The following is a 127,923-nucleotide window of genomic DNA, read 5'->3' as shown; positions in this document are numbered from 1 at the left end:
GGTACAATTTTGTCGAAAAGTATCAAGAATTAACTCGCAAATCTCTTTGAATTAATACACGAATAGTCACTTTGCGTGCCAAGGGTTGCCGACCCCTGTTGTAAGATATCCAGTGATTTATTTTTGTCGATGATTTCCTTGACTTGGCTTCTGCAACAAGATTGAAACCGATAAACTAGTGCAAACTTAGAAGTTGTAAGCTTTTTTTGTCCCCCAAAAAGCGAAATCCAAGAAAACATCAAATTGGTTGCTAAGCATTTCCAAAAATTTCTTTTCCTAATGCCGGTTGTCTAAACACCGATTTCGCATAAGATTAAATTTGCAAGATTATAAATGAGGTCTCGTGTCAATGTCCGCGGTTTTAAGGATCAATGTACATTTTCCCAATGTAACCCGGTTGTTATGCGGACAATGTAAAATAAAACTAGGTCATTGACATTATGGCATGGTTAAACAAATCAGGTTGTCAACGTCATTGCTACATTATACTGTGTTAATAAATAATGTAATTTAGTTCATTGGCCTTGCAGCGACTACAAATTAAGCGAACACACTTTACTTTAAACTTGCAATTATTTTTTGGAGGGATACGATTAGAACAGCGGTTCTCAACCTGGGGTCCGCGGTTCTTTTGGGGTCCGTGAGGCAATTTTGGGGGGACCGCGAAAAGGTTGAAGTGATTCTATAATCTTATTTTGTGTCAGTTTGTGCCACTAAATACTGAATAGGTTTAAAATCAAAGTGGAATCGACTGTCTCCATTGCTAAACAATAGCCTTTTTCCATGAAACTAACAAAAATGCAATTGTTTGCGCACAATCGTAATTGTTATGCGCAATTTTGCATAACTAGCTAAAATCCTGCAATCAACATTCGCTTTTCTGAAATACACATTCAGGCTTAAGGACCGCGAGACCAAGAAATAATGGTAAAGGGACCGTTTTGAAAAAAATAATGAAGAAGTTTGAGAACCACTGGATTAGAATTTCTAAAAAACATCATTTTTTAGACGTAGATTTGATACAAGCGGTTTAAATAAGCTAGTTTTCAAACTATATACCACACTTCAATTTGAGCTTGCATATACTGTTTTTTGTATTTTATATTAAAACTTTACAAAACTTGGTAAGCCACAAAAATTTTATAGAGTATTTGGGAGATGAATGAAAAAGCTTAAGAACCCACTTGATCAGGCTTAAAATCCGCCAATTATATAGGTGTATAATTATGTCGTATCAATGTATGATAAAAAAAGTAGCATAAAATATATCTATGTTACTACTTGAACGAAATGGCATAACTTTTTGTCTAAACCATGTGGAAAAATAAAATGATCGCCCGATAAATAGCTACGTTATATGCAAAATCTCAACAACAGTCTTATTCTTAGCAAAGTCACGGTTTATAAATTGTAACATAGTTTTCACTGTAATACGTGGGCAGTGGGGTATTTGGAAAGTCTCCATCGTGACTTTAAATTGTAAGGACACGAAATTCATGATCTAAGGCCCTTAGGACGCTTAATACTTCTACGTTCGACCACCACATCGATGTGTGCGTAACCAACATCCAAAGCACATGATCACAAGCCGCCTTCACAAATATTCACACGATTTTAACCAAAATGTAACCGGTGGTTTGTCTCGGGATTTCCCTGCACCGGTCGAATTTGACAAACTGCTAATTGCGACTCAATTCTGCTGGGAGTTTCTCTTTACTGTCAGCACGAGTGGCCCCGAGCAATACTGACTGCTTCGGTGTTAAGCGTGTCATTAATTCTAAAACGGGAGCGCGTTTTACTCGACTCTGGAAGTTTGACGGCCGCAGCACCGCCTTGCCAAGGCTAAATATAAAAAAGTGAAGACATTTTGGTGCGTCTGTTTAACGTAGACATCACGATTTGACCTAGCACAAATGTACAAAATCTCATGAACTCTTTCAAAACTAACCCCAAAAATAATAATATTACACAATTAAAATTTTTCACCCCTTTGGGTTAAAAGTGCCTTGTCATGGTATCAGTTTCAGTTTCGAATTTCCAAAACAAAGCAAGGCATAATTTTTTGACTCAGCTTTTAAATTTTTTTTAATTTGATGACTCAGCTTTTTTCGCTCTTGAACTTCACGATGTGTCAGCAGTTTTGTTTCGTCCGATCAGCTGTCTGCTTTTTTCCGTCAATATCGTGACAAGTCAGTACGCATGGTAAATTTAGCGAGCGCTTATCAAAGAAAATATGTAGGGAAGGCCGCCCAACCTCAATTGGTCTTATTTTTATCTTCCTTGCCCAAATATTCACCATAAATTCGACGATTTTGATTCCACGTGACATGATTTGGAAAGTTTTCTGTGTCGGTTTATTTTTGCTCGATTATTTCGAGAAAACCAACTTTTTCGTGATCAGCGTTATGTTTCCAATAGATTAGCACCTGATTGAGAAAAAAATCATGTATTTCCCTTTAGCAGTTTATTTGGAATAAAACCGTTGTGGCTTGAAGAACATAAATTGTTATTTTTGTCATCAGAGCGATAAACTGTATTTAAAATTAAAAGAAAATGAGATATAATTGTATGATATTGGTCAATGTGTGACCCTGCTCTTTTGCGAAAAATATGGCAAAATAAGTTTACGTTCGAGTTCGTTCAATCTCAAATTTAAAAATTCGTTTTATTTATAATTTAAAAGTTCAAAACCATTCTTGTGTCTTGTGACGACACAACGCAACGAAAACGATCTTTGGAAATTTTTAAATAGCGATTTTGCGTAATGCACGCCTAATGATTTTACACGATTCCAACCCGAATTGTCACAAATTCCAAAAAAATCCCTTGCACGATTTTTCTGCAGCGCATTTATGACGTCACAATCAACGTACTCGACTGCGTGAAAAAGCGTGACGTTGGACAGCTGTTTGCGACACGAATCGTGAAACAAAATCGTGCTCAAAGATGTTTAATTATTCGATTCTTTTGAATATTCGAACTTTGCGCGGCGATCGCCAATTTCAGGTTCAATCTGAAACAAAAACAAATATTGACGCGATTTCTATTTTTGACCCGTCCTCTCATCGGATTATCTTATGAGATGTATTTCTAATTTTGGCTGTAGTGCAATTCCAAAGGCTTGGTCTGCGGCTGTAGTGCCAAGGTACGGTGTTGTTTGTAATTTGTGGATTTTGTTTGGCTGCTTAACAAGTCCTTTCGGTAAACACTTTTCACGTAACGTTTTTGGAAAAATAAATTCGCTGTTAAAAAGCCTTCCTTTTTTACTCGTAGTTTTCCCAAGTTCAGTGAAGTTCAACGAGTTTCTTCTAAAAAAAGGGGAAAAATAGGATTGTGGTATAAATTTAGCTCTTTTCTCATTATTTGAATTAAAACATTTCGAATTTTGTCATTCAAAGTCTGATGCTAAACAATTCTTTCGCCAAACCAATAAAAAATTACTGTGCGTTTATATGTGTTTGATGAATGGCTCGGTTGAGAGCGGTAATCATTTAGCTTGGATTTGTCATCATTTAGATTAAAACATATTTGGGGATTAGTAAATATAATATTTGGGGATTAGTAAAAAATCCTAATCATCTCGTATTTTATTTAAACATGTGCAAAAGCCCGCTGACGTATCTCTTTGTTCGCTAATAATACTTCCAATAATCCACAAGGCCTTATATAAAGTTGCAAGGGCGCCTGTCGACTAATTGGGTATGACCACGTGACTTGCATCGGGGGGAACAACCCTGTGACGTCGGCGCGCGATAAATCAGTGGAAGGAGTCAACACAGGCGCGTGGCGTTTGCGGAAAGGCGCCAAACAAAAACAGGAAAGACGTCACTTGTTACCGAACAATGTCCCCTCCCCCGTTATGACGCGTCTTCCGGTTCGGCGGGGATATTTAGCAATTTGGCGACAGAGCGTGTTCGGAGTCATTGTCTCGTCACAATAGCAAGGTAAAGCGGCGGGAAGCAGACGGTCACGTGACTCGCTTTCCCGGAAGCTTTCACTCAGATTTTTTTCGTTTTCGAGCGTTTCCCGTGAAAGTTGTTTATTTTTAAATCACGGCGGGTTTTAGTGGGGTTGAAAGGTAAAACGTGTCTTGATTGACGCCGTATTTTATTTTCGACAACTTTTGGTTTTATTGGAAGCGAAACGTATTGAAAGTAAGAAATACGTCACCACATCGTGTCTAATCTGGTCGTTTTCTGCATAACACTTCATAAATTTATTTTGATTTAGTCAAATGATTTTTCAATTCTGTTTTCCTTATCTAAGTCAGCAAAAACGTACAATCATGTTAATTTAAATATGAACGCGTTTCATGAAATCAAAGTGAAATTTGAATTAGAACGCATCTATTAAATCTGAATTTGAATACAGCGAAGTCACGTGATTAAGAAGCATCCAATCATGTTCAAGTTCAAATTATAAAAAAAATCAAAATGGTTGGCATAGCGACAATGTTTTATTATTTTCTGGTAAATCCCTCTCAAATTTCGAGATTTTGATTTTTGACCAAAACGTTAATATCGATCAAGGAGTTTTCAGCCTTCGGTTGTGGCCTTAATTTCAACCAAAAATTATATATACGTGTTCAAATGTGGGTTATGAACTTCAGACCGGTCGAAGTACTTACACTTGACAATTAATATAATTTGATTGCCGTAAATTTGGCCCAGAGCTATCGCGGAAAGTTGTTTAATGTTTGTATTCGCACCAGTGCTACTGGGTACTTAATTATTTCCAAGAAATCAGGTTTAGCCAACTTTTTCCTGTCCAAATCTTTTCGACGCCAGCTTTTCAAGTATCAGAATGGTTTAGTAAGAACTCGCACCTAAAATCTAACGATAATTATTGTAATTTCGTTAATTTAGGATCATGCCACCGATCTAATTATCGCTTTACAATATTTTTGGCCCTTCAAACTTATTTCTGGCGACATTTAAATATTAGGGTTGTAAAATGGCATAAGTTGCCCAACCATTGTGCAATAGAAATGTACCTCTAACTTCTCCGCACCCTTCTATTTCCAAAATTAAACAGATAAAACTTATTACGGCACACAATTAGCATTATTTTATCTGCTCTATTCCAACGGGGTCTTTTAGTGACGTCACAATGTATGCAACGTCATAATTTCAACTTTGTGCCACGATAACTGCAAAAATACCTCTTGATTTTCAAAGTAGCAGAGCGCGTTTATTTATTCAATACATTTTATTGCCATCGTTTCAACCAATGTACAAACTCCACAATAAATATATAAAGTCATTTTTAACCGCATGTTTGTGGTTTCTATAAGCAAAAATGAATAATGCATACATATTCAAAAACAATTTAAAACAAAAATGACAAAAACCGGATATAATTTGTCCGAAAAAAATCGCAAAAAATGGGTCATTTTTGCGCGTCACAGTGATGGACAGGTCACGCCGGTTACAAAAGTGGCGCCAATTCACATTTTCAGCCAGACGAGCAGCATAAATCTTCTGCCCTATGACCAATACCCGGCTATTAATAACAGGAGTGACGCTAATATATGAAGAGACCCTTGCATGAGGGCTTCGATCATTTACCCCCGGTCTTCGTCGGGGAAGGAAGGACATGATTATGACATCACACAAGTGATTTGTTGTCTTCTGATGCTTTTAAGGATTAATACTTGGCAAGTAGACGGTAGCAGTTGATGGTAGATGGTTTTGGAGACGGTGGTAATGGTAAGATTGGTGTTTTTAGGACTTAAAGAATATTTAGGAGCACATGGACTTATGGAAAAGTAATATAATCAAAAAATAACTGCCAGGGTACTTGTGTAGGCCTATGTTGAATACATCATGTAGACGTTTCAACAATAGAAGATAATATTTGCTTGGAAGATAAAGTTTATTACAGCTTTAACAATTTTAATTGGCCACTCGGATTTTTGGCAAAATGAATTTGAAAGGAACAAAACGCTTGTATGATACAAAAAACGCACAATTGTTAACAAGTTAAACATATAACAATGTTTTGTTACCTATAAATCTCATGAGACCGCAGATTACTTATCCTTCAGTTTAGTTCTTGTTTTTTATCCTTTAAAAAAATATGTAAAAGAAACAAAAACAATTAAAGATCGAAACCAAAGGCGTAACTGCTTGAGCATATCGGAAACGAAACTATAACCGATTACGTCAGAGTCATAAAAATCGTGAAGGAAATCGAAAACTCGAGATAAAGGATTTCCCGCAAAGCAAATTGACGCAGGAAAAAAAATTTGCACTCGTTACTAAACTATCATTCATAGTTAATGCCAAATAAGCAAATGTGCTTTAAAACTGCGTCCGCTTTCGATTTGATAACGGTGTGTGAATCATGCCTGTTTTGTGCATTGTGTCGACATACAGACGTCGGTTTATTACGTCTTGCTGTCGCAATAATGCCATGACGCATAACACTTGTCGCTTATGGGGATCATCCAGTAGACGTCACGTGACTAGTAGTAAATTGGCAGAAGACATGTGAATAATGAACGTAAATTGCTTCAAAAAAGGGGATTTTTTGCATTGCCAAAAATCCCTTGTTACGTAACAAAGAATGTCTGGGGAAATTTTGACGTCATAATCTACCATAAATTGAAATAATTGTGACGCTAAATTGTTTTGGTACAGCACCGCGAACAGGCTTTGATACGTCAAAGAGAGGTAACTTGGCGCTACACGATTTTTATAAGCTGTGGGATAATAAAAAGGGAATTTGATAATCGGATTTTAGGTTTGTTTACAGATACATTTAATATTAAGGTGCAATTAAAATCTAAAACTACATTCGATTCGTTCACATCAGCGCAAAAATCGCAAGGCGGCTTAAAATGCGAAACCAGCTAAAAAATTGCAAACGTATTTTGGCATTTGAAGATTAAAAATTGTTTTAACTGAATTATTAAACTGTAGAATCATTTAAAAAAGTGCCCAAAAAAAGTTAAGAATTATAAAAGAAAGGTAACTTTAAAAAGACATGGAATAACATACGGCTTTGGCTTGATTGGTGTAATGTTTAGGATAACTGGTTCAAAAATTCTGAATATTATTTAGTAAATAATGTGACACCGTAAGGTAAAGCACGATAAATTAATTACAACATGTTCAAGCGTTAAGGGTTTGTTCTTCGTGTCGCCGCATTATTACGCAACAATCAACCATCGCGCGGGCGGGATCAACACGAGGCGCAAAGTTCAGCAGCAACAAATTCTGGTCGATTTTTCGCGGAAATCGACGAGAAAAAATCGTAGATAGGCGGTTTAGTGGCCGCTCCCGGGATGCCTTGACGAAAACGTCGTGACGACTCGATTCTCGAATTCGAAACATGCATGGCCGCGCGTGCGCCTTGCCGTGGCGATATACAGCCCGGGTCGTGGCTAATATCGGCTTATCGCGCTGCAATTAGGCCTCGAAAGCGCGAGGGCGGGGTCGGAACGTGCTGAGTTTCGTGACGGACTTTCGGTTTTCGACTTGCGGCGGGCGGCTCGCGATAGGTCATGCTCAGTTTCCCCATGGACGTGATGCTGCGGTCGCACCCGGCGTGCTTGCAGGAAAACGAAACAACGCGAGTCATTGATTGTGGTTGTTATACCAACCGCGCATTCGTGAATCGACTTCTGTCCGCTCATTTGCATGAAGCGGCATTTTGTCTTTTGTCTTGATCGCAAGAAAAACGCAAATGCTATTCCTGCGGTGCATCTAATATCGCGAGCTGACATCTCGAATAAACAATTGCACAGAATTGCAAATTGCGCATTCTTGATACACACCAATGAAAGTACGTTACTTTCTCAATATTACCTAAAACCCATAGCACACAAAACCCTAAGCTGAACAGAAGCGACCAGTAAACACAATTTTCTTAGATAATAATATATACCAAAGGTTTTCTGCTGTTGTAGAAATTAAGAATAAAATGTTTTTCTTAATATTAATTGTTCACTGAGAAACGGTTCTAGCAACTTTCACTGCAATTTTTTTTTTTTAAGCCACAACCTTTACCTAAAGCCAAATCCGTGCGATTAATCCTCAAACAAGCATTTATTCTAGCGTGTGTCCACACCACTTTTGCATGTTTCACGAATGATTAACCTTATACCGATTCATACAAGCGTCCCGCCTTGTTCTACGTAAAAGCCCCAAGTGCAATTCGGAAAATGCTAAACGTGATCGTTGTGATTCCGCCAATCAATGAAACCCTACATGAGCCTGTGTACGGTGATAGTACGCTTGCCCTGCGCCTTGAATGGAGGCATTTTACATTGTTACCTGCGGGGCAAGTCTTAAAACCGCAAGCTCTGCGTCACCACGCTTTTTAGCAATTCTCTGCTTCATGCACAGGTCACGTGACTCGAACTGCGGTAGGAAGCAGAACTGTCAGGGCGGGGTCAAAAATTTACCTTTAAGATAAATTCCGATGGCGTTTGCGATTTTAGAGAACTATTCAGGGTCGTTTGCTTTGTTAACGCTAGTTTTTAAATACGTTTTGTTGATTTAAAACATGGAAATATATTTTTTCTATTTGAATAAGGCAAGTTTAACGCCATAGCCGAAACCTAATCCCTTTTTGTTAATTGTACTGACTAATTTATTGTGTATGTTAAATTATTATCCCTAATTTTTGACCCCCTAGTTTTATTAGGGGGTTGATTAGGTCACTAAATTACCAATTACTAAATAATACAGAAAAAAATACGACAAAAACATTTTTAAAGTTCATTCAGGCGAATTCCTTTCGCAAAAATATTTGTTGTTATTTTTTTGCCCTGCCCCCGACGCAGCCCGTCCGCGGATGAGTGAATATTATATTGACATCTGTTTCCTCGCCAGTATTTGCACAGGCTTCTGACAGGGAAAGCTGGCAACGCCTGTTCGAGGCTAATTAGTCACGTGGTCAAATTGTCTGCGCCAACTGTAAGTTTCGAATGTCTTGCGCAAAACTTAAAGCAGTCGAAACTTTTTCAGTGTAAGCTATTTTCGATACATGCGGTTTGGAAACTAAACGTTTTGAAAAGATTATAGTAAAATTTGACAGTTTTGGAGTCGTAAAAAGGGTAATTTCAACCTGTCCAAAACTCTAATTTAAATTTATGTTTTAGAGTTAGGCGGTTCGCTATTGAGGTAGGTTACTGTACAGTTAATGCCGGTATTCTAAATTGACTTTAAAAGTTGCTAAACTAGTGGATGTTTTTTGTGGTATAATTTTTCGGGGATTTTGTCGCAAGGAAATATTCCGGGCACTTATAGTCACGTGCTTATTGCGTGGGATGTTAGTGGTTGCAGGGAAAACACGCAAACCCACGCGAATATCATAAGACTTTTGCTTCTTAAAGGCGCAAGAAGATACGCTGTTTTACATGAACATGCAGAGATAACAGTGGAGAAAATCTGTCGTTTTTTAAACTGTGTTGGTACCATCGGAAAAGTGTAGCCTAGTTTGTTGAAATGTTTAACAGATGAAACTAAGGTAGCCTGGAATATTTTTGTTTTAACTATGGGTTGAGAGTTTTTTAGTCTAGCTTATAGGAACATTGTTGAATAAAAAAAATAAGATTTTTGTGGATAAAATGGAAACTATTTTTTGTTGCAATTGTAGTGGTAGATTCAGTTGAATGGTGAAAATAACGGCCCAAATAGACGTTAAAAGCCGTTATTTTCACCATTAAACTTATGAACAGATCCGTATATAGTGTTCCAAAGATTCAGTTGATTATTGAAAAGCAATAAAGGTCTTTGTTTCATCTTCAAAATGGAGTCGTATTATAAATGCAAATTTTAAAGCATTATTTTGGTATTTTACATTCACGGATATCTATTAAAAACAACACATTTTTTCAGTCAGTGGATGTTTAATCTAAAATTAGACAGGTTTGTAATTCCAAAATTAGGTATTTTTGAAAATATCACAAACAGTCACGTGAGTTGCAAAAAATTCCTCCACGGAATTTTAGGGATAAAATGTAGTTAAACCGCATTCTTATCCTACTCAGAAAATGTAAAGTAGCTCATCGCTATTTTTGACCTGATCTTTTGCGATAGCAGATACAAACTTATCTTTGTCGAAGTTGAAATGAAAGGAGAATTTCAGTTTAGCGCAGAATTTACAGACTTGCAACCAAACAAGACTCAAACCATAAGGTTAACCAAAACAGCTGCAAGATTATTCTGACCTTGGAAATGTCAGATTGGATTAAACTTCAAAAATCGTGATTGTAAGAGATTTCGTTTGTTCGTCCAAGGTCGTTTGTCTTGCTTTAAAAATTTAAATAAATCCCGCCTCAAAATCGCAGCGCCAGAAAGATTATTTAAATAGAACTATTTAAAATTTAGAATCAGAAGTATTTGCTTTTTTATTATCACTTACTGAAACAGTTTGATCTTGGACGACATTAACATGTCTACTTATAGAGGAACAGATCCTTTGAAAAGCATTTATATTTACTCCAATAGAACCACAGGCAATTTTGGTTTGATTTACGTCAAGTAAATACATTATTTTTTGGGTCTCAAATTTTTTGTGCATAATATTACACGTTTCAAATGTCAATGGAAGTTATCCCGAAGCGACCTGTCAATCATAACCTCAACATCCCAGCATTGACACGTCACAAACGCAACAGAACATTTAGAAAAATCGTCAACTCCGACAGAATCAATGGAAAATCCGTCGATAGAATTTCAAATCGCGTCCCAACGCCTCCATAAAACAATGGCTCGTCACAATTTGAATAAATCGTCTCGAAATAGGTTGGTGGAAAAAGTCGTGCGCGTTCTCAGTAAAATCGCGTCGGCAATGTCACGTGATCGGATTGTTTGCAACCAGTCAAATCAAAAACAGACAACGCGATTCAAACACTCCTTTTCATTGTTTGGAAAGTTATGTCAATCGCTGACAACAGTGTCGGAAAATTTTTCTGCCTGTTTTTTTGTGTGAAATTCAACAAAATTCGCAAATGTTTTTTTTTTCATCTAAAATAATTGAAACCCCAAAACATCGATATTATTTTGATTAGGTCGATCAGTTATATCAAAAGTTTTTTTTTTCACCATATAATTGTTGCCATCATAAGTAAAAGATTATACATTCTAACATGTTAACAAGGAAACAATAAAATCAAAAACATAATTATTTTTAATTCTTCTGTGGGCACGCGGCCTCCACCTAAAAGGTCGCCGATTCGGCCATAATTTCACAAAAAAACTTCCTGACGTAACAATTAAACGCGCTTAAAATAACAAACAAACCCACCGAAACATTTTGTGACATCCGGACCAGTAGATCTTAAATATTCAGCTGCTTTTACCAAAAAGGGGACAGGATGTCTGGAATTTCCTGACATTAAAGGTTTCCACGCAACTTAAGGGGCAACTTAAACCCGTGTGCAGTTTCTTAACATGATAAAAAATAAACGTAAAATCCAATTGCAACACCCTCAATCGGTAAACTTCCCATAAGTTCGCGGAAATTAAAAGTTTAGTTTTGCCGCAAACACAACCGAAATATTACTTTTTACACGAACCGGGTAATTACGTTTGGTTTTGGCTTTGTCATTGTGACTTCACAGCTACCGTTTTCCACGTGACCGCGCGATTTTGATTGCTCGTTTCTAAATGATCAGATTACGTCACCAGGACAGTTTAGTCTCAAAGCAGCACGGTATACTTCACGTGACTAAAGATAAAAACCGCGGAAAAATTATGTACATTTTACGCAAACTTTTTTTTAGGTAATCATTAATTGATTTTGTACGCTGGCGGTCAGTGACCTTTGGCACAGATAAACATCGCGTCACGTGACTCGAATTGGTCGTGCGCCCGAAAGCGCCATTACGACGTAGTCTTATATTTAACGTGAACATTTCGCTGAATTGCGAGGGTCACAAGGTCCAGAGCGTGATCACTGCGTACGGCAAAGGAGAGAACGCGAGAAAAAGGCAAACGCGAGAAGAAGGATTCTCTCAAATTCGAGGACCTTATAAATGAGAGTTACAATTTTTGATAAATCATAACGAGATTTGGTCAAACAGATTGAAAGTTAGTAAAGAACACAATTTTGCGCAAAAATTAGCAGTTTTAGTTGTATTTACATTGGTAAAAGATAGTTGAAAGCGTGTTTGTTTTAAAATTGTGGTTTTATTTGTAACAAGTTAAAATCAAATCTTCTTTGGGTTGTTTTTATGCAGAAAATGACGTGTATTCTTTTTGCAGACAAGTTTACTTGTATTTTTAAATAATTTGACTTGCTAAAAATATGGGAAGTACTGTCGAAGATAGCAAAGACTCAATGGACACGGATATTTATGCTCCTGAATACAGAGATAGATTAAGAACTTGGCTTGTGAAAATGATTCACAGGTAAGTTTGCATTTTAAATTTCCACAGGTTACAGATAAAGTTCATTATAACTTCGTTCACCACTGTATTTCTAGGAACAAGTTAAAATAACAAAACACGTTTGCATTTTACTGCAACAATTGTCTGCTAAACAAGACTTTATTATCAAATTTAAACCAAGGTATAGGTTTAAGAAATGTTTTGGTCCACCATCCATGCAGTGTAAAAATAATTTTAAACATATCATTAATACGAGTAGTGTAATAGTTTAGTTCGATGATAAAAATTATTTATTGCAGAAGTAAATGCAGATCAAATAGGTTTTACATCTAATATTCATTGTTATTTGGAAACCTTTAATTAGAAACTCACGTTTAAAGTTTTCTGATCAAACTTTTGCTTTTATTGTAGCGGGACCATTCCAGGACTGGTGTGGGAAAACGATGAAAAAACAATTTTTCGAATGCCTTGGAAACATGCGGGAAGACAAGATTATAATTTGGAAGAAGACTCTAAGATTTTTATGGTAAGTTAAGAAAACATTATTAGAAACAATAAATTCGCCGGAAAAATGATTAAATCATCAGAGTCAGCATGAAATTCACCCTGAAAATTTTTTCCAAGGTTTTTAAACGATTACTGGGAAAAGCAATCATGATTGTAACCAACTAAGGACGATCGCTTTGCTGCGTCATCAAAAGCACGAGCTGCTGACGTTTTAATGACTCGTCATAATTATGAACAGGCTAAATATATTGACATGTTGTAATTGACTGTCGCATAAAAATATCTGCAGCTAATTTCGGTTTCTTATTTCCAGAAAATATTACACATACTTCCAATTATCACGTACACCGCACCATATTAATGCATTAAGCATTTGGTTGCGTTTTATTGCCGTCAGTTAAAATGGCGAACAAATTTCGTTCCACACATTGTAAGAGTTTATGCTTTAAAATCATACCCTTTTCGGAATAGACAAATTAAATTACCTTTTTTACCATAAAATGTAGAAAATTTAAAAATATGTACAAACGTATATATTGTTTAGTTATTTTTATTTAATATATTTGAAAGAATATCAGAGATAATACATTATTAATTTTGAACACTAAAACAAAAAAGAGTGGTTACATTTTTTGTGTGTGTTTCTGACACTGCAATGACCAGGTGTCAAGCAGTCAATTGTTTGGCGTCTATCGGTTTCTATATATAATCGCCATTATTGGATCACAACAACGCCTTTCTCCGTGGCACGAACGAAGATAATCCCGATACTTTCTTCTGCGCCTCAAAAACTACTTTTGTCTGTCGCTTAAAATATGCTGCAAAACTCGAAAAACAAATGTTACGCTATACTTGGAAAAAGGTGTAACGGCAATTATTGTTTTTTCTTGGTTCCTTGCTGTGGACTTGAATCTCTAGTTTTGCAACACCGGAAAAGTATCCAAAATAATTAACAAATGAGCATATTGCATTAAATAAACTATCGCTGGTTTTTGCAAAACTTTTATTCGTGTTATTTTTTAGTTATAAGAAGAAACGACAAACTAAAACTTCTGTGCAAAAAAATATTTTCTACAATTTCTTAAATTTAGTGTGTTAACTAATTGCAATTGCCTTATTTTAACCAGTCAAATTTTGTAAAATGTGCATTTTATCTGGTGTTTAAAAACAATTTTGACATGTTTATACTAAAAAAAAAAAACTTTGAGCTTTGATTTTTAACCGGGTGCATTTATTTCCAGGCTTGGGCAAAGCACAGTGGAAGATACAGGGAAGGGATTGATAAGCCAGAACCGATTGTGTGGAAGACAAGACTGCGATGTGCCCTTAACAAGATGCCTGACATCCGTGAGCTTCCTGACCGCAGCCGATTGGACATCAGTGAACCGTATCGGGTATATCAGCTCCTACCACCAGTGCACAAAGGTAACTAAAGGTCAAACTGTTTAAAAGGGCTTAGAAACTATCATAGCCTATTTCTGAACTTATATTACTATTTTAGCATCACAAATCCGTCGAAGACTTTACAAACGCAGCCAGAGCCAAGATACTGACCGAGTGACGTCATCAAACAATGTGTCACCTACGTCATCGTTCCTCGGGTCACTGGAGCGTAATGACGAAAGCTGGACAAAACCGTTTTTGCCCTACAGAAGAAATAATTCCTCTGAGGTAATTTTTGTTTGGCCTCAAAACATATATTTTAAATATTTTAATTCGAATAGGTGTAAATTAAATCTTTATTTTTAAACTTTGATCATTCCTCAGTGGTAAGATGAGTTAGGTGAAACTGTTACATTTAAGTATTTATCTTTTTTGCAGAATCAGCCACTCCGGTTTAATTCCACATCTCCACCTCAACGCACCGCGCCCCTTCTTACCTCGACCTCAAATCACCTCACCGCCCCGGCTTTCTGGCTTTCCCAACCCGGTGGAATTCCCTTTAAGCCCCCGATGTCCAGCCCCCTGCCAGCGTTGCCCTTACCCCGAAGCCAAACTGATGTCCTTGACCCCACCTCATCACCCCTAACAAGTTTCAATGCCATCAATTCCCGGTACCCTCTTTTACCCAACCTCCACACCCCGTTTTCATCGTCGGTGCCCCCGGTATTTTCGGGGTCAACTGGGTTCCGGCATAACCCCTTCGGATTCGCCAACCCTTCAACTATGATGGGCCACATGAAGCAGATGACAGCCCAGGCCATTGCAGCCGAACAAAAATACCAGGAACAATTGGTGAGTTCTACTAGCCTTATGGCGTCACAAAGCTACTTGTGGCCTAGGTGCTGATGCGCATGACGCGCAGGGCCAACCTTTCCCGCAAATAGAAACTTCGTTCACGTATTAGCATCACGTCATATGAATGGAAAGGCAACAAAAAGTTTTGTTACGTTGCCCGCGTTCGTGGTACGGTGTCAGTGTCGAGCGCAAAATGAACGCAGTATACGCTTCCCCACGAGACATTTTGACGCACAAGGCTGTTGCTACGCAGAGCTCGTGTGCAAAAGAACCTGTGTGCAACATTCTCGTTAGCCCTTATCAGAGAATAATCTCGCTAGCGCTTCTTTGGCGTTTTGTTTATTGGGTGGCATTTTTTGTTTTGCAGAGCTTTGCACGCAAACTGGAAGAAGAAAACGACAAACTGAGATCGGATGAGAGAAAGCTTTTTCAACGGCTTGACGTGCTGGAAAAGAAAACTAATTTGAACGCCGATGAGCTACGGAGAAACGTAAGAAATTTTTATTGTGTTTTTGTACTTTTGCAGCTCATTGGAAAATGCCTTTGTAGAAAAAAATGTTTTTTGACAATGAAATAGCATGAAAAGCATCAACAAAAACTAAAAGTGCGAAAGCTTTAAGTTCTGATTCACATTATTAACTTTTATATTCACCAATAATGATTTAAACGTAAATGCGCGCCTATGTGACGAAGCCATTTGTCACTGATAATGCATTTGCTGTTGTACAAACGCTAAATTATCATAATGTCATTTTATCAACCAACAGGCAATTTTTTTACGTATTAGCTAGTCGCACAATATTTTGCAATAACAAGGTCCCGAATAAATACCCAATTTTTGTCCAAATCGAAAACAAAACGCAGAATCAAGAGAAAAATGTACAAACGAAGGGGATTGTTGTAATGAGATAATATAGCTGTAAGTGAAGTTATTAGCCAGCCGCCATTTTACATCACGCACCAAATCGGTCAGCAGCATTTCTGCGAAACATAGCGAGCCGAAATGTAACGAACTTAATTTGTTTTGCAGCCGGCCGAGCTTCAACGAAGAGCGGGAGAATTGGAAAGAGATTTGAACAAGATCCTTACGCTCATGGGACGAAACCCCGAACTCAATAAATCAGTTGAGGTAAAAAGTCAGCAGCAGCTTATCGACTTGATCTGTTTACGCGAGTTTTTCAAGGAGACTCGTATTTTCGCATTCGATTCCGAGTTATGTAACGCGTGCTTTTTCCACGAAGCGTCAGTCGCTGTTCTTTAAACTCTTCCGTCAAAGTGACAAGTGCTCGGCATTCCTATCTTTAAGAAAATCTCTGTGGCCACAATCTTTGAGAAAAGTACTGGAAATTTTTGTCTTGATTCGAAATTGAGAGCCACTTGTAGTTTCAAAAACATATCATTATTTACCAGATTAATTGAGCAAGTGTTAAACTGAAATATGGTCGGGAAAATTTTTGGAAATAATATGCAAATCAGTTGACTGATCCTAACCATCGAATTTTTTTTACAGTGCAACAACTTATACTCAAAACTCAACGAATCCCAGCACCGAATCGAGTCGTTAGAGGGCGAGCTCAACCACTACCGAAGTGCGCATGCGCGTGAGCGTGAAGCTCGTGAAAAGCTCGAAGTCGAGCGTGAAAGGATGAAGTCTGTGCTAGAGGGCATGGGCGAGGGATTGCGCAACTTAGCGGTACACATGCGCCCCAATGACGTCACTGCTGCGTCAAGTGCCGTCAATGACGTCATCGCTGTTCAGGTGATTTTTTCACAAATATTTAAGCAATTTTTGAGAACGACGTAACAAATTTTTTTGTGTTATGAATTTTTGTCAATGTTTTGTGTATTAAATTTAGTATTTTATGTAGGCAGCCACGGAAGGCAAACATGCGACCTTCGACGACTTCAAACGTCACCTGGTCACCTGTATGACGTCACAAGCGACCGAAAGGTTGCATGGGGATTCTCCTGTATCCGTCGGAAGCAGAAGGTCGTCGGTTCGATCCCCGCTTCCGACGCATCATGACCCTCATTACAAGTCGCGCTCATGCGACGATGAATGTTCGGAAATCGAAGAAAACAAACGAAAGCGGGCTCCCTCTCCACTTGACCTCACAGGTAAGATTTGAACAAATGTTTCTACAATAAAGAGCAAAAACTATACAGTCAAGACACAGGTTGTTGGTTTGAAATACCCTGAACTTGCTACTTATCACGTCACTAATGTGTCTTGTACTAAATAACAGTTTTAAGTAAAGTGCTTTTTGAAGTAAATAGCAGTGAATCTTACCTTGGAGATATTATATAACATAGCCAAACCGTTTCGGTTACTCAACTTTAAAATACACAAAAATAACCAGTGTATTCTTTTTACAGTTGGTTCCCCAGCAAAAATCCAGCGAACAGCATCAAGCGATGAATGTGATTCTCCCCTCCCAGTAACTTACCCGGGACAATCCAAATCTTCCCCTCCCTCCCTCCTTTACGTCACTAGATATTCCGGTGACGTATCGCCCGATCAGACGTCATCTAACTCCAGCGCGTCACCCGATCACGTGATTCGCTCGGGCTCACTATCGCCGCCCCAGCGGTCAACGCATCACCTGGGAATTCCCCATCCGCGTCACGGAACAATTCAAGTCTCATGACTACGTCATCGCCAATCGCATATTGAAGCGCACGTGACGTCATCAGTATGACGAATGTTTTGATTAATCGTAACGTCGCCATTTTGCAAAGTCAAGTTTTGCGCAGTAGTGTGACTTTTCGAAGGTTTCAAAATTATTTTTTTCACTTTATCTCGCACCCAAAGAACTTTATTGTTTTATTGTATCGAGATTTTTGAAGTACGGAGCAAAAAATTTTCCTCAAAAGTTCCAAACTTTGTTATGTTGTTGCTAGGTTACGCTGCATCACGCAAACCTTAACGTTCCGCTTCGCTGCTCACAGTTCCCGCGTTAATTCCACTTGTTTTCGGTGCAATTCCGTAATTTGCTGCTTCACCCGTTTTCCCGTATTTCCGCTGCGTAAAAATAACCGTGTTTATGTTGATAAACGAACGTGCCTTATAGAATCTCATCAGTTTATGTTGCGTTGCTATGACAATGCAGCAACGGCTTATGACACATTGTGACGTCATAAACACGATTCGCCATTGTTGGAAATGTTCTGCTATTTGTTTTTACCGTAAGCGAAATATATGGAAAATGAAATAATAAACAAAACGTCGCAATGAAAAGAATCATGCCTTTATATAACAGACATACATAGTAATTCAGCAGAGAAGTATGTAAAATGCTTCTAACTAGTATCTATTGTGTATCACACATTATCATTGAATAAGAATCTATGTTTCCCTTAGATGAAGTGTAACCAGAGAGTTCACATATAATGTTGCCCACAGTGGTCCTCTGTGTGTTTAGGAAGCTTGTGTGTAGTACAGTCAGATAAAAATCTATGTGATATATAAATTGATGTGCAGCCAAAAAGAGAAAATCCAATGCCAACTACAGCGGTGCTCAGTTTACTCAGGGATATTATGCAATGTCCAGAAAAGGAAAAATATTAGAAAAAATCAATACCTCAGCAAAGAAATTGTTTTTTCACGGAATTCGAATCCAGGACGCTAATGAGTACAAGTTACGATTAGCTGTTTTATATTTGTGGGTTGGTCAGGAGACTTAAACCATTTGATTATGACCCTGCTTAAAGGAACCAAGTTTAAGTAAATGTACGCAAAATTACCCTTTGCTGCCCACTGGCGGTCATAACCTCAGTAGGACCGTCACAAGGTAATGAACTAAGTACGTGTTTTTTAAAATGTCGCTTTTTGTTGATTTCAAGTCTTGAAACAAAAAATGAAATTAACTTATAAAGTTATATTGTTAATTATAAAGTAATTAACTATTTAGTAAAACATAGAATAGTAATTCAAGTACCACTTACTGCATAAATTATAGCTGCACAAAAATGGCGTATGCAATCAACTATACAACAAAGTCAAACAGAAGTGTATAAGTGTTACCTTATTGCTTAATTGCCAGAAGAACTGCATCACAGACTGTAGTATTTTGATGTGTATTCGTGATCAAGCAGCTAGTTTTGGACTCAGGTATCAAACTAATGGTCATAAAAGAGGTCAATCCTTGATGATCTCTATATACTTTGACTATATAAAACAAACAAAGAAAATATATTTGAGGAATTTGACGTTTGACGAAAGGATTTCAACTTTTGAACAAACCTTGAGTGATTTTAGACGCTAGGTTAAAATCAATGCAAACTTAAACTAAAATAAAAACGAATGCTTACAGATTAAGTGTTGCACGTATACACGGTTCCAGCGCGTTGTGCCTGCGTTTCCAATTTGGGTAAAGTGGTTCCTTCCAATTTGTTCCTGACATCGCCTTCCCCAGGCACAACACACTTTGACGTCTGATGGCAATGCGCAAAATCCGCTAACTCAAGGCGCCGTTAGTTGATTGCCACGTGGTTCGCATTGCACAACATTATGGGGAATGGAAACAGTCAATCAATTGTTTTGTAAGTTACATTCATTATTGTAGCTTTGTAAGGGTTACATTTTCTTACCGGTTCAAAGCATATGAGGTAAAACACATTTTATTCCAACTATCTTTTAGTCCCAAGTCTGAATCAAAGAGGTCACTTGAATCACCACTTTTAAATGGTTCCTATAAGCCTGCAAAGTAACAATATAATCATTTTTTTGTACCATCGGGTTCTAGTTTTTACAATGTTAAAAAATGGTAAAACCTGACGTTCTTTATCTGACAGCAGTAGAATGCTTGGTCCGCTGCGTCCAAATAACTCTTGCTCTTCCTAAAGTTTTCCAATAAAGTATTGTTTGATGTAGATTTCACAACATTTTGCAGCAACCTTGAGTTTTGTGTTTTGTAGTCTTTCCCTGATTTCAAAACTAAATAAAAACCCAATTTCTCCAATAAACCTTATCCTTCATTATCGTTCGCTATTCTGTTCAAATATACCTGATTTTTACTTTAAAGTAGAAAAACCGCTTTTTGTCCAAAAATTTTCCATCAGCTTTCAAGAGCTAACTACACACACTGCCACAACCAAGGTGGAACTATTTACACGACGTCACAGCCCTGGAGCGACACCTTGCGAACAAATATTATATACATGCATTACAAAAAAGTCAACTTAATTTGAACTCAAATAAATATAATTTCAAACACCTCATGAACTAGGTTGAAACTGAAAATGACAACAGCTTATTACCTTGCGATTATAATAATTATGCATCAAAATTCCACTTATTCTGCACTTTTACTTGAGTTATTTGCGTTCAATTTCACACAAGAGTAACCCATAATAAGTAGGTTTATTGACAATCAACCACCCACGAAGAGAAGTTAGAAGAAACACGATTTTTTTCATGATTTTTTGCACTGTGTAATACTTTGAAGCAAAACTTTTGGCCTGGATAAATATTGCCACATTTGAGGTGAATAAATGTGAATAAATTACCTAAAAACGCATTGATGCATAAAAATATAATTAGCCTAAGCTGCAGCAAGTGCAGATTGTTTGAACACCTTTAAATGTGTCTCAATCCTGTAGTTTCCACAAAACCAGAGATTTTGCAAGCAGTCTTGTGTAAATGGCTTCTGAAACTTGGCCAATAGGTGAAGTTTGTTTGCATAAGCTTCATTGCCTCCACTTCACCCATGTTTTGGTTCAATACACAACGTGTTAAAAGACACTGTGAAGTCACAATGCACCTTCTTTTTTCATTGTCGGTTCAACGCTGCATGCTAAAAACTGGACCAAGACGATTAGTTACAGTAGTGGTTAGTTTTATATTGGCACCGCTGAAAAATGGCAGGTTACGGTTGTAAAGTTTTGCTTGGCATTCAACTAGGCAAAACAATAGATGAATATAACGGAAATCTGAAACACTTTAAAAACTGGCTTCACTGTAACAGCAAAGTATAGAAGCCTGGAGTCGTTACATAATAAGTAAGTTGTAGACATAATGTGGCCACAGTAGCAAAAAACCCTGCGGACCAAAAGCAGAGTTTAAAAATAAACAGTAAAACATGCCTTGATGACGATGATACTTGTTAGTAGCAGAGATGACAGAATGCTATTTTTCTAGGCTTTAGGTCACAAGAGGTTGTAATTGCTATAGCGCTGTATTAGGCATTAGAATGTTTTATTTTCTGTTTCTAGCCAGTTTAGTATAAACAGACTCAACCCTACTAGAAAAGAATAAAGATATAAGAGAGTTTATTAATCAGTTTTTTCTGCTATTGAATTGTTTTTCCAGAAGTTAGTTTTGTTTTCATTGGGGATACTGTGTTTGTAACGTATTATCGGCACGGAAAAGAACGAAAACAATTTGTTTGTGTTAGAAAATTAACGAGCTTACATCAAACCAAACAGGTTCATTGAATGACGGAAGCACAAATGTAAGAAATCGTGCCTGAAGCGACTATATTCCGTGACAGTTTTTAAGCAAAAGTACAATGAGTGATTTCCACCCTGAAACCAAAACAGAAAAGTTTTGCCAAAATTAAAGGTTATATTTCACTGATATTGGTAATAATTTGTTTTCGCTTCGTTGGAATGACAGGTTAACTAAACATAATGCCAATTCAACGGCAATTTTGTTCTAGAAAGGGCCCAAGAACAAGTTTTATTCACTGGCTATATTCATTAGCCATTAGGTTTATAGAATAATAATTTACAAAAAGGAAGGTTTTGAATTTAGATTCGCAAAAACCATAGAATGACAGACACAGATTGATTAAACAGTACCTGGACGTTTAAACTATGTAGTGTTTTTATATACCAGGATAAATGCCTATCTAGTTGTAGTGACACCAGTTTGTGTCAGTGTCGAATGTATGAATTTTTGGAAAATTCCCTACAATCCAGGATAGATGGATTACCAAAAACAGCCACGAAAGTTGTAAAAGCCGTTAACGATAAAATCCTTCCAGGCAACCAGTATACTTGTGCGTAAAGGTTTAGGTTTCAAAAAGCATTATTGTTTACATCTTATTTAAACTGATTCCTTATTCAAATAGAGTTTATAAACAGCCGACTAACAAGGAAAACCTGCTTCGGCAAAATAGTCAATTTATTCCTGGTTATTAAAATCAATTCATGTCAATTTTCCCTTAAACTATAAAGCACAATACTGTTTCAACATTAAATCATCCTATAGACGTCTTTACAATATATGTCATGCTGAACACTATTGTAATGGACATGTTACAAATATGAGAACGCCACGTTGAAACAAGCCTTTATTTGCATTAAAATTCATAGAAGTAATATAACCAACAGTGCTAGCATTCCCAGCAAAATATGCGACAACCGGCATATCAGCACAAAGATTCCATCCTGTTTTTGGAATATGTGGCAAGTGTAGCAACGGCGGCACGATTATTAGCGTACAGATCAGAAAAACCACGTCGAAGTTTTATAACAGCGTTTCAGCGTCATTTAAAGTGTTTCAGCTATGGTGAAAATAATAGTATGTACTAGAATGTTTGTTACGTTTGACTTACAGGTCGTTAATCATGTTTCTCATACTCATTAACAAATTTGTATGTAGTGTTCTAAAGAAAAATTTTATCATGTACTTATTAACAGACAACTTTGGCAAGAAGAAAAAATATTTGTTTCGTACTTAACAGTCTAGCATTATCTAAGAACCAAACAGTTGTTAACGTACTAATTATTGGCTAAAAGTTTAGATAAAGATGACTACAGTACTTTTATAACGTTCCAGTAATAAAAATACTATTTTAACGTTAATAAAATGGCAAGACTTCGAGCAAATTTACTTTTTAAGTCTCTTTTACGTGTAAGTTATATAGTTAACAAATGCTTTTTATTTTAGAAGCATAGAGTAGTGTATTTTTCATAGTAAAACCAGGTGCAAAATGATTAACAGTCTCGAGAAGAATGACGAAGAAATTCCTACCACTCAGGTTTACAAACGGCGTTGGGTTTTCCTCGTATTTCTGGCGATACTTCAAGCCTTACCTGGGATGTCTTACGTTATGTTCGGTCAGATCAGCAAATTTTTTGTCGCCTATTTCAACGTTACACATGCCCAAGTCGACTGGTTAACTGTTGCTATAAACGCAGCACCCTTGTTACTGACTCTTCCCATATCGTGGATGGCTTTTAAAAACGCTGTACGCTTTCGTGGTATTTCTATTATCTGCGCAATTTGCAGCATTATTGCGTTTGCTTGTTTTGCCGTTTCAATGACAAACAGGTCACTTTTTGCGCTCAGTGTGGTTGGACAAACTGTCAGCGGTTTTTCCCTGCAACTCGTTATGACAACGCCTGCTGCTTTTGCTGCTGTTTGGTTCCCAGAGCACGAAGTTGGCACAGCAATCGGCATAAACGCGCTTGGCAAATACATTGGAAATGGCATTGGTTTATTAGTACCTACCTACCTTCTTGCACACCACACTGGCAATGCAACATCACTGGAAGAAACATTATGGCTGAAAGAGGATAAAAATACTTTAATATGGATCTACAGCGCTAGTGTAGCTGTTGCTGTTGTTGTAGCGTTGCTGGTTTGCATTTTTGTCACAGCCCTGCCTCCTAAACCTCCAACTATGGCACAGGAAAGCAAAAGAACCGCCAAAGAGTTCTGTGAAACTCAGTCGAATAGGGAATTTTGGCGGCAGACAAAAACCGTGCTCACGAACAGAACGTTTGTCTGTGGGGCGTTTGTCTTTGCGATCCTGTTTCAAACCCCGACAGTGGAGTACACTATGATGGCGCAAATCGTTTCAGAGTTTTCAAAGAAACACCACCTTGGCTTGAAATCGTCCATTGTAGGGTCAGGCGCTATGTGTTACATTACATTAGGAAACGCCGTTGGGACATTCATCGCAGGAAGAATAGTCAACAAATACAAGAGATACAAACGTCTCACTATCGCTGGAACCTTCTGTTGTTTCCTATCCACCATTTTAATACTGTTAGGCGACGTTTTCGCCAAATACCAACTGCTCTATGCGGGGAATGCCCTACTGGGGGTTTTCGTGCAGATCTCCATGGTAACGATATACGACATGACAACACAACATACTTACCCTGTTGACGAAGCGTTTGTAAGTATTTGGTTAATTGGGATTGCTCTTCCAACAGGACTTTTCTATGGTCCGATCGGTCGGTTAATTTTCAACGCGTTCGGTGGAACAGGTGTTCTGATATTTCAAAGCTCCAGTTTCGTTCTAGGCGTTTTACTTTGTTTTATGTTTAAGCCGGAATACGGAAGGTTAAATGTAGAGGATTGTGAAGATACAAACTCAAGAGAAACTCAACCTCTTCTCACGAATCGAATCCAGAACGGAAACGGATCGTAAATTGATATTTGAAGTGTGTTTGAAATGCTGTTGCGTTACATGCGTTTATCAATCGATTTCTGTGCGCAATAAAGCGTTGTGGAAAAATCAAAGGTAATTATGAGACCTACTTCATACTGATGAACAATTAGTTTGAATAAGTAACTTAGAGTTCCCCAAAAAGTCGCATACTAGAAACGCGTAGCATCATGAAATAACGCATAGAAACTATGCAAAAACGTTAAGGGCTGGGGTAAAATAACATTAAAACGAAGTAAACACTCCAATTAAGCAGAGGCCGGCAACAAACCCTACTGGCCTGTAAGGAGTTCGTTACTGGTCCGTATATAACAAGCCCAATCTTCTCATTGAATCACAGTTGTAATAACTTAAACGAGCTGTAATAAATATTCACTACTCAACATTTGCTGTTTTTCAAAGGCAAGTCCCCGATAAAATTTCAGTTTCAAAACTGCCTGCTGTACAAAACAGTTTGACGACCCCTGATATAAAGTATACACCTTTCCTATCGAAAACTTCATAACCTAAACCAGTGGTTCCCAACCAGGAGGGAATTCCCCACTAGGGAGGGGAATTTTGTAGGGGGAATTTGTGTCACAATATTAATCTCTTACTGGTTGTCTGTGCATCATTTCAGTAAAGTTCATGATATATAGTACAAAGAGGAATGCTAGAGGAAAAGAGCTTATAATCGAGAGTTTAATTTCTGTTCTAAGAACTACATTAAAATGATAATGTAAACGATATTTTAGTAACTAAATTTGTTGGGGGGAATAAGATTTGAATATAGACTAAAAGGGTGCACAGGACAAAAAAGGTTGGGAATCACTGACCTAAACAATCTAAAACCGAAACTTTAAAAAGTTCTTATGTCAGTGGCTTTGACCGAAAATTGAAACATGCCAAACCACAAGTCAAATTCTATGCACCAAAATCTGTGTAAAAATTGTTGTTTGTCCAAGACTGACCCTCACAGCTGCAAACACGAAAAACTCAACATATACAAGGGACGAGTTTTTATTTACCATTTATTTCCTATCAACAAACTTAAGCGAGGACACAATCACGTGACTTCTAGCCAACGGTAGTCCGCCACGTCACCACCAGCCAGCCAGCCGTATCCACAAGCAAGTTAAGTAATGTAATATACAAGTGCGTTTTTCATTTCCTACAACCGCTTTAGAAATAATCCTAATTAAGGAATGGTTCAAGTTTTCCCGCCACGCCGCTAGATGGAGCTGTGGATTATATATCAAATAAAGTGGGGGCGAAAAAAAGGCCAGTCAGGGCTGAACGGGTTAAATGCGATTTACTACTAACAAAACATTTACATGTGTACACGCGTCAAGCTCAAAAAAGGGGAACCCTTAAACACAAAACACGGCATGGTTACCATGGTTACCGACGCAAAAACGAAACTGCATGCGAAAAAGAACAAGCTATTACGTCATCAGTACTGAAACGTCACAATACAGGCGCTGGGGGGATGTGCTACGTAATTACCTATCATCGAACTAAAAACGCCAAAAAAACAGATGACGTCACAATTAAGGTGCCGATTAGCCAAGCACCTATGTTTCGTTAACTTAGTACGTCACTTTTTTGTATGTTGTGACATCATAAAGGCTCATTTTTATCGCTTTTTCTATACCCTGATTTGGATGGAAACTGATGACACACAAATAATACACCTCCGTATAAAGCACCTTGGGCAACAAAATAATCAAGGACGTCGCCCAAGATATGAAGAAGAAAAAAAAGGGTTTAGGACTCGACCAACGGTTTGACTTTGTACAAGGGCCGTTACAGCATTTAACAACTTAAAAGTTTTGATATAGCAACTTCGCGCTCAATCTGCATGTACTCTGCTCTATACAACATTACCTTGGCAACAAAAAATAGCAATACGCATTGTGACGTGATAATTACAAAGAGTTTCATGATTTGAAAAGTCGGCCGCCAAAAATGTCGAAAATAGGGATTTTCATGAAACTTTTTGCGTTGGTTTTAAAATAAGCATAGGGTAAAGAATTTTTTTTCTATAGTATGACGGAACAATCACCCCATTCTACATTACATAATCGAAATGTCGTCATAATGCAAGGATTATTAACGACAACTACATAATCCATTGTTACGCAACAAACCACTACTATGTATAATAACAACAATAAAAGTTAAAGCAAAAAATAATACGAAACTCGTGGGCGAACCAATGGTGTGAACTTTTTCAATCTACAAACAAAAAGTCTCAAGGAAAAGCAGTAAAAGCGGCAGTGGGGTGACGTCACTGTGCATGACGTCATCGGTCTAGGAGAGAACGAGTCCCATGAGCTGGTAGGAGGAGGTTGGATGTACGAAATGATGATCGTTTCGTCCGCAACTGGGGCACATCTGCTGCTTGCTGTAATCGCTGTAGAACTTCAAGCCCTGGCGGATGTTTACCACTACGCCACCTAACGGTAAAAATATTTCAATATTAGCCGCTAGGTAGCGCTAGGGATCTGTTTGCGCGGTGAATGTACGAACGTGTTGTACATTAAGTTACAATTGGATGAAACTCACCGCAGTGTTTGCAGCAGAGTCTACGTTGGCAGCATGGGTTGGCTGCGAAGATATCGTACATGTAAAGCGTGCCTGCAACAATACAACACATGCCAAAAATATGAAATTCGTTCACCAAAAATACGCACATTTTTAGCTTCTATAAGATACATAAGGAAAAAAAATAGAACACAGTTTTGAAAATCGTGAAAATGAGTCTCACGTAGACGTCAAAAACAGTAGATTTTTTGTTAAAGAGTACAGTCGGTGAGAATGGTTGAAAATGGTTGTATGAAATCGAATACATGTACTTATGGTGGCGATTTTGAGTAAACACAGACAAAGTTAACCATTAACTAGGTAAACATCCCATGAGACCAACGCACTGCTAAGTAAATATTTTCATCACAAAAATTGTGAGTATCTTTAGTAAAACATCACGTGACAATACAGAAAATCCCGTAATAGTAATAGAACCGTAATATTAAAGATTAGTCAAATGCTTTTTAAGTACTTTTTTACCAGTTTAATATTTTTGAATTTTACAGTTAAATTTTAATTTTTTTTTTAAATCACATTTTTTGTTAAAAACCTGTTACACTTTAAGCAGAAAAACACAACGACCATAAAATTAGAACATAAAGTTTAAATGGCCAACTAAATCGACTTAAATTTCAGCTGCACACAAAAACCACCGGCTAATCTATGTAAGGCAACAATTTCACTGAAAATCAGCAATTACAGCGCGTTTCGCCGAGGTGTGGATACTTGAATGACGCCACAATATTAAGTATGACATCATAATTGAATGTTGCGCCATTTGCAGCATTCATTGCAAGTTGAAGGGCCGCGCCATATAAGGTAATGCTGCCAAATCTGTTTCAAGCTATTTCTTAACATAGCAATATCGTGTTGATGGGCCGTGAGCGATTTTTGCTCGATATAACAACTATGGATGTGAGATATATCACGTTGTCAATAGGAAAGATATAAATATACGGGGAAATAAATGGTTTAGAGACAGCCAAATTTATTTTAATCACACATTGGACCAAAACAGGACTTTGTTTTAAGATTGCAATCGGCAACGCAAGTTTACATAGTTTTAGTACCCTAAATTCATTCACATATAAACATAGCGTTGCAACGAAAAATTGTACCAACGCAGTGGTTCCCAACCGGGGAGGAATTTACTTTGGTGAAAAGCCAATTGATCAATGCATAACTTTTAAGTGTCACAGGGATTTAATCAGGATTTGACATAGTTGTAAACGGTGCATTCATTGTGTTGCAAGTTTCGCACAAAGGGCCATTGTCTTGCAAACAATATTTGCATTTATGGTAAAAAGGTGTTGTTTATTTCCTTATTATTCATCCTCAGTTATGTTAACTTGCAACGGAAATTGGTGCAAGTTATGTAAATGTTCGGTTTACATGGTTAAAAAAACACCGCTTTTCTATTCGGCTTCATAAATACAGCTTTTGCAAACTGTTATAAGGGAAGGTAAGGGCCCATAAAACACAGAATTTGCATATTACAGTTTGTGTTTAGCTATCAAACTTTTTATTTTGTTTGAGTGGGCACATTATCTATACGAGCAGTTCCCAACTTTTTATAGATCATGACCTTTTAAGACACTTAATAGACCCTGTGTACCTTAACATGGACAGCGCCCAGGTTAAACGATGTGTTATGGCCAGGAAATAAAGTGACATGATAAATTACAAGAATAGTTAAAGATATTAACTGTTCCTTGATGGAAAACAATTTTAGTGGTATGTAGTCACAACACTTGCTGTATGATGGTGTGAAACTTTGTACACACCATTAGGCTGTAGTTTTTCATGTATGAATATCTTACCAAGTTGATGGTGTGTGCCTTCCCATCTCGCATCACACATTCTGCAGACGATGGTATGTAATCCTTCCAAGCATCTCATACAAGCCGCGTGAACAAATTCATGCTTTCCTTCCACTTTGATCTGTTGGAAGGCAAAGTTCGTCATAACAGCTGGTAACCAATATGAATGTACATGTTATAATGTGTTTAAAGTATCTGTTTAAATAAGCTAACTACGAAGCTGACATGTGCAGCATACGAGGCAGGCAACGTTGCTTGTGATTCGACCAGCAACGGGGTCACCATTGAGCCTGTGTAGCTCAGTTGGAAGAGCGCGAGACCCCGTGTCCAGTTTTTTTAAGGTTTGGTTTGGGTGACCGCTAAGTAGTTTTAAGAGACCGCAAGTGTTTCATTTAAATACCAAAAAATAGCCATATTCGCTTAAATAGCCATTTTGGGAAACCGCTGGAGAAACTTGGGGACACCTTAAAAAAACACTGCCCGTGTCGATGGTTCTAATCCCACCTTAGGCTAGATTTTTATTTCCTAGGCCTTGCCGTATAGTAAATGCTTGGTGACCGGCTAAATCGGTATAACGTCTTCAATAGGCCTGGCCGATATGATTTCATATAAGTGGGCGATGATTGAAAAAATAAAACTCTGTGATAACTAAAACCGTTGAAATAACACAACAACGCCAAAAAGCGTGCCAAGTTGTATATTTAAGCCAGCGTTGTTTAAAAGGCTTCTAGTATGTGTTGGTGTGGAATAATGGAATGACATTGAAAGAGTGATTGCAACACCACAGCTAAGGGTTGGTTCCGCTTTTAGTCCGCTAAGAAATTTTACTTGGGGTGGATTTAAGGGGAATAACCGACAGGTAACGTTTGGCGAGTCAACAATGCGCTTTGTGATGCAATAAAGCTTGTTGTTATACTAGGATAAATTATGGCGCAAATTTAAATGGCAAGGATATAAATAAAACTGCACTTTGGAATTTTTATGGGAAAGGACTAAGTGAAAATTTTACGGCTACAGTAAACCTTTGGGTAATCCAGATCTTTGCTGAATTCGGACAAATCTTGAGGTACAAACAATTTGTAATGTGGTAACGCTTTAACTAATCGACATCGGTTAATCCGGATCTTTGCCTAAGTTTGCAGGTATATATTGGTCATAGGAATATGTGACCGAAATAGAGGAATTTTAAGCGCATTTTTATGTTCATTTTATCACAATTGTGCAGATAACAGCTCTTTACTGGTCGCTAATAGCACGCACCGCATTATAATTTGTTGGTTAATTGCCAACACAAAAAAGTGCTAATCAGGTACCTACATGTTGAAAGTAGTGCAACCAAAAAACAGTCAACAAAAACATTATGACGCACAACAGCCACATTATTGACGTCATAATAGCACCTGATTAGCGTTGTGACGTCACAAGGAATATGCGAGTTATTGCAGCAAACCGCTAAAAGTTACGTCACTTCCGGTATTAATGTGTACCGCTGTGAGTGAAAAGTACGACTTGTGTCAGTTTGATTGACACGTGAGTCGAGGCTGCCACGAGACTAATGCACGCGATTGCTGCAAAACTTTGGAAACGCACGTATTGTTCACAACTTGCATACAGAAATATGGCACAATCCATATTTAGGAAACGCTTGCATTGCAGAAAATAATATGCGAAGGTAAAGGCTGCTTATGTTTTCAATGGTTCTAAGAATAGGTTTCTGGTCTCATTGCATTTCAAAATTTATTCGGTTTACAAAAATGCCTGGAATGTCCATTTACGCGCCAACGCCATGAACGTTAAAACAAACGTTCTAATGCCAATAAATTATCAACCGTTTCACACCATTGAACTATGTTTTATCACTATGTTGGGGCCAGTTTGTAGCTGAAAAGTCGGCAATTTATAATAAAAACTGCTGGAAGCGCATTACTTGTTTATAACGGTTCACAAAGTTTCAGACATCTTCGTTCTGTTTCATTGTGTTTTAGTTGCAGGTGATGCTCTATAGGTGAGCCATATAACTTACAAATACCTTCGTAGGTTTTAGTATTAAGTCACCACTGATACAAGATTATTTTGTTTCATCAAAAACATGACTACATTGGAGCTTGTACATTATAAACACATTTATATTGGACATTCAATTTGTACTCATTCAATTTGGTAAAAAAATACTTCGTGCATCTCACAACAGCTCAGGTCTAGGTTTACTTTTACTTGTAGCAGAATTTTACTTGTAATTGTTAAAAATAAGACAAAATAAAGACTCAAGTCAAAAACAAGAACATTCGTTGAAAATAAGGACAATACATTTTTCTAAGACAAAAGCAAATCCCAGAAGTAGGCTAAGGACGGTATGACAACCCTGAATATATACAACCTCCTTTTTCAATGCATTATTTACCTTGAAACAATTCTTTTCTGTTCGTTCGTTGCATTCAGGGCTTAAGAACATGGTTCCATCCACTAAGGGAAAGTGATCGTATATTGGAAGGTCTGTTCCACACACCACGCAGTTCATCTAAGTAAGGCAGAAGGCTTGTGTTAACGCTCTATGCCAGACCTTCAATTATTCATAGACGTTGATCCAACCAATTAAAATCAAGCAGTTTGAGGAAGTACTTTTTTGAAATCTTCTTAAAATACAAACCAACGGTTACTGCAAAATTTACAATAGATAATAAATATTATGAAAAGCAATAAATATATTTTTTCACATATTTTTGTCTGCTGTATACACTAATGACTAAATCATAGTACGCCAGGCCTAATAAAGGCGTTGTACTGAATCGGGCCGGTCTCCCAAGCATTCCCATGTGACAAGACACAGACTAGAAACTAGAAGGGTGGCTCAGCACATATTGCACATACACTATGTACACTTTGTTTAATAGGTCCCATATCAGCCACTGTCTTTTATAGCCTTAGTTGTTTCTGCAAGCAGAAACTCATGGGTCCCCCACACATGCAAAGTTGTAAATAATGCATTTTGCAAAAAAAACTATGATAAATTTTGGTGCTATCTGTTTAAACAGGGCGATAAAAAAGTCTGCAGACATAATCATGCTATATGAGGTACAAACTATTCAAGTCACATTCAATTCTGCAATTGTTTGCAAAATTTAACCATTGCAGGGGTTAATGGGGTAAATGGTGGGGCTGCAGAGCAAAACTCAACAATCTACACCCCGAAATAGAATATTATAAAAAATTCTAAATTTCATGACATTGTTGAAAAAGTTAACCCTTTTTAAGGGGCTAATGGGGTAACTGATCGGACAACATGGTAAAACGTCAAATTCGACACCTAAAAATGCCATATTGCACAAACTGTCAAAATTTCATGCAACTTGGTCAATGTTTAGAAATTACACCCACTTAGGGGTTACTGGGGTGAAGGTGGGGCTCACAGGGTAAAAGAGATCAATGAATGATGTATTTTATAAACTGTCCATATTTCATTAAATTTAAACATTGTTTAAAAAATTCGCTCATTTTAGGGGGCCAGTGGCATTAATCTTGGGGATGCAGTGTGAAAAACTACAATTAATACCTAATTATGGCAAACTGTCAAAATTTCATCCAATTCGGACATTGTTTAAGAAATTCACCAATATTAGGGGGCCAGTAGGGTAAATATTGGGGCTGCAGGATGAAACACAACAATCGACACCTAATTATGGCAAACTGAACAAACTGTCAATATTTTTTGCAATTCAGACTTTGTTTAAAAAATTCCCCGTTTTTAAGGGGCCAGTGGGGTAAATATTGGGGCTACAGGGTGAAACACAACAATCGACACCTAATTATGACACAAAGAACAAACTGTCCAAATTTCATCCAATTCGGACATTGTTTAAAAAATTCCCCGTTTTTAAGGGGCCAGTGGGGTAAATATTGGGGCTGCAGGGTGAAACACAACAATCGACACCTAATTATGGCACAAAGAACAAACTGTCCAAATTTCATCCAATTCGGACTGTCACAAATATTCTAGACCGCCCCATGACATCATCTCGCAACACAGTTCTCAAGCGACGTTATCCCGCAACCGCTGGAGGTTTACTGTGTGGGTCAAGTCTTTTGTTGCGAATGGCCGTTTCTTTTGTTTATGTGTTTAATGCGCCAATTTATCAGTTCGCGCTGTTACGGGGTGCTAGTCTCCATTGTTTTATCTAAAGGAAAGCGTCATAGCGAATTAACGCCTTTTTCCCGTTCATTGTAATGCAAGACATATAAGCACCCCAATCTAATAATATAACAGAGAATAGAATAAGATAGAATTGAGTGATAACGGCGAAGTAGTGCTGGATTGTTGTTTTGGTTGTGGTTGGATGTGAATAAATGTAAAAGAAGAGGTTTGCTGCCGATCAGAGTACACGAGCGTTAGTTGTCAAAGAACTTCCGATAGTCAGTCCCATCTTTTGCGTACCCGTGAAAACAGGTACGTGACACGGACATTGTTTAAACTTTTACCCATTTTAGGGGGCTGGTGGGGTAAATATTGGGGCTGCAGGGTGAAACACAACAAACGACACCTAATTATGGCACAAAGAACAAACTGTCCAAATTTCATCCAATTCGGACATTGTTTAAAATTTTACCCATTTTAAGGGGCTGGTGGGGTAAATACTGGGGTGATTAAGTCAAACAAACCAAAAGGCACATCTACATAACCATATCTTCAATCTGTGAAAGTTTCATCCAAATCCAACAAAGATTTGTTGCCAAAAGTGCATGGACAAACTTCACGGCGGAAAAAAGAAAAAAAAAGAAAAAAAAAAGAAAAAAAAACAAACATAGTGAAATCAAGATGCGTCCCCTTCAGGGAAGGGGACCCATAAAAATCTATCTAGCCTGCGTTGGACATTTAGGGCTATATTTACGAACGGCCTTGAAATTAGGTTCATATAAGGCTCCCGTCGTGGGTTCGAATCCCACCATTACCGGATTGTAGCATCAGTACGCTTATTATTCTCTTTAACACTCATTGCAGACCTTGTCTAAAGTCAGATTTTTTTTCGCTACATCACTACCATACACACCTGTGAGCATTTGACAACACTTAGACTGGCCAGGATCAAATTGCGAAGATCGTCGCTCCCGTAACCCTCTCCCTCCATTTTAATCCTGTATGGGTTGATGTGTTGACGTGGTAGTACGCTCTGTGACAAAACAATCAATTTGTCAAGCACTAGACTACTACTTGGTATAAATTACAACTGTAAAAAGCGGCCTAAAATTGGGTTCAAAAAACTGCCTAAACTGAGAATTAGTTGAAATTAAGTCCGAAATTTAGATTTTTTAAGGCGAATTTATGAGTAAAATGTGGCCAAATGAAAATTGGGTTCAAGAACTGCCTAGGAAAATTGGGTTCAAAAAACTGCCTAAGCCTGAAATTTGTTGAAATTAAGTCCGAAATTTAGATTTTTTCAGGCGAATTTATGAGTAAAATGTGGCCAATTGTGGGGCCAGGTCTGAACCTAGTGCGGTATGGTTTAAGTAGGGTCAACCCAGGCTCAAAAAGCCTGGTCTGACTTTCAACTCTGGTGCAATTTAACAAAACAACACAACCTAACCATATAAGCGCATGACAGCATTCCTGTGTATATAGGGCATAGCACTATCAAGACGCAACGTGTCATCATTACATTGGAATTTACATGTTTTAGAACAAGTGTATATCGCGCTACACCTCGGCTAAAACATCCACGCTCAAATACGTGAACTAATGTTTTTTTACAATTTGTTGACAAAATAATTTTTTTAAAAGTACTGGTAAGATTTTTGGTTATTAAGCCAAAAAAGTATTTCTTTAATTTTTTGTATAACCTGATTATTTTTATTTACCCCTTGTCAAAAATCGAAAATGGCGTCACATAACACTGACGTCATCTCCCTCGTTGGGGGTAATTACCCAAAGTTACGAACCACTGCCTTATAACATGAAATGAGATTTGCGCTCTGCAAAAACGAATATTTCGCGCCAAACAGTTTGAGAATCGCTGAAGCGGACGTACCTTGAAAGCAGAGAAGTCGTATCTTTTGGTGAATGTTGTGGATCTCATAGGAACAAGACGAATCTCAGTGTGACTTTGTGTGCCAGAATATTTGTCATTCGGAATCGTAATGACCTGCAACAAAAAACAGTGTTGTTACGCAAAATTAAACGATACCGCAAAAACATATCAGGCTAATCTAAAAACAGACGAAGTACGTTAATGACGAAACAATTTTACCAAGCTTTCTACCGTATGCAATTAAACGAATTATCCGTTTAAGCTGGCGATTTTCTTAATAAGTGGCTTGGCCTTTCGATGCAACTAAACAGATTATGCGATTAACCGAGTTCGTCAATATAAATGTCGCAAATTAAAGAAATAAAGATTGTCCTTAATCTTACACAAATAGTTAACCACACAGAATTGCTTGAAAAATCAAACGTCCATATATTGGTCAATGTTTAATGTGTTATTCTTATGTATGTGTTTGCAAAAACGTTGACTGTTCAAATATTTTGACCCTTTTCTTTAAAAAAAATGGTGAAAATATAAAACAGCCGTTCTACCTGTGTCTTATTATCCTCTGGGTTCATCACACTCAAGATGTATTTATTCATCTCGCGTTTTTCGGCCTCCTTCTGTTCTCTATGACGTAACACACCGTACGCCTGCTCTTGAGCGCTGGTGACATCACGGCGACATGACATCATAAGGTTGCGCCAAGCCTCTTGTTCTATGGGGCTGTTTGGCATAATCGTTTGCGCAGGCAAGGAACCAATGTTAAACTGTTGAAAGGGCTGGGGAGCTATTGGGTGAGTTGGGGGGTAAGATCGGGGGTCACTGGGGTGAGGGGGAGGGGCTGTGCCTACGTCATCTTGTCTGTAACGGAAGTGGGGGTCGCTCATTTGTTGGTTGGAGGCGTAACGTTGGAAATAATCGCGATTCTGTGTTATAGGTATAGCCGGAGTGGGCGTGGCATTTGCATCTGCTCTCTGATTGGTCGGTTGCTTTCCACATCGCCACAGGTTATCTATAAGCTGCGTCATAGCTTGGATGTCGCTCTCGGTGCAGGGTCGGCTGTTTTCGGCAGCTTTCGGAAACACTCGTTGAATTTCGTTCATATCAATGTCGCGGTAGCTACACGAAGGCATATCGGGGGACAAAGGGGGCGAAAAAGCCCCCGGTGGGGAAGTTTCAGGCGATGTGGGTGAAGGGAGCACCATTTCATCTGGGATTTCGGGTAGTGGTGAAGTTGAGGGGGCGTGAAAACCGTTAGGGGCTCGATTAAGGGGCATTTGTGACGCGTGGAAACTGAACATTGAGCGAGAGTGGTGTGCGGCAGGGGGAGAAAATAAGTATGGGCTGATTTCTGTTGTGCTGGGTGAAGCGCTGCTGTAACCCTGGTCCACTGAAACTGCTGAGCTGGTAGAGTTGTGGCGCATTCGGGCGTCTTTGCTGTAAAAAGGGAAAAAAGTTAAACCTATTATTTTGTTTTTTTGCTCATTGCACATAAAATAAATTGAAAAAGCATTTACAAGGAGAAGCCAAAAACTGTTGGCTTTCCACAATAAGTGCTATGTGTTAGTTTTTACTTTTGGATAGAAGTTAGGGGTTTCTTACTTGTCCGGGATTGGTTTTGATTTTGTCCTGTTCGTCATGTTTGCAAACTTGGCTGCTCCCAAAGCTGGTAGATCTTTGTGCTTCTTGCGATTTTTCTTCTTGGCGTTCAGCAAGGATTCTGCATCACTGTTTGGGTCTGAAGTTGATAAATCTAAGTTTAAGCAGGGCTGGGCGAACTGGTCCATCAGGACATGTTACACCACAGAAATCATATAGGAATAGGATGGACATAAAAATCGAAATGATGGCGTCATTAGCTGCTATCACCCCTACTTGGGAGCACCATATGTTGCCATACAGCAGACAGTGCACACTGTTTCGACCTATAAGGTCTAAGCAGTCTAGCTGGTGACAAGAGATTGGCCGTATTACCTAATGAAACCATCCATCTTACGGCACTCCAGTTTGCTGGGAGTAACAGACTGAAACTCTTGGAAAGGTTATTAAATTGCATTCACTGAAAACTTTGCGTATTTGTTACAGGCCAGTCAACAAAATTATGTATAGTTTTAATCATTTTAAGGCGTACAAGCGTTTGCCTAGCTGTGTTAGAACTTAAAACTGAGACTTTTTGCAAAATTGGACGCTTGGCTTAAGGTAAAACCAAGCTTCAAAGACAATCAAGGTGGTATTGTTAAGTAACAACGGATTTCAGAAACGCGATCAGGGCAGAGTTTTGCGAATACACAAACTAGAGACAATGATGCGTTGTGACGTAAGGCACAGTTTACGTTTACATTGTTATCAACATTCGATACTTGCTAGCTGCGAAATTTAACCTAGTTGGGAATAAATCTTCCCACGACTGAGCTAGTTGCTTACTAGGTATTGTTTGTATTCAAAGAGAAATGATTTTCTTTTTTTGAGTACTGAATGGTCAACAAGTGTTGTTTTGCCCAAGGCGTGTTATTCTGTACACTTTTAATGCCAAAATACGGGTCATGCTCTAAACCAGTTGTTCTGTGACTTTTCAAGCTTACGGCATAACAACAAAACTGCGTAATAATCGTGCAACACTTAACAAGCCCAAAACACGTAAAGCTGTTTTAAGGAATTTGTGGACAACTATAATATAATGTTTTAGCCTGCATTTAAAGTTCTAGTTTTGCCATGTAACCAACTTTGTTGTAATTCCATTCTCTTACTGCAGTGGTTCCAAACTGTTTTGGTAGCACCAGACCCCTTGTGTAAATTTATTATGGTTAAGGACCACTACCTAAAGTATACCTAAAGCCTACTTTGGAAACTTGTAACATTTTTGCCTTCATTGACCCCTTAAAAACACCCCAGATATCCTTCGGGGTGCCCCATAAACCCTGGTTGAGTACTACAGTCTTACAAGGACCGCTTGGCTGCGGGAAAATATCCAAATCCTTCTCCCCACTTTTCTTTACTAATGTACTGTTTATTCCTATTATTTTTTTCGATACAACTTAAGTAACTAGCACAATAGGCTTTATGAAAGCGTACTTGTGCTTGGTTGTGGAATCCAGTCAAGATCTTTGCGTAGATGTCCATGCTTGCATTTGCACATGCACGCTCTATAGGCAAGGTCGTACCCACGTTTTGTCCATAAGTTTTGGCGACGTTGCTTCTCAGACCAACTGCGCGCTCGACCTGCAAAATAATATACATTGTGACGTCACAATAAGACGCTAAATATGCAATGCGTTAAAGCGATTATTACATGGCTATGAGTAGACCAGTGTTTTTTTATCCTTTTGTGAGCCACATGACATAGTTTGCTTTAAAATTATCTTGCGAAATACCAAACAAAATTGATTGAAGATGCAAATGCAATTTACGCCGATTGTGTTAAACCAGTGATTTAGGACAGGTGCTGTATAGAATGCTATTCGAATCAACATATTGCTTGCAAAGCAACAGTGTACACTGGAGTAGACTATGCGTACACCAGAGGGAATTGAAACCTAAAGTTACACAATACAATATTGAATACATAACATTATATGCGCAAAATGTGGTAACCGCCCTTTTTTATCAAGACCTGTTTTTACAACAAACCAATGTGATAAAAGACGTTCAAAAGTGTCGTTCAATACCTGACTGGGCGAGGTTTTGTCACAAGACGCAAAACAAACAGCATTTTGACATCACCAGACTTCATCAAACATTGCTAACGTGTCAATATAATACGACCCCTTATAAACTGGATGTATGTAAGCAAGTGAACACGTGTGAGCTTATGTACGTTCATAAGGTGACAAGCGTTCACCCTCCTGCTGAAACCATTTAACCTAAGTGCTGCGCTACATAAACCACAGAACTGTAACGACCTGCGTTGACTGTGTGGTTGCAGACATAGTTTTGCATATCTCTGAAAATGAGCGTTTGCAATATATTTTTCAAATACAGCAAACCTCGGTCAAACGGATTCATGTAATCCCGATCTTCGTCAAATTCGGACAAAACTCGACAAATGATTTATAATGTGGTAGAACTTGAACTAATCGACATCGGTTATTCCGGATCTTTGCCTGACCCGGACAATATTTTAGTCCAAACGGGTCCGGATGAACCAAGGTTTACTGTATTTAAAACAAATGCAGCAATTGTTAAAGGACAATGTCACTGGACCCCTTAAGGACCGCGGACCCCAGTTTGAGAACCGCTGAGTTAGCACACACAATACACAATGTGCATGTATATAGAAAACAAGCCCAATTGCTCGTACTGCGCAAAACAACACTGACCATCTGATATCGATCGAAGCAAAGATCAAATGAGTTCATCACGAAACGCCGGTGGTCCAATTTTCGCCGGGCAATAGATGACGTCATAAGAGTCAATTGAGGTCGACTCGGCCTGGGGTAAATTGAGGGCGCAATGCCGGCCGGCGTAAACACGTGCGCAGCTTGCACTGACATGCAATGCGGTTGCAAATTACACGAAACGATACTGCTGCTGCAATGGGTTGAACTGCGGCTGTTTCAGGCAAAAAGAACAACCTTTGACCTCAGGACTTTGTGTTCGACAGCCACATCCGTGATGATATCAGGTTTTAGCTCATTTTTGTGTAAACTAGCATCGGTTAACGATATTGAAGTTTTTGAAATATGTGGCTTTAAGAAAAATGCTGCGCACACTTTTATCAGCTAATCCAAAAAATCAGAACGTGTTTTCCACATTTTTTAAAATTTAATACCCAGTAAAAGGCAGGAATCTTGCATTTAATACTAAATTGGTCGCACCAAATATCTATTCAACATAATTTGAAACTTCTTAATTTAAAAGAGAAAATGTGAAAAAAAACATAACCATTATTACCAAGCACCGAATATAGCCTATAGTTTAACACACAGACAATCGCAAAATGAGTTCCCAAACTTGAATTGTGTTTGTTTTCGTCGCAAACAACCTGTTTAAGAGCCAAGTACCAATAAAACTACGCCCTACGTGTATTTGCACAAACGGCTGATTACTCAAAATTATCAGCCAACGCCAAAAAACAAAAGTTTCTAACCACTTAGTTTCGAAATCAACACCCATCAAGGTGACGTCACTGAATTAATGACCTCATCGAATGTCCACGAGCAACCTGACACGTAAGCTCGGGTAGAAAACAATCTCGATGGACTCGTGCAGCGCATCACGTTTTTCACGCGAAAGCGGCGGCTGTGTGACGTCACAAACCACGTGGTCGACTGCGGTTCAATGCAGAGCTCAAAATGAGTCCATGTAGGGTTAGAAATGCGCACAAAAACAAACTATTCCGTCCATGATAGCAACTTTACAATTCGTCAGAAACGTGTTTATTTCTTTTTTGGTATAATATACGATTTGTTTGTTGTTATTGACAGAATTATGTATCTGCTTTTACTTGCAGATTCATAGCACAACGTGACAGAACATTTTCTAGGTTCTTATTCTTTCTATTTGCCAATAAATGTTTAGTCTGGTAAAAGTTTTGTTGTTGTCAATAAACATACCATGAGATCTAAGATAACTGAGTATTCCTTCCTCCCAATGTGTAAAGCATTCAACATGCATAAATTGGCTTGAAGTACATCCATCATAATTGCAAATCAATTTCACCATCTAAAAAAATTGTACAGTCATACCAAACGTTAAAGTCACGCCAAAATAAAATTTCAAGGTCTGTATGTATTAAATGTACTAAAGCAAGGTTTTAACAATCATTCAATCCCTCTGTATCCCTGCAGCCAATGAATACTCAAGTCTTATTTCCTGCATTAAAATGACAATACAATTCAGTTTCCTGATTCATGTAGTAAAGTTAAACTGAATGCAAAATGTTAAAACATAGTTTGATGGTTTGAGCAATAGCTAAAAAAGTCTGCTACCCATTTATTTTAAAACAGCATGTTTACCTATATTTGTTTTCTTAGCAAAATTAGAAAATGAAATCAATAGAAACACATGAAATATGCACGAACGCAGGTATACATAATTTATTAGTGCCCTCAAATCAAGAGAACCATTACAACCAAATTAAATCATATTACATAAACTACATGGTTATTTTTACTGCATCAAATCAAATTTAAGAACTCTTTTACGTACCAATGCTTCCTCGGTCAATGCATCTTCACCTTGTGGGCATCCAGATGGGAAGCAGCAAGTTTTTAAAGACATTTCTTCACTTTCCCCATCAATTGAATCAGAACTAGAACTTGCAGCACCTACATTTATCAAATTTTTTCAATGTACAACAGGAATTTTTAGAGCAAAAGTGCCAAATACTTCTAAAATACTTTTTGAAATAGTCCTTTACTAATACACAATACTGAAATCTGCATGAGATCTTTTTTAAAACATGCAAAAGAGATAAAATAAAACACTGTATTCAAGTTTTTGCAGCAAATTTAATGTTGTTTTAGTTGATTAAAGTTTAATATGACTAGCAAATAAACATAATCTAATCTTGAAACAGGTTGCAAAAACTAAGCAGTAGACTATTATTGGCTAGACATGCTATTAGGTCAATCGCATTTAGGCTAAGCCAAATATTCATACACACTCACCACTACTTGATGATAAATCTGGTGCAGATGATAGACTGGCTGCTCCAGAACTGCTAGTGGACCTTTCGCTATCTTTTCGGTTTCTTTTGCCCGGCATTTTTCTTTTCGTTCATCTGAACGCACTTAAATGAACTTTGGTGCAATTGCTTACAGTTCAACACGGTTTAATTTCAAGCAAGTCGAGACGATTTTCTGGCTTCTTAATTCACAACAGGCTGCTTAGTACTCTGATTTATTGTGTCAGCATACAATATCTAAAAACAGCATTTGAAGTCAGCAAGTTGCACAAAAATACTAAACGTTGAGATACTACCTCAACAGCAAGTGCAGCTTACCTAATCCATTACTAGTTTGCTACCATGATTTACTGCATTTTATGTTGCACAGCCTGCAACTACTTTACTTAACAAGTTCAATTAAATGATTTACAGTGCTACTTCCAAATCCCGGCTTAATTGAGGCCATGTGCTTGCGATTAAGCCCTAAAAATTGTTACCCACGCTATCTTATTATGTTCGCAGGCCATGCCGCTCGACAAAGTTGTTTACGTGCTTCGAGCTCAAGCTCCATCCGTTCGCCAAAACCGACTTGTCTCTTTCTTTTCTCCCACTCTTTTTGCATCGACCAATCACACACATGGGCGCGTCTCCCACTTCGCCGAGGTTCTCTTTTTTTCTGGAATGTTTATTTTCTGTGGTTTTCGGCTCTTTGCGCAGCCAACAGAGCACGACTTTAGCATTTCTCTTATTCTGCGCAGACATTTTTTTCAATTGCATCCACCATTTTCGGCGTTTGTACTGCAGCGCGCGTTAAAAAAGGAAAAAATGCATGTTTTTCGCGATGGAAAAGGGGGCGTGTTCGCGCGTTGACCGCTAATAAACTTGTATCACGCGCGCTCTGCGTGATCAGCTCTAAACTTTGCAAGCATTTCATCATTAACTGGCCGCATTGTACCTGCGCTGTTAGAATATGTACAAGCACGGTTTGAACCGGTGAAAAGGAACAAGTTCTAATTATATTCTGTAAACTTTTCTTCTTTTGGTAATACGCTTTTAATTTCAACACATAGCCTACATTTGTTGTGCGTTTCATACATAAGCAGTATGAAATGTGCACTATAGACATAAATGGAATTGGGTTTAATGTGAAGTAGAACAAACTTAACGCAACCGTGTTTTCATATCCTTGGCAATGTCCGTGTATTTACGTCATTAGGAATTCGTGTCAACAGACAGAAGAGACCTAAGGCGCTTTGCTCACTCCTGCTGTCTATCTTACTTTAAGAGCGAATTCTTTTTTCAAATTACAATGGGAAAGAGCAAATACAAGGCGGCAACCACGTGTATGCTGGGCGTCTGTTGTTGTGTTGTTCGTGCTGTTTTCCTGTCACACTCCTTTGAAACCTCTTGCAGTATTTTTTAACCACGGGTAAATTATCCCGAAAAAGACAAATATGACAAATAAATATAAATAGCTAATTGTTTGTGGTATAAGTTCGTTAAAATAACTTTGGTCTAAATTCGTTGGAAGTGACACAGGGTTAAACGTAAGAAAAATATTAAAACATTTGTTCAATCATATCAATATTGGTGTTGAATCACAAAACGTTTTTATGCATCATTATGTGACATCCCTCACTGCCGGAAGGTTTAGGCTACGAAGAAAAAACAGCCTGCAACGGAAATGCAAAGTTAAGGGACAAGCAACTGAAGTATAGCATGAAAAAAACATTTATTTTACCACTTACTACAGTGTTTACTACGCAAACAATGGGCAACTGTTACAAACCAAAACCCATTGTTTGTAAACAAGTTATAATATTGCTGTAATTTAATTACCTTTTTTTCCTTGCACAAATGCATAAATGTGAAAAAAATGATTTTGCTAATTTGTCTTGTGCATCAATGTTTAATTCAATCAGTACTGACTGTTCTTGGATGGGCACTGCTTCATCAATTCTTGGCGTTTACAATCAACCTCTTGACTAGCAGCAGCAGTTCTCGAATTAATCATTTGATTCGCATCATTTTGTCTGTCGCTCACTCTTTGCTGGTGACAGTTTGGGCAGCAATTTTACATCTATCATCACAGTACGATGTTGAAGCACATGCAAATCTTTACCTGTGTTCACTAGGTTACCAGATCTATGAAACCTACTGGAAGTTTCAAGATAAAGTTCGTGGAAGATATGACAACATTTGTGATACTAAACCAAACACGAGCACCAGGAATTTGTTTCACAGCATTCTTGCAACGTGCTTGATAGGACTAAGTGTTAGAGCTCTGTCAAATGAAATATCAGTTTGGCGAAATGCCGTTGTTCCTATGTTAATGGACCTGCACCCTACTTCGTCATGGAACAAGCCCACCAAGTCCCACCGAAAAGCTCTTGCGCATCACCTTCTGGGCAAGAATTCAGACATAGCTTGGCTACTGACGGCCACTTTTGTTTCTCACGAAATTCCTTTCGTTTTCAGCAATCTACTGCAAGTATTACAACTTTCCAACTATAAGAAGACTTCAGGTCAAAAAGGTAATAATTTAGTGCAAACTGACTCTGCAGCAGCTATTGGGGCAGCAGCATGGAGGCGTGAAAAAGGTTATAAACCGGAAAATCTTCACAAAACTAGACTAGAGCACAAATTGGCAGTCATACACACACTTGCTTTCGTTATTGTAAGATGTTTCTGTGGAGTTTACCTCCTGAAAAACATCCTTAACGCAGAAATTTTGATTCGGGACACTGCTTATGTGACCATTGCACTGTTGCATCTTGGAACTGCCTTATGGATATTGATTGGTGTTGCATTCAACGCAAAAATTGGGGGACCACAAAAACCTGGGAAAGATTTTTCGTGGAAACTTGTCAGGACAATGAGTGGAACCTGGATGGAATTTTAAATGATATTAATAAATTTGCGTGACATATTTTTGTGTTTGTTTTTATTTCTCGCAATGTAAAAACGAGTTCTTTTGTAGTATACACTTAGGACAAACAAAGCAGGCCAAAAACAAAAAAATACGACAAACAAAACAATTTGCAGTTTTGTGGTGAAATTTGAGACTAATTTTAGCAGAAATAAGGTCAAGCAAGTTTCTAGCATTGCCACATCTACTTTTCGTTATCAAGCACTAAGCATAAGAGAACTTGAAACAGAAGAAAATTTGGAAAATTAAAAAAAAATGCGGCACGCAGTTTCAGCATCACTAATGTAGGGCAACGCCCCCCAGTTAACCCAACAACACTGGTATGTTTTTAATAGGCCTATGTTTGATAGAAGATTTGCTTTATTACAATGTGTCAAGGTTTTACTTTCTTACGCCCAAGGTTTCTTACGACTTCGTTTAAGTTACATACATTTGACAGGGGCGCCGGCACGTAGGGCAAGAATGGGCACTTGGCTTTGCGTGTTTGCAGAACTAGAGAAGACATTTATGGTTTCATTTTGTTACATTTGTTGTTGAACTTCGAGACATAATTTCCAATATCCGTTTGAACCTTTGAAGCGGTCGCAACAATCGCCTTTAACAATGCATCAATTCGAAAATGCGATCAGACAGTAGCATTGTGACGTCACAGTGAACTCTGTCGGTCACGAGTCGGGCTAATCTTTAACTTTAACGTCGGTTGCATTATTTTGCAGCGTACAAACAGCGGAAATACCAGTTCAATATAAGGCAAGGAAACAAAGCAATTGTATGTTGTTGTTGTATCTTCAGCTAGGAAAGGGCTTGTAGGAAAGATGTGGTGTTAGTATAGGTACAACGGCAGTAGTATGTAAAATACGACTCGCTCGGTTAAAATAAGAAGTAAAGACCTTTTTGCAACGACTGCATTTCACTGCTGTAAACAAGTATAGCAAGAAACAGAACAAACAGAACTTTTCGTCGGTTTAAAGTTTAAGTGATGACGCAGTTTCAGTCGTTTGCCACACATGTAAAAACCAGCGAGTCATTCAGGATTGTGATACTGTTTTTACTTTTAGAATAAAACTTGCAGTTTAGAAATTGTTTTTATTTTTAAATTTCATAATGGAGGAAAAGAAAGAATACTTATTCAAGGTTTGTTATCTGCGAAAATTGCAATAATCATATATGTAATGATTTTAGTAATTTCTATCTAAGTTGGTTTTTATTCTGACGTTCGAACTAATAACCCTGGCATCGTACTTATATGCATTTACAATAATTACCACTTTTATGACTATTTCAGAACCGGTTCGAACCGGATTAATCTTTCACTTGGTATAAAACATGTATTTCTGGCAGGTTTTGGTAATTGGAGACTTGGGGGTTGGAAAAACCAGCGTGATCAAACGATACGTCCACCAAATCTTCTCACAGCACTACAGGGCAACTATTGGAGTTGACTTTGCCTTGAAGGTTATTCATTGGAACGACGACACACTAGTTCGACTGCAGCTCTGGGACATTGCAGGTGGTTGTGTACAAGACCGGACTTCATTTTTCAAAAACCCTGATAAAATTTGCCCAAATACAATCGGATCAGTGGCTCTGAACCTAAGGCCCCAAAAGGACTTGCTTGATGTATATCAGGGGTGACTGACTGATTTTTTCTCAGAACTAATTTTGTTTTTGTTTGAAAGCTTGTCAAACTCAAACTAAGCTCTTGGCTTTTTTAGCTAAAACAAAAGTTCACTTTTTTATTTGCAAATAATGGAGACATTAACATTTTTTTAAAGTGATTAGAAGGACAAAAATGGTTACACTGGAAACCACTGTTTGCTGACAAATATCTTTTCACACCAACTTTTTGATTTCTAATAAAAAGAATAAACGTTTGATATTAAGAATAAACAGGCGCATTTTGTGTTCGTCCACATTTACAAACTCCAAGTGTTAGTAAACACACATAAACAAAAGCATATGTGCCTAAAGAGTAAACAATAAGTTGTAACGTGGAGAGGTCAAATCAGAGTGGTAAGCGGGCCTGAAATTGGGCCTCGAAAACAATACCGATTTATTTCAAAAACAAAGCTAAAATCAGGCCCTAAACTTATTGAAAATGGTGCCGAATGTAAAGTCAGGCCCGAATCAAGCACGTTTTGTTGAAACACAAGTCCGAACGCGGCCCAGCTTACAACTCTAGGTCTAATACTACGTTTCGCAGTGATTTTTGCATGCTACTAGATAGTCTTATATTAAAAATATCGTTGTGGTACAAATCACTAACGTAAACCATTTTGAACCCTAGGCCAGGAGCGATTCGGCAACATGACCCGGGTTTACTACAGAGAAGCTGTCGGGGCGTTTGTCGTTTTTGACGTCACGAGGGCATCGACGTTTGAAGCGGTGGCAAAATGGAAGAACGACCTCGATAGCAAAGTAGGCTTAGTGTAAAGTAGATGATTGTTTATGTTGTATTGTTAAGATTCTCGAGTTACTATTAAGTAAAGTTAAATCGTTTACCTAGCAAGTCTGATTTAAAATTTGAGTTGTTGGTGGTATGTGACTTGAGTTGAGTCAAGTTTTTTGCTGAGTGGCACCTCAAGTCCAACTCTTGGTGGTTGTTCGAGACTTGTCGAGTGTTTAGAAAACACGACTCAGCCAACAAGTGAAAGTAACTGAAAACAAATTAAATGTTTTGCTAACAATACATAAAGTCAACTAGCTCAAAGAATTCTCGGTCTTTTGCGAAGATAAGAAAAACATGGCAAAGACAGCACTTAAATCAAGTCCAAGCTAAGGATTTCAAATACGTTAAAATGTAAATGCAAAGTTTCTCTTTAAAGTCACAGTACGCTAGGCCCATATTGAAGAATCGAACAGGCCTCGTAACGATTTCCAAGTCAGAAATAGGCCAGAAATAGGGGTTAGAACCCTGACAGTTGTGAGCCAGCCAATGGTCGAATTAGAAGCACCTTGTCTGTCTGGTATGCTATACACATGCCAGCTTTTAAATAGAGGATCGTCAGTTGGACCATAAGTTATGAACATAATTTTATAACATGATCAAAGGCGTTTATCTAGAATCTAGACCAGCGATCAGGACTGATCCCAACATGAAAACATGGATATAATTATTTTGAGCTGGGTTGAACAAATTTGAAATAAAACCCTCGGCATCTTGTCGCAGGTGATGCTTCCTGGTGGAAAGAGTATTCCAGCCGTGTTGTTAGGCAACAAGTGCGATGAGATGAAGGAAGGATTGATGAAAAACAAGGAGCAGATGGATAAATACTGTAAAGAGAAAGGCTTCGCTGCGTGGTATGAAACTTCAGCAAAGGTAAGGCGAAACCTTTGAGAAGACGGAATTACCTTTAAAGCCGCATGAAGATAGAGCAGTACTTAAAAAACGAGAGCAGTATTTAAAAAAAAAAAACTATAACACACTTGTTTCTCTGTGTTAGTTTTTTCTGTGGTGAAAAATTAATACGTTTAAGATGGTTTTCTGAAATTACCACAAAAATGTGCCATGCAATTGAATAAAAAAGGACAAAAAGTGTTTAATCAATAAATATAAGACAGATTCTTTTTACAATCAACGTAGAATAACCCTACTTTTTACGTTTGAAGTAGTGAAAACTTTTTTTAACGCCAAATTCAGTTTTCTAGTTTTCTGCCATAAACCTTTGCTGTCAAACATGTCAATAACTATTTGTTGCAATAAATTTACGATTTCATAAAGAATGATTTCAGTAATTCATTTTGTTACGTCACAGGTGAACATTAACATCGAGGACGCGGCAAAGTTTCTTGTCAATCAAATTCTCATCAACGACAAAACATACTCGCCACTAGAGGCAGACCCCGACATCACCAATATCGGAATGAATGTGGAGGAGCCGAAGAAAAATTGCTGCGGATGACGACTAACACCTAACAGATTTTATTTATTTTGTTTTTATGGTTTATAAAGCTTTGAGGTTGTAACGCTAATAAAAAATGAAGAGTTGATATTATTTGGTTTTGGGAAATATGGGTTTGCTAAAAATCAGTCGCTTTACACGGTGGTCTTTAACAACTTAAGTCTTTGAAAGATGAAACATGCTGTACCCGATTAAGTATAACAAACACCTAGGCACATGGCCACGAAACACAAGGACAAAAAACAATTGACACTTTAACAATAAATATTACACCCAAGCTGTCGTCGAGTAGTAAATGCTTATCCAGGGAACAGTCCAGCGCGCCTGACCCATAAAAAGACCTGAAAAACGTGACCGGGATTCGTCCCCTGGAACCTCTTGGGTTCGAACACCAAGAAAAAAATGCTTACCCATATCTAAGAACCAAACTATGCATTGTGACGTATCAAACCCGAAACTTTACGCTCCCCAAATAGTGAAAAGTTTTAAGCAACAACGCTATCCCAGGGGCGTATCCAGAAATTTTTAAAGGGGGGGGTCCAACAATTTTTTGGGGGGAAATCCCCAATGACGTCATTATGACGTCACACGTCGTTCAAAACGACGCGTTATGCGGCAAAGCACTTTTTCCAAAATTGGCGGTTTCTCTACCCATCTAATTGACAGGAAGAACAGGTAATTTTAGCGAAAGCTTTGTAGTTTTCTGATTTCGCCGCTGCTATCTAGCTTACTCAGCCAAACTGCAACTGCAAAATAAGCGTGACTGTCAGGTAATCAAAATAGTTGCTTAAAAAAACAGGGTCCAATTTCTAAAGAACTAAATCTCTTGCTGAAGCGGTAATCCTACTGTTAAGTTGCGCAAAGTCACGAATGCACTAAAGGTGGTAACTGCAGAAGGCATAAATTGTGCCTGGCAAGTAACAAATTACCCTAATAACATAACTCGATTTACATCGATCTAATGTTTTTGACAAACTATAACGTGTTTGGCGGATCAAAGCAACACAACATTACACGTTTTTAACACTTTTACATTGTTCAAATGCAAAAACAGTTTGATATGTTGCACTTAGTGCAGTTACCATTTAGCAAGAAACTGCTATCAGCGTCCTAGCCGGAACGTAACTTTCCGATTGTTAGCGCATAAACCTCCTTATTAAACCCTTGTTACGTCACAATTGGCGATTAGATAACAAGCGAATACAAGAGATTGAAGGCTCACGTCTTTGAGATAACGACTCCCTGTTATCACGCAGTGGTAAACGGAACGATTTTGGCCTATTTAATTTACGCACAACTTTTTGAAAAGGGGGGGGGGGGGGGGGTCCGGACCCCCAAACACCCCCCCCTTGGATACGCCACTGCGCTATCCTATACAGTTTTAAATTAGTTTCAAGCGAAATAAATAGGTCCTAATTTATTGATTTCTTGTAAAAATCAAATCAATGTCTAAATGAATATTTCTTCAACAGACAGGATTTTTACTTTAGCAGACACCCAAAAAACAAACAAATTTAGGTTTTTCGTTTATTAATATTTCCGTACGGCTTAATTGATTAAACATTCGCATGTGAAGATTTAACAAGACAAAGAACAGAATCAAAATGTGATATATTTGGAGTTGTTTAATCTCTACATCAGCGCAATTGTTAGTAGTGCAATAGTGCCGTTTGGGTAAGAGATAATGATTTTAGGACGGTGTAGTAACATTGCTTAGTACGGTCAATGCAAAAAAACTGATGTCATATACATGTACATGGTACGTTAATCATTGCAGTAACATTATACGCATTGAAATAATCTGATGTTTATTTTTATCAAAAAACTCTACCACAAGGTGACGCAAAGTGTCACTATAATTGCAATATTATTTCTAAGCCCTCTGGAAACAAAGGATTGTGTCAAAATTGCAGCAACTGACTTGAACTAAGAACATCCCAGACTTGACAATAGCATGCGAAAAAGGTTATACAAGCGTTATGTGTAAGTTTGTTCGGTACATTGTGAATACACTGAAAAACGAGCGCAAAAAATGTGACCTGAATACAGGAATCATAGCAAATCCAAACAAAAAACCCGCGCCCCTGCACGCACAAGGTCAAAATGAACTGATACTAAATATAAGGCAACGTGGTGAGACTAAAACATTAGCACTAGAGTCAAAAAAGCATTTCCCACTGGTTTTGTTTAATGTGAATGTGTTTGCACAAATGGGTCATAATAAATTTGTTTTTGTTTTTTGAGAATAGGGTTGCAACAACACAACACATCAGTAAGTGAGAGTTATTAAAAGTTCAAAGGGACTTAAGAAGTGTTGGTAACCTCCCGTTGGATAGCTTGCATTTCTGGTTGCTGGAGGTAGTCCATACTTCCAGTTTCTACTGTCTCCTGACAAACAGCACAGCATGGCACACACCACCATACAGCCACGTCCATCCAAAACGATCCCTCAATGCCCTGCAAATAGAGATACCGTTACAACCGGAAAACAACACTATGACTAATAGTTAATTCAATGCAACCCAATACAATTATGTCGACAAGGCCTGTTAATGTGGATCGTATTTTCATACAGGGCATTGTATTTTAAAAGCACAACCACTTTAAATTGCCTGCATGCAAATAGGTTAATCAGTAGCATTAACTAGTCTGTTCAAACAACATGCAATAATAAAAATACATTTAGTTGCACAATATTTACAGTCGTAATGGACCAGTTTAGGTTTTTTACCCTTGTCATAAAGAAAGACAATAGTTATGTTCGATTAATCTCATAAACCACTACTGTTACGTCACCATATTACGTTAGCATTGCATGGAGAAGAAAAACATTCGCTAGAGGAAATGTAGCTCGTATTTATTGAAATCAAAGTGGAAAAACAAAAAAGTTTAAAGGTTAAAATATATCAATGTTTTCACGAACATTCCGTTGCACTGTACACGACTTTTTGACAGTAGTTTTCTAACCTTTTTCTTTCTGATAAGACCTCTGAGCAAAGCTCCAGCTATGCAAGGGGCAACTTCAACAGCTATGACCCAAAGCACTGAATTGGGCTCGCCAACAGCTTCCGCATTCTTGCCGACCGCCAGAGGGAAGGCACAGCAGGCCAGAATACATAGACCCGAGTTTCCAAAGCATCCGAAAAGTCCTTGTTTCCATGCCATTGTACTTGAATTGTGTGGGTAGGAACCAGAAAGTTAAGCAACAGGTCTAGTTTTATCAATGCTGGGACAAATAAAAAACACATTTAACGTAAATACAATTGTTACGTTTGCGATACATTAGAATGCGATATGTTTACTAAAAACGTCAAAGGCCTCGTTGAGCAGCCGGATTTGACCTGCAAAAGTAACTTTGCCGAGCAAACTTACTCCACTAGTAAATTGTACCACTTTGGTGAACAATGGTAACGAATTTACTGTGTAACTGGATTCCATTGCCTTCCTCTATCAGTACGAACTAAATCTCATGGGATTAAAATCAGTTAAGGGGACCAATAAACGGTAACAAAAGAAAGAACCACATCCTATGGTGAGAGAGACAATTGTTCGGTTAACCACAATTAATTGTTAGGTACCGCAACATAAGAACTTACATGAAACCACGACTAGTTTTCTGACCACATTGTGCTGGTATTGCATTTCACAAACAGTCTTTTGCTATAAATTTCATTCTAATTTTCTGGTCTTAAATCCCGAAATTGTCCAATACCAGCAATTTTTAAAAAACATTTCACTCGTATTTTATACATATTTGCTGTTCTTTAGATTTCAACCACTTAACTAACCCAATAACTCTTTCTTAATTACCGGTGCAGTTCTATACAAAGTTTCCCAGTCTGATGAACTAACGCACGTTTCAGAAGTGACTTCGAAAATACATTGACGCACAATAGAAGGGTTCCAAACCGGCGATTGTGAAATCTCTGACGTCATAAAGCGTTTCACGCATCGAATATCTGGGTGTCGGCTGGAATTCAACCCTGAACGTGGGACGACGGATGTCATGCTCCTTTCGCAACACATCAAGCCGAAAATGTCAACCTATTTTCTTTTTGTTCGGCGCCGGTGCTACGGGTATTACAGACTGTTGAGGCGATACTTTCTATGAAAAGTAGCTCTGTAAAAGTTAAACTATGCTTAAAAGACTGATATAACTTGCCCTGATGAACAATACAGTATAGCTGCATCATATTTCTCTTCGATAAACCAAATAGGTCCTCCACTTTATTATGCTCAACAACAGTCTAAGGTAGTGCAGCAATTACCAGCTTGGTGACTGTTTCGTTGCACTTGTTTTGCTATTATTTACTTTCGTAAACTTAAATTAACTCAAAGCATAGACTGGAGTACGTATCTCTCTTTAGTAAAACGACCTCAACAGTTTTGTGATGTGGCATACGAACAACTCATTCGAACAAAAAGGTTCAAATTTCGGTTTGCTGAGTCCGGGCAGGCTAGGAAATGAGTTGTAGCAGTTTCCTGTGAAGCGTTCCGATCGCTCGATAACATGTGTCACAATGAAAGAACGAAAAGCGCTCGTATAGCGCTCTAAGCACAGCCTGTGCCTGTCTGGCTGATAAAGAGATAACTCCAGCAGTAACACCACTATTAAACGCATCAACGTCATCCATTGAAAAGACGCTTATTCTAAAAAACATAACTATTACCTTGTATAAAGGTATAAGACCAAGCTCAGGCGTTGTATGAAGTATAAAGTCAATTCAATTGCAGCAACCAATAAAATATAAAACCGTCTAGCCACATTTAAAAATCGCTATTTTATCAACAGTGCTGTGATGTATACATTATTTCCTCACAGGCAGTAAACCTATTTGACTGAATGCATCTATATACATATCATCCCAAAGAATCAATTTTCGACAGTTTTCCGTTCAGTTGCAAAAAAATTGTTCAAAAATCTTTTAAAACTTGCATTTTGGGCAAATCTGCTTAGCCAGAATTCACTAATACCCATCACTAATACGCTGCGGCAAAACGACAAAAAACATTCGACCTTTGTATCAGTACAAGCTTAATGTGCTTCCTTCAAAATACCTCCATTGGCCAATTAACTAATGTGACCAAGTGAACATGTTTGTTGGCCTTCAGCTGACAAAGCTTACATAAACACGTCTGATGTCGCAATTTTCTTCGTGTTACTATGACAACGGTCGCACCCAGATGAGTACACAGCCCAGTTTAGAAGTTGCTTTTGTTGGATGCCATCGCAATTTTGATCAACCCGAAACAAATATTTGAAGGAATCTCACTCGATAGTGTTTACCGAAGCGGTCCTGCCCACCTTCCTGTTAAACCCGGTCCTTTAAAACTATTCTAAGCCTATTGTGACGTGACAATAAAACAGCGCGAGTGTAAATTTGCACAAACCACAGTACTGCCATAGAAACTGATTCCAGATGGAAGAATTTTTGGTTAAGAAGACCTGTAGAGAATTTTATGTTTGCAGGCACATTCTATGCACTTTACAAAGATAGTTAAAAAGTGCTAACCCATTTCTAACATAACTACTACAAAAAAACGCTATTTTATGCTGACGTTCTTGTCAGAAGCGTGTTTTTCCTGCGTTTGTGGTGTGTTCTGTCAAACATCACAAAACCTTTATAGCTCTTTTCAATCGTTATTGAAAGCACGCACAAGTCACCTTAAAAATCCAATACAAGCACAATATTAGAAAGGTCTGAAATGATTTCATTTTATGCGTGTTTCATTGGGCCATAATTGATCAGTTCTGGTATTTAACTTGGTAACTGCATTAGTATAGTTCGAAATTTGGCTGCCCCACTTTGATAGGCAAAATGAAAACTGGTGGCAATTATTCACTGATACAAACGAAAGTAAAAATGTGATTTTAATGTTTTAATTGTAGCTCGTAATTACAATCATCCATACGTCATACGTATAATTAGGTAAATAGTAATTTTCATGTGAATCAATACAATATCAGGGATTACTGATTCGCCACGTAACTGACATCATAATTACAGCTCATTGATGTGCAATAAGTAAAAGTTTGTTTTGCAAAAGAACATTGCAATATTTTTTGTGTGGGCCAAGTAACGCTTACACCGGATGAGTGGCATGTGCGTTTCCGTAAAGCCACGCTACTCGGAAAAACGCGCTTCCTTGGTGGAAAAAACCTACAGAAGACTTGCATTGGTCTTTATCTTAATGATGAAATAGAAGATAATACTGTTGTGTGAAACATTTTTACTACATTTTCACATGCTGTCATCATCAAACATACCACGAAAAAGCTACTTGAAGTTTAAAACTGTAACAAAAACCTTTTCCAAAGTTATTGCCTAAATCTGTTCCACTTTTTTATTGCCTAAATCTGTTCCGCATTTTTTTACTCTAATGCAATGTTTTAATTGAAAAGGTGATTGTACTACATTTTCATAGTTTCGATAAAAAGACTCTTAGTATTAACTTGTCTAATGTTATTCGCCTAACGTTTCATAAAATACTGCTTGCCAGAAGGTACAAAGATTGTCCACTTCCAACGGTTTTAGAACTTTAAAAAAATATTCTGGCACAAAACACTTCACCCAAGGTAACTAACTTAATAGTTTTCAATCTAAACTCATGCGACACCTGGCATAAAATGTCCACCCCTAGAGTTTTAAGTGAAAGGAAGCAAACCACAGTTGTCGGAGAAAGTCCTTCTCTCTAGTCTCTACCCACGCACGCCGACTTGCTCCAATAAGTTTTTCATTTACTTCATTTCCAGCTAACACGCCAAGCCAGTCAAGTAAATCCCGTATAACGTAACGTGGTCGCCCCTTTGGGACGTTATTTTTTTTCGCGATACGCCCTACTGATAATAATAGAAAGGAAGGTGCGTTGTTCAAATTCCGAAGTTAAATCTCAAAAGGAATTCTTGCGTAACTCCGGCCCTAAGCCCGACTTAAACATGGGGTAGGTGGGTGTACTTTATTGCAGAATTTTAAAGCAACTTCTTGAAAACCCATACTACGCCTGACAATGTTTGCTTTAGCCGACACAAAACAATTCTGTACGAAATCTCGTTCATTTTAATTGAAAAAATCATATTGTTATTTAACCATAAACTTTGTTTTGTGAAACACTTTTTCTGCTGTTTTAGTAAGTTATCTCGGTAAATTGTTCTAGTCGCTGTGTTTTCTTTCACCAAGCGACGTAAATATAACTCAACTCATCTCGTGTTTTGAATAGTATCTAGTTTGCTGTGTTGCTACATAAACACCAATTCTAAGCTTAAGCATTTTTTACCATTTGCACTTTTACTCCATGCCAGTGTAACCTACAAAAAAAATCTGAATCGCCTGGGCCCGTGTCTTACTCACACACACAAACATCATTGCCAGATACCACGTCAAGCACCAGAAATGTCCGGAATGCGCCACACTGGACACAGTGCTCTTTATAAACTATTCCCTATGGGCATAGCAGTAATGTACGACCTTTTATACGGGCCAATTTAGCGCCTTTGTGCTTTGCCGACCTTTCAACTATCATATACAAGAAATACAACGCATTGTTAATAACAAAAGTGGCAAAAACAAACGCCTGCTTTAATGCAAACGGTGTTATTGTCACCACAAAACTAAATTGTCAACTACCTACTACTGTTGTACTCTTTATCTCTTATGTCTTCACAATGCTCTTTGTTGCGTTTTTTTCAATCCTCAATAGGTGCAACTGAACAATAGAATGCAGTTAATGTTACTGCTAGCCTGATTAGCTGACAATAGCCCCGTCATGAAACAGCTTGCAGGCATTTCCTTCCAGCCTACACCAACGCAAATAACCTCGAAAGCATCGAAGTCATGCATGCTTTCACGTAGAAGACTTGAAAATACTATGTCTTGTTACAATGCAAGATGAAGATGCAAAGTGTCTACATCATATCAATATTTATTTCATGTACAAGTTTACACATTAAACAGCTTCAATATGTCACGTTATAATGTAATGACGTGAAGTGTTGACATTCTTACTAAAGAAACTATTAAATAAAAGTCAAGCCTTCTACTTCCTGCTTAGCCGACACTGCAGAAAGTTACTGTGAAGAAAACGCAATTGAATGTCGCAAACGCAACGGTTTTGTTGCTAAACCAACAGTCCCCCAACGTACAGTAAAACCCTTGTCCAAAAACAACTATTCAAACACAATAAAACAGCGCAAAGCTCGACAAAACACCGGTGAAAGTCTGTTATCAGTGCGGCATCATGCCCTGAGGGGTGACTTCGGCATTTTGGCGCGAACAGCAAGCAGATAGAGCAGCAACATACAACGCATGTATCCTGTCATGCTGTAAGTTTGTGAGAAGGTGGGCTTTTCATCCATGCCCTGTTTGTAAAAGTTTGCCTATTCGGGCGATTTGAAAACACTCTTAACAAACACTTTGATAGGCATATAAATCTTTGCACAATAGTTACTATAGCCAATCCGGTTAAAATGACATCAAACTACAATAAATATTGCTCACTAATTCCGTGCTACATTTTTTTTAAATTTCTCTTCCTCGATAAATATGTTAAATTTGGGGTAAAAGTAAGTGTTGGTAAATAATCCTTTATTGGAAATTTAACGTTATTTTCTCATCTAACTTTAAACATAAAAATGCTTCGACATTCTTTCCGAATTCCGCGCAAAAAAGGCGGGAACTCAATTATTTTCGAAACCACGCAAATGCCACAAATTGCCGTTGGCTCTGTAGTCAAGTACATGTAGTATATACTTGTGATTGTAACAAGGCGGTTATAACCACAATTATTTGTCTTACAGCAAATAAGCTGTCACAGTTGAACAGTATATTGGTGATACGCAGCCCTGACAATTATAAACCACTTTCGAACACGACTTTATTAAAATTGAAAGTAAAACAAAAACGACTGGTTGTTTTGTGTTATATCACATTGCACTACGCTTAATCAGGTTTGTGTGGCTTTTTTACCCTACTCGTTGGTTACATTTTTTCGTTCGCGTATCAGAAAGGCACACAAGCTTGAGCTATTAGTGCGGTCTCATTGCAGCTTCATGTTTCACTAATGGTCGGCAATGAGTCCACCAATAGGCCTACATGTCATGCACCCTTGGACTGCTGCAAACAGAATTTTTACCTGTCACGCCAACACTAAAAACACTATTTTATTTTACGTGTCTAAAGCGTATTTATACTCTCAATGGAACAGAGAATCCACGATATTGGGCCATTTTACCGTTCTTCGAATTACTAGTTCACTACAGTTTCAGCACAACAAACTATTTCCTATTTCCTTCAAGCCAATTCGGTTCGTTATCTCAATCTGCTTTCAGGGTTTTTGGCTGTTGGTAATGAATTAAGGAAGTTGTTAAAATGGATGTGCCATCGTGCAATGATGTGCATGCTCAAACAAAACAGCGTTGCTGCTGGCAAAATAATTACTATTTTATTGGCTGCTTGCTGGTAACTACATGGTAATAAAGTTGACTTTGAACGTTACATTGTTGACTAACTGTGCATTACAGTCAGAATAACATAACTTGACAACTTTAAGCAACATCCAAAACCAAAAAAGTTCCAGAAATTCTGTGTTGCTCTGCTAAAACAGTCAAACAAAAAACTTCATTTTATCTTTGCTAACAATAAATTAACTGTGTCTAAATATAAAGCTGCGATAGCATGTGATATCTATTATGCCGTTGCTTGGTTGGTGCAATAACATTTGTTAAGCTTTTGTCTGGTATTGCGAACTATTTTAGACAACAAAATAACAGAGGTATACTTACAATGATTTATGAACGATGCCACCATTGTTTCCGGTTTATAACAATCCAACTAGCTCCATGACCTCATGAAGACTACACGTATACATGCTACCCTGCTGTAGGCTAACTAGAATTAACCATTTTTTATTGTGGGACGGGCAGTTTGTGGACAGTATACAACATAATTTGACAACGCTGACATCAACAACACCATTTGTTTTCGTTGCAAGACACAACCAACACAATTTAATTAATTACATCCTGAAAACTGACATCAACAATTTACACTTTGCAGTACAGAACAATAACAGGCTTTGTGCAAGTTTAATTCTGTGCTTGATAACATAAAAGGTGTTAATAATGTTTAAAAGGTTAAACTAAATTACGTTATGTTTGAACTGGGGGTCCTAAATTAAACTTCCCCAACAAAGATCGTTCGTTACTCATCAATTACAATCGCTGTTAACACAAAACACAAGAAAAACAGACAAAAGCACATTTGTACAGTGAAACAAAGCGTGATGTGTTCAATTATTGTAGTTCTTTAAAGTTGATTTTCAAACACAGCCTTAGTGACATCACTGAAGGACGCTGATTGCCACGTAGAGAAGAAGTAGAATTAGAACGATGACACCAAAGTTGATCGCCAGGTCCTTGATACGAATGTTTTGGGATGTTGGTGACGTCATATTCACTGTTGGCAATTTCTGGGTCGCCAATTTTTTCAAGATTAAAAAGAAGATTGCATTCTGTAAGAAATAATCGCTTTTTCATTCAATTGAAAAAAGTAAATGATGCCAAAATGTCTAGCTTCTTTGCGGAATATTTATTGAAACTGCAGCATTATAAAGCTATTTTTCTTCACTGCAATTAGATCTAAACAATGCAATTCTAAATAACTAGGCTTTTTACAATATACTGCCTTATTACTCCGACTTTCTTGATTGTGATCTGAAACCATTATCCAAGACTAAATTGTCAACCTGTAAGTTGCAAGCCATAACACAGAAGTCTAAAATCCTACTGCAAGGCCTTTGCAATGTTTACGATGTCTTCATCTGTACAGCATCATCCTTATCTTGACTCACTAACACTTGTGACGTAACAGAGTCAGCACTTGGACAGCCGCATCAGAGAAGTGTGTCACTGTGCAACTAATGGTCCAACTAAAACTTTTAAAGACGTTTTACCTTATAGTTTAACTTGTTAATTTTTGCCAAATACATTACAGTCATTGAAAATAAGGGATATATTCACCGTTGCCGCGACCTAGCGGCCTTTTGGCCAGAGCGCTCAAAAACATCTTACAACCATATTTGAAGAGCGTATAGTTGGTATTTTCAATAGCTTTCGCGATTGGGAATGAATTAACCATAAGCCAAAGTACTAACCATGTGCTAATTAAGAAAAGCAGGGAGCCACCATAGACACTTTTCACGGCCAAATTTGTAGTGGTATAATAATGTAAAAGTCGTTTTTTCACTGTGTTGTCTTTTTCAAGTGTAAATCTAATCTTGCAACAATAATTCCACGCTTCGTTCGCCAGGCATTCACTTTTACGTCACAAACCGCCATTGTAACGTGTAGGTCAGCATACTCTTACCCGCTTTAAGGGAGATAAACTACTTGATCCGACCCTTCTCTCGACCGACAGAATTTAGAAAGATGTGCGCTCAAATTGATCGTGCTTCGACTCAGTGTATAGTTTTAACGTTGCTAACTTTGTGTGTTATTAAGTCAAGTTTATTTCTCTCAGTAAAAAAGGAGGTGATTTTTGTTGACCCGCCAAACGATTTGTCTGTTCATAGTAAACTACAAATTTAACATGTTACACGGCTTGTTTTTAGTTTCTTATCATGCCATTCTCTTAAAATCCAGTCTACGTGCACTAAACGCTCTGCTCTCTCCTTAAAATTGATATCAGCTGACACAAACCACTATAACTCAGAACAATGTTGGCACGCGTAGTCATTACCACATGGAAATAACATGCAAATTGGCACCAGTCGCTTAGGTTGCCGACCTTTGCTGTACAAGAATACCAAATTCTGAAATTAATAAACTCTTACTGAAAATATCCCATCCCATTTCTCCATCAGAAATGAACAAGTTTGATTACAACAAACACTGTTTATTTACACTCAAATCTTCTTCCATATTTATACACAAATTTGAATAAATAAATTTTGATGACCGGTTTCGAAAAACACTTAACAGAAGCTAGCTATTAAATAAAGGTAAAACAACACGAAAAAACGAATAGCTCTGTACAAGTTGGACCAGAGCCATAAAGTACTTGGAACTAATGGACTAACTGGTCTGAGTTGGCTTCTTGAGTAATTCTGCAAGGGTTTAATGTACATAAACTGTACATTATAAAACAATACACATTAATACATATGTACAATACACAATGCAAACATATATTACACATCCTACATCAGAAACAAGTTTTTTTGTGTGTGAAACTTACTTTTTTAAGAGATCAAAAGAGCTGTACACTATGGACAATTAGAAATTTACAATACCCATACAAAAAGTTGTGCAAAAACATCATTTTAATTTCAGCAGCCTTCTCTAAATGGTAAAAACAGGTGACTTGCAGTTATTATTTGAAAGATATTCGAGGTGCAGTATTTGTGTAGGATGTTTGGTGTACAGTTACAATTGTATGACTTTATACAATTTGGTAGTAGCTTTATTGCTTTAACACATTCCACACTATTGCTTAATCATATTTTGTTTCTTGGCATAATTTGTGTAAAACAATCCATAATCCTGTAAACGCGCTGTCTGGATGTCTTGATGGCAAAAACCTTCTACATATGGACCACCAGGCTTACACCAGTCAGATATATCAAGAGATGAACTCTGTAACATAAATATTACTTCAAAATTAAACTGTAGCATGAAAACATGTTGTGCTTGAAAGTTTTTGTTTTTTCTGGCTTGACCATACCAACTTAGTGAAAGCTATTTAGGTCAATGGAATGAAACCAAAACAGCAGGCTTCCTGTATATATGAAATCACCGAGGTATGACATCATGCATGGTGATTTAGTAACAATGCATAGCATTTTGGGTATTTGCAGTTTGGTTTTTGAAAAAAAAAATTGTACATTGGTTTTATTTATTGTAGCTGCAAACATAAATGTATATGGAAATGATTATGTGTAATAAAATCCTCAAACAAGATGTAACTGATTGTTGGACTATACTATTAATTGTTGTGAAATGTGTTGTGCCTTATATTTAGGTGCTAAATTCTAAAACAACATAACTTAGGATTTTACAATGCTAATGGATTTCTCTTCAAAATTGCTAATATTATAGTTACAAAACCTGAAAATGTTTAGTATAAACCATGAAAGGCTTTTGTTGCCTATCACTTGAAGCAATATAGGGCTTGTTGGCTAAACAGCTGTTATCAGAAACACATTTGCTGACAGCTGGTAATGTTGTTTTGGCTTGTGATGTGAGCTACACTGTTAATGTAATTCAATCCCTGAGTACTGTTGTTTGCAACTAATAGCTTCAGGCTGCACACAATAGCTTCAGGCTATTGGCATTATGTTTTGTAGTTGAACTGCTTTTCTTAGCAAAGATATATTTATGATCAAACCATAAATTTGGAATACCCCATTTCAATACCTCTTTAATGAAACTTCATGGGTTTTTTAGAAACAAATTTGAATTTATTAAAAAATTGAGTCTTTATCCTTTTATCAAGGACTCATTTCTTTCTAAAGCTAAATGTTAGCAGGAAAATCAACATAATTTTTTTGTGTGAAAAATTGTTTGAAACTGGAATGGTACAATTTTGATGTGCAAATAAAACATAATATAAAACTTTTGTGTACCTTGTTTGCAAAGAGGGTCATTGTAAATCTCCCAGGTTTAAATAGTTTCACTACTTTTTCAATTATCCCAGCATAGCTTCCAGTTTTCCAATTGGTTTCGAAACTGACATATGAAAACTCTTCCTCGGGTGTAATATGAATTGTCCAATATTGGCCCTGTCATACAAAACATTAGGATGTACTGAACTAACTACGAGATGCATGCAAAGCACACTGTGTTAAAGTCATATGTGTTTGTACAGGAAGCCTGAAGTCACTGATTTCCTGTAGAGGATTTGCAATTCCCGTTTCACAATATGCACAGCAATGGTACTAACAAAATTCTCTTCGGTATCCTCTAGTAGTGGTTCTCAAACTTTTTCCTAAAGCCTAAATTTGTATTTCAGGACAATGAAAGTTGACTGATTTTAGCTAGTTATGTAAAATTGCGCATAACTATGATCCAAAGACAGCATCTGATATCACAGACAAGACAAAAAAAACATTACAATTGTGCGCGAACAATTGCATTTTTGTTAGTTGTCATGCAGTAAAGGCTATTGTTTAGCAATGGAGACTGTCAATTCTCAATTCTATTTTGAATAAAACTTATTAAGTGGCACAAACTTACGCCAAATAAGATTACAGAATTACTTTAACCTTTTCACGCCCCCACCCCCCCAAAAAAAAAAATTGCCTCACGGACCCCTAAAGGACAGCAGACCCCAGTTTGAGAACCGATGCACTAGTATCAAACCACATGTCCAAGTAATTTTTGCTTAAATACCATCACCACGATAAACAACAAGTCAAAACTGATTATAGTTTTCTTGCACCAATACATCTAGTTACCTCAGGCAGTAATCCATTCATGGAGTAACCACACGGATCGAACAGCTTGGCGCTGATCTTCGAATCAGGGATTATATCTTTGATTCCTGTCATCTGTTAAAACAATATTTATGTGTTCATTTTTAGGTATGGTTAGGCCCAATGACAAGTTTCTTGACAAAGTAAATAATGAAAGGAAAAACTATCACAATGGTCCTTAAGCTTATAAGTAAGTGACAGAAGGTATGTGGAAAAGTGCCTTGCAGTGCACACACATCCTAAAACTAACTCAAGTATTTGTGCAGTCACAGTTTGTGTAAATCACATAAAAAATGCTTATTTGCATGCACAACATTTAATCAAAAACAGTGTTTTTCACATTTCAGTTTTTTACACAGATATGTTCATAAGTTTAATGAGTAAATAATGATCCATTTTTATCATTCTTTTATGTGAGGTCGGCGGTCATAAACGGGTGTTACTGATGTGGCCCCTCATATACCTGATGATGACATGAGCAAGTCATTTAAGTAATAAAGCATGTCACTTTTTAGGTCGTTATTTTCCTCATTATTGTTTTTTTTAAGTTTAGTAAAAAATGTTTTAAACTCAGTTGTAGAAGAATTCTTCGGTGACATATATTTTGTCTCACCTCAGTTATTTTATCATCATCATGTTTATCTCCATTCTCATCGCACAACACAAATTTGTCCATCACTGTGCGATCCAAGTCGGTCATAAGTATCTCAAGTGTTTGGTCAGGTTCATCAACTCCTATTAGATTTGTGTTGCCGACATGATTTAAAGTGTAGAGAAACCAACAATCTCCATCAATCCTCCCCAAACAGTATGAAGCGCTTCCTGTTGATATTACATGAAAATATGCTAACGATAAACATGTTAATGAAAAGCCTGGTAGCTCATAGGCAGGTTGGCATTATATATTAATTTTTCATTTGATTACAGCTATGTGGTAAACCTCCAGTAATTTGGGCTTATTTGGACCAAAACAATTAAACAATTGTCTGGATTAGGCGAAGATCCAGATAAACTGATGTCGATTAGTTTAAGCTTTACTGTTTTACAAATCATTTGTACTTTAAGTTTTCTCTGAATTAGGTGAAGATCAGGATTAACCTAGGTTTACTGTATTTAGCTAACAATACCATAACAAAGTACAAATAGCCAATAAAGCTGCTTAAAATGTTTGAAGAAAATGCGCACTTTTACATAAATTTAAAGGCTATTTTGTTCCCAATTAGTGTTTTCTCAATTAAAATAGTTTTTATGTAATCTAGTAACAGCCAACTACTAAAAAGTGAAATAATAAATGCTTGAAAGTATTATGTTGTTGAGAGCAATATATACATTTATTACATCTTGCCAGAATAAAAAATTGCTTGTATTATTATTAGCTGTAACCAGTCCTACCAAATGCACATCACCATTGATTTCATGCAAGTTACATCACATAACATGGTGATGATGATTTTTTATGCATGCACTGCATTAACACCAATGAATGATTTTATTTTAACTAAATGTTAACTAGCAAACAATATCAAAATAGGCTACCGATCATTGTGACATGAAAAAAAAACACATAAACAACATTTAAAACTACACAAAATGGAAATAATTGTTGTTTTGTTTATACCTGGATGCTTGTTATTGGAAAACCCATTTACTTGATTTTCATTCACATGTTGTTTGTCTACAAGAACAAACAAAACCAAACCAATCAGTTATGCAAGCAAAAGTGACAAAAAATGCATAGCAAAATAGCAAGAATAAAATGCAGTAATTGCTTGATGTATTTCTTTCACAAAAATAAGCAAAACAAAACTAAGGTCTAAATGCAAAAGAAACATTGGCCAATGATTATGTGATGTTTTTCATTTACAGACAACGTCAGTTAATTAGATATTGAACATGAATTCCAAACCTGTGGTCAATACCTATGGAACATTATTCTAGTGATTTGCATGAAAAGATTGGTAGGTTGGATATGCAGTTAACTAAAACATCTGCAGTTTAGAATCAGGTGATATTAGGTTGCATGCTGAATGCATTTTACAAGCAGTGCAAAGTTAACTTTTAAATCATTTTAGGCTATTAATAGATTTAACAATTTCTAACCTGACAAAACCTGATTCAGGTAAATAATTTCATCTTGAAAGGTTTTGTGGGGATGTGGCTGGTGGTCAGGCTTCATAAAATTCTTTCGTGAATAAAAACAATCCTAGATAAAAATAACAAATGTTTACATAATATTTAAAGAAACTGGATAATTGCATAACCATGGCCCAGCTTTTTTATGCAATTGACCTGATGACTATGCGATTATGAAAACTATTTTTCCAACATGATATGATTAAGATTTACTTTTCCTATGCAATTAAATGATCTATGTGAACAGAAAGTGACTAAAATCTGTCTATCACAGAAACAAGGTTGGAATTAAAAAAATGTCATATTTTTATGTTTTTAGGTTCATTATGTAATTCTGGAAATTAGGCAATAACTACAAACAACACATTTACAAAAAAGTTTGAATTACTTACAGCTACAGTGTCCAGGCCACATTCATCCTTTAAAACTTTTATGATATGTGGCAGGGCCTGCAGGCATAACGTTGTGCCACAAGTTTTTAATATCACTCTTCGCTTTGACACGAACATACTCGATTCACTAATAGAAAACAAATAGCATTACAAACAACCATAGTAAGTTGGCAAAGTCTTGAGAGCAGGCACCTCAATAAATATGCAGTTTGACTTTCATCGTGAATTTCATCAAGTATTTTGCACTGGACTATGTCAAGGATGGTCTCCCATGTGTATCTAAATTTTGACGAAAGAAATAATGATTAGGTTATCGAATTTTCCAGATTGTAAAAACTTAATGTAAAATGCATAACATCAAAATAACACCTCTCTTCAAATATACAGAATGTTGTGCAATTATTTTTCGCCTTTATCAATCATTTGTGAAAAATCGGCAATGACACATCATCATATATATTTGCAGTTGCAAAGGCTATACATTATTGCATGCAAATAAAGTACACTGGGCAAGCAACTGCAAATAAATGACATACCATAGTGTATTTTGCGATACAACGTTCAACAGTGAGTAAGTTAACCTTATTTCAGGCAAATAGTATTACAAATTAATCTAAAAATATAAATGTTTCAGATTATTATAGAAATTGGAGACACAGTTTCTAAAAAAAGTTCTAAAAAATACCTTGAAACATTTCTGGCATCTCCTGAGCCAGAACTTCCTTCGGACTGCGAAAACCAAATTTCAAGCAACTTTTCGACACCTTCAAAGAAGTTTCCATTCAACTCCATTTTGGGGTGTGGAATTTAACGAATCCAACCAATGTGTAACGGTTTTTTTCGTTGTACGTTGTGTTTTTGTTGATAAAAAGTGCAAAAGAATAAAATGTTCGAAGTTTTGAAAAATAGCACCCACTATCAGCTAACATCAAAACCCATCTCAAAACGTAAATCAATGTTTCGAAAAGTTGTCCACATACAGCCAATACCTCCAAGTCCAAGTTTTTCCTTTCACTATCCACTACCAAACCTCCCAACGTTCCAAGACCCGACCACGCTATGCAAACACCGAGACTCAGCCTCCGACTATCATGGTAAAGGGCTTGATCGAATCAGTGTTTCTCAAAATATTTTCGTTCCTTGTGATAAGTTTTTTTTGTATTTTTTTACAATACCCATGATATTTTTCCATAGCTATATACGCAGGGCTGTCATGCCGTCCCTATTTCCAAGATTTGTCCCTATTTCGAAGAACAATGTCTTAGTAAAATTTATTGTCCTTATTTCTAAGAAATGTCCTTGTTTTTTGACCTAAGTCCTTATTTTGTCTTATTTTCAACAATTACAAGGAACAAACATATATCCCGTTTCCATGGCCGTTGGTCTTAAAGTCCGATCGGACCTCCTCGCGAGGAGATCCGCGAAAACGCTGAAAAAAATGCTGAGTCATTCCTTATTGCGTCCGATCGGACTGAAATAGCGGAAAAGTCCGAACGGACCAACGGCCATGGAAACGGGATAATAGTGAAATGACAGTCAAAGCCCTGCTGCAGGGAAAAGTAAACCTAGACCTGAGCTGTCGTGAGAAGTATTTTTATGAAAGTGAATTGCTTTCGAAAACCTTTGTTTCCTTTCGTATGAAATTTTTTTTCGGTTGTCCTTATTTTGAGGTCCATGTCGATGACAAACCTGTATATACGTTAAAAGTCCAAAAGTTTAAAATCTTGTCATTTTTTGTGTCTCTTTAAGTCATCGTTTTTCTGTCTACCGAACCATAGATACTACATACATGTATATGGTATCTGTGACCGAACAGAGACCACTTTATTTAGAATAACCTAGGCTAGGGCGAAAGCGGCATTGTGCACTGGTTTGGGAAAGTTATACTCGCCAATTCTTACCCCAAAATATTTGTGCACAGTGGTTTTTAAAAAATGTTCAACCACCATGCATCATAAGTTCGCATTCGGTATGTGTTTTTGCTGATGTCATGAATCATTTAATTAATTGCATCGTGATGGGCCACGAAGAGTTCGTTCAAATATTTCAAGGCTATGAAACAATGCGTAATGTGAGCGAACTGACAGAGCAGAACGTTTCTTTCTTGTGTGCTAAGTGTCTTTGCAAGAAAGTCCGTACGGTTGCACCGAAGCTTTATAACTGAACAAATATTCTTAAAATATAGGCTGCAGTAGAAATTGTTTAGGTCCGTTTATACAGTGTCAGTTTGATATCTAACATAGGACATTTGTAATAACCAAACTCAAAGCTACAGAAGCTATTATGCCATTTTACAGTCCGAAATTGTGGGTCAGGTTCGGGCCTAAAAGTTCAAGCTTGACTTTCGGGCATTATTTTGAATCATTTCGGTTTAGACCAGGTGTCAGATTTGCAGCATACGATTTGGGCACAAACTTCGTACAAGCTTAGAGCTCTGTTCCAGTCTATGCCAATGCTTCAAAAAAAGTGTGGCTTAGACCCAGTTGTACTGCAAGGTTGGGCAAGAATGTGTAGTTATCGCAGTTTATGCAAGAACGCTTTAGGGCATTCTACACACGTGGTTGCACATATATTAGCAGTCTATTCTCGGAAGCTGCGGTCAGTTGTATTTGCACTTAAACATTAACACATGAATTAACAGGTACTGCGCTATATGGTAACGTAGTTGCTACCATTGATTCAACACACACAAGCCCACATCCAAAACTTATCACACACAATTTTTGTAAAGAGTCGAATTTATAAACCATATAAGATTATAAAGGCCAGTTTTGCAAACTATAACGCATTAAGAATGTTTTGTCCAATAAGAAATATCGGTTGAACTTTTGACGTAAAATTGACCTAACAATTATGTTAATGATTTACTAAACAGTCTAGACATCCAATTATAAACGTAGCAAACTGCACTTTGTACCAGTATTAGTTGCACAGCTTTGAGTTCAGTTTCACAGTTGCGAAAGCGCTTTGATTTCACATGCATAAATTTGGGTGAACAGACAATTAGCTTGGGGCATTTACTTTGCTTGGGGGCAACTACAACGTTTAGTTTTCAACTGTTTAGTGTGCGGACATACAGCTTTACTTCAAATAGGTTTAGTTGCAGACTATTTGTGCTTAAAAACACACATTAGAAAGTAAATTTTCAGGTTAATATATTCCTTCGTAACCAGCAGGAAGCAAAATATTCTCCAGCAGACAAAGACAAGTCACATCTGCGTTGGCAAAACTGTGTAGAAATAACCTCGTTTAATAGTAGTGTTTCGGAATTAATCTGTCTACATCAGTACCACAGTGGTACGCCGGAACTACATGGTTAGGTAGTACGTGAGTAGCTTTCTGCTATACCTCCTAATTTAAGTCCGATCTAAAATTACAACTCAACTGACCCAACCGATCAGCCCTGTTTTGGGCGAAACTCGTTTTGGATATTCTTTGAAATTGCAAAATATGCTAGCCAACTTGAGAAAATAGGCCTATTTCTTGGTCTCTCCATTCAAACAACGTTTAGAACTTTAGGTGGTACGCAGCGATAGAAAAAGTTGTCAGGTGGTACGCAATCCATATAAGTTTGAGAACACTGGTCTACGGTTTATTTAGCTATTAATTGATTTTTGTCAATATAATATTTAACGAAGCCCTCAAGGGTAAAATGTGTTTCTGTTTTAAACACAGTCGCTTGTTGGCGAAATTTCAAGACTTTGAAACTCTTAAAAGAGTTTTCCAAAATGTTTGGTTTCCTTTTGGTGTTGGTGAGGGCATTGATGGGAACAGTCTCCGATTTGTTTCAGCTCAGCAAAAGAGACTTAAAGTGTATATTTGCTGATTACATTCCCGCTCATTGGATGAACGGCCCACCTCCGAAACATCGGATCATTCAGGTGCGAAAACCATTACACTCAATTTTTTACAGATTTCTTAAGAAATTTTTTTTTTACGAAATTTCTTAAGAATAATTTGATATTGTTCCTTTTTGTTTTGTTAACGCATAATCCTGTTTTTTACTCTTACGTCACATTTTAAAGACATTTCAAAGCTGCTCCGAAATTAACTGCGTTTTGCATAAATCGCCCGGCGTTCGAGAAGGTTTTAAGTAGGTTTTAATAAAACCAAGTGAGTTTCTTTTTTTAGGCGAAAACGTTTGCAGCTGTTTTCCAACAACGATTGACGCAGGAACGAGCATCTGCTGAACTTGGAAAGAAACCACCCGATGTGAAACTAATCGACCTCGCAACGAAAACACAAAAATCGTTGCTCAGTATTGCAAATCTCGGTCGCCCCCTGGTGGTGAACTTTGGGTCTTGTTCCTGACCCCCGTTCATGGCCAAGGTATTTTTCTATTGGTTTATAACCAGTTCACTAATGTGAATATTTTAGAATTGCTTATAACATTAATATAGGTGGCCGAGTTTAGAGACTTGGTTGAAAGATACCGGGCCGTTGCAGACTTCGTTGTCGTATATATAACCGAGGGTCATCCGACAGACGGTTGGAGCTTATCAGGCAACAAATATCAAATCGCCAGTCACAGAAACATGGAAGAACGGTTGGACGCCGCCCAGTTTTTCAGCGATGTCGTCAGACTTGATGACATCACGATCTTGGTTGACAACATGGCGGACGAAGCCAATGTAACTTATGGAGCAGGCCCCGAACGTTTTTATATTGTGCTGGATGGAAAAATTGTTTATAAAGGTGGAATTGGACCTTGGTTTTACAACGTAAAGGAGGTCGAAGCCAGTTTAAGAAAATTGCTTAAATAGTGAAATACAGAGTCTATTTTTTTATTTCAAAAACAACAAATGACGATTTTCGGTTCAAGCTTAATGCGGCTGTAAATTCGATGCAAAAAATGTGTTTGAAAAATAAAAATATACAACTTTGTATTGATTATTACGATAGCTATTGTTAAAACTTTCGCAACAAATGTATTTATTGTATACAAGCTCTGGCAGTCATGGTTTTGATCAAACTACTTTTAATATCCGTGTCTATGTCTTTTAAAACAATATTTGAGAGGATTGGTAAATTGAAAGTTGGCTATGCGACTACCCTGATTCATGTGTAGCAGTTTAGATAACTAAGTGATACAAATGGGACGGTTTGAGTGCTACAGCGACTTCAGCTTGTACTAGTAGTGTAAAAAGCTTGGGAAAAGCTATAAACGTAAACGAGTTATTAAACGTGTTTCAAAACCTTTTTATCCTGGTGTCCAACATATTAAATTATTTTTTTCAAATGAGTCTATAATTACTATTGATCTTTATTCTTTCACTTTTTGCATTACAATTTGTTTTATATGCCTCCAATCACTAAAGGTTTGTTTAAACAAGATTTTTTCGTTGTGGTCCGACCACCATCAATAGTTTTCACCTTGTCAACCAAACTGAAGGCAGCTGTTATCAAGGCAACCATGTCCGCTCTCTTTTTGCTGTACAGCCTTTATATTATACATAAGGATTTTATACAGTGTAGTAATGTCACATTTGGGGTACACATTTTTGCATTTAAAATTACACTTTATTTTGCAATAAAAGCTTGTTTTATACTTGTAACCACAAAACATTGTTAAAAATACACAAACATTTGAACTTTACAACATCAACAAAAGCAGTGACACAAAACAAAAGAGCAAAAATGTGACACAATTTTGCAGTAAAATCAAAAACGAGGTTACCTCGTGGATTTCAACTCGCTTCGTCACAATTTGCAAAATTTTGGTACACACATTTATGCCCTTTAAAATAAAAATGCTTATTGCAGCATTTCTAATAAGTTTTGAGTCATTTCGTTGAGGTTGTAAAACAATGGACCACTACCACCCTTGTAAGCAATTTTACCATCCAAGACAATAAACAAACGTTCTGGAAATGCACCATAAGCATTGTTTGCTTCATTGTCCATGTTATCAACCAGGATTGTTGCGTTATCGATGTTGACTTCATCACTGAACAATTGCGCTGCGTCCATTCGCTCTTCAATGCTACGGTGGTTTGAAATTTGGTATTTATTTCCGGTTATATTCCAGCCGTCTGTAGGATGAGCTTCGCTTATATATACGACAACAAAGTCGGCGTCATTCTTGTAAGTTTGGACGAGTTTTTTGAACTGTCCAATCTGCATGCAGAAACACAGTTTGGGAGATATTCAGCAGACTACTTCAGAATTAGGCGGAATACTGTAATGTGTGTTTATTATTTCTGCTTGTTATCAGATATTCACCTTTTTCATAAACGGTGGTCAAGAGCAGGAGCCAAAGTTTATCACTAGTGGGCGGCCGGGAGTCACGAATTCCAGAAGTTTCTGCATTCGTTTGGAACCCAGGACGTGTAGTTTAACGTTTGGTGCGTTCGCCCCCTTTTTTGCTGTCATGTGAAACAGAATCCAGTATTTTGAAAAGAGGGCTTTTGGTGTAGTCATCTGTGAAGATTTTTTCAACATTCTTTAATCACGTTACAAATAGTTCCACACATGCTTTACATTTTGCTAAACGCAGTGATCGCTAAATTATACGATTTTATAATTGTGTAAAAATTATGCGATTTGGTAAACTACCTGCATACAAAATACAATCATCGAATTCGTTGCAATAGCCTCCGCGGTAAATAATACGTCTATCACCAAATAACATGTTAATATGTATCTATTGTGTTGCATTAATAGCGTTTGCGCTTGTATCGGACCTTGGACTTTTCATTTAAAACATATCGGACTTTGGACTTTTTAATTCAAAACATTTTAATTCGTATAATTGTCGTGTCATATCGTCCCGGTCAAATTCGGTCAAACCTCACCTTTTTCTACACAAAAGCTTGACCGGCTATTTAAACCTGTTTTTCTTATTACTGGACCGGTCATATACTGGCTTAAGGCTATTATTGCATCGCTTTTAACGTGTTAACAGTAACCTACGTATTACTCGGCCTCCAGCCATGTTATATGTGACACTTCTGTAAAGCGATTTAAAGAATAATTACGGTTTAGAACACAGTTAATCTTTTCGGGCGTACGTTTTTACGACTAGCTGGCATAACAACTAGGTGACCTGAAAACTATATAATCTGCATCAATTTTGACTTACGATCAGTAACTAGAGTAACTAGAGTAACAAGAGTGACCAGAGTACGCATTATTCGTGGCGCGGTGACTTTTGTGTTGCGTGTTTAGCCGCAAGAGGCGCTTTCGTGGTATGCCTTATTAAAATATAATGTGGGAACGTTAATTTAGCTTTGCGTCTTGTTGTTTGTTTAGGCAGCGATAGTTTAATTATTAGAGTCAGATAAACGGAGTGTGTTTAATTGTCTACCCACTGGGTCAGTACACGCTTATTGGGACGACCTAAACACCTCGATTTGTTTTCTTTTTGTAACAAACATCAGCACTTGTTAATAAGTGCCAGCAGGTGCACTTTGTTGTATTAATTATAGGTCTCGAAACATCAAGCGATTAGAACAGCCAATTTAAATTCAGTCATTTAATACAAAAGAGTTTTTACTTTAACAAACAAAATGTGTTATTCTCTAGTCTTGGACCACCCTAACCTAACACATTTAGTCACATTGGCAAATATGTTGTCTTACTTTTAGACAAACAGTGGTGCTACAATATACTTCCAAGCCGAACGACCAGCAAGCTAACTGTAAAACATCTTACATACTACATAAATTTCTATGTTTTAAAAATATAAACCTTAAACACGCCTTCTGGCATAGCAGCATTCTTGTAGCCAGTCAGTTTGAAAATTCCAATTCGATGAAGTACATCGACCAACAAAATGATCAGCAAACTAGCTATGGATGCTACAGTAATCTTTAAGTACATCCATGCCAAACTTAACATATTGCACTTGCTCCTTTATGACGACCGAATACATGTGACAATGCAATGATTCTAAACTGCAGATTGCGTTCTAAACCTGCACAGGACAGGTGAATAAACAAACTATATCGTGTAAAAGTACAAAATGACATTTTCAGTGTAGCGACAATGTTTGTTTTCCGACGCAAAGCATATTTGCATTTCAGAAACACGAAGCACTCATGCGTGACGGCAAAACTGCTGGTCATTGCCGTGATACTAAAAACTGTTACTATTACTGGCATTGGAATACGTTTTGATCAGTTTTTTTCATACTAATATAATTGTGTTTCCCTATTGTAACAAAATACACCCTGCTCTGTAAATCTTTCTGAGATTGAATTTTAAAAGTAAAATTTATGAAACGAATTATCTGTTACGTTTGTAGCTTACTTAGGACGAGGGTATTGAATTTGTTTGTTAAATTGGTCTATAATTACTATTAATCTTTATTCTTTCACTTTTTGCGTTTACAAATGTTTTGTATACCTCGATCACTAAAGGTTTGTTGTCAACTAGATTTCTTTATTGTGGTACGACTACCATCGATAATTTTCACCCTGTCACCTAAACTTGAGGCAGCTGTCCTTAAGGCAACCATACCCGCCCTCTTTTTTGCTGCACAACCAATTTGAATGTAGCTTCACAGTTATACAGTTATAACGGGATTTTATACAGTGTAGTAATATCATATTTGGGTAACACATGTGACATTTTTGCATTTAAAAATACATTTAATTTGCAACAAAAGCTTGTTTTATACTTGTAACCACAAAACGTTGTTAAAATACAAAAAAATTGAAGTTTACAACATTAACAAAAAGCAGTAGCAAAAACAAAAGAGCAAAAATATGACAAAATTTTGCAGTAAAATCAGAAACGAGGTTACCTCGTGGATTTTAACTCGCTTCGTCACAATTTGCAAAAGTTAAGTAAACATTCTTGCCTTTTTAAATAAAATTGCTTATTGCAGCATTTCTAATAATTTTTGAGTCATTTCTTTAAGATTGTAAAACAATGGACCTTTACCCCCCATGTAAGCAATTTTCCCGTCCAAGACAATAAACAAACGTTCTGGAGTTGCACCATAAGCATTGTTTGCTTCATTGTCCATGTTATCAACCAGGATTGTAGCGTTATCGATGTTGACTTCATCACTGAACAATTGCGCTGCGTCCATTCGCTCTTCAATGCTACGGTGGTTTGAAATTTGGTATTTATTTCCGGTTATATTCCAGCCGTCTGTAGGATGAGCTTCGCTTATATATACGACAACGAAGTCGACATCGTCCTTGTAAGTTTGGATCAGTTTTTTAAACTGTCCAATCTGCATGTAGAAACACAGTTTGAGAGACATTTAGGCTACTGCAGAATTAGGCGGGTTACAACCAAAGATTTAAACACATTTTGATCAGTCTCTGTTCATCTTTGTAATCAATGTAATAGCGAAAAAATAACACTGTCAGTCCATTACGAGAAAGATTTTAAGACGTGTTCTAACAAAAAAATGAAAGGAAAAAACAACAACAGAGCAGTGGCTCCTTATATATATTAAAAAAAATAAAAATAAAAACAGACTGGTTTAAGCGTAGTGTAAGCTTTAGCTGTGGTACGATTTTGCTTTATTTGTACTGCGGACCGGTTTGAAACTGAACTTTTATTCACGGACCGGCCTATAAAAACCACAAATGTTCAGCATTGAAAACTAATAACAGTTATTTCAACTTTTATTCAATGTAAACCTAAGTTTTACGCGGCCCGGTAACAAACCCTTCACGGACCGGCACAGGTGGTTGCAGACCACTGCCTTACGAGACGCCCACTAACAAACGCTTCTTGTATTAGGTATCATATCTACTATATTTGCTTTGCTGAAATCACATAAATATATGCCTAGAACTTATACACCAAAAAAAGCATATATAAATGTGTGTATTTTATCTCTGACTCGTATCGGGTATTTACCTTTTCCATAAACGGAGGTCAAGAGCAGGAGCCAAAGTTTATCACTAGTGGGCGACCAGGAGCAGCAAAATCTAACAATTTCTGTATTCGATTGGAACCCAATACGTGCAGTTTGACGTTAGGTGCGTTCGCCCCCTTTTTCGCTGTCATATGGAATTGAGTCCAATTTTCCGCAAAGATGGCTTTTGGTGTTGTCATCTGTAAAGGTTTTTTTTCATTACACTTGAATTACGTTGTTAAATTATTGTCCCACACAAGCTTTACATTTGTGCACACCGCAAAAATTGCATATAATCATCAAATTGGTCGCAATAGCCAAAGCCCTAATACGCCTATCATCACATAGCAAGTCAATATGTATCTTTTGTACGGCAATAATAGCGCTTGCACTCGTTGTAGCGACATTTGAACGACTGGATTTGTTTTCTTCTTTTTACAAACGTTAGTGCTTACAGGAACATTGAAACAGTGTGTCAGTGAGCAACAGCAAATTTAAATTCAGTCATTTGATACAAAACAGTTTTTACTTTGCGGCCCGCAAAGTATTAGGCAAACCCTACGGTGGCCCTTTATTCTCTTGTCTTGGGCCACCCTGACCTAACACATTAAGTTGCATTGACAAATATGTTGTCAAGTCTGGAAGTTGCTTTTAGATAAACAGTGGTGCTACAATATACATCCAAGCCGAACGACAGCAAACTAACTGTAAAACATCTTACACACTATATAAATTTCTATGTTTTAAAAATACAAACCTTAAACAAGCCTTCTGGCATAGCAGCATTCTTGTAGCCAGTCAGTTTGAAAATTCCAATTCGATGAAGTACATCTACCAGCAAAATGGTCAGCAAACTAGCTATGGATGCTACAGTAATCTTTAAGTACATCCATGCCAAACTTAACATATTGCACTTGCTCCTTTATGACAGAAGTACAATATGAGATTTTTAGTGTATAGCGACGATGTTGATTTTCCGGTACAAAGCAAATTTGCATTCGGGCGAGAAACACGGAGCACTCATGCGTGACGACAAAACTGCTGGTCATTGCGGTAATATGAAAGATTATGACTATTAATGGCATTGGAATACGTTTTGTTCCTTTTTTTCATACTATTAAAATTGTATTTCCCCACATAACAAAATACACCCTGCACTGTATATCTTTTTGAGATTGAATTTTAATTTCATACTTTTAATTTCACTTGTCTGCTATTATGCGGTTAATATATAGCAGTTTTTTTTTGTACTTTACTCAAAAAAACGTATTATTACTTTATGTAGCACCCATCACGTTGTCTAGACCAGGGCTTCTCAAAATGTGGGCCGCGACCCCAATTGGGGTCGCGAAACATTATGGAATCTTATGTCAGTCACAAGAAATGGTATACGTGCGTACATTTATTGTTTAAACATCATTCCCGTGTATTCAAACTGCTCTAAACACATTTTGTAGAACTTAAGAGTATTGCCAGCCTAGTAGCCATATCCGTCAGACTTTTTTATGCCTATTGTGTGCAAACCATCAAGGGATCGCGTAGAAATTTCTGTTTAAAAAATGGGGTCGCAGAGCAAGAAAGTTTGAGTAGCCCCTGGTCTAGACTACCAATAGGTTTTAAGTTTGCTATAGATTTTATTGTTACTGCATTTTTTATACTTTCTGTTGTTTACATGGCAATAACGACATATCAAAATTTGCGCAAAACAAACTTAAAGTCTAATCTAAATCCAAAATCGAAGTTTTAAAACGGGGCGTCTTTATTTTCATGACTTGTATATTTTACAACTAACATGTGCTGACACATAGATGTACAACTAATATATGCTGGCAAACATGGGTTATTAAAAGCGACACGCATGTTTTTATCGAAAGTTTCGGCAGTAAGGGTATTTCCAATGATGGCATGAGTTATTAACGAAACGTTTGATGAATAAGACACGTCGCTTTTTACAAACCAATTGCCAGTAAAAATTTTAGAAACAAAAAGAAGTCATTGTTTCAGTTATACAAATCTTGCAATTTTTTTTTATTGTATTTATGCCTATCCATAAAGGTAAGGTCAAAGGTCAACCCGGATATTGGGCTAAGTTTTATTTAAATACTTGATTCTGGCCGTTTTTTGCAATTTTGCTAGGTTAGGGTTTAATAGATACTTTTTCTGGCTTTTTTTATTAAAGGTTTGGTTTCTGCTTGTATACTTTCTGGTTAGAACTCCATTTTTAGGCCTACTTACAACTATGTGTTCATATGTTTGTATTTTCAAATAATAAGTTACAAGTTGCAATACTAATTCCTTACACGTAAGCAAAATGACATGACGTTGTATGACGTAGCACTGTCGTCAGTGTTGTGTAAGGAAACATATTCTTCAAAAACCGTTTCGCTGCGATATGCTTTTAGGCTCATCAGCTTCGTGACGTTTTCAGGACCACAGTAATTAAATCGTTTTAAGTTCAGCTAGTCACAATGACAGTGCAGAATTATTCCGCTATAAATGCAGAAAAATTCCCGTTGCTTCTCGTAGCACCGTCGTCCTGCTGCAAAAACAGTACCTGTTTACTTTGTTCCATTGAGAAGTGTGGTCGAAAGTGTGTCAACAAGTGACAAAATGTTATTTTAACCGGGTTTGTACTAAAGTACCCACAACGTTGTGTAAAATTAGAAAAACGCAACGTACGAAACTCAAGCGAGCTTGCATAGACCGAAACAAATTTTAGAAGCGTTGTATTTCGTTTTACGACGTGGGTTGTGCATTCTGCGAACTTTTTTTCTTTTTTAACTGTTTTGACCTACTTCAGCCACTCTTTCACAAGCGGTTAACAAGTGCGGTGCGTGGTTTTGTTAAAATTGAAACGTTTCATTCCGATAAGAGCAGCGGCTTGTATGGTTGTATGGTTGACTTGTGCTTGAACATAAGTTCATTAAAACGTTTTAGCTCGGCAAAGTTTACATGACGTATAAAAACTGTTTGCAACTTGCATGTCAGATCTAAGTTTTAAATGATTTATTTTGTGTGAAAGTTGGCTTTGTTTCTGATAGACAGCGACGGTCAACCGTAAGCACAACAGCATATGCGAAGCATTTTATTGAAAAAAAAATTTTTCAATTGAAAAAATGGTACTTCGTTGTGCTGCTCACCTATAGTTTAAACTATATGAGGACAATGAGATCTGTTGTTTTTTTTCTTGTTAAAACTATGCGGTAGAATTTGGACTAGAAACCCAATGAAAATAACAACAACAAAAAGCATTATTTTTTTTAAAAAGCAAAAAATAAAAAATTAATGCTATAAGTTTGTTTTGCAGATGGCGACCAAACTACGCGAGATAATATATGCTCATAAAATACAGTTTAATAAAATTGCAAAACAAAATGGTGATGCCCCCGATGTGAAACTTGTTGATCTCAACGCTGGCAAAGAGAGCAATCTTCTCGAGTTCTCACGTCCCGGACGACCTCTAGTGGTCAATTTTGGGTCCGGTTCCTGACATTTTTTCATGAAAAAGGTGAAATTTTTTTATTTATTGTTTAAAATGAAATTGCTTACTGCATAAGACTGCAAAAAAATAAAATTTTTGCATGTGGTTTCTAAATAGACACGTAAACTTTGAAGTTAGGTTATGGCCTGCGAAGTTGGTGAAAGACCCAATTTCAAATGTGTTTGTATAGTTTTGCATCTACTATGTGGCATATTAGAGTGGGGTAAAAATGTTTTGAATTGTTAAGGGAGGAGTTTGTCGATAAAGGATGCGAAAACCCCTGAGTTTTCACTACAGATAATTTTATTACTTTGGTAAATGTCACTTACTATTCGCGTAAATTGATTGAAATTAAAGTTTTGCTGATTTAAAAATTGATTTAAATTTTTATGTCAAAAATTATTTATTAAGCTGTTTTAGCATAGCCCCTAAAAATCGCATCAATGCCAAAAATTTGTCAAAAAATTTAATTTCCAAATAAAAACCGTCTTTAAATAACATTTGCAGATCATTAAGTTCAAGAAACTTATTGAAACTTACAAGACCGTCGCAGACTTCGTTGTCGTATATATACAAGAAGCTCATCCGAACGACGATCCTAATTTATCCGACATCCCGAATCTTATGAGCGCAGAAGGGCGTTTAGCCGCTGCGCAGTTGTTCAGGGAAAACGTCAAAATCGATGACGTCACGATCTTGGTTGACAACGTAGCGAACGAAGCGAATTTGTCCTACGGTGCTATGCCCGACCGGTTGTATGGGATTGTGGACAAAAAAATTAAATTCGTCGGCGGAACTGGGCCTTTTCATTATAAAATATCTAAAGTGGAAAAGTGGTTGAAAAGGCAACAAAACAAACCTAAGTTCTAACTTTTAAACACTTTTATTTCACGCAATTTGTTTAATGCAAATATTTTCTTCTTAACTGCCTTAAATTACCTTTTTATTTTTTATGTTTCATTGTTCATGTTTGGCGATTTGCTTAATTGGTTACGGAACAACTTATGACGTTTCTGACAGAAATGCAGAATGTCAGAAACTGAAAAAAACATTGTCCCATCCGACTGAAGCGTGTTGTCAAGTTGCCAAATGTTTTAATACAAAGTTTACCTATGTGATTACACGTTTGCTAAAAAATGTTGATGCACAGCGAAGTAGAACAGATTATGTACAACGAAGCCAACAGTACCTGAAACAAGATGTTAAACCAAAATTAGTTATGTTTCAATCATAATGATAGAGGATTTAGGCCCTAAATTAATTTTAGGGTTTTAACATTATAACAATGGCCAATTATTCCATCAATAAGTTGCAGTTATTGCAAAATCGAACCTCCATACATAACAGTACAACTGCTTAAAATACCCTTTACAACTTAAGACCAATGCAAGCCAATACGACAAAAGCAATCTAAAAACTGATTAAAGCACAAAAGCAATTTACGTTACCGAATTCAAAATATTTTACCAATTATGACGTTACATGTACATCCCAAGTTCGCCAAAAAACAGTAAATCGCAACGGTTGGAGAAAACGACGGGACAAAACTTTCTTCAGAGTTCACTTTGTGCAAAGTCTGAAAATAAAGCAAACCGTTTTTTTGCCCGTTATTGTCGGTATGTAGGCTATGTTCCTCAACAGACGAAAATGAATGTTCCTTTTCAGGGTCTTTGGGACTATCTTTTGGATTTTATTAAAAAATCAACAACAAATGGTTACAATTTTGCGAATCGTTCTTTCGGCATCATAATTCTGGTAGAACTACTGACACTGGAACTCAGCTAACGCCCGGTTTGGTAGGTGGCGCGACAGAGCATAGGCGGGAATGGTGCTGACTCGGCAATTATTCTTACCATAAACCCACATTGCTGAGTCAGCACCATAAACGCCTATGCTCCGTTGCGCCACTTATCAGAAAATCCCAGACCGGGTGCTAGCCAAATTCCAGTGTTAGTAGCTCTACCCATAATTCTAGGAGTTTTTGGAAACAAAAAAATATTGCCGGCATCTCATCTACGCCTGAGCAGTTCCGTTCTACGTGAGTGGTTATTTTAAGTGCAAACTACAAACAAATACAAACATGGAGTGAAACTCCAACAACTGTTGTTTTGTTAGGAGCACAAAATAATTTATGTTTAAATATACTACTTTTTAGTGGAAAGTTCTGTATAATATAGCTTTGCGTTTTTTTATTAACGATGAAAACATTTTTGATTTCTGCCTTCTGGTGGGTACGTTATTATACTAAATGTATTTTCACATGGACCGGTGGTTTTGGTTTTTGGCTTGCAAGAAAAGCGAAACAAAAATACTACCATTAATTTAGCTTTGCATCTGTGGAAAAAACTCCGTAGACGTTTATCTTTGTCATTAAAGTTTTACTTTTTAACTAATTTATTCTGTAACTATCAGTTTGTGCCACCGTGGCATAGTATTGTAAGATAAGGAATGAATTTGTGCGTTGTGGTTTTGTTGTGTTTCACGAAAGTTGTTGCCAGCCAAGAAATTCTCGGATGTGGGGGTTTTGTAAAATCTGATGTATCCATTGACTTCTCACAAATTGAGGTAAATCATGAAGAAGAAAATTTTGAATAAAAGTGATCAAAAAATATGAAACAAATTGTGCTTTTTTAGATTCAGCTTCTAACTGCGGAGGGAATACTAAAATATCAAACAGAATGTGCACCAAATAATGGATATTTTATGGTCCCCTTTGTTGATAAGGTAAGTCATACATTTGTGCTTCTTGTGTGATAAGCAGTTTGCTGAATTTGTATGATTTGCATTTTTTAGGGTGACTTTGTGTTGAAAATTCAACCACCAAAAGGATGGATATTTGGTAAGTTCGATCTGTAAAAACTTTTGATTTTGGAGATTTTATGCTTTTAATGTATGACTGCTTATTACAAACATGTTGATATCGGTTTGTAATCATTTCAAAGTCTTATTTTTTATTTTTTTTATTTAGGAGCATTTGTTAACATTTTTTATTTAAATGAGTAAATATTTAAATACACCATAACTTCTTTCGGTAACTTATGTAGTCAATAAATACTTTTTAAATTTCGATCTTTTTGATAGTATCTATTGGTATACAATTTAAAATATCTTCTATTACAACATAAATTTAAACACTTGCCAACAAATGAAAATGTAAATTTATGCACTAAAACGTTTTCCTTCTAATACAAATCAAAATACGAACAAGACTTATTTGTCTACAGACCCAATGACAGTAGATCTTCATGTGGATGGGATAACTGACCCCTGCACGAAGGGACAAGATATCAATTTTCTCTTTAAGGGGTTTATGGTCACTGGACAGGTAAAAAACAATCTTAATTCAAAATAGTTAATTCGTAAAATGTTGGTACTGTTGGATTTGCATTCTTTTTCACATTGAGCTACAGTAAACTTTGTTACAAATTTCTGCTTAGAAATGCCAAAAAAATTTAGAAGTGATTCAATGAAATTTTCTTTGCATGTAAACTTGCTTTACAGCTTTTGTCATGTGACTGTTTTCAAATTTGAGGTCCTAAATCTGTGTCTGATTCTAAAAAAATGTGTTTTTGGTTCAGATTTTGACTGTTGGTTCTTCATCAACTGGTCCCAAAGATTTAGTAGTAGCCCTTGTTAAAGATCAAACTACTTTACTTAAAACCACCACTACAGAAGATGGGAGTTATGCATTTAATGGAGTTCTACCAGGAAAATATGAAATAGTGGCATCACATCCTTCATACACTTTTAAAAAGGTATGGCTAAACAATGTAAAAGAATTGCTCAAATAACCAAATCCCTTACAACTAAACCAAATATGACTTTAAAGAGTCCTTTACATGAATTGATTACACCTAAAATTTGGGACATGTACCTTTTTTAGACCACTTTCTGGGCAATGTTCTGCTGGATTGGACAACAGTAATTTAATTTGTTTTTTAGGTTTTGTAAAGCCTGATGCAGTCTTTACATTAGCAGTTTAATGCCAATGACTTTTTCCTGTGTTGTGATACTCCAAGAGCTCATTTTTTACTGTTTAATCTCTAGAGCCAAACAAAAGTGACAGTGGCAAACAATAACATAAGAAGTCAGAATGACATCATTGTTTCGGGTTTCGATGTTCACGGGCATGTCTCAGCACAAGGGCAACCAGTTTCTGGCGTTCACTTGCTTCTCTTCACCAATACAAAATTAAAAGAAAAGGTTTGTAACTGTTGTTAAATATTGCACCTTTCTACCTTTTTATTCCTGCTTCAATATTACTTTGCTCAGATTATTTAAAACCGAGAATAATGTACCTAAGTTTATTATAAAACAAACTTTGGGAACATTTTAGCAGGATAATGAAATGAATTTTTTTTGCAGGTTGGTGGTTGCTCTGTAGCTCGCCCTAGTGGCTCTGAACAGGTCCGATGTGACAGTCATCCCATTTTTGTTTGTGCAACCACTTCTGGTGCTGATGGGTCATATGTGTTTCCAAGCTTGCCACCAGCTCTATACTCTATTTTACCCTACCACAGGGAAGACCATATGCAGTAAGTACATTTACACAATAAATTACAGCATACAAAAATATCTGTGTATACATTGTAGTTTTAAAATCAAGCAAAGCACGGATAATATTTTATTTAACCTAAATGCACATCCATTTTTGACGAACCAAAAAAAAGATATTTGCAGTATACTCCTATTTATGTACATTACAAAGTAAAAATAGGCTACAGCAAAAATAACAGTGGCCTATTTTATACTAGAAAGCTGTTATTTTCACCACTCGAAAATTAGAGAAATGGTTAGTTTAACCAGTGGGAGTTTGCATGTGTCTTTTTGTAGTTTATTGACCTCTAGAAGCACTATTGACCCGAGTTTGAAATACAGAACTTTTATTTATTTGATCACATTTGATATGATTATTAATTGTCTTCATTCAATTTATACATATGATGTGTAATTTAAACTAAGCCAGTTTACTGACAAAATAGCATTTTATAGGTTTGATGTTGAGCCTCAAGAACTGAAATTTTCTGTTCAAAACTCTCGAGTTGACCACAGCGATGGATTCAAAGTCACTGGGTTCTCTGTCCAAGGTCGAGTTTTGAATTCTGCCAAAGGAAAACCTGTTTCGGGTATGTTTTAAAAAATTTAGTATCTACATAATATAAGGTTAACATACCTGCATGATTAAAATTTCTGACAATATCAATAAATATCTTTAGCAAGACCAAACTTTGATCGCATATTGTTAGCTTTCAAGACGAAAAACGAAAAATCGCCTTGTTTCACATGTACGTACTTAGCTTTTTACACCAAAACTGCACAGACAACAGTTAAAGCATAACCTATATGTCCCCAGGAAAATAATTGTTAAGAATTACCTAAGGTTAGACTACAAGATGCTAAAATTCCTGACATTAAAACTGTTTTTGAAAATTTACACAAATGTTGTGTCAAAATTCTGGTAACCCTAACATACTGGTCCAAATGAAAAAATATATTTTTTAGGTGCCAAGGTGATGATTGGAGACAAGGAACAAGATGTGACAAATGCTGAAGGATATTACACTCTAAAACACATGCATAGTGGAATGGTTGATGTTTCTGTTGTTATGACTGATATCAATTTCCCAACCACCAAGGTAATTATGAGTCCCCTTCCCTGAAGGGGACACATATTGATTTTACTCAAAATTTTTTTGTTTTTTTTTCTTTCTTTTTTCTTCTCCCCAAAGTTTGTCCGACTCATTTTTCCATCAAATCCTTGATGGATTTGGATGAAATTTACACAGATGGTAGATGTAGTTATGTAGATGTGCATCCCACTTTGTTTTTGTTCATAACCCTGGTATTTACCCCGCTAGCCCCCTAAAATAGGTATTTTTCCCCGAAGTTTGTCCGACTCGTTTTTCCATCAAATGTTTGATGGATTTGGCTGAAATTTACACAGATGGTAGATGTAGCTATGTAGATGTGCATCCCACTTTGTTTTTGTTGATAACCCCAGTATTTACCCCGCTAGCCCCCTAAAATGTTTTTTTTCCCCGAAGTTTGTCTGACTCGTTTTGCCATCAAATGCTTGATGGATGTGGCTGAAACTTATACAGATGGTAGATGTAGTTATGTAGATGTGCATCCCACTTTGTTTTTGTTGATAACCCCAGTATTCACCCCGCTAGCCCCTTAAAATGGGTATTTTCCCCCGAAGTTTGTCCGACTCATTTTTCTATCAAATGTTTGATGGATTCGGCTGAAATTTACACAGATGGTAGATGTGCATCCCACTTTGTTTTTGTTGATAACCCCAGTATTTACCCCGCTAGCCCCCTAAAATGGTTTTTTCCCCGAAGTTTGTCTGACTCGTTTTGCCATCAAATGCTTGATGGATGTGGCTGAAACTTATACAGATGGTAGATATAGTTATGTAGATGTGCATCCCACTTTGTTTGTCCGGATAACCCTAATATTTACCTCACTAGCCCCCTAAAAGGGGTGAGTTTATAAACAATGTCAGAATTGGCTAAAATTTTGATAGCTTGTAAAGTATGCCAATTATCGTTATTGCGTCATTGCAGTTTGGGGGTTGTTAACAGCCCTTTGACGTCAGAAACATTAACATTTGTTGCTCAAAACACCTCTAGTGGTTGAAATTTTAAACGTTGGCAGATTGGACTGAAATTTTGCAGTACTATTGATTGAGTCATTGTGGTTTCCTTCGTTTAAGTTTGTGTGTGTTGAACCTCAATTATATAGTTATCCTACTTACTCATTGTTATCTCTTGAAATGCATTCTCTACAACTTTGCATGTGTGGGGACCCATGAGTTTTTGCTTGCAGAAACAACCAAGGTTATAAAAGACGATGGCTAATATAGGGCCCAATATAAATAAGTGTAGGAAATATATTAATGTTTCAAAATATGCTATAGTGTATGTGCAAGGGCAATATGTGCTAAGCCACCCTTCTAGTTTCTACTTCCATTTTTTTGCCATTTCCTATAGGGACTAGCAATTTTTTAAGTGACAGACCAATTTACAGCAAATGTTATTTTGTAGACATGCCGTTAATAAAATGAACAAAGGTTTTGGGCATGTCACTGCTAACTCAGAGTAGGGCCCAAAATGAAAGGGCAAAACTTTTAGCATTGTTAAAATAATATCGCTGAATGTTTTATTTACCAGTTGAAATTAAGACACAGATGTTAGTAAGTGACGTCAGGACCTAATCAAGTTTGTATGTTTAAACTTGTATCCAATAAGCCTGGCCTGACTTACAACTCTAACTAAATGCTCATCATCAGTCATAATGACATTTGGTTGTTTATTCACAATAAAGAGCTACCTAGGAGTGGCCACAGTCAATGAGACCTGTAGTGTGTTCATCATACATAATGTATTGTTCCAATCTCGTCAAGTAGCCAATTCCTTTGATAAAATTCAGTTCATTAGGATAAAATGTGTACTGAAAAATGCATTTGAGGTAACATGTAAGTGTAAAGTTATACCAGCTTGGCTAGGTAGGACCATTGCAGTTTGTATCAAACCTTATTCTCATTTGCGAATTTATATTTTACAGATGCGAGTTGGTCCAGATACCCCTCTGTTGCCGAACATAATCGCAGATTCATTTTTGGTTTGTGGCAAACTCACTGTTGATGAACCACCTAGTGGACAATTTTCCTTCAGTAAAATACAAATGTCAGTTTCCGACTCTACTGAAAAGTCAAAACCGAAGGCAACAAGTCTTGACAAAAAAGGAGAATTCTGTGCCATGCTGAGACCAGGTATCTTCTTAAAGTTCAATAAATAGCGCAACATGAGTAAGTGCTAATGTGTGCAACACCAACTAATTTAACAGCAAAATTATGTTAGCTTTACAAAACCATCAATTCTATTAAACTGTTTTATTGATTCCTTGTTTAGCAATATAAGAGGTTGATTCTGGTTACTACCAACTCCAATTTGCCAATTTTTTTCTTGCAAATAACTGAAATATGCAGTTAATTATATTGGTTTCTTTACTAATGGAATTTAGTATACAATTAAACAGATATTGAAAGAATCATTTTTTGTGCCTCAAATCCAACTAAATAACATTTAGTGATCAAACTGAAGTGTGACCTTGTTTTTAGGTCAATATACTCTAAAACCAGTTTTGACAAAAGCTATGGAAGATGGTGGTCTCGTTGTTACTCCAACTTCTCAACAGGTTTGAAAATACTTCCTAGTTAACTTTTAGATGATTGTAGTTTGTTGTTCGAAATAACCTTCAAAAGATAAAGGATTTTTTTCCAAGTTTAGGGACTACAGAATCCAATTTCTAAAGGGTGTTATTTCACTTTATCGGGTGAAAATATTTTAATATACCCCAGTTGAAAAACACACTCAATAGGTATTATTTGTAATTTACATAGATACATGACTTGGGTTGCGTTTATAGGTTTGTCACAAACAAAGGGTATTTCAATACAGGAGTTTTTAACTGCAGGAAAAAATCTGAATTCTAACTCAGTCCTGACTCCAACTTCTTCTAAAACGAAGACCTTTATTGTAACCATCATTAACTGCAAACTGTACATAGATATACAATTTACAGCATATTGCTTGCAATTGTTGGTTAAAATGTTTGAAATTTGTGCAGCTCACAGTGAAAGATGAACCTGTAAAATCGGTTGCATTCGGTCAATTTCGTGGGAATGTTCAAGTTGATGTGTCGTGTATTGAAACCTGCAAGGATGTGAAAGTGGAATTGATTTCCAAACACACAAGCAAGAAAATTAAGCAGATTGTTGCTAGCAATGAAAAGAATGCAGCAGTCAAATTCAGGTGAAAAAAATAAATGTGTTTTCAAGTTTCATATTCAGACACAAACTGACTTTAAATAGGCAAAATGAATATTTTGTGAATATAAAAGATTGCAATGACGTTGATTGTTTTTAAAAGTGTAGTTTATCTAAGAACAACATTGCCATTGTAGAATAGAACATAGTAATTTCATAACTGAACATTTCTTAGCGTACAATAACAGTGAAAATAAGTTTGATGGCATTTGGAATTTGTGCTTGTGGTTAAAGCCTTTTTGTGGTGAATTTTTTCGAACTTAATTCACATCAACACCTTTTATTTAATTCAATCAACTGAAAGTTTCCCTATGAATGCAACTACGTTCCAATAAACTTTTATTAATCAATAAAAGTTTCTTTAAAGAAGGAGAGAACCGCTTTAAATAACTCCTGACCTATGCTTTTTGACTAATTCTTTTTTTACTTTTATTCTTTTAAATTCTGTGGGCGTTTTTGCTCTTCTTGGCATTAAATTTACAATCAATTAAAGAGATTGCTTCATAAAGTGCACAGACTGGTAACTTACAGGCTATGATGCCAAGCCTCACTGTAAGTCCCAACAAGCTCTAGTGCTACACCCTAACGATAGCCTGCATAGACATAGTCAATGTCTTGTCACCAGCTGCACGTATAAGAACTCATAAGTCACAACTCAATAGTGTGCCCTTTTTGTCATTATTTTGGCACTTTACCTTTTTACTTTACATTTTACAACAAAATTGGGGCATGTTGATATCTATTTTTACCATAATTTAGCTTTTTGTTGAAATTGTAGTGGCATTCTCCCTGGGAAATATGCAGTGTCTGTTAGCCATGATAACTGGTGTTGGGCAAGCGACAGTTCATCGATTGAAGTTCCACGTCAAGCAGAAGATAAACCAACAACCGCCAGCTTCCAACAGTCTGGCTATCAACTTGTATGCTCCATATCTCATGATATTGAACTGGTAAGATGAGTTATAAGTACTTTGGGACCCTACAGCTGCCATGCAAAGTAATTGTTGGTTGTAACATAAAAATTCTCTGGTCAAAAATGGTTTTTTTTGGACTCTACTACCTATATCTATAATAATTAAACACTTCCTGTAAGCCATTAAAGATTTTTTTCGGTATTTTGTGATTGTGATTCTACCACTATAACTCACATCAACGCCACATTTATCTAATTTCGATAAGTGGCGAAAAGAGCTAAATGGGGGCAGGGTTGGAACTTTTTTACGTAAGGAATCAGGTTTTAAAGTTACATTTTTATTGAATTTTTAATGATAATACCTAATAACAACCCTAATAGTCATAATCGTCAGCATTTTATGGAGATATATAGTTTAAATAAGTGTTTGTGCTCTTTGCGCCACCTATCGAAATTGAGCTAAATGTGAGGCTGAGGTGAGGTAGGGTGTAAGTAGATTTTTTGCATTTATGCGTTTTCCTTTCTGGTATGAAACGCTCCAATCACCAACTATTAAACTGTATACAATTCCGGTAATTTTCATTCCCATAAAATTTTCACCAAAATTATCTTCAAAAGTCCTGGAAAGACTCTTGTCGTGGGTTCGAATCCCACCGCAGGCTATATTTTTACAGCCTACGCCTTGTCATGTGGGAATGCTTGGTGACCGACTGAATCCTTCAATGGAGCTGGCGTACTGTGATATCTTTAAAAGTGTGCTATTTTTTCCACAGAAAATCCACTACACGGATGTAAAAGTGGAATCCTTTCCATTGAAGAAGGGCCATAACCGCTTGTGTCTTTCTCGTACGGGAGAATACCTGCTTGAACCTGTCTCTTGCCATCGTTTTGATATTCATACACCCCTGAAATACAACACAGCTCGACCCAAAGCCATCACCTTGCAAGCTGTCGCCCATGAAGCGGTAATTGCCATGGAAACCAAACAAAAGCTTGACGACGTTTCCAAGGCAACTGTGACTATAAAATCTTCCAAAGGAAAAGGTAACTTTGGGCTTGATATAAAATTTAAAGCGACACTGAAATGCTGAACTGTGAAACATAGGGATTGCATCAAACAGAAACGTGGTATCAGGGTTTTAATCAAATAAATAATCGTAAAACTGCCTCCAAATGGTTTCACAACATCTGTCTATCCTTGTTTCACAAACGAAATGGCATTGTCATTGGGTTTAATGTTTTTTGTCTAATTAGTAACAAAAACTGGCAACTTTTAATTGCAAAATGTTAAATCTTACAAAATTTTCCACAATTTATTGACAATTTTTTATACGGTATTTAAATTATGTATAATTATTTTCAGCCACCAAAGAACACATGACTCTGTCAGAAGATAACACTGAAACGGTAAATGTTTAATTTATTAATACTACTAAAATATTTTTCAAACATTACATTTCATCTATCAGGGCGGATCTGTCATCTACAAATTATCCTACTGGGGTGGTGATGGGGAAAAACTTGAAATTACCCCGTCATCTTCTCTGCTATTGTTTGAACCACCAACTAGCAAAGTTACAATGAAGTCAAGTAAGTTTTAACATTTAACCTGAAGACCTTGGTAATCTTTCATTCTACGGACCGTTAGGCATCATTTGCAATGGAACTAAACATTCTATTACTAATTTAAAACCCTTAAATTTAAAACAAATATATCCACTTTCGATTATAGGCGTTTTATTCAACCCAGTCAAAAAACACGTCCTAAACAGTTTTTAACTGCATAAGTAGTATTGGTTGACACACTAAAAGCATAGATTTATAGTTAACTGAACTGCAAAAACTTGCATTTGAGGCAGGCAACGGTGCTTGTGATTCGACTTACGGCGTGCTCACCACTGAGCCTGTGTAGCTCAGTTGGTAGAGTGCGATTCCCGAAAAGACTCCTATCGTAGGTTCGAATCCCACTGCAGGCTAGATTTTTTTAGCCTACGCCTTGCCATATGGTGGTAAATGCTTGGTTACCGGCTGATTCGTTATGACGTCTTAATTGGACCTGGCGTACTGTGCTCTGCGAAACTTGACTTTAAAAAACGTTAGAAGCAATGTCTTCTTTGTACACTGTCAATTGCCTGCTAGTTAACCAAGAACCAAGTATTTCATATTTAAGGTGTTTGTGACTTCTTTATGTGCTACTACAATCAGCTGAACAGCATTATATTTTTGAATACAGGTCAATGCTCTACAGAGTTGGTTCGATTCCAAGGCATTGTGGGTACTTTTGTGTCAGGTCAGGTGACCCCAGCTCTTGCCAATGTGGACATCGCTATAGCAATTGGAGGCACAGACAAAGTTATTCATCTGAAGACCGATAAAAAGGGAAAATACAAGTGAGTGACAAGTGAATTTGTAAAAGATAATAAAAAAAACATTTGGAAAATAAACCTGACAAAAATGCTTAAAGTTGTGACATAAATGAACAGATTTCTGTAGAGGCCGTTTTTTACCCCTTAAAATAAGCACTGTACAGTATACATGGAACTGTTCATAAGTTTAATCAAGAATATCAGGCCCAAATCGACGAAAAAGAGACACTTTATTCAAACGTTTGACCAATGCTCATGCATGCCATCATTAGTGATATGAGGAGCCACATCAGTCACCGCCTTTATAACCACTTGAGTCGTTTTAAACGTCTAGTGGGATCTTAACATTTGCCATTGAAGATCCAACCAGTTCAAGCAAAAATATTAGGAACAATGTCCCCGCTAAACTGGCAACTGCTGGCATATTTCCTACAAGAAACAAGAAAGCCAAAGTAGTCCGTAAAATCCACCTTAAACGTCAACTAATCAGAACATCGCCATACTTGGTCAACCCTAATGAAGTCGTTGTAACGAAACGAATTGACATGTGCAGTATACGAGGCAGGCAACGGTGCTTGTGATTCGACTTTCACTAGGCCTACCACTGAGCCTGTGTAGCGCGGAAAGGCAATGTCGCTGGTTCGAATCCCATCTGCTATTAAAAATATATCAAAGGTTTCGTTGTTTTGTAGGGAAGGCCCCCTCCATCCTGATAACACATACACGATATCTGCCACCATGGAAGATTATGTGATGACCAAAGTTGAGGGATCTCAAGGAGATTTTGTTGCCAAGAAACTGAGCAAACTCGTTTTCAAGGTTTGTTTATGTATTTGTCAAACTGTGGATATGGAAAGCTATAGGCTATATTACATGTAAATATTTTTTTTAATATTTTGAAAACATTAGACTTCCGTTGGTTTATAACTATATAGAAATAGGAAAGCATGACCTTAGTTTAAACTACAGTTTTGTTACTTTCTGGAACAATCACCCATGGTTCACATTTTAAACAACATTGGAGTTTTTGCCGTTAACACGATACAAATTTAGGCTTTTATAGAAAACTAAATATCGGTTGTCGGCCTACTTAACTACCGATAATCGGTATTGACCTTTTTGTTGAAAAAACCTACCCGCCATCTTTTTATAGTCAATAACTCAAAAGACAAAACTTTCTGTAAATGCTGAAAAAAAAAATCAACTCAGTATCACATCTGATCCGGTTTAGATTAGCCTATGGCCGTATATGTAGCATATGCAGCGAATTTCCCCCATGAAACACGTACAAAGTGAAGTCATACAAAAATAGCCCAAATGTGTTCAGTAAATGCCATTCATGCGTTGTGTAGTTTTAAAATTCCTTTTTTATTATTAAGTATGATGTAACAACAGTTGATTTTGTTGCGTCACTTTTTTAGATCGAGATGGAGAAGTCTGATGTAGCACTGCCCGGAGTTCTGTTATCAATCAGTGGCGGGGATAATTACAGAAGTAACAACTTAACTGGTGATGATGGGACTCTAACACTCACTAAACTGGTATAGGTTTTCGGCTGTTTTGCATAAATCTAACACCATAACTCACATGAGGAATATCGTCATAAATAGACCCCAGCGCCATTTGCGCCAACTATCGATATTTTTCTTAAGTTTTTTGGCTAATGTACAAGTTCTGGTTTAAGTGTATTTTTTATGGATATTGAAATGTTTGGAAATAAAGCACCTTTGTTTTTATTTTTCGCGAATTTTATTTTTTCCTGTGCAGGAACCTGGACAATATTATTTCAAAGCAATGATGAAAGAATATAAGTTCAACCCATCCGCACAAGTAAGTTGATACGAAGTGTATGAAGCCCGCTTTTCTCTCCAAAGTAAACTGGGCAATGCAAAAATATCAAAAAAAACACTTCCGCATAAAGTGTTATTGTGCAGTTTTAGTACATTACGACAATGGTTTTGTTAATTTTAAATCTAGAACAATCGTTATTGTTCATTGCAAAATTAAAATATTTTTGGCACTTTGTAATTTCAAATATTGTACCAACGGATAAAGTCATTGTATATACCCAGGGTTGCCATCGACGTGAATCCCAAAATAAGGACAACTGAAAAATTAAATTTTTTTACCAAACGAAACTAACGTTTTTGAACAAATCTTTGGATTTATATTTATACGAACCATTAAGAAAATTTTTGCCAGAAACAATTTGTTCCAGAAACTCCTTGTTTGTTAAAAATACTTCGTGTATCTCACGACAGCTCAGGTCTAGGTTTACTTTTACTTGTAGCAGGAATTTGACTTGCAATTGTTGAAAAATAAGACAAAATAAGGACGTAAGTCAAAAAGAAGGGCATTTCTTAGAAATAAGGACAATACATTTTTCTAAGACAATGCCCTTCAAAATAAGGACGAATCTTAGAAATAAGGACGGTATGGCAACCCTGTATATACCAGTGGTTCTCAAACTTTTTTATTGCGACGCCCCTGGACAAGTTTTCTGGACTTGTGACGCACCAGCAAATAAAAGTTAACGAGGAAACTTATTATTAAGGTTGTGTTTATTGATACAACAACAAAAAGCCACGAAACCAAACTATTCTACGACGCCCTAGGAAAATTGAAACGATGCACCAGGGCGTCGCGACGCACAGTTTGAGAACTACTGCTGTACACTGTACATACACGTTTCCGCTATTGGTTATGTCGCTAAACGACTCCGCTCATTACGTGTGCACCATTTAATGGATCTTTTTATTCAGGTAATTGACATTGCTGAGGGTGCTGAGACTCAGATTAGCATCAGAGGGAAACGCGTCGCATTCAGGTAATACACAACAACAATAGCAGTGTTTCCTAAGCATGAATTCCGACCAAAATCTGGGTGGCGACTGGTGATTTTCAGAAATACTAGTGTTTTCAAAAGTTGCCTCGTTTTACAGATAAAAATTCAACCAAAACTGTTGTTTTTTTGTTTCAAAATAGTTCTTTGTTTTATGATTACAAGGGTATAACCATGTTGTATAAATGTTGCATAGTAAAGGTCCTGTGAAAAAAAAAATAACAACAGAACTTGGCAAAAAAAATATTTACTCAATAGGCGTGTACAGGTTTTTTTTAAGGTTTGGTTTGGGTGACCGCTAAGTAGCTTTAAGAGACCGCAAGTGTTTCATTTAAATACTAAAAAATAGCCATATTTGCTTAAACCAAATTTTGGGAAACTGGAGAAATTTGGGTCCCCCAAAACACCTAAAAAAAAACACTGGGCGTGTACATTAAAAATAAAATCTGGCTCTGTCCGACTTTCAAGTTTGGCCCAAGCTGTATTTTCAAAACATAACAAAGCTAAACGTGCTTTGAAACCAGAAAAATGCGATGTAACTTTACACAGTACAAGAACCAGTGGCTTGTTTTTGTCATGAATCAAACCAATGCAACCTGTATTCGTCACAGCGTAATGGGCACAGTGACGTCATTAAACGGGGAACCGGAGCAGGACATACCGGTGCGGGCGTCGTCAAAGTCATCGGAAAAAACCTGTGTCGGTTTAATCGAGGAAGGAATAAGTGGAAACGACGGACGTTATAGAGTCCGTGGGCTTCGACCTGGCTGCGTGTATGACGTCACAGTGCATGACGTCACGCGAAGGTTTAGTCACGTGACCCCTGAGGTTGTGACGTTGGAGGCTGAGGAGCATGACCATGAAGGGTTACGATTTATTGCGTTTCGGCAATTGTCGGGTTTCGAGCTTTCTGGAAATGTCATCACTCCAGTAGAGTTTCTGCCTTTCATTAAAGTAAGTATTTTTGCCGTTTTTTGGGAATGGCCGGAACCGAGCCAATACCCGAGTACTCCGTACAAAGCATCGCACTTTTTAAAGCTCGGTGCAGAGCATTAGATAAAAGAATAATGACGACCTTGAAATAAGTTTTTGAAAGGAAAGCATGCTTTGAACCATCCCACCCGTACACAACACGTGTGACTGAAATTTTTACGAGTGTTTCACTAGCGTTGACTTGCCTCGCATGTCATGCAAACTAGACTTTCAGAGTTTAAATACGACCAAGCTAGTCGGTGCTTGACCAAACAGAGTACTTGCAGTTTTGGCCTATTTCTAATTTTGTGTGAAATATCTTTAACGTGCAAGTTATACGTAGGCATTTTTTAGTTGTAGCAAATTATAATGTACCCGTAGGTAAGTCTCACCTTGTATGTATTATTCCCTACAACAACGCGAAAACAAATTTGCAGAACGAACAGGTCGCAAAATGCTGTGGTAACTATAAATTTTTAAGGTTATTGATGTTTTTGTAAACATACTACATTTATTTGAACCAATCAAAATTTCGTTTTTTTAAGTCATTTATTTTTACTCGACCACTTTCACCACTAGATGGTGCTGTACCGGGCCAACGATTCTACTTCATCACATCCCGTCCACACGGTGTCGCTGACACGTGCCACCCCCTTCTTCAACCTCCCAACCCTTCCACGTGATGAGAGCGAATACGTGTTGAAATTGGAAAGCTCTCTAGCGACATCGGTGTACGAATTCACTGCTCCTGCCGCTGGATTTTTCGCAGTTGGACCTCATAAGCATATTACGTTTAAATTTGAACCACAGGTATGACTTGCATAAACAGTAGTTGGGTTAAGTTATTTTCGGGATTGAGACAATTTTAACGTGAGCGGTTTTTGAGCAGTGTTGGGATTCATTTTTTTTGTCAGCCGGTTCTATCACAAAAGTCATATTTTTCAGCCGGTTCTGTTACAAAAGTCATATTTTTCAGCCGGTTCTGTTACAAAAGTCATATTTTTCAGCCGGTTCTATCACAAAAGTCATATTTTTCAGCCGGTTCTGTTACAAAAGTCATATTTTTCAGCCGGTTCTATCACAAAAGTCATATTTTTCAGCTGGTTCTGTTACAAAAGTCCATTACCAGTAACCAGTAATGCTAACCGGTTCGCTGATCTCATAAAATTTCGTGAGACGGTTCCAAAGAACCGGTGCGAACCGGCTGAATCCCACCACTGGTTTTGAGGAAATGTTAAGAGTTGAGTTTGAGTGATTTCCAGGAACAGGTCAATCGCAAGTTGAGTGGAATGTTTTTGTGAGTTAGTCAAAGCAAACTTAACTTTTAGTTTTCGTTGAGCGATAAATTTAAAATTAAATCAGTAGCGAGTCGAGCGCAGTTTTGATGTGAGTTAAGGCAAACCGGTATTGAGTTTGAGAGTGATTTTCGAAAATTACTTTCTAGTTAAATTGAGTGACTTTCTAAAAACATGTTATAAATTGATTTATTATTGAATTGTGCTATAGGAAAAGAAAATCGATGCGGAAATCCCAAATGTGTCTGTTTTTACACTTCCATTCACTTTGCTTGTTATCTTTCTCGCCTACAACTATTCGCAGGTAAGCACGTCTCGAAATTCGTCGATTGAACGTATAAGTTCTAGTTTTGTGAGTAAATTGATTTTTTTTTCTGGTTGACTTACCTCAAGTCAAATCCTTGAAGCGATCAATATTTTGTTTTCCCTGCAGGTGTTGCAATATCTTCAAATATTTGTGCAAATATTATTGGGTAAACGTGAAATTGCCCAAGAACCGCGTTCCGGGAGAAAAAAGAGAAATTGATGGTGCTGCCACGTCACAGTGACGTCATCACTATGCAAATCCCTGCAAGGTTTAGGAACAAAGTTATCTAGAAGGTCTTTTGTGCGTGATTCTATTTTGTACTGTGACATGCGTTTTGCCATGCAACAAAATACACGTATTTCGAAGTTGATTTCAATGATGGTTAAACACGTTTTTCAGATTAAACATAATTGCCACAATGTTCAAAGCTGGTTTTATAACCTTTTTGGTTTGTGCAACCGGCCCACGATTACTAATTTGTTGTTTTACTTGTCTGTTGGTTTTCCATCTCTAAAATGGTATTTATGCAGTTGTGTATGTGACTTTGTTCAATGTTTTGTGTGTAACAAAATTCAGTTTTCACCTAATCATTTGTTCGAACTAATGCTTCCGTGTTGTAATTTGTCTTTTTGTCTCCCGATTTGCGATGTTGCGTTTGTCCCTGCGTACGAAATAAACAACAGTTTGAACTTCCATCACCACCCCTTCAAGAGCCGTTATACCACATCAGGCTTGTTTTCTCAGCATTTTCATGCGGCAAGGCGTAGAACAGTGGTTCTCAACCTTTTGTGGACCGTGGCCCCCTAAAAGTAACTTTTGGACCTCGTGGCCCCCTTCAAGTAACCGTGTAGGACATGTGGCCCTATAAAAAATGTAAATGGCAATCTCATGTTGGAATTCGGTACTCATTTCGACTTTAAACAGGTCGAATAGAATAAACAAGAATCCGTAATCGTAAAAACCTCAATATAGATAAATAGTATGTGAAATATTCTATTCAATTAGGGAATAAAGTTAAAAAGGAAATGGATTTTAGTGGGTGTTTCTGGTGAATCTACACCCGTGGCCGCCCGAAACACAGCTCGTGGCCCCCCTGGCGTAGAACAAGAAAAGTTCAATGTGAAATGCAATTGGAAACCAACGATGTAGCTTATTTGGCTTGAACTGGATGCGGTAAGTAAAGTTGTGATTATTATGAAATGCACACAGCAATTTTACCAATGTCGTCTGTAGTAGCCTACGCTACAGATTATTATTTCACTAACCAACTGTGTCCTAATTCCTAAATAAACAGTCAAGCAGCTGGCCACATATTTCTGCATGACCGCTCACTTGAAAATGTTTAAAATTCCTGGTTCTTTGCAGACCAGAAAGTCTTTGTAAACCAGTTTCACAAGTCAATCATCTGTCCCCAGGTTGTGCACGTATGCTCTAGTTTTTATCAAGGATAACATACTGCTACTGACATGAACTTATGGCCCATATGACCGAGATCTAATTGCAACATCATATCCGGATAAAATTCCTATGCTACGCATCGCGCTGTTACCTTTTGTTTCGTCCTGAGTCACATGTTCTACAACATTGGTCATGTGTCACTCAAAAAATGCTGAGCTCAGCTAAATTTGCGAGAGGATGGAAATGTAATTCTGTTTTCAATTAGTCAAACTCAGTTACTTTTAAGTGGGCGGGTTGTTGCTTTTTCATTACCGTGTAGTTGTTAACGGTGTGTAAACAACATTTACTCATTGCAATCTTTTGATTTTGTAATTGGAACTGGAATTGTTTTGTGTTAACATAGTTTGTTACTTGTTACTAAGTGTTAAGTTTTAGATGATCTCGATTGTAAGTTAGGAGATGTTTTGGTATTTTCTTGTTTTGAAGGTTTCAAAGGTATCCTAATTGTAATGCATGTAAAGTTTAAAGTTTGCATGAATAGTTATTTAAAGTATTTATTTTTTAAACGCAGACATGTAACATATTTTTCAGTTATATATTTTAAAACATCATGCAAAAAAATCTGTCAAGGTATTGGGAATGGGGCAGAAAAGTCGTTTGCATTGGAAGAAACTATTTAGACCATTGCGCTGAATTAAAGAACCCTGTCCCGAAGGAACCACTGATATTTCTAAAACCTACCTCGTCCTATGTTCAAGAAGGAAAACCAATAAAAATACCAAAGGGCTGCCAAAATGTACATCATGAAGTAGAACTTGGTGTTGTTATAGCTAAAGGTGGATCGAAAGTACTGGAATCAGATGCAATGGACTTGGTTGGGGGGTACATTCTTGCTCTTGATATGACTGCAAGGGATTGGCAAGACAAGGCAAAGTCCCAGGGAAAACCTTGGTCGCTGGCCAAAGGGTTTGATACCTCGTGTCCAATTAGCAGTTTTATTCCGAAAGAGAAAATCCCTAATCCAGCGGAGATTGACTTGTGGCTTAATGTTAACGGAGCAAAGAAACAAGAAGGAACAACTAAAGATATGATATTTTCTATTCCGTATTTGATAAGTTACATCAGCAATGTAATGACTTTGGAAGCTGGTGATGTGATTCTAACTGGCACACCACAAGGAGTTGGACCTGTTGTTAACGGTGATGTTATTGAGTGCGGAATCAGCAAAATCATAAACATGAAGTTTAATGTTGAGTCTGAATGAATTTAGGAAAGCGTATAGAAATCTTGTGGTGCCAAAGATTTGTTATCAAATATTTTTATGATATTGAAATTGCAATAATTGTTTAATAATTTTATAAAAGTTTTTAACATAAATGAAAGTACGTAATTGAAGATGATATATTTAATTGAAATTATTACCACCATTCTCTTTATTTTTAGTTTTACTATTTAAATTATTATCAGTGCTGATATATTTCAAATTACTGTTTCTCGGCATAGTCCTGTTGTTACTTTGTCATACAGTCATCAAACAGTTTCATTTTAAGTCTTTTGTCACTAAAATAAAAAAATATAATTTCATTAAAATGAAACATTAAAATATAAATAATTCAGGCCATTTACTGCAAATAAAATATTGGCTTAAAACATAGGTCATTGGCCTACTTTACTACTGATCATAATCAGTATTAGCCCCTAACAAACCAATATCGGTCTATCACTACTGTTTGCTACATATAGATAATCATTTACCATTTTTGATTTGTATGTAGTACACTTTATCACAAATACTCAACATTGAACTGTTAAATTAATTCGGGCATTTTCCTGTGTGTGGTGCATACACAAAGAATAAACTGTTTTAATTTTCAGGTACAAAGTTAGGGGTTTAGTGGTTGTTTAAAAGTAAGGACTATTAAACATGGCACCTTATGAACAAAATGAAGATGGTTTGAAGATTAAATTCAGAATCAATTTGCCACCTGTTTTACAAACAACACCAAACCATATATTCCACAACCAGCCAGTATCAAGATATGTCCAGGAGCATTACAGTAATGAGCCTCTTGAATTGAAACCGGTAAACGAATAATTTTTTGCATGTCAACATTTTGTAATTTGCTACTAGAAGTTGTTTAATTAATTTCGATTGCTGGCAATTTTTGTTGTGGCATAGCCAAGTGGTTATTCTTTGTTTTTCTGCCTATAAGTAACTCATTTTTGGTTCTTTAATTGGCATAAAAATGTTAACTTGGAATTTTGCGTAGTTACTTGACATAAAGCATGGCTGTATACATTTTTGCAAACCGTGGACTAATTGAGTACTGTGTTCCTGGGTTTTGTTTCTAACAAAGAAACTGTTGTGTTTTGTTCCATAAGCAGACTTACTGTTTTTACTCTATAGTAGGCCACCCTGAATTATAAGCTGGGCCAAATTGTCATCATGTGTTTATGTTAAAAAAATTATGTAAGTAGTGTCATGCAAATATTTTGTTACTGCTGTACATTTTGGTGTAATTTGCAGAAAATTATGTTTGATTTGTGCAGCTAAAATGTTTTTCTGTAATTGCATCAAAGTGTAGGTAAAAATGTTGTCATGACATTAAAACAGTTGTCCTAAATTGTAAGCCGCGGAACCATTGGGGTAAGAAATTCGCAGCTTACAATGGAATGTAACTAAAGTTCATTGTTGAAAAGATTCAGTCTGCTAGCATTCGTATTCTCTGTTGCATCTAAAATTATTATCACCTGATTGCAATGTTTGTTTTTTGCTGACATTTGCAGCATACACAACAGTCCTGTGTAAGTGGTTTGATTAGGTGTTTTACTAAACCCATGTAGCTGTGACAGTGGAACCTCAAACCAGATACACTTTTGCTGTGGGTATGAATCCTACTACTTTCTACAGAGTAGGTTTTTTAAGCCTACACAATGTTGCACGGAGTTGCTTTTGGAACCAACTTAATTTGGTACATTGTCTTTTGTGGGCTTACATTGCCATTGGAACTAGACCTAAGATTTGAACTATATGGTCTTTGGTTGGATACAGAATTTTTGCAGTGAAATGCATTTTAGTAATTAAAGTTAAATGGAATTGTCTGTTAAACATTGTGTTTAAAAGTGCAACAAACCGAAAAGGTTTAAATATCTGTATGTGCTGTATAACAGTCAATTAATGGTATCCAAAATGATTTTGTACTTTCAGGGTGGTTAATGTAAAATTAATATTTTAATATGGCTACATACAGTCCTTATGAAGGTCGCAAAGAGGCTGTTTTTAACAAATTTTCCTTAAATTTGCCCCCGGACATTAAGCAAACAAAGAGTGTCCTCTACATTACTGTACCAGTAGTAAAACCCTCAAAGACATCAGTGTATCATGAACCACCTTTCAGAAAACTGGTAAAAATGGTGGATGGCTTATTTGTTAACAATATTTTTTTGGCTTATGGAATCTTTGTTAGTTGCTTTCTATTGCAACATTTTAGGTTTTTGCTTTATTTAGCCCCCAAAATATATATTTTTCAAATCTTTTGTGATTTTGCATGCCTCTGAAACTTCCTTTTACATTGGGCCAAATGCGGGTATGCCTGTTTAACCATACTACCCACCGCTGCTGCATATGACTTATATATATTAGGTACTTACTTACTTTTGTAGTGACCGAAAAAATACAAAGTAGTGTGCTTAATTATGTGTCCCCTTCCATGAAGGGGACACATATTGTTTTTGTCCGTATTTTTTTTTCTTTTTTCTGTCTAACGCTGGTTTGTGAGACACGTTTGGTCAAGAAAGAGTGCTTCAAATTTATTCAAATTTACAGAGATGTTAGTTAATAATCCAAATTTGATCCTCCTGAAGTTTGACCCCGATTGACCCAGCGGTTCACCCACAGGCCCCCAAAACGTAAAATTTTTAACGCTGGTTATTATCGCTTGTGTGGTAAAGAAGGAGTGCTTCAAATTTATTCAAATTTGGACATATGTTAGTTATTAATCCAAACTTGATCCTCCAGAAGTTTAACCCCGAATCACCCAGCGATTCACCCACAGGCCCCGGAAACGTAAAATTTTTAACGCTGGTTTTTATCGCTTGTGTGGTAAAGAAGGAGTGCTTCAAATTTATTCAAATTTGGACATATGTCAGTTATCAATCTGAACTTGATCCTCTAGAAGTTTGACCCCGATTGACCCAGTGGTTCACCCACAGGCCCCCGAAACGTAAAATTTTTAACGCTGGTTTTTATCGCTTGTGTGGTAAAGAAGGAGTGCTTCAAATTTATTCAAATTTGGACATATGTTAGTTATCAATCCAAATTTGATCCTCCTGAAGTTTGACCCCGATTGACCCAGCGGTTCACCCACAGGCCCCCGAAACGTAAAAATTTTAACGCTGGTTATTATCGCTTGTGTGGTAAAGAAGGAGTGCTTCAAATTTATTCAAATTTGGACATATGTCAGTTATCAATCTGAACTTGATCCTCTAGAAGTTTGACCCCGATTGACCCAGTGGTTCACCCACAGGCCCCCGAAACGTAAAATTTTTAACGCTGGTTTTTATCGCTTGTGTGGTAAAGAAGGAGTGCTTCAAATTTATTCAAATTTGGACATATGTTAGTTATCAATCCAAATTTGATCCTCCTGAAGTTTGACCCCGATTGACCCAGCGGTTCACCCACAGGCCCCCGAAACGTAAAAATTTTAACGCTGGTTATTATCGCTTGTGTGGTAAAGAAGGAGTGCTTCAAATTTATTCAAATTTGGACATATGTTAGTTATCAATCTGAACTTGATCCTCTAGAAGTTTGACCCTGAATGACCCAGCGGTTCACCCACAGGCCCCCGAAATGTAAATGTGTCTAACGCTCGTTTGATCAAGAAAGACACTGTAGGCAGAAGTACCAAGAGAGTAACTCACTGGTTTACGATAGCGGGAGGGCTCAGCTTGACGTCGGACAAACGTTTTACGAGACGTCGTTTCAGTGATTAGAAATCAGTTGTTTTGCACAGCAATGCTATGTCGTTTTATTAAGTTATCACTCACATTTTTAGTTTTGGCGAAGGTTTTACACCTATGACGTGATTTAAACCTAATAACCGTGCTTCGGTTTTGTATATGTCAAGCAAAACTTGTTAATCAAAGTAAACATGAAAAAATGAACTTGACTTTTTTGCAAAATAAATGTTTTTTTAAATGCTCGTTGTCAGGTTGGCCGCCGCATGATCATGGGTTACTTAAGGTCAACTAGTAGGTATTACAAACACTGTTCAGAACTTTCTTTCGTCATAAGGTAGCGCTTTTTTTGACAATCAATCTAGGAGTCAATGCTCAAGGCATGTAAAAATTAGGCTTAACGGTACTGTTGAACACTCAGTACGGCGTGCTATTGAAAACGGTGTCAAAAGGTCAAACAGTCGTTTGGCGTGTGCACCCTGAGAGGTTACTACAGGTCAATGGTACTCGTTATGCGAAACAAAGTTAAATGAAAAACAATTTGTTATGTATACACTTGTAGCAAATTGCTTTTTAATTTAAAGTGTCTGTAACACAACTGTTACTGCTTTCTAAAAAAATTGTGTTCAAAACCCGACCTTGGGCGACAATATCTGGGTCAAAGCAAGAGATTAAATTAAAGTATTTGTTATGTTTTTGTAATTATATGACAATAATAGTGCAAAATGAATACGAACAATTTTTTTTTATTGTTGGGTTAATGCTTTCTAAAAATTTGTCCTTAAGAATCTAAAAATCACCGCAACATTTACTGTCAATCCGCCCAAACACGCGTGTGGGGAACCACTTGTTTTTGTTTACAAAAACAATCATATGTGTAAATCAAATGATGTGTATAGTAAATTGGTAAATATCATATAGAATATATAAAATGGAAGTATATCAGAAAGCCACTCTTCTAGTTTTGCATGGTCATGTTTTCAATTAACGAAATAAGACATTATTTTTAATCTTTTGTTTGCATGTTTGACATTTTGGGCATAAAAATGACATATCACTTGCATGCTTTACTCTTGTGTGTCTTAGCCTAGTTTCAAAAAGCAAGAGTTTTATAAACCTGTGTCAATTATTTGATGTAATTAAAAAATGAGGTAAAAAATCGTTTTTGGGGTTAACAAACTGTAGAAGTATTGTATTATGTACATACATTGTTTGTAGGTCCCGTCGTCATATTACATCACTTTACCTCAAAAAGGTAGCAGTGAGTGTACTCTATCAGTCACTGAACCAGTCTTGAAAAGTGACCAGGGAAAGCTGTATGTCAACCCACCGTTTTCAAAAAGCAACCCTAAACACATTAAACTGTACTTGGATAACCCGGTAATTTTAAGCAACCCAAAGCACATTGCACTGCATCAAACTGTTCCAAAGCTACAAAGCCATCCTTCAAGAACAAAAATCTACAATGAAAAGCAGCCAGTTTTTGTGTCACAAAAACCGAAAATCACTTTGGACAAGTCCTGCCCTGAAATTGCTAACAAAACAGGCAGTTACCTAAAACAAAACATTCCACGGATGGCTAACAAAACACTATCTACACTTCAAAAGAATCTCCCAGTTATATCACATAAGATTGCTATGGTTTTAGAGAAAAGCCAACCAGAAATTTGCAACAAGACTCCAGCAAGACTTATCCACCTCAAACCGGTTTTATCTTGTGGTGTGACTGAGCTTAAACACAGGATTCCTGTCATGAAAGACGTTCCCACGGTCCTTGAAAAATCAGTCCCAGAAATACATTTGAACCCAGTTACTATTAAACAGCCCGACCCGGAGATGCAGAAATTGGAAACAACATTAGAAAAGTCTGTCCCCTTGCTTGATACTCGCCATACAGAATTGATTCACTCTCAACCAGATTGTCTGTCCTTTGATTTTGACTTGGAAATTGCCAAGCCCGAACGCCTAGACAATGAAGAAGTTTTATATCACAATAAACCATTGCTTGTTGAAGTTCCAGAAGAGTTTATCATAACTACGCCAATGTTAGAAGAACAGTAATAAATATGTTCGGCCTGCAAGCATTTTAAGCCCATGCTTTGGTGCATAGAAATACGTAAAACGCAGATGTAATCAATATGCATCGATTTTGCCTGCCTGACATGTGTTAATAACAAATTCAATTTAACGCTACTGCTTTATATATTCTTCAACTTTATTGCACTTGCTAATAAAAATCTTATAGCATAACAGTACACCACTAAAGACAAAAATTAAAACTTGACTTTATTTTTGCAAGAAAATGTGGCATTACAGCATAACCAGTTGTATCAGAGTTGCAATGTGGTGCACTTGATAAAGCTACTCACTGAATATATTTTTACTTCAATTTATTTTTACACAGTAAATGTACATTGCATGAAATTTCTGACTCCGTTTAGTGTAAATCTATTGCCTTACATGCATTTTAACTTTTGTTTCATTGCCTGCTACAAGTTCTATTGCTAGCTTATTGTTAGTAAATGTGTTATTGCGATATAACCAATATTTTTTTAATGAAGTGTTTTTGCAACTAAATTGTGGCAGTTTAAAATTATATTGATTACTTTTTATGCTACTACACCCAACATAGAATTTTTTTTAATATTAAAATTTGCATTACTCCACAATCTAAATTCTCAAGTGCAAAATGTGTGTTTTTAAACTAAAATTTGTTATTGTTCCATTGTTTTGTCACAATGTCTTGTTGTTAGGTTACTTAACATAGTTTATTGTTTATTTTACAGTAAATTTACATCTTTAAAGTTAACTATGTTCTAATATATAGAAGTTGGAACATACAATTTTTGTTGTTACTGTTGGCGGTTGGCGCAAATCATTTCAAAATTGATGTTTTTTTTATAAATGTCCTCAATTTTGATTGATTACATTGGGATTTTGGTTATTTTAGTTTGAAATTTAAGTGCCTGATTTATTGTGTGTTCTTCCATGCAGCATGCCATGGTAAACTTGATTTAAAATATAGTAAGTTTTCTATTTTTTTATCCTACCAACAAATTTATTATTATCTATAACAATCTATAACTTGTAATCAGTGGTGGGATTCAGCCGGTTCGCACCGGTTCTATAGAACCGTCTCACGATATTTTAGGAGATCATCGAACCGGTTAGCATTACTGGTTACTGTCAATGAACTTTTTGTAACAGAACCGACCGAAAAATATGTCTTTTGTAATAGAACTGGCTGACAAATTTTTTTAATCCCACCGCTGCTTGTAATCAATATATTATGTCATTACTTTGTTTTCATACATATAGATGCTGGCTGGTGGTTTCTTTGCATGAAAATATATTGAAGATTATAAATATGATATCAGTTTGTTGCAATGACCATTACTTTTACTGCTTTCTTCCAAATCGTGATGAATACCTTTAATGTGCTAAAATGGAAAAAACAAAAACATTATGAAGCTGTTTACATTTTCTGGCATTTTTAGGTTATTGTGCTTTTTTAAAAAAGATAATACATGTGTAGTTATCTTTAAATAAGTTTCAAGTGCGAAAATTTTAAGTTTTAGCAGCTTTTTCAACAGTTTTGTAATTTATAAATCTACCAAAACTAATAAAGCACCGAACCGGCTTAATTAGGTTCAAACCTAAACCCAATATTCGACAGGTTGCGAAATAAATTCAGGCCAGTCCTACGTTACGGTTTTGACTTAAAAGTGTCAGTTTTTCTGCCAGACGTACATTAGTGCCATCACAACAGGATACTGTTTAATGGTGGAAATAACGGCCCAAATAGACGTAAAAGGTGACATGCTTTACATTTCAAACGTTTTGGCAAATGCTCATGCCCTCATCAGTGATATGAAGGCCACATCAGTTACACCGGTTTAGCATATCGCTTTTTGCGTCTATTTGCGCCGTTATTTTCACCATTAAACTCGTGAACAGATCCGTATGTAGTGTTGTTACGTTATGATCCAATAAATTACTGAATTTTTGTCTGGATTGAGAAAAACGGTAATGCTTTGATAATTACCATAGTTGACGCGATTTAATTACACAGTTTAAAATCCAGTGCTATGTAATTAGGCTGAAAGTGCACGTTTTGCCCTTCAAAGTTTGATTCATAAAAGATTTGGTTTCGGCCGAATAATAATAAGTTATATTCATGCGAAACCGAATCTTTATAAAACATTACTGATTCGGCAAACCAAATGCTCCAAAACAAGTTCTATAATAGGCTACATAAAGCAAAACATACGGCAATTTACAGACAACGTAGCCTAATTCGTGTTTTCTACAACAGTAGTTGGTTGTTGTAACGGTTAATATTTGTTTTTAATGGTCGAGTTTGTTAGTAAAAAAGGCATTGCTTTCATGCCATTCAAAAGTTCGGTTTTCAGCAGAATTGTTAATAAAGTTCAGGACGAAATCGAGAACAGCAAATTTGGCAGAAAAGTTTACATCAACATAACCGAAACTTGCATTGCCGATCAAAAACTCAATTGTGCCATAATAGGAACTGGTGCGTCGATGCTTTCATTGGCATTTCCACCATATGTTCGGGCTTGTTTCATTTTTATTCAGAAAAATCAGACCATTATTTGGTTTGAACAAGTCCGAAATTTTTTGCGTTAGAAAAACTTTGATCTCGCGTTTAAATGAAAAAACTAAGGTGAACATAAACATGAACAAGCCCAGAAGCGTCCATGCAGACCAGCGACTACAGCATACTCGTTTACAATTAAACCATAGTACGCCAGGGCTATTGAAGGCGTGATACCGAATCAAGCCGGTCTTTCAAGCAAACCTTCAATGGGTCTGGTGTAGATTTTTGAATGGGAAAAAAGTTACATTATGAGTTATACTTGGGGCTGAATAAAATTTTCGAGTAAGCTCGAAAGTAAGATTAACCAACGCAAAATTATCACATAAATGAGGCCGATAGTGAAGCCAGAGCTGACCTGACTAACCAATTAAAGTAAAGGGTGCACAGCGACCAAGAAACTATAAACTTATGCATTTGCCATATATTGGCCTGCATCAAAATCGAGCCTATAGCCTCTACTATACTGGTGGCCGTGTATTGATACAAAACTCTTTTGCTACATCTTTAACTTCTGTAACTTGGCCGTACATATCCAGATGCTAGAACTATTTTTAGTTTAATGTCAGTGGGGACCGACTAGCGGCCGCTGTGATAAAATTTGTGATCACCCCTGATTCTAGTTGAAACTTCTGTAACTGGCAAATTCGACAACTAAACGTACCCATTTTTTTCAAAGCCACAAATCGGAACCTTTTCAAACATTTGATTAATTTTAAACTAAATATTTTCTCATTGAACCAACTATATTATAAATGCTTCATTTTTATCAATACATAATCGTCTTTTTTCTTCCGCTAGTGGGCGACATGGAGCTGTAACCTCCCTATACGTTTGTAAAGTCGCAAATTAAGCCATGAGACAAACTGAGTTGCTAATTTATTGATTGGCAGCTATCTTGCACATTTTTTTTGACAAAAACGATGGTTTAAATAGGAAATCGTGGTAATTTGGTTTGGTTTATACAGTTTGCAGTCATTTTTAATACAATTTGCACAATTTGTTTTCGTCGCATTAGCCTACATGTGTAGCTGCCCTCAAACCAAACCAATTAGTTAATTTAAACCACTAATACACTTTAACAAAAAGCAACACACATTCTATACCAAGTGCATTTAGTTTTTTATATATATAGGCTAACTAACATGCAGATTTTCTTAAACCTGCGAATAAAACCCACGCGTTTTGGGTGTTTTGTTGCGTCATAGTCGAGCTTTATCATACTGAGCCTTTTTTCCATTGTTTACTTTATTTCATGCTTATCAACGTGGAAATGCGCAAATCCTCTGCGTCTTGATACGTTTCCTTGCGTGGCATCCGCTATGGCGTCTATCTTTATCCAAGATGCAAAGGAAACGCCACAGAATAAATTTTCAGCGAGTAATTTTTGGATTTTCGATGATTAATTGATTCATAGTGTTTTCTGGGGGCAAAAATAGCTTGATTTGGGCCTGCCGTTACATTAAGCATCATTTGTACGGCAATTTCATCAAGTTTTGGGCTAATTTTGGTCTTTGTTTTGGAAAAACGTTTTTTGGCAAGTTTTTGGACCCCATTGTCAGACCTATGCTTACAACTCTATCATCCATTGTTTATCTGTGCAATATTTCAAAATAACAACAAATTTTACAACGGTCGACATGTATTTTTGAATGATTTGTCGTTTAAATCGTATACCTCTTCACCCTAACAAGCATTTCCACGATATTAAGTCACATCATTTAACAATGGAATAAGACTATAGACGTGAGTATAAACAAATCGTACAATTTGAACCCTATTAATGTATATGCAATATAGTTTACACTGTACTCGGAACTAAAACGTTCATGCAGTGAAACTATAGTGCCATTGTAGTCATTTTTAATTTGTACGCGTTAACCAGTATGACATATGTAAGTTACTTGGCAATTAAAATACATACGAAACTGTTTGATTTAGTATGATGCCTTTTCCAGGCTGTTATTAAGATTTGACAAGAGAAAGGTGCAAGGGTGGGAAACCACCCAAAGACAACTTTTTTATTATAATACATGCATTATTATATACAACTATTACAGGCTCAAAGTATTCATCTTAATCTAGTTTTTCGTTGAAGTGAATTCTGCTCCATTAAGATAACAATTGGCGTGTGTTGATAATCCCGTTTAATCAGATGCAATAATCTCTTCGAAAGTGACAAATGCGCAATACAGTGTAAACACACGGAACAAGTGCCAACTTGACTTGTATTATATCGTGTTTAAATTCGTTGATCAAACACTCTTGAAAACAACGTGATGCCTTTATAAAAACTTTATAAATTTATACCTATCAATCGACCAAGTATGACTATTCTGTTTCATTTTTGTACTCATGGCATTGTTCTTGCTGAATTTGGGAACCAAACCCAAAACTACAAGCCCGAATCACGCAACTTTTTTAAGCAAGGCCTAAATTAGACCTGAAAGTTTGTGAAACGGCGGTACAAAATGCCCCAGCAGTGTAAGGTCTGAGCCAAAACAAGACCGTCTTTTATTAAAACTTTAACTTTAGCCCGAACCCGACCCGAAAATGCTACCATGAATTACAACTCTACTTCTAAGAGCATTAACACAAAAACCTACGCATTGCGTTTTTTCTCTAAATATCCGATTTCAAGCAAATATGCACGAATTTGAAAATGTGCAATTTTGGAAAAAGTACAAAACACCGAAATAAGATCATTGGTGGTTACGCAATCAGTATAAAAGCGATTGAAACGTGCTTTTTAATACATTTTTTTAATGCAGACCTCCATACCGCATATACTGTAACTTAAACAAACAACAGCATATTAAAACAAGCACCTAATTTTGTTTACGTAATCATCATTAAGATTTACAAATTAGACATGAACAATTAATTACGTAAAAAAAAGATGTAGCAAGCATAAAGTTACGTAACATTGTTGTAAACTTCCCTGGCCAAAAAATCTGACCATAATCTGAGCCGAATTATACTTATCTTGGTGATATCTTGGTGATAGAACAGACGGTTTCGTACCAGAATGCGACAAAGTTCTATGGCATTTTTTATTATTTTGTTTCCTGCTATACGCTAGCTATAGCACTTTCCGCTGCATTAAATAGTAAATTTTGTATGTCAGCTACCATTTTTAGAATCAAATTTTGTACGGTAACTATAGCATCTTTCGCAAAACTAGAATAAAAATATAATTTTGTACGCTAACTAGCATTTGCTGAAAAACTGATCTTAAAAGCAAATTGGGGCACAAAAGTTGCTTTGGAAACGCAGATCATGAAACGTTTTGCACAAATTTGTCGAAATTGAAAAAAAACTTAAACTGTCAGAATGCTTCACTACAGAATAATTTGAAACTATTATGAGCTCCTGTGTATCGCGAAAGATGTTTTTTGGTACAGCAGGCCAAGGTAGGTAGAAAAACGTGGTTTAAACATTGCATAGGTTATCTACTGTACGTATAGGTATTTTGCCATGGTTTCAATTTAAAATCATTTTTAAACATGCTAGGTTAGTGTGTTACAAAAGTTTAAGAGTAGATTTTGTATTCAAAACTTCCCAAAGGGTGAATTAGAAAAACTTGCATCGTAGTTCCGCTAGACGGCGCTAGGAGGCTGCTGATCGGTGAGCAACAGGTTTCAGGTGTCAGGTTACCAAAACAGATTGGCCGGTTTTATGCGGGCAGAAGATACTTTAGCGGGCTGCCGCACTAAGATTCATCATTTAGTAAATGCGCCTTTGCACAGAACAGACGCTGTAAAGCTGTAAGGTTACAAGCTTTGGTGAATGATCAAGAAAATTTGAACTGTTCTGAAGACAGAATTAGCCTACATAGAATTTTTAAAAATGGCGCCTCGTTCAGCAAAAAAGCTTTTCGGCAAACATTAAAACTTGATACTTTATGATCTCTTCGCTAATTGAGTCAAAGGACAGAGGCGAATAAAAACAAACAAGCTTACTGCAGGTGCGGTGATTGGCGCGTGCCACTCTCTGTGAAAACAAAGCTAATTATGACATCATTAACGGTGGCATTGTCTCGCTTTTTGAAAGTTGCACTGGATTATTGCGCTTAGGCAGTTGTTTTCTTTGGCGTAGGATTGTGTACTTATCATTTAGCGGCGTGAACGTTTTGTTAGCGAGCAGAAAAAGTTATAAGGCGTGGGTAAAACGTGTAAACACTTAGAAACAACACCTTATTGTTTTCACACAGTCTTATTAGTGCAAGAAGTCGGTAGAAAAGGGAAATGGTATATTTTCATTCCTCCTACTTTCATCCAGGTTGTGTTATATTTATTGAGAGGCTAGACTACTTCGGTGATTGTTTGGTTAATTCGCAAGCTGCATAGAGAGCCTGAATTATGACAATGCAGATGTGCTATCAGGCGTCGGCGCACCCTGGACCGAGCAATGATATTCTGCCTAATGTTGGACCTCCAAACGCCGTCACAATGTATTCTGGTCCTGGTGTCAGTGGAGAGGCCGCTTATTATCACTACAGAGCCAATGGATATCCAGGTCAGCAATAGCTCGTGCATGTAAATGATCTAAATTAGATTTGAATAAGAAATTGACGTTTAAATTAAGGTTCTTTTTTTGAGAAGTCAGTTTCCATATGATGTTCAGTTTCAAATCATTTGTTTTGTTGTTTTGATAAATATTATGCAATCATAACACCAAACATTTGATTTCAAATCCTGAAATAGGTGTGCTTAGTTTCGCTAAAGCGGTAACAAGGGGTATCTGTGCAAACAAAGTACTCGAAACTCTAATGACTGTCCATGCATCCTGGTTTATCAGTCGCTGTTTGGAATTTCTCGAGCCACCGAACCTGTCTGTCATGTAGCTACCCCTTTGAAAATCGAAACGAAGTCGTAAAAATACTTTTTTAAGTAGGCTTTGCGAAAATAGGCAAAATAACGTGTAAATTAAAAACTGCAAATAGAATGTTGGTGTTTAATTTTATTGTTGAATTTGATGTAAGGAAAGACCGTACTGGTAGAATTCGGTTGTAGCACCTTTGTTGTGACGGTGGGTGGATTTTACGGTCAAATTCGTATCAACAGTTCTAGTTTTCAATTATTTCCCCGCCGAAAAATAGTCCTAGCGCAAGGTGCCACAGTAGCATGTGAAACAAACGAACGACCAGCGCCTTGTGTTACGCCTCATGACTCCTTAATAAACGCGTGTGCCTGCCCCGAACCTAATGATTCATACTTCCATAAGGAAAACGCGCTGAGTCGTGCTGTCAACTAGCGAACACAAGCAATCCCAAAACACGTGGGCCCGGTATATGCTTCGGCTTGGGCGGAAATTTTGAGCTACCCAAGCCGCGAGGCTCGCTATACGCGCCCCATATATACACTACGCTGAGATTTTAATAAATGCAATTTGCGCAAGAAGGGAAGGCATTTGGCCCACGTTATACGCTGCCTTTGTGTACAGTAAACACATATATTGCTTCACGCCGCTCAATGCTGTGATGATATCGCATTTGTGCTTGACAAAACAACGTTTTAATCAGTTATCAATTTTGTGAAAGCTCTAATCTTAAATGAGCTGCTTAAATAGGCTAAAGCTAAAATATTATTAATTAAGACCTTAAATGTGTTGCTACTATACTAAGATCAAAATTTATGTTGTAAGCTGATCAACTCAAGACTTCAAAACTCATTCGTTTCGACACAATATTGTAACATTCGCGAAAATCTTGTCCCAAAAACGTTAATGCGCAATGGGTTTAATTTACATGCTTGGCAAAACGTTTGTATGCTTTGATTTCAGTAGAACATAACTGTTTATCAATTCAAGTTTGTTTAATTCGGTCATAGGCAAGGTCAAACTTTTTTGCACCTGATCATAGGGTCACTGCGTCTGTCGTTATTCATTTGTTGCGCCGAAGGTGATACGACTTTGAAGCCACGCAACGGTGAAAAGCGACCTTCCATCTGTTTACTAATATTTTGCCATACGTCGCAACGGTGTGACCTATTGATTATAACCACAACTTTTCTCGCTTTACCACAGTGAATCTGGTTCAAGGGCTATAGGTCCCCTAATGTATTTTTACCACACACATCTTTTTGTTTTCATTTTTTTAAAATATGTCTAAAAATGTTTTTCTTGAATATTGCAGTAACAGAGCAAAAAATGTTTGCCAAACAAAAATATTCCACTGCTATAAAAATGAATTTGTTTTAAGATTAAAAGACGCTTTCATTTATAACTCTTTTTGTTGTTAATGTTACTGTTATAAAAAGACGCATAAAAGAAGATTGGACAAATGAAAAGCAGTGGTATAACCGTACATTACTATGAAAAACAATTATTACATCTCCTTAAACAAAAAATTTTATAGTAATATTACCCTAATTAAAATATAAAAACGATCTAATAATTTTAATACCAGCGGAAACCGTTTGTGCCCTTGCCAGTTTTCAAACAAGCGTTGTTTTTCATCAAAACCTAATCGGTCCGCCGTGCACACTGCTGCCCGAAAGGCCATGCGACAAGCGCGTTGTGTTGAAGCGATCTTATCATCAAAGTTATATCTCATCTTGACTGAGACGAATTTATTTGGGAAACAACGACATTGCGATGTAAAATGCTTTCAACCTTACGCTTGCCCACACACTCTAAAGGCCCTAAAATTTAGGATTTTTCAGTGTTTAGGCCAGTTTTGTGATTAGAATTAAAAGTCTAAAAATGTAAAACGACGCTTCAAATGTTTTGTGCGATTTGTGTGGTCACCAACCAGTTTTTTAAAAATATTAAAAATTGCAATTTTACCCCGGTATCTTCTCGAGAGAAAGTAACTATTAGGCTGATTGAAAATCCTGTATTGAGATGATTAGCTCAAACGCTGCTGAACAAAAATGGAGGCCTAAAGTCCGAGTGTCTTTTCTCGTTCTTGCATAATTAATAATGTCTTGCAGCACAAAATGGCCGTCCCCTTTTCTCTATGATAGCTTCAAAAATAATTCTAAAATCTTTGCACACAAAGTTTTCAGCTTTGTACTTTTTTATGACAAAATAGAGTCACTTAATTTGAGTTAGAGTCACTTAAAATCGCTTGAGTTAAGTTAAAAATCGGATTTGTCTGTGCACAAACTTCGATCTAATTCAACTTACTTAGGAATATTAAAGAGTATAAACGTCTTTAGTGCAAAGTGTTAAAAAAGTGCAAAAAAATCAAGCTAATACCTTTTGGAAAATTGTAAACAAACCCTTTTAAGATATTTTTGTAAGTTTGTTGACTGTTATTCAAGCTATTTGGTATACTTATGTGTTTTTAATATACCTTACATATATATCGTAGTTGAATTTAGAATTCAAACTCTCCCAAAAAAAATTTACAAACCTTTTTTGAGGCAATTTTTGGCCATGTTTAAAGCTGTGTTCTAAATACTAATTATCAGAGCATTTTGATGTAAGATTTATGCTTAATTAACGTTTATGGTCTTAAACATCTTAGTTACAACGGTTGGGACTCGAATCCAGGCTCATGTATGCGTATTTCTGTTGGTTCGTGGCAAGATATCAAACCGTCGATCGAAATTTGCCGTTCCCTCCCAATTCGCTATGAAACAACACTCAAAATGATACAACGCAGAACTATATGAGGGAGGCGCACCGACGTTGGCCGTCAAATTCAAGTTCACCCACGCAAAGTTATTAACTCGAAAAATATGTGTTACGTAGACACCAGACGCGTTTAATGATTGTGCCAATCTTGTGACTGACTTTAAAGATTGCAATTACTCAAACTTCATTACGCTTAATCTAATGTTTTCAGGCTGAAAAATACTTTTTCGTACTAAAACTAAAACATTTTTTACGATTTCTATTAGCCCCGTTTAATCACTGAGCCAATCTTGTATCAGTCTTTAAAGATTGCAATAACATTAAAGTCTACCTTAATTGCACATTATCTAATGTTTGTAGGCTGAAAAATATAATTTCCTTATTTTTTTACGATTTCTATGATCCCCGCAAAAACCCAAAAATGTATGAGAGTCAAAAATGTTACAGTAAATGTTAGCAAGCCAAAAGAGCACAGTGGTGTTTAGGTAATTGCCCACGAACGGTGGTGAGGACAATTTTGTTGAATTGCCGCCTTTTGCCTGGCAGTCTTAGATGCAGCTATGCCAGAGGCGTCGTCCAACCCTAACCTGCACGCCTGTTGGACTTCATACTTTGATGCGCTCACTGTGTCGCGCTTTTGAAGTCACTACTTTTAGAGTTTTCAATGCTCTGTAGTGGCTAAGCTGTAATCACTACATTATTTGTGCGCAAGACCCAGAAAATGATTGTGATATTTTTATGTGTGTTAAATGTGATGTAGTCTAAGCAAACATACATGATTCCGTCATTCACAGATGAATAAGAAACTACTGTATTTAAAAATATACTAAACATTCAACTGAAAATGTCAAAAAACTTAATTTGGAAATTAAAAACTAAATAATTAAAAAACTAAATATTCAACTTAAAATGTTTAAAAACCGTGATTTGGGAATTCTATTTGAATAAGGTATATTGACACATCTCAAAAATACAGACTTGTAAATATTCCTGACTGCAGAATTATAGATTACACTTAACTTGGCCAAACCAAAATATTTCGCGCCAAATCAAACCGGAAATAAAAACTAATAATGATTCTCGATGTGCGCCATTTCCGGTAGGAATGCCATCATATCCTGATTTCCACCCACCGGCCCGCAATATGATAGGGAAGATCTGTCCTTAGTTTGACATCGAATCGATTTAAATATTTAAACATAAACAACCCCGGGTTTTGAAGCTGTCGTTTTGACCAAAGTGTGAAGCAGCTAAGCTACAAATGTGTGGTCTAAATTGGTAAAAAATGTTGAATTGGATTTTTTGGTACAATTTGTGGTATGAATTTTGAATTGTAGGTTATAAAAGGGTTCCTGTTTGTGTATTCTAATCGAATATAAGATTTTGTTCAACTTAGAAGAAACTTAATCTGTTTAAATAGAAGAAAATACTAATTGATCTATGGTTAGAAGGCAAAATATGTATGTTTGGTTTAAAAATCAACGTAACGAACTGAGACGTACCCAAACTAACCATAAATTTGTAGGCAATAAACATAATGATCCTTTATGGACAAAAGAAACATTAAAAAAAATCATAAAAAAGCTCCAGGGAAAATGTTAGCAAAATCGGCGAGTGTTAAGATTTGGGTTTGTTGGCCGCTGCACTGAGACTATACTGACGTCAGTTCGTAAAAATGGAATGCGGCGGTCACAGGCCAATTGCCATAGAGAGCTCCAAACCATCCGGTCTTAAAATTTTCCTGTTATCTTGTAACGTAAAAATCGCCATTATTACGTCATAAGTGCATTAGAATGTTCTGAAACAATTATGAATTGAAAAACTGATTTGTGCCATGCAAAATAGATTCAGAAACAATGATATCCACAATTTCAGTGATTTCTGAATGAATGCACTGCACAACTTTGAAATGGTGCATTTTGTGGTGACTTGTAAGCAATAATTAGCTGTGTCACAAGTACTGAAGGTTTTTACACGGGCTGTCCTAAATGCAAATTAGCCATAATTGTCAGTTTGAAGTGATAGAAAAAACCCGCAGAGCCACAATTTACGCGATTTGTAACAAAAAGGTGTTTGAAAAGAATGGAGTTTGGTGTTTTAAGGACAAATACTACAAAGTTACCGGTACTTTTTGCCTAAATGAAACTTTTACAGATCAAATCAATTAAGCTATGCCAGTTTTGATTTTAATACTGTTACAGATCACAAAAAACATGGTAATCTAAGAAAACTAAGGTTAAATTTTACCAAAATAGTTTTACCGTATTTAACTATTACACTTGGGTATACTTTATACCAAACCGCATAATCACATTGCCAGGTATACGTGCGTAACATTTGAATATGTAAGGTAATAGTAATGTATTGGGTGGTCCTGCATTCTGTTTGGAATTCTATTCATCTTTTCCAACACAAGGGGGAAAGCCTGGTCGGCCATTTTGTACGTTTTGTGTTTGCCGTTCCGCTAAATTACCCGTCAAAGACTCAGGATTTGATACAATTGCGATTCAATTACACTGGCTCTGGTAACTGTTGTTCAATTCAGCCTGCTTAAACACAATAGCAACAAAACGCAATTGAATTGGCATTTCTATCTCAATATTTAATTAAAATGTAACATTCCCAAAGTTTTGTTAAAAAAGTTGTGTTGCGAAAAAAAAAAAAAATTGAAACCCTTTTTTATTTGAGACCAAACAAAACTTGTCAGTTGAGTTTAAAATCTGATCCCAGCGCGGAGGTGTCAAAGTCATATCGGCGTTGACGCAACAATCGCATGGACAATAGGGTTTATGACGTCACTTTCCAAACGACGCGCCAATTAAAGTATTAGAGGGGTGAAGTTTAAATGGGATTAAAAAGGCGTGAAAAACGCTTGAACGCAATTACGTGTAAATCAATGGATAGCTTGATATTTTGTGCATTTTGCCCAAACACTATGTACAATTGCGATATTTACATAGACCCCATGACATACAAAACCATAGTAATTACCAATATTTAGTTAATTCGTCGAATGATTGTGCTAAAACAAAAATAATCCGAATTCTAGAAATGTCGAGAAATAATACAGTCCATGTGACTTTTACCATAAGGCTAAAACAATTTACGCATAATTTATAGTATTGCGCAAAATTTTTCAGCAAGTTTAGCCAGACAGACAGACCTGCAGGTAAAATATGCCACCACGAAAAAGCGTTTGAAGTCCTAATATCGGCGTGCGTTATAATATAGGAGAAACACCCTTTGCAATTTGAGGGGATTAAACCGTGACAACCAAGGACATGAAGTAAATGACACGCAATAAAGCATTGGTGTTCGTTTTGCCAAGCTAGCAATTGGGGCAGCTTGAAACAGGGCATGTATATATACGAGGTGTCAACTGAATTCCCTACGTTGTGTTTACGCCTAAAGCGTAATTTGGGAATTGTGATGCAACTGAGGGGCGTTATCACGTGCACATACCTTTGTTACGCCACAATTGCAATGTACTGTTTTAGTTGCACCTAGTATAGTGAAAAAGTTGTCTAATTTTTTTTCGGCAAATTTGAACCAAATTATTTTTGAGAGTTATTTTAGGTTTGGGTTTAATAAAAAACAAACCAATTTAGACATTAAACCACATTGAAATGAAAAATATCAGTAGTAATGGGTTGTATTCAATTTTGCCATATTTGCTAGACACTTTTTCATTTTTTTATTTTTTGAGAATAAGACGTCGAAACGTCGTTTTAACTGCTAAAAGAGCAGCATATATTATTGTAATATGGCTAGCATATATATCTTGGGCGTTGTTTGTCCTATTCTTTCAATTCAACAATTCTCAAAGGCATTTTACACCTTGAATAAAAGTAACATTCGTATTTTTCTTCAAAAGGTATGCAAACGTCCACAGTTAGAAACGAACAATACAGTGGAGTCCATCACCATGGAGGTTTTAGTGGAGCGTATGCACAAAATCATCAAAACATGCATCACCATCACCATCACCACCAACAAAGCAAGGATATGGTCAAGCCACCTTATTCTTATATTGCTCTTATTGCCATGGCAATACAGGATGTCCCAGGAAAAAAGGTACGCCCCGTTTCTGTAAAGCAAAACGCTTCCATTTGTTACCCAATTGTGCCCTATTGAATCTATTAGCTAAGTTGTAATAATGAAACACGCACCAGGGTATAGAATTAGTTGAACAATTATCGTAGCTATACTAGAAAGTCCATTCTCCATTTGTGGTGATTTATGAATGGAAACAATAATATTTTTGTTCGAAAACCTTTGTTGCCGAAGAATTTTTCGATTGTTGGTATTGTCAAAAAAGCGTTTTCAAAATTAAACTCGTCCCTTTGTGGACTTGAAGACAATAACATACCGGTTAAACCTCACACATTGAAAGTACAGTATCTATGAACTGGGTTTAGTAACTGATTTCCAATATAACTAAAAAGGCATTGAAATTTGTCCGAACGCCAATGACGCCTTTAATCAACCAACTTAATATTTTTTGGGCTTATTTGAAGTTATATTATCAACTTTTACGGCTTTTGCAGAGACTTGTTAAAAAATCAATCGTGTTATTTCAAACCATGGACGTATAAAGTTTGTTTTTCTAAACCCAACATAACCATTTTTTCGCATAAACGTTTTTCTTATTTACGACATATTGTTACGCTTATTACAACCAAATGCCTTTGCAGGCAATTGTAAAATATGGCTAAACACGTTACTTTTTTACAGCCAAACACCCAAAAATATATTTTCATTCGTACCGTATGATTCCTTACTTTTTTACATTTTTAGAAAGTACACACTTTGTTTGTTTGTTTTTTGAATAGAGAAATGTACTTCATGTTTTCATTTTTTTTTATTTTATGTGCATGATTAGGAAGTTCACTTGCAAAATTTAACGTTATGCTATGATTCTTAGGTCACTTTGAACGGAATTTACCAATGGATTATGGACCGATTTCCATTCTACAGAGAAAATAAGCAGGGTTGGCAGAATTCCATTCGACACAACCTTTCTTTGAACGAGTGTTTTGTAAAAATGCCAAGGTAGGCTGGTAAACATTATGTGAATTAAATAGAAGCAGCGCGTTAATTGGACACTTTAGGCATCGATTATTATCGAACCCCACCCTCTTTCCCTATCACGGGTGGTTAGGTTTTAGGGCCCTCTCGACTGGTCTCACCAACGTCCCACCCCAGTCGTGTTTTGTCCACAATAGGCCAACCTTACTTGCATAACGCTTTATAATACGGTGTAGCTGCAACCCGTCCAGCCACCATCCTCCATTTGTGCCCTTCACTTTTGTGTGCTTCATAACGTTTTAACGTTGCGAATTTTAGACTTAGTGATTGTTTTGGTCCAATTGTGTCTCTATATGTTCTTTTACCAAGCGAAATAAACTCAAATCTAACCCAGTTTGAATTTCTGGTTTCAAAACACTTTCTGCATTTCCTTATCATGTAATAGCTTTAATGTTCCTAAACAATTGCTTTACTTAGTTGTGAACAATGGCAAAATAAAAAATATGTGACAAATTCAAATAGAGACGACAAAAAGCCAGGAAAGGGAAGTTTTTGGACAATGGACCCAGAAGCTTACAACATGTTTGAAAACGGAAGCTACCTAAGAAGAAGAAAAAGATTTAAGAAAACTCAAGATGAACCGAAGGAAAAGCGAGAAAAGGTAAATACTTTGTCAGGCAGTAATAAGAAAACAAAACTTTGGTCCCAAAAATAAACGTGAAATAATAAACATCAATGTGCTTGTCTCAGCTTGAAGGAAAGACAAGTAACAACCAATCAGATGACTCACAGACCGCGTCAAAAAGTGAAGGCCCCAAAGCGAAGAAGTCAAAAAGTGATGATGAAACGAAACCTGACGTCATACCGTCTGACATACCAACAGCGCCTCCGGTGGCTAAAACAGAGCCTGCAGATTCGGCGCAGGCATTTGCGAGCAGCAACCCAGTCCAGAACCTGGCTCACAGTTACAACGAACCTCTGCAAAGTCAATCCAACGGCCCTGACCAGCTGCTGGTTAACGAGAAGCCAGACCTCGTGACCCGAATCCCGCGCCCTGATTCGTCAGGATCGAGCGTGGTATCCGGCCTCCAACACGACGTCGATTACCAGAGCCGACGTAACGGTGATGTCATAGAAGCATCGATGTTCAACATGCAGCAGTATCAAAACAATAATGCCTTTTACCCCAGTGACGTCAGCGCGAACCCGTCGCCGACGCGAAATGACGTCAGCGCAGTGACGTCATACCGCCACCACGACCTCGCCCCGTACTCGGGTACTCCGTCACCACCCAATGACGTCACACGCTGTTGGTACCAAGATAACGATTCGATGGCGTCATCAAATGTGACGTTGCACGCTCCGCCAACGGTCCCGAGTTCTACGTCACCGGTTCAATATCAGCAGGAGCAGTCGTTTTATCATCTGCGAGCCACGTCGGACGTGTACACCACATCTGGTCAAAGTCCTGTGATTTCAAGTTCAAGTGATGAACTTGGAGATTATGCGTCGAGTTATCCGCAGGCATCCTACTATGGATCGGCTTACCACTTTTCACACCAGACCCGGCCCTTTCCCTCTCATGAATACACCAAATACTGACCGCTGTAGACAATATTTAGCTGCCTAGTGCCTTATAGTCGGTCTCCAAATGATTGAAACCACGACTGCAAGGTACAATGATAGAGTTGCCTGTATTTGTTCGTGCCCTAGTTTAACCAAGAGATTCGGTTATACCTATTCCATTTATTAGCTAGATCAATTAGCTGAGTTTATTTTTATTTTTTCTTGCGATTTGCTTTCGTCATTGCTTCTTGCGTCATGGTGTGATGACGTCGTATTTATAAGCCGGGTGCGCAGCAGTGTTTTGCTTTGTGTTTTGCATCGGCTTGCGGCAAAAAAAGGAAACACTGTTACGGTTTACCGTTTTAATTAAGCTGTGCTAAAAATTTACACAAATCAAAAAGTGAACTTTTTTTTCTCACAAAACGCAATTTTAGCCAAAATTGGTGAGCGACAATGTTTAAGAACTTTTAAGGCAAAAAAGCAAGGTATTTGATCTTTTGAAATCCGGAGTGCCTTGGTATCAGCCAACCGATCAGAAATGTTGAATTAACAGTGCGCCGCCAGTACGTCTGCCAAGCCCGAGCTAAAACATGCCAGTCCACTTAAAATTTAGCCTGGAATGACATAAATTTGGCATTATGCTGATTGTAATCGCAAAACACATCAATTCGTCCTTGACTTAACCTACTTTGAGCCCAAATTACGCCCCTGTCCCTATGTTGTGGGATATTTAATTGAGCTGCATTAACAAGAACTTCCCGGATTTGATCAAACTCGCAGATTTGTTTATTAGTTAAAGTATTCAGTCTTTCTGTTTTCGTTTTATTTACACTGGCCTCTGTTGTCATTTAAAGCGAAAACTCAGCACTTTTTAACTTTCGAGTGTATCCTAATGGTTTGTTTGCACAATATCCAAGTTCTACTTTTTCGGTCGTCTTCTGGTAAGAATAATTGTTTATTGTTGTTAAAACACATTTTGATTCAACTTTGAAACAATAAAATCACACCATATCAACAAATGGTTTAGTTTAGATAACAAGAGGCTTTGTACATAACCAGCCTAATTTTTTGCTTTTCCTGCTTCGCCACAATATGCTTATAGAGAATCACGTACTAATAACCTTACAACAAGGACTGTGTCTAAACTTTACAAATCTCAGCCCCGCCCACCCACTGTGTCCAATCAGCGATCGATATTTGTTTGTGACATCACAACAATCTCTACTTGACCGACGTGTGCTGTACATCACGTGAAGTTTTTCTACTTTTGTCGTGTTTTTTTCGCCACCGTTGAATCGCGTATTTTTGCTCTTTTTCTCTACCGTTTGCCCCAATGTCGAATAATGACCATCGTGACGTCACAATCAAGAAAAATAATAAACACATTGTGGAATGATATCTTTTGTGCGCGTCGCTCCTAGCCGGTTTTGGCCCAAAAAAATTATATTTGCTACAAACTTGACAAATTTATACAGTAACTGTCTTTAACTTTAACAAAGTAATGTTGGGAAATGGACGGGTAAAAAAGCGCGTGGTTTGGAATTTCATCCGTAGCGCAGGCGTCGTAGGAGTTAACGGGATGTTAAGGCACAGAAATAGTTTTTATGATTCCGTTTTTAGCAAGAACATCTGCAAGGCTAACACGATCTCTCATACAATTATCGTTGAGGTTTTTGAAAGCATTGCTTTTTATGAAAAATAGTAATCGTTTAATAAATGGGACGTCAAAATTTGGTAACTTTACAATAAAACTGCTGGAAGAACATTATTTTTAATAACAGTTTTGTTCAAAAATATTTTACTTTCTATAAAACAAAAGTCCACGACCGAGGATTTTAATAATAGGGGGGTATATATATGAGTAAATTATTGTTTTTAGATTTTTTGGATTCGTTTGTTGAATAAATTAAAGGTAAATTTTATGTTGAAAAGATGACGAGAGGGAAAAAAAGAAAAGTTTAAAAGTCTCTGGTTTAAGAATTACGTTTTTTATGCCGAAACTCACTCAACGTTTTCAAAATAATGTTGCCAAAAATATTTCTTAAATTAAACTTTCTTTCCCATACATTTCAGTGTCGCAAAGACATACTTGTAACCATCGTCTTCGACTGGACAAAACACCAATAGTAAAAAGAAAGAAAGTATAAATCACAGTAGCTTCCGTTTCGTTCCAACTATTCATAAAACACGCGATTCATAATCAATTCCCCGAATCAGCGACAAAACCTTAGGAACCCACCACGCGTGTGTTTATACCCGTTGCCTTGTTGCCGCATGTCGCCACTTTTACCCCGCACCCCCCTTTTCCCCAAAGAAACGCCTTTACTTCATTTACACCGAATCAAAACATAGCGCTACTGCTATTGTTACGTAACAGTGGCGAGCGCCTTGGCGTCTCCAATCTTTCGAAGGTCGTGACAGGATTGACAATAGGACACCTTCCACTTTTTTTGATTTTAAAAATATGTTGATGATAGGGGTTTCCAAATTAAAATGGATGAGCACGGTGTGCGTTGTCGTTTTTTGACAAAAATCTAAAAGTCTTAATTTGCCTTCATACTTTTGCAATAAGCTTAATTTCATCGTAATTTCATCTGTCGTATTTGATAAGTACGCCTTACAATGTGCACATTAATACATTTAAACCTCAGTTTAACATTGAACAAATTTTATAACATTCACATTACACTTTGCGATGTTTATTGGCAAATAATGTCAAAATATATTTATAATTATAATTGGAATTTCAATGACATTTAACTGTGCTTTAAAAAAACCCGTTTAAAGTCAGAATTTTCGCCAAAACATGATAAAATTTGAAGAAAAGTTACACGACCATATAATTCTTTTGTAGAGAAACGTTTATTTTAAAGTGAGGGTGATTATATGATGCCAGTTTGGCGAAAAATCAACATTGCATTTAAATTCAATGGCTGATTCTGTTACTTGGAAAAAATTTATATTCTCAGTCATTTTAAAGTCTTGTGGCTTTGTGGATTTTTAAGCCCAGCTCAGCATAGGACAGTGGAATGTAAATTTCCACTCCTGCTATTCGCAAATTGCTGTCTAACGGGTAAACACAACTACACTGCGGACACCCCGGGAAAGTTAGCGTACCATACGCCGAACGTAGATACATGTTTTATTCATAACAGCAAGGCTAGGCAAGGCCGACGACAATTACAGCACTGTAACGAATCGCTGCTATTTTCACACCACAACGAAAAACTAGTTCTGGCGTCAACTTCTCGCCATTGGCCATAATTGACTGATCTATTAAACTGTCCGTCACTTTTGTCTGCCAAAGTGTGACCTTTTTACTCTCTGGCCTGCTTGAAACTGGACTTGCAGGTGTAAACAGTGAAACATTATTGTGTGCTTGTGTACACTTTTGCCCGGGTGATTATGACGTTATAGTCGCCATTTTTTGTCACAGTTAATTTTCGAATTAATTCAATTGCCTTCTTATGTTGGGGCAACAAAACCAGGTCAATTGCAAAATGTTTAAAGCAAAACACATTAAAAATAACAACTCGTGACATTCAAAAATGAAATTTGACTGCTAGAGGCCAAGAAATTCAATGTAGCAAAATAATTTATCATACTTTAAAACTTAGATGCCACATACTTAACAGTAAGGGTATGACATTGAGTAGGAAATAAAAAATGTGATAAAAAGATGTACAAACCATGCGGTTTTCGTAAATAAGATGCCAGGCAGATATAATTGCCTGTGGACTTTCGCGAAGATGTGACGCAACATGATCAGAGGCTTGTGGAAGTGGCAAATGACAGGTAGGGTCGACTAGCAGATGTTAGAGATAACCAAAGAGAGGCCTAGCGCTTTACTCGTCGGCCAAGCACCTTTTGAAGGCTGCACGACTGTTTATACCCGTGTCCTGCCCTGATAGCATCAACCGGTTTTTGATCCCCGTTTTACCGCCGAAAGCCCGTCGTTGTGCGCGGACTGATTTTGACTGTGCGTTGTCGTTTTGACAAGCTACATACAGACAGCAAAGGTCTGATTAGATTGGACTGACTGCGCTGTTTTGTACGCTGTACGCGTAACATACAGTTATTTGATTTCCTTCAAGGACTTTCCCCAGCGTTATTATTTGCGGCCCTTTGAAACTATGAAATAATGAAAACTGTATGAAGTCAAAGGCACTTTTTTCACGTCGTGGGTACAGTGAGGGCCTTTACTTTTTTAACAGACTCATTTACTAGCTAGAGCAATAGATTTATTTTGTTCGGAATTAAAGGACTGAAAAATGCTGGTGTTAATTCAGTGTTGTCTGTCTTTGCACATGAAAAAGTACATCAAATTCATTTATCATAAAATTTACTACTGTAATTGACAATTATCGATACAAAACCACTATTTTAAAGCAAATTGTTTACACTATATTATATCATTGACATTAATCTTACATAAGAACTGGCCTGTAAATTATGTAACTAACAAAACAGTGGAAAACCTTACACTTGATAAAGTTTACAATTTACGTCTCAGGGAAACATGATTGGATTCCTTGCAAAGTTGTGAAACAATGTAGGGAAAGTAGTAATTCTCATAACGTGGTCTGCTCTTAAGGTCAAGATCGCCATTACCTGCAATTTCTGTCATCAGTCAAAGTTGCTTAAAATTTTGTTTTTTGCCTTTTCTTGCACCGTAGGAGTTAGTCATCCTGTTAAAATTGTTCTAGATTTCACCCCACGCAATTAACGTCACTACAACATCGAAAAACCACGCGCGTCTGACTGATGTTTTATGTGCTGATGCTTATCGGATGTCGTAAGCCATAGACGACCGAGTTTTGCCCCAGCAATTAGTGCGACAATCGTATTACTGCAGACCGATTGCTTGTTGATTAGAATAGGCCTGGCGCCTTGTACTAGATTTCTTGCCGGGTTTGAGACGATTGTGACGACATAATTCATAGAACAAGCTATACGAGACGGTACCCAGCTTGTTTGACCCCCCAAATAAATAAACCGCTTGTCAATAGTTTTTAGAAAACCCTTGAAGAGCTAAAAAATTGGCTGCCCAAATGTCTAGGTTAGATCTAGGCCTAGGTTAGACTATAATAAAAATCGTATTTTTTTCAATCAATTTTGAATTTATCTAAGCAAATTTTGAATTAAAACATAATAAAATCAAGATGTGTTTGATTCTGGGTTAACAAAATAATACACTAACCATAAACGTTTCGAAATTGTGGGTTAAAACACAATAATAAAATAAATCACAAATTCTGTCACAAATATATAGCGCATAATTTTTTTTACAATGCTGGACTGAAAAAATAAATGTAACTAAATCAAAACTTTTTTGACATCTTGGGTACGAAAATTTTGTTTGAAACGGAAAACGCATTTTTTTCGAATCCAGAGTTCAAAACGAAAATCATAGCGTCCCTCAATTTTTGCATTTTATTGGAAAATGAAAAAATGTAAGGCACATTCCTTCGAGTTATTGCAACATACACTAAGCATTCATATTTTGAATTTATTTTTTTATATTTTGACATTCGATATCAAAAGTTCAAAAGCTTATGGCGAATTAGCAATTTTCTGCTGTAAACAACAGATAAAGTTAAAAGCGAGGAAAAATCTACTCCCTATGCTTGATACGAACCATTCGCTGCCTCTACGTAGCTAAAACCATCTTATTCTGTGAAGTGTAACGAAGTTTTGGCCGCAAGACCACAAGAAACGGTAAAAGTAACACCATATTTATTGACCTGCTTCGTGTGGCTGGATTTAACAGTTTAGATGAAGTTTAACAGATTGGTGTAGAGTTGTAAGTCTGTCCGGGCTTTTTGGATCGGGTTCGGACCCGGTTAAGGCCCAAATTTACAAAAAAAAAATTGATGTGGACCTGACTTTACTCTTGCCATGGCATGAATTCGCACTCAAACCAGTCAGTGTATTTCTTATTACAAACCACTGCGAAAATCGATTTCGCCCCAACATGGCTTTGAATGAATTTATACCACAATTTCACCAACTTCTAGGTAAATTTTGGGATTTGTTTTTCAAATCGTCTTCGACCGGGTTTCGGGCTTGTTAAAAATCCCTTTTTCATGTTCAATCTTGAAAAGTAGGACTGTTCACATGCACGAATTAATTGTTTAAGCAGTGAAAACTTACTCGGAATATGACTTCCAAAAACGAATAAATTTTGCAATCTAAGTTGGAAAATGTAACTCGCAATCTTTCATTCTTCTCAGGTTTGATGCATAATTATTGCGTCACACTTATTCTATGAAGTCACTAAATATGAAATGTGTGACAAAGCTTATCTGGTATAATGCACGCTGTTAAACCATGAAAATTAAAAAGCAAGTACTGAAAACGAAATAAAGCACGTTGCTTATTGAGGAGTCACAACAAGTGCACGTCACTCAAACAGTTTCTGTCTTCGCATTGCAAAATACGATTGCAATAAAGGTAATTGACTAGGCACAATGATTTCTCAGAAGTATGTATGTTTATTACCATGCAATATCCTGTACAGTGCTTCAATAGGACTAATGTCATTTAATTTTCCATTACAATCTGTTGGTAAGGCTCAAAATATTGAAAATCTTGCTTGTGCAAAAACTTGTACGTAACTG

General features: G+C 36.9%; 12 protein-coding genes, 1 long non-coding RNA gene and 3 pseudogenes across 19 annotated transcripts; 10 read left to right on the top strand and 6 right to left on the bottom strand.

The window, feature by feature from the left end:
* Positions 1 to 12,222: 12,222 nt before the first annotated feature.
* On the top strand, positions 12,223 to 17,929 carry LOC145234059 (uncharacterized). Its single transcript, XM_080098836.1, has 10 exons — positions 12,223 to 12,365; positions 12,756 to 12,870; positions 14,093 to 14,276; positions 14,353 to 14,522; positions 14,673 to 15,086; positions 15,457 to 15,579; positions 16,120 to 16,218; positions 16,600 to 16,848; positions 16,958 to 17,207; positions 17,466 to 17,929. Exons 1-10 carry the CDS (start codon positions 12,262 to 12,264, stop codon positions 17,735 to 17,737), a joined length of 1,980 nt encoding a protein of 659 aa, XP_079954962.1. The 5' UTR covers positions 12,223 to 12,261; the 3' UTR covers positions 17,738 to 17,929.
* Positions 17,930 to 18,050: 121 nt separating this feature from the next.
* On the bottom strand, positions 18,051 to 19,583 carry LOC145234060 (uncharacterized). The gene is made up of 3 exons (XR_013861262.1): positions 19,333 to 19,583; positions 19,114 to 19,257; positions 18,051 to 18,111 (listed from the first exon to the last, which is right to left on the bottom strand). It is a non-coding gene; the product is annotated as an uncharacterized LOC145234060 (long non-coding RNA).
* A 3,373-nt stretch (positions 19,584 to 22,956) lies between these two features.
* LOC145234113 (putative MFS-type transporter C09D4.1) lies at positions 22,957 to 24,567 on the top strand. Its single transcript, XM_080098890.1, has one exon. The coding sequence runs from the start codon at positions 23,027 to 23,029 to the stop codon at positions 24,473 to 24,475; it is 1,449 nt and encodes a 482-aa protein (XP_079955016.1). The 5' UTR covers positions 22,957 to 23,026; the 3' UTR covers positions 24,476 to 24,567.
* A 909-nt stretch (positions 24,568 to 25,476) lies between these two features.
* On the bottom strand, positions 25,477 to 41,926 carry LOC145232258 (headcase protein homolog). The gene is made up of 13 exons (XM_080096826.1): positions 41,842 to 41,926; positions 41,507 to 41,760; positions 41,046 to 41,164; positions 40,451 to 40,559; positions 37,971 to 38,117; positions 36,501 to 36,636; positions 35,447 to 36,335; positions 34,899 to 35,012; positions 33,924 to 34,043; positions 31,283 to 31,399; positions 28,882 to 29,002; positions 27,041 to 27,112; positions 25,477 to 26,931 (listed from the first exon to the last, which is right to left on the bottom strand). Exons 2-13 carry the CDS (start codon positions 41,601 to 41,603, stop codon positions 26,786 to 26,788), a joined length of 2,187 nt encoding a protein of 728 aa, XP_079952952.1. The 5' UTR covers positions 41,604 to 41,760; positions 41,842 to 41,926; the 3' UTR covers positions 25,477 to 26,785.
* Positions 41,927 to 42,290: 364 nt separating this feature from the next.
* LOC145232259 (uncharacterized) lies at positions 42,291 to 44,543 on the top strand. The gene has a single exon (XM_080096828.1). The coding sequence runs from the start codon at positions 43,382 to 43,384 to the stop codon at positions 44,405 to 44,407; it is 1,026 nt and encodes a 341-aa protein (XP_079952954.1). The 5' UTR covers positions 42,291 to 43,381; the 3' UTR covers positions 44,408 to 44,543.
* A 685-nt stretch (positions 44,544 to 45,228) lies between these two features.
* On the top strand, positions 45,229 to 48,429 carry LOC145232260 (ras-related protein Rab-32-like). Of its 2 annotated transcripts, none has more exons than XM_080096829.1 (5): positions 45,229 to 45,568; positions 45,776 to 45,947; positions 46,722 to 46,852; positions 47,604 to 47,753; positions 48,190 to 48,429. In XM_080096829.1, exons 1-5 carry the CDS (start codon positions 45,539 to 45,541, stop codon positions 48,334 to 48,336), a joined length of 630 nt encoding a protein of 209 aa, XP_079952955.1. In that variant the 5' UTR covers positions 45,229 to 45,538; the 3' UTR covers positions 48,337 to 48,429. The 2 variants fall into 2 exon arrangements, with proteins under 2 accessions (XP_079952955.1, XP_079952956.1); XM_080096830.1 differs by having other exon boundaries at positions 45,232 to 45,568; positions 45,776 to 45,944.
* Positions 48,430 to 49,849: 1,420 nt separating this feature from the next.
* On the bottom strand, positions 49,850 to 51,594 carry LOC145233583 (placenta-specific gene 8 protein-like). Its single transcript, XM_080098338.1, has 2 exons — positions 51,304 to 51,594; positions 49,850 to 50,793 (listed from the first exon to the last, which is right to left on the bottom strand). Exons 1-2 carry the CDS (start codon positions 51,499 to 51,501, stop codon positions 50,641 to 50,643), a joined length of 351 nt encoding a protein of 116 aa, XP_079954464.1. The 5' UTR covers positions 51,502 to 51,594; the 3' UTR covers positions 49,850 to 50,640.
* An 8,609-nt stretch (positions 51,595 to 60,203) lies between these two features.
* LOC145233357 (S-adenosylmethionine decarboxylase proenzyme-like) lies at positions 60,204 to 66,427 on the bottom strand. Of its 2 annotated transcripts, XM_080098070.1 has the most exons (9): positions 66,013 to 66,427; positions 65,520 to 65,606; positions 65,328 to 65,454; positions 64,903 to 65,005; positions 64,421 to 64,477; positions 63,416 to 63,624; positions 62,785 to 62,877; positions 61,954 to 62,109; positions 60,204 to 60,964 (listed from the first exon to the last, which is right to left on the bottom strand). In XM_080098070.1, exons 1-9 carry the CDS (start codon positions 66,117 to 66,119, stop codon positions 60,815 to 60,817), a joined length of 1,089 nt encoding a protein of 362 aa, XP_079954196.1. In that variant the 5' UTR covers positions 66,120 to 66,427; the 3' UTR covers positions 60,204 to 60,814. The 2 variants fall into 2 exon arrangements, with proteins under 2 accessions (XP_079954196.1, XP_079954197.1); XM_080098071.1 differs by lacking the exon at positions 64,421 to 64,477 and having other exon boundaries at positions 66,013 to 66,421.
* Positions 66,428 to 69,018: 2,591 nt separating this feature from the next.
* Positions 69,019 to 70,211, top strand: LOC145233841 (thyroxine 5'-deiodinase-like; annotated as a pseudogene). The gene is made up of 3 exons (XR_013861195.1): positions 69,019 to 69,208; positions 69,459 to 69,656; positions 69,728 to 70,211. The product of XR_013861195.1 is annotated as a thyroxine 5'-deiodinase-like (transcript).
* Positions 70,212 to 70,567: 356 nt separating this feature from the next.
* LOC145233842 (thyroxine 5'-deiodinase-like) lies at positions 70,568 to 73,263 on the bottom strand (annotated as a pseudogene). The gene is made up of 3 exons (XR_013861196.1): positions 73,017 to 73,263; positions 71,550 to 71,747; positions 70,568 to 71,444 (listed from the first exon to the last, which is right to left on the bottom strand). The product of XR_013861196.1 is annotated as a thyroxine 5'-deiodinase-like (transcript).
* Positions 73,264 to 73,851: 588 nt separating this feature from the next.
* LOC145233843 (thyroxine 5'-deiodinase-like) lies at positions 73,852 to 76,070 on the bottom strand (annotated as a pseudogene). The gene is made up of 3 exons (XR_013861197.1): positions 75,905 to 76,070; positions 75,150 to 75,347; positions 73,852 to 74,511 (listed from the first exon to the last, which is right to left on the bottom strand). The product of XR_013861197.1 is annotated as a thyroxine 5'-deiodinase-like (transcript).
* Positions 76,071 to 78,436: 2,366 nt separating this feature from the next.
* LOC145232946 (thyroxine 5-deiodinase-like) lies at positions 78,437 to 79,746 on the top strand. The gene is made up of 2 exons (XM_080097606.1): positions 78,437 to 78,655; positions 79,136 to 79,746. The coding sequence occupies exons 1-2, from the start codon at positions 78,647 to 78,649 to the stop codon at positions 79,496 to 79,498; spliced, it is 372 nt and encodes a 123-aa protein (XP_079953732.1). The 5' UTR covers positions 78,437 to 78,646; the 3' UTR covers positions 79,499 to 79,746.
* Positions 79,747 to 81,017: 1,271 nt separating this feature from the next.
* Positions 81,018 to 96,851, top strand: LOC145232688 (BOS complex subunit NOMO1-like). Its single transcript, XM_080097357.1, has 25 exons — positions 81,018 to 81,193; positions 81,263 to 81,352; positions 81,422 to 81,467; positions 81,853 to 81,953; positions 82,207 to 82,383; positions 82,676 to 82,831; positions 82,994 to 83,163; positions 83,621 to 83,754; positions 84,131 to 84,264; positions 86,198 to 86,405; positions 86,754 to 86,830; positions 87,263 to 87,447; positions 88,240 to 88,411; positions 89,148 to 89,418; positions 89,738 to 89,781; positions 89,844 to 89,964; positions 90,608 to 90,764; positions 91,433 to 91,559; positions 92,162 to 92,281; positions 92,508 to 92,570; positions 93,503 to 93,567; positions 94,194 to 94,536; positions 95,134 to 95,364; positions 96,061 to 96,153; positions 96,283 to 96,851. Exons 1-25 carry the CDS (start codon positions 81,077 to 81,079, stop codon positions 96,373 to 96,375), a joined length of 3,495 nt encoding a protein of 1,164 aa, XP_079953483.1. The 5' UTR covers positions 81,018 to 81,076; the 3' UTR covers positions 96,376 to 96,851.
* Positions 96,852 to 98,103: 1,252 nt separating this feature from the next.
* On the top strand, positions 98,104 to 99,429 carry LOC145233175 (oxaloacetate tautomerase FAHD1, mitochondrial-like). The gene has a single exon (XM_080097848.1). The coding sequence runs from the start codon at positions 98,165 to 98,167 to the stop codon at positions 98,816 to 98,818; it is 654 nt and encodes a 217-aa protein (XP_079953974.1). The 5' UTR covers positions 98,104 to 98,164; the 3' UTR covers positions 98,819 to 99,429.
* Positions 99,430 to 99,478: 49 nt separating this feature from the next.
* LOC145233174 (uncharacterized) lies at positions 99,479 to 106,517 on the top strand. Of its 2 annotated transcripts, none has more exons than XM_080097847.1 (2): positions 99,479 to 99,637; positions 103,729 to 106,517. In XM_080097847.1, the coding sequence occupies exons 1-2, from the start codon at positions 99,479 to 99,481 to the stop codon at positions 104,569 to 104,571; spliced, it is 1,002 nt and encodes a 333-aa protein (XP_079953973.1). In that variant the 3' UTR covers positions 104,572 to 106,517. The 2 variants fall into 2 exon arrangements, with proteins under 2 accessions (XP_079953973.1, XP_079953972.1); XM_080097846.1 differs by lacking the exon at positions 99,479 to 99,637 and adding an exon at positions 100,732 to 100,959.
* A 4,832-nt stretch (positions 106,518 to 111,349) lies between these two features.
* Positions 111,350 to 122,699, top strand: LOC145233703 (uncharacterized). Its single transcript, XM_080098477.1, has 5 exons — positions 111,350 to 111,643; positions 118,584 to 118,783; positions 119,634 to 119,761; positions 120,260 to 120,398; positions 120,488 to 122,699. Exons 1-5 carry the CDS (start codon positions 111,487 to 111,489, stop codon positions 121,337 to 121,339), a joined length of 1,476 nt encoding a protein of 491 aa, XP_079954603.1. The 5' UTR covers positions 111,350 to 111,486; the 3' UTR covers positions 121,340 to 122,699.
* The last annotated feature ends 5,224 nt before the right edge of the window (positions 122,700 to 127,923 follow it).

This window comes from Phallusia mammillata, chromosome 6, assembly GCF_965637545.1.
Source record: "Phallusia mammillata chromosome 6, kaPhaMamm4.hap1.1, whole genome shotgun sequence".
NCBI lineage: Eukaryota > Metazoa > Chordata > Ascidiacea > Phlebobranchia > Ascidiidae > Phallusia > Phallusia mammillata.
Note: the sequence above shows the minus strand (reverse complement) of the source record. Positions and strands in the feature narration are given on the sequence as shown.

Bases quoted from the DNA above. Each gene is read 5' to 3' on its own strand.
- LOC145233175 (XM_080097848.1), top strand. From the start codon at position 98,165: ATGCAAAAAAATCTGTCAAGGTATTGGGAATGGGGCAGAAAAGTCGTT.
- LOC145234113 (XM_080098890.1), top strand. From the start codon at position 23,027: ATGATTAACAGTCTCGAGAAGAATGACGAAGAAATTCCTACCACTCAG.
- LOC145234059 (XM_080098836.1), top strand. From the start codon at position 12,262: ATGGGAAGTACTGTCGAAGATAGCAAAGACTCAATGGACACGGATATT. The intron at 16,219-16,599 runs GTAAAAAGTCAG...TTTTTTTTACAG, and splicing joins AACTCAATAAATCAGTTGAG to TGCAACAACTTATACTCAAA. The intron at 17,208-17,465 runs GTAAGATTTGAA...TTCTTTTTACAG, and splicing joins CTCTCCACTTGACCTCACAG to TTGGTTCCCCAGCAAAAATC.
- LOC145232259 (XM_080096828.1), top strand. From the start codon at position 43,382: ATGATTTTGCTAATTTGTCTTGTGCATCAATGTTTAATTCAATCAGTA.
- LOC145232688 (XM_080097357.1), top strand. From the start codon at position 81,077: ATGAATTTGTGCGTTGTGGTTTTGTTGTGTTTCACGAAAGTTGTTGCC. The intron at 82,832-82,993 runs GTTTGTAACTGT...TTTTTTTTGCAG, and splicing joins ATACAAAATTAAAAGAAAAG to GTTGGTGGTTGCTCTGTAGC. The intron at 89,419-89,737 runs GTAACTTTGGGC...AATTATTTTCAG, and splicing joins AAAATCTTCCAAAGGAAAAG to CCACCAAAGAACACATGACT.
- LOC145233357 (XM_080098070.1), bottom strand. From the start codon at position 66,119: ATGGAGTTGAATGGAAACTTCTTTGAAGGTGTCGAAAAGTTGCTTGAA. The intron at 65,607-66,012 runs GTATTTTTTAGA...GTCAAAATTTAG, and splicing joins GATGCCAGAAATGTTTCAAG to ATACACATGGGAGACCATCC. The intron at 62,110-62,784 runs GTAACTAGATGT...TTTGTATGACAG, and splicing joins TGAATGGATTACTGCCTGAG to GGCCAATATTGGACAATTCA.
- LOC145233174 (XM_080097846.1), top strand. From the start codon at position 100,792: ATGGCTACATACAGTCCTTATGAAGGTCGCAAAGAGGCTGTTTTTAAC. The intron at 100,960-103,728 runs GTAAAAATGGTG...CATTGTTTGTAG, and splicing joins AACCACCTTTCAGAAAACTG to GTCCCGTCGTCATATTACAT.
- LOC145232260 (XM_080096829.1), top strand. From the start codon at position 45,539: ATGGAGGAAAAGAAAGAATACTTATTCAAG. The intron at 45,569-45,775 runs GTTTGTTATCTG...TATTTCTGGCAG, and splicing joins AGAAAGAATACTTATTCAAG to GTTTTGGTAATTGGAGACTT. The intron at 45,948-46,721 runs GTTGTGTACAAG...TTTGAACCCTAG, and splicing joins GCTCTGGGACATTGCAGGTG to GCCAGGAGCGATTCGGCAAC.
- LOC145233703 (XM_080098477.1), top strand. From the start codon at position 111,487: ATGACAATGCAGATGTGCTATCAGGCGTCGGCGCACCCTGGACCGAGC. The intron at 118,784-119,633 runs GTACGCCCCGTT...TATGATTCTTAG, and splicing joins AGGATGTCCCAGGAAAAAAG to GTCACTTTGAACGGAATTTA. The intron at 120,399-120,487 runs GTAAATACTTTG...TGCTTGTCTCAG, and splicing joins CGAAGGAAAAGCGAGAAAAG to CTTGAAGGAAAGACAAGTAA.
- LOC145232258 (XM_080096826.1), bottom strand. From the start codon at position 41,603: ATGCCGGGCAAAAGAAACCGAAAAGATAGCGAAAGGTCCACTAGCAGT. The intron at 38,118-40,450 runs GTATGTTTATTG...ATTATTTTGCAG, and splicing joins CAGTTATCTTAGATCTCATG to GTCGAGCGCGCAGTTGGTCT. The intron at 26,932-27,040 runs GTGAGTTTCATC...TTTTACCGTTAG, and splicing joins ACTCTGCTGCAAACACTGCG to GTGGCGTAGTGGTAAACATC.
- LOC145233583 (XM_080098338.1), bottom strand. From the start codon at position 51,501: ATGGCATGGAAACAAGGACTTTTCGGATGCTTTGGAAACTCGGGTCTA. The intron at 50,794-51,303 runs GTTAGAAAACTA...CTCTATTTGCAG, and splicing joins GTCTTATCAGAAAGAAAAAG to GGCATTGAGGGATCGTTTTG.